This window comes from Oncorhynchus masou, chromosome 18 (assembly GCF_036934945.1).
Source record: "Oncorhynchus masou masou isolate Uvic2021 chromosome 18, UVic_Omas_1.1, whole genome shotgun sequence".
NCBI lineage: Eukaryota > Metazoa > Chordata > Actinopteri > Salmoniformes > Salmonidae > Oncorhynchus > Oncorhynchus masou.
Window position 1 is genome coordinate 51,922,241 of NC_088229.1, and position 116,161 is coordinate 52,038,401.

The 116,161-nt window shown below is 41.6% G+C and overlaps 1 protein-coding gene across 1 annotated transcript; it reads right to left on the reverse strand.

The window, feature by feature from the left end:
• Nucleotides 1-14,067: 14,067 nt before the first annotated feature.
• Nucleotides 14,068-81,988, reverse strand: ngfrb (nerve growth factor receptor b). Its single transcript, XM_064923641.1, has 6 exons — nucleotides 81,583-81,988; nucleotides 74,106-74,247; nucleotides 62,544-62,906; nucleotides 22,177-22,417; nucleotides 17,324-17,490; nucleotides 14,068-14,473 (listed from the first exon to the last, which is right to left on the reverse strand). The coding sequence occupies exons 1-6, from the start codon at nucleotides 81,616-81,618 to the stop codon at nucleotides 14,130-14,132; spliced, it is 1,293 nt and encodes a 430-aa protein (XP_064779713.1). The 5' UTR covers nucleotides 81,619-81,988; the 3' UTR covers nucleotides 14,068-14,129.
• Between the last annotated feature and the right edge of the window lie 34,173 nt (nucleotides 81,989-116,161).

Consider the following 116,161-nt stretch of genomic DNA (forward strand, 5'->3'; position numbering starts at 1 on the left):
CTCTCTCACTCTCTGTTTCTCACTGTCCTTAATCAGTATAAAGGAGGAAATGTTGCTTACTTGTTGAGAAAAAAATCAAAGCTGTAATGCATCCCGATGTCTTTGCTTGCTGGTTCAGTAGGGGCCCCCAGAGACAACTGCATGTCTTGACAGGTGGTCTTGCAGTCAACAAATATCTTCCGGTAGACAGACCGCACACTCTGAACAAGCAGGAGATGCAGCTCTTAATTCTTCAGCTTGGCTGACTTAACAAATTCTGGCAGATCTGCAGACCTGATAGTTGCTCCTCTGGCACTGCCAGCACAGGTCTGTCCTGGGCTTAGTGCTTGAGATGTGGGGCAGCAATTGTCTCTATAGATTCCTGAAGGAAGACAGCCCTCTGGAAAATACCAAAATAATGTGAGAGCAATAAAGGTAGTGCCAATCATGTTGGTCAATTAAATAATCAAAACGTGTTGCTTATGCTTTACATACCGAGTGCTGTCATCGATTCCTTGTAGAGACGCCACATTGCTGCTTTTGTCACATGGCATGGCAGCAGCTTTCCACCAAAGTGTTTGTGTCCTGGGTGGAGTCCTGGTAATACTATTGCATTATCCTCTGCGTCATTGTTGATGAAGTTCACCACTCGCTGCAAGTCCTTATGCTTCAGGTGTAACCTGTGCTTGCTTGGACCAGCTCTCTTTTTGATGTGGGGCGTTAGATTAGACCATTCTCATTGTATGACTGGTAGAGGAGAGTCATGCTTGTTCTACTGATGCTGAAAGACAAATTCCAATAGATAGCCATAATCACCCTCAGACATGCCTGGCTAACTTGATGGGTCATCAGCTAGCTAGCTAAAAGTAAGCTTTCACTTGGGTTCTTTAGTTTAGATTTCTAGCTAGCTAGCTAAACAATGAAGCATAATCCCAATCCATAGAGTACTAGCAATACAAAATGATTGTCAAAGCTATCTAAAGTTGACCAAACAGGTTCAATGTTAGCTAGTTAGCTAGTTAACATTAGGCTATAACTAGCAATGCGAAATGGCATTCTGAGATCTCACCACACACAGATCATAAACGTAATGTTAGCTATCAAGTCAGCCATCTAACATCAGTTAACTAGCTAACAGTAAGCTTTAACTTGGGGTCTTTTGTTTAGACATGTAGCTAGCTAAACAATTAACCATAATCCCAATCCATAGAGTACTAGCAATACAAACCAATTGTCATAGCTAGCTAAAGTTAACCAAATAGGTTCGATGTTAGCTCGTTAACATTAAGCAATAACTAGCAATGTGAAATGGCATTCTGAGATAACATTACTACACATAGATCATAAAGGTAATGTTAGCTAGAGAGCCAGTCATCTAACATCAGCTAGCGAGCTAACAGGAAGCTTTAACTTGCAATGAAATCAACTTTCTAAAAACAATCGAAACATATAATATCTGAAACTGTAGCTGGATTCTTACCCGTACACATGGATGAAGGCGGCAGACTGCAACCCCAAGACGTCCTGTGTCGTTTCCGTTTTGTTTGTACAGCTTGCTTGGCACGTTGCGTCAAGTCACTCTGGTTCACACTACTGACCGTGTGCAATATCACAAGAATCATCGTCAGCCCCCACCCAAACTCTGACAGTTTTTCTCAACAGAGCTGGTAAGGCTGTTTTCATGTTATTCAGAGCGTTGGTGACTTTAACTGTGACCCTGGCAACAATTTAATAATGATTATTTTGCTGACGTTTACTAACACCGGCCATATTCAACAGGTGTTGAGCGTTCGTAAATTCAACATTTACTCTGTGCTCTGAAACAGTTGTTGCAGTGTCATTCTATTGAAATGGATACTTGGGAGTCAATTCCAAATTCTGAATTGAGCCGAACCCTGGTTTGAGCAGGTCCCTGAACAGAGCAACATCAGGAGACCCAACCTCGGTTACCTCAAAAAATACCTTTTCACATGGCCCCAAAATAGTCCATAACATTGGGACAGAGCAACATCAGTCACCCCTTAGAAAAATAAAATACCTTTCCTCAGGTTCCAGAACAGTGAAATAGAAAAGGATTTCCTTAAATAATAATACAATTAAAAACTTGAAAGTGAAAAAAAATACATATGGTTTTCAAACACACATATGAGCGCAAAACTTAATGTGAAAGAATAGAAGAAAAAATGTCATACAAATTCCAAATTCCAGTCAGACACGTGGTTTTCAGACGTGAAGTTTCACATGGATTTTCACGTTGATTTTTCACACACCTCAATATCAATTTATTTTGACATCACATTTTGTTCGTATAGATTCTGTATTTGGACTTTTTTCTGTGTATTCTGAACGCTTTCAGACAACTAAATTTAAAAAAAGTTTAGCCTAAAATGACTTACCCAAATCTAACTGTCTGTAGCTCATGACATGAAGCAAGAATATGCATATTCTTGGTACCATTTGAAAGGAAACACTTTGACGTTTGTGGAAATGTGAAAGGAATATAGGAGAATAAAACACATTCGATTTGGTAAAAGATAATACAAAGAAAAAACCAAACGTTTTTTGTATTTTTTGTACCATCATTTTTGAAATGCAAGAGAAATGCCATAATGTATTATTCCAGCCCAGGCACAATTTAGATTTTGTCCATTAGATGGCAGCATTGTATGTGCACATATTTAGACTGATCCAATGAACCATTGCATTTATGTTCAAACTTTTGTGTCAAGACTTCCCAAATGTGCCAAAATGGTTTATTAATAACTTTTCACATTCAAAACTGTGCACTCTCCTCAAACAATAGCATGGTATTATTTCACTCTAATAGCTACTGTAAATTGGACAGTGCATTTAGATTACCAATAATATAAGCTTTCTGCCAATATCAAATACAGTGCCTTACGAAAGTATTCGGCCCCTTGAACTTTGCGACCTTTTGCCACATTTCAGGCTTCAAACATAAAGATATAAAACTGTATTTTTTTGTGAAGAATCAACAACAAGTGAGACACAATCATGAAGTGGAACGACATTTATTGGATATTTAACACTTTTTTAACAAATCAAACACTGAAAAATTTGGCGTGCAAAATTATTCAGCCCCCTTAAGTTAATACTTTGTAGCATTTGTGAACAGCAGTTTTCAGTTCTTCCCACAGATTCTTGATTTGATTCAGGTTTGGACTTTGACTTGGCCATTCTAACACCTGGATATGTTTATTTTTGAACCATTCCATTGTAGATTTTGCTTTATGTTTTGGATCATTGTCTTGTTGGAAGACAAATGAGTCCCAGTCTCAGGTCTTTTGCAGACTCCATCAGGTTTTCTTCCAGAATGGTCCTGTATTTGGCTCCATCCATCTTTCCATCAATTTTAACCATCTTCCCTGTCCCTGCTGAAGAAAAGCAGGCCCAAACCATGATGCTGCCACCACCATGTTTGACAGTGGGGAATGAGCTGCGTTGCTTTTACGCCAAACATAACGTTTTGCATTGTTGCCAAAAAGTTCAATTTTGGTTTCATCTGACTAGAGCACCTTCTTCCACATGTTTGGTGTGTCTCCCAGGTGGCTTGTGGCAAACTTTAAACAACACTTTTTATGGATATCTTTAAGAAATGGCTTTCTTCTTGCCACTCTTCCATAAAGGCCAGATTTGTGCAATATACGACTGATTGTTGTCCTATGGACAGAGTCTCCCACCTCAGCTGTAGATCTCTGCAGTTCATCCAGAGTGATCATGGGCCTCTTGGCTGCATCTCTGATCAGTCTTCTCCTTGTATGAGCTGAAAGTTTAGAGGGACGGCCAGGTCTTGGTAGATTTGCAGTGGTCTGATACTCCTTCCATTTCAATATTATCCCTTGCACAGTGCTCCTTGGGATGTTTAAAGCTTGGGAAATATTTTTGTATCCAAATCCGGCTTTAAACTTATTCACAACAGTATCTCGGACCTGCCTGGTGTGTTCCTTGTTCATCATGATGCTCTCTGCGCTTTTAACGGACCTCTGAGACTATCACAGTGCAGGTGCATTTATACGGAGACTTGATTACACACAGGTGGATTGTATTTATCATCATTAGTAATTTAGGTCAACATTGGATCATTCAGAGATCCTCACTGAACTTCTGGAGAGAGTTTGCTGCACTGAAAGTAAAGGGGCTGAATAATTTTGCACGCCCAATTTTTCAGTTTTTGATTTGTTAAAAAAGTTTGAAATATCCAATAAATGTCGTTCCACTTCATGATTGTGTCCCACTTGTTGTTGATTCTTCACAAAAAAATACAGTTTTATATCTTTATGTTTGAAGCCTGAAATGTGGCAAAAGGTCGCAAAGTTCAAGGGGGCCAAATACTTTCGCAAGGCACTGTATGTCTATGTCCTGGGAAATGTTCTTGTTACTTACAACCTCATGCTAATCGCATTAGCCTACGTTAGCGCAACCGTCCCGTGGGGGACACACCGATCCTGAAGAAGTTTGATTACCAATAATATAAGCTTTCTGCCAATATCAGACATGTCTATGTCCTGGAAAATATTCTTGTTACTTACAACCTCATGCTAATCACATTCGCGGACCGATCCCGTAGAGGTTAAGTAGTGATTTCTTTGCAGCTATTCGACCATGAAGGCCTGATTTTCCTCTGAACAGTTGATGTTGAGATGTGTCTGTTAATTGATCTCTGTGAAGCATTTATGTGGGCTGAAATTTCTGAGGCTGGTAACTCTAATGAACTTATTCTTTGCAGCAGAGGTACCGACTGCACTTGAAGAAACTTTCAAAGTTCTTTAAAGTTTCTAAATTTTCTTGTCATGTCTTATAGTAATGATTAACTGTCATTTCTCTTTGCTTATTTGAGCTGTTCTTGCCATATTATGGTCTAGGTCTTTTTCCAAATAGGGCTATCTTCTGCATACCACTCCTACCTTGTCACAACAAAACTGACTGGCTCAAATGCATTAAGAAGGAAAGAAATGATCTGAAATGCATTCCCGGTAACTACCTCATGGAGCTGGTTGAGAGAATGCCAAGAGTGTGCAAAGCTGTCATAAAGGCAAAGGGTGGCCACTGAATAATCTCAAATATATCATTTATTTTAATTTGTTTAACACTTTTATGGTAACTACATGATTCCATATGAGTTATTTCATAGTTTGTATGTCTTCACTATGTAGAAAATAGTAAAAATAAAGAAAAACTCTTGATGAGTAGGTGTGTCCAAACATTTGACTGGTACTATATATACAGTGCGTACTCAGACTCCTTGACTTTTTCAACATTTTGTTTCGTTACAGCCTTATTCTAAAATGGCTTAAATTGTTTTTTCCCCCTGATAAATCAAAACAGAATACCACATAATGAAAATGCAAATACAAGTTTTTAGAAATTATTGCTAGTTTAATTAAAAATAAAAATAAATGAATAAATATCTCATTTACATAAACCCTTTTACTCAGTACTTTGTTGAAGTACCTTTGGAAGTGATTACAGCCTTGATTCTTCTTGGGTATGACGCTACAAGCTTGGCACACCTGTATTTGGGGAGTTTGTCCCATTCTTCTCTACAGATCCTCTCAAGCTCTGTCAAGTTGGATGGGAGTATCGCAGGACAGCTATTTTCAGGTCTCTCCAGAGATGTTAGATCGGGTTCAAGTCCATGCTCTGCCTGGGCCACTCAAGGACTTTCAGAGACTTGTCCCAAAGCCACTCCTGTGTCATCTTGGCTGTTTGCTTAGGGCCGTTGTCCTGTTGGAAGGTGAACCTTCACTCCAGTCTGAGGTCCTGTGTGCTCTGGAGCAGGTTTTCATCAAGAATCTCTGTGTATTTTGTTCCATTCAACTTTCCCTCAATCCTAACTAGTCTCCCAGTCCCTGCCGCAGAAAAAAATCCCCACAGCATGATACTGCCACCACCATGCTTCAACGTAGGGATGGTGCAACGTTTCCTCCAGATGTGACGCTTGGCATTCAGGCAAATGAGTTCAATCCCTATTCTTGGAATCTTGTTTCTCATAGTCTGAGAGTCTTAGGTGTCCTTTGGCAAGCTCCAAGCGGGCTGTCATGTGCCTTTTACTGAAGAGTGGCTTCCATCTGGCCACTCTGCCATATAGGCCTGAGTGGTGGAGTGCTGCAGAGATGGTTGTCCTTCTGGATGGTTCTCCAATATCCACAAAGGAACTCTGGGGCTCTGTCAGAGTGACCATTGGTTTCTTGGTCACCTTAATGACCAAGGCCCTTCTACCTTGATTGCGCAGTCTGGCTGAGCGGCCAGCTCTAGGAATAGTCTTGGTGGTTCCAATCTTCTTCCATTTAAGAATGATGTAGGCCACTATTTTCTTGGGGACCTTCAATGGTGCAGAAAGTTTTTCGTACCCTTCCCCAGATATGTGCCTTGACACAAACCTGCCTTGGAGCTCTATGGATAATTCCTTTGACCTCATGGCATGGTTTTTGTTCTGACATACACTCTCAACTGTGAGACCTTTTATAGAAAGGTGTGTGCCTTTCCATATCATGTCTAATCAATTGAATTTACCAATGGTGGACTCCAATCAGGTTGTAGAAACATCTTAAGGATTATCAACTACTTCATGACTGTTGGAAAAGCATTCCAGGTGAAGCTGGTTGAGAGAATGCAAAGCTGTCGTCAAAAGTATGCAAAGCTGTCGTCAATGCAAAGGGTGGCTACTTTGAAGAATCTCAAATATAAATATATTTGGATTTGTTTATCACTTTTTGGTTACTACATGTGTTATTTCATAGTTTTAATGTCTTCACTATTATTCTACAGTGTAGAAAATAGTAAAAATAAAGAAAAACCCTGGAATGAGTAGGTGTGTCCAAACTTTTGACTGGTACTGTATATATCTAAATATATATATATATTTTTAAACAAGATAAATATATTGGGTATCGGAAATGATGCAGACAATTACATTGATGGAAGCCACAGTCTATCTGCAATATTAAAGCTGATCTACCCCCTAAAAGTTCTGGTTTCACTTTAAAAATAAATGTATTGACTGCCAAAGCAAATGCATTAATCGCTCCTCTACACCATAGTCTGTCTTCTATAATGATAAAACATCATTGACAGTTTAACAGAAGAATTACAGTTCTGGTAGTTAAGCGTGTACAGTATGTGACAGGGAATTGTCAGATAGTTCACGTCTAATTGAATTGTTATACATATGCTGATGAAAAACGTACATTTTTTTCAATTAACAATGCTTACATTGTTAATAACTGCTATAAGAACTATATAACACTTGGGATAATAGTTCCTGATCGAATGTCAACAGTCATGATATCTACTACATCTAATATTAAGTGGCACAACTGTTGCGAAAGTGAAACGGTGAAATGTTCAAGCACGTGTCATTTTACGCTTCATTACCGAGCTATGTCACTCACCAACTTGAGGTTAGTTGTTTTGACAAGCTATATGCCATCGTTATGATAGCATTATGTTACCCTCATGACAGCAACCCCCATGTCAAAGGCCAACAATAACTCATACAGCCATACAGCAGCCATACCACTCTGTCTGCATGCATCCCACTGATGGTTTGCCTCTGAAACTATGCATGGCTTGGTCGACCTCTGGACAGGAGACCAGACGCTGCTGGAAGTGGTGTTTGAGGGCTAATAGGGGACACTCATCCCTCTGCTCTAAGGTGACCCTATGCCCCAGGGCAGTAGTGATTGGAGCCACTGCCCTATGTAGGGGTTGCTGTGTTTCAAATTGGACATTAAACGGTTGTGAACATATTTACGGTCATGTTATGGTCAATTGACACAGGCCTCAACATCATGTGGGTCTCACAGTAGCATGAGTTGCAATGCATGTTTTTTTTCACACAGCAAATGACCTACGGTTGACGCTTCCCCAGCATGTTGATGTGAATGCGTTCTCAACCAACTTAGCTGGTGTTAGGGATTTCAGTATTTTACAACTTGATGCTTCTTCACCCTAAAAGTTGTCGGAAACTGTAATCCACAGTAGAGTTTTCTTTAATAAACAGCCACTAAAAACTTCAGCTAACTAAACAACCATGCAATGTTTGTTTTTTTAAATGGTCAAGTGATTTTTAACTAAGGTCAAACTATTTTCAGTTGATTTGGCCATAACATTTAGAAAATGACACAATGTTTCCTTTACACTCATTGTAAAGCAGCCAATAAGGAGGGACAAGTAATACACAACTCTTCCTCACATCCTTCCTCCTCCTCTCTGTGTGTTCTTTATGTTTGAAGCCCCCGGTAATCAATCTGTCTCATTTGCCTCGAGTTACATGTCAGAAGGACGTTGAAGTGGCTTTGCGGGAAAATGCCCAGAGTCCTGCAGCCTAAGGAGATAATGTGTGAATCCATGGAAGTTACACAAGCTAGCCACAATGTTAATGGGGGTAATGTGTGTGCATGAGTTTGTGTGTGTGTGGGTGTGTGAGTGAGAGCGATAGAGACACAATAATTACTTTTATGACCATATTTGAAATCATTGCTTTTTGACAAGACCATATTATGTTGATTGAAGGACTTTATTATTTTGTGGATTGTACTGTTTATATAGCAAATTCACATTTGTATAATACAGTGTACATATTAGTAAATACAAGGAACATTCAGTATTTCTCACTTCTGTACATCTTGGCGCATTAAGAATCCGTCTTGTTTCACTATGGACCACATCATCAGGGCTTGGTGACACATCTCCATCAATTTATTTTCATATATTTTCATATATTTTCAACAATCCCTTCACTGTCAAACTCCCACCTCTTCCTCTGACCAAACAGTATGCGGCCAAGTGCGAGGTTAAGTTGAATATAAGCCTTCATTGGTATTTTAATGTACTTACTAGGTGCGCTGCTTCACAACTATACAAAACGTATGGCCTGCAACTGTCCTCTAATAAAAATAAAGAAATTAAGTGAATACTGTTTGGGGGGAAACAATTCTGTCCTCAGTTCAGTTTTCATATCATATTTGCACATTCCTCGTCAGTGTCTGTAGGGGAAACCAACTTTGTTGTTACAGTCATGGCTATACACTGGGTGTACAAAACATTAGACGCCTGACCCAACCTTGTCTGACATATGTTCTCCCCACACAAACTGGCCCGTCTCCTGAGAACCACTGCAGTGAGAGAGAGCGAGAGTAAAAATATGTCAGGAAATGTCATAGACAGAGTTTAATTGGAGTTGAATAGCTTTTACATCGTAGTGTTGCATTCAAGGTAACAGTCCATTTAAAGACTGCTGCTGTATCAAAAGAGGCAACTATGGATAATAATTTAGCCAAATAAGTGATAACATGTGGGACTGAGCCGAGCTGTACCAATCCACGCCACCCGTCAGTCAGTATGGCTCCGTATTGAACAGCCTGCTTTCATTTCATGCCCAACCCTCGTAGTGGAGAGCTATCCTCCTATAGGTTTTCCTTTCATCCCTTACCTAACCTACTTGTAACACATTCAGTACATACACTGAGAATACAAAACATAAAAAATACCTGCTCTTTCCATGACATAGACTGACCAGGTGAATCCAGGTGAAAGTTATGATCCCTTATTGATGTCACTTGTTATAGCCACTTCAATCAGTGTAGATGAAGGGGAGGAGACAGGTTAAAGAATGATTTTTAAGCCTTGAGACAACTGAGACATGGATTGTGTATGTGTGCCATTCAGAGGGTGAATGACAAAAGATTTAAGTGTCTTTGAACGGGGTATGGTAGTAGGTGCCAGGCGGACCAGTTTGAGTGTGTCAAGAACTGCCACGCTGCTGGGTTTTTTACGTTCAACAGTTTCCCATGTGTATCAAGAATGGTCCACCACCCAAAGGACATCCAGCCAACTTGACAACTGTGGGAATCATTGAGAGTCAACATTGGCCAGCATCCCTGTGGAACGCTTTCGACACCTTGTAGAGTCCATACCCTCATGAATTGTGGCTGTTCTGAGGGCAAAAGGTGGTGCAACTCAATATTAGGAGGGTGTTCCTAATGTTCTGTTCCCTCAGTATGTATATATATATATATATATATATATATATATATATATATATATATATACACACACACACACACACACACACACACACACACACACACACACACACACACACACACACACACACACACACACACACACACACACACACACACACACACACACACACACACACACACACATACATACACTATACAGGGATATACCACATTTAGTCCCAGCAGTGTTTACCATGCAATACCGTTGATCCAGACATCTGGGGTTGGATTCCTAGACAAAAAATTAATTATAGTCCTGGACTAAAAAGCATCAACAGAGGATCTTCTTTGAAATAGCTTTTTAGTTCAGGACTATACTTAATCTGTGTCCTACTGTGGCTAAGGCATACAGTGAAACCATTTTGGCCAAATATTCTATTTCTTTAGAGTCAGGTCATTGAGGTAAAGTGGGATTGAGTCACTGTCAATACACTCTAGAGACTGCATCTGAGTCAGAAGTCCTGTCGGACCATGATATTTTACGATAAGCCTTGAGGGCTCAAAAACACAAACTTCAAATGAACACTTATCAAAACCAAATAAAAATACATACAAAACAAACACAACATCATCATCAGGGACCTGAAACATTTCCCAGGTCACTTGTGATGTCGAATACATACGGTGCTCTACAATCTAACCTATAATACCGTTTATTACTGCTAGTAACACATGAAAACCCTTGAGAATACCTTTGTTCATAATTAAGCCCTGAACTAAGATCAGTAAACTATTGGTGAAACGTTCTGTACAGTACTTACAATAGGCACGTGTACCTATAGACTCAGGCCAGACTCTTGCAGTAGCAAGCTAAACCAGGCGTGGATCAATTCTGTGACATAGACTGGTTCAAGTCCAGCAAAGCATGAATATTGTCTTCGCTCTCTTTGAACCTACCTATATGTCAGTAATGCCCGAATTTAACAAGACAGCCCTAACAGATCTCTTTGCATTAAATGATGGACAGAAAGCAAGCGACCACTGTTACTTCCTCCGAACTCCTGTCATTCAACCCCAGTCCCCCCCAAAAAAAATGTTTCCCAATGTGAAATTGAAGAAGAAAAAAAAAAAAAAAAAGCAAGTTGACAATGAGAATAAATGGGGATACACTTCACTTTAGGCTGTATTATGCTGCAATTACATTTGTTATAAGCATGCATTGGCATTTTAACCCTCAAATAAGCTAAGAAATATGACCCCCACAAAGCACAACAAAAATAAGGGAACATCCCCCTCAGTTCTTAATTCATAGCTGCCTGTAATGGTTATGCATGCCTACGACACATTTTGAAGCATTTACGAAGGCTTTATGAATGCACCAATGTGCAAACATTTTACTTTGAGCTAACACGTATAGTGCTTTATTACTTGTTATAAGCATACAATGAGGCTTATAATATGTAGGTACCAATAAGACATTATAAGTGGGTCATAAATGCCTATAACAATTTTTACAATGCATTATAACCACATGTTAATGCATTGTACCCGTCAGCTTTAAGTAACCTGTTACCAAAAGGTCTAATTGGCGTGCTTCTTTTCATCTTTTCAACTCTCAGTGGTTGGAAGTCCTCCCGTATTGCTCGTCTCCAATCTCTAAGGACTCGCCTTTCATTCGAAGGTTGTTGTCGTGAACAATGGGGAAACTAGACACCCCTGTTTTTCCTCTGATCTGCGTCCATCACTATTCTTTTGTCTGAGGGATTGTCAGTCACAATCGCCACCGGGTCGTCTTTTTGGCAGTCCCCTACTAGATATCATATGAATATGGTCCCTGCTACTTTAGACATTTAAACACTTTTCCCGGCAATGTGAGATCTGATCCTCCGAGCAGCGCGACTGCATAGAAAGACAAACTGGAACGCCACTGATATCATTGCCTGAGTAAGTTCTACAAAGGGCCTTTCCTGAAACACTAGCTAGTGTTGAATCCCTCCACAAGGCCTCCCTCACCTCCCTCAACCTATACACAACTAATCCAGGTTGTCTGAGCGCTGATTAGGAAAAGGAAACAACATTAGACAAACATCCAGCTAATCACTAAAGCCACACAAAAGACCCTGAGAAACTAAACAGAAATAGATAACCCTGGATTTGTATATCTTAGCCTGAAATAATGGCTAGTTGTTCAGTCGTAAGTTATTTTATGTACAGTACTTGTATGTGTATTTTGAATATGATGTGTATCGGTTATATGACTCGCTAGTGTGTACATGCTGTTCCTCTTGCTACAGCAGTGTATGACCTCACGGGAAAGGATTACATGATTTATACAGATTCCAAGCAAGATGTTTTGAAAGACAGTTGTGGTGTGAATGACTGCAATATTTTTGACTGCAATTTGGCCTACGTCCATCATGTCCAATAAGGTGTCCTGCATGTGGTCCCTGAAAGGGTGTAGGTTCATGTCCAATGACCTTGGTCCTGTTGTCCCTTATCATTGACACAACACTTGATTGACACAGCACAGGCTTTTTTGTTTGTTTGTTCTCATATACAGTATGTGTATGCATACATGTGTGTGGATACTGGCATGCATGCATGCTTCTGTGTGTTTGTGTACGTGTGCATGTAAGTGTGTATAGATATACATTTGTGTGTGTGTGTGTGTGTGTGTGTGTGTGTGTGTGTGTGTGTGTGTGTGTGTGTGTGTGTGTGTGTGTGTGTGTGTGTGTGTGTGTGTGTGTGTGTGTGTGTGTGTGTGCGTGTGCATGTGCATGTGCATGTGCGTGTGCGTGCATTCATGGATGTTTGTGTGTGTAGATAGGCCTACATGTGTGAGTGAGTTTTAAATTCCTAGTCTTTTTCTATCTAGGTCAGAGTATAGGCCTAGTTTGAGAGCCCCAGTGTTATGCAGATGGGCCTGGCCAGATAGAAGCTGGAGTCAGGTTGCCTGCTCCACAGACTACCATGTTATCCAGCACAGGCCAGCCAGTCCACTACTCTGACTTTGTTCCAGTAGATATATAGATACTGGGAACTGTTCCTATGTCAGGTCTAAAGAAATAATAATAATGCATACGATAACTTAAGTTTGAAAGGTGGTATTTCTCCTTAATATTTCATTTCACAAAATATTATGGAGGAAACGACTCAAATAATTGAGCTTCTCCATATCAATGTGTTGAAAATAATAGAGGCAACGATGCAGGTTGATATGTCATTAACTTTTTTCACATAAGTTTGGTTTGGATTTAGTGCTAACCTTTTGTAGTCTAGCTCGTTATATCTTTCCAGTCCTTGATCTCTGCTGAAAATTACCACCATTCAGCTGTGACGGACAATCATTGATTGACTAGCAAATGGTCACAAATAATGGAATATTTTGCCAATAAATTACAAACAATTTAATGTTCAGATGTTATAATAGGTATAGGTATGGTTGATAAGCTAGGATTTGGTAGTACAGAACAACAAAAATGAAATGAAAGAATAGTAGTACCTTACTGTACGTGTTGAATGCCAAGTGATGTTCATCAAGGCACCACAAACCAGAGTTCTGTGTTAGAAGTGAGGAATGTATGAAAATAATTAGTTCAGTCAAAAGAGAAGCACAGAAAATGAAAATTAAGCACAATCCCCAGAGTCTTGTAGCCTTTTGCTACTTCCGGGTTAGTGAGAGAGCAGAGCAAAATGGTGCCTGACTGTTTTGAGCACACTGAAGACACAGTGGAACATCCAGTAGTATGGTTACAAGGCCACAGTTGACCATAATGGGTTTGTGTATCTTGAAAGTGCACCAGCCACAGAGTTTGACATAGGTTCACAAGTGGAATTGGAAGCGATAGGTTTCACACGATGCGGCACGCTTAGGAAGGACCATAAAGGTGGTAAGGGATGCAGTGGCTGCCAAAGTCTCGCAGAAACGTTCGATTTAGGCCTGGGGCCGAGTCTTGGTGGATCGATAGCAGTAGTTTTGGCATCAGGTGTGGATGATCAGACTTTGGTTTGCCGATCTGAATGGTTTGGCATTGGTGTAATTGCTTAGATGGTTGGTGTAGTCGGTTAAATAGTCACAGTATGGTTGGACTGTGGCGGGGGGGAGTTTGGCTGTGATGTTGCAGTGAGATTATCGTAGCATTGGCGGTAATGGTTAAAGGGTCACACTGCAGATGTGGCAGTGGGTTTGACGGTGTTGGGGCTGAGCACGAGGCTCTGTGCGATGTCTTCACGGTTGATCTTGCACAGCGCCGTGCAGAGCGTGTCCAGGCTGGCGCAATCCTGGCTCGCCCAATCAGAGAGCAGTGCACGGACTGGATGTTCCTGCTGCCGGAATGTGGCGATGCTCTCTTCCTGGTATCCCAGCAGCCCTGCCAGACTGCACCAATCTCTGTCCTCCGTGTGGTCGTAGCCCTCCCCTTCTCCGCCTCTGTAGAGGAGTTTCTCAACCTCCTCTCGCGTGTGGAGGGGAAGGAGCAGACAAGGCTCCTCATCCACAGTGACCACTGCAGGGAGAAAGATGTTACATGAGCGTTAGTCTGAGGTTACATATACGTTCATATCTGTTGAAGTGAAGTTTAATCACACTGGTCAGTGAGCTCCAAATCCTTACTCAGGATCTGTGTGGACTTTTTGTCAATCATACATTAATGTCAATGGATCAACATTACATCATAGCTTTGACTTTGAATTTGGCTTTGTTTCCAGATGGAGTCACTAAACAGAAATGCACATCAGCAAATAATATTGATTCACTACACTTATAGTGCTCTTTCCTGACCGACTATTTCCTCTGCTCCAGTTGCTTATAGTTCTTTGGAACTAGTTCTCGTTCTCTGAAGGTTTTCTAAGGAACCTGTTAATCTCAAGAGAATCACGTGACTCCACAGACAAACCAGCCATCTGGTCTAGTCTCAGCCAAGCGTGTGTTTTGAAAGGTATACATTCTTCCAAAACGGGTTCTTCAGGGCTTGACTCCAAACCGCCAGGAGCGCATGTCGCTGGTGAACTAACTGTGGCCCCTAACAGAGGTTTGTTATTATTGTTGTTGATTTGCTACAGTAGGTTTGAGAGGTTGTGTTCAAAGTGGTGCTTACGAGGCCACCAGATGCCACTCTCCTCAAAGGGAAATTCCTATCCTCTTGTCTTCCTGAGTGAAGGCCCTCAGGGTGTTAACAAACATGGCATCTAGAAAAGCTATTCCATACCAGCTTACTGTCCATCAAACCTATTTGTGGTAGTGTTCTGTTGAGTGGTATCACGGTTCAACCTAAATAGCTTAATTATGCACTTTGCTCCATTTCGAAAACTGCCCTCAAAGTGCAAGCAGCCATCAAATGCATGGTACCTCTATGGAGTTGCTTTGTTGTGTGGCACATGGTATAATTGACCTGAATGCTGACTTAAATGTGAATTCATTAATGGATCTTTTCATTATATTTTGGGGGGAGCTTGTCTAGGTGTGCTATTGTGGATGTGGTACATTAATCTATATTTTGTGTTAGAGTACATTAGGTGTCGGGTGCACAGACCTGTAGTAAAGTTCCCGTCTGTACCTGTCTGTCCCTGGGTTGACTTGTCTCTACATACAGGTGTGTGTGTTAAAGTATGTGTGTATGTGCATACTGTATGCCGTGCGTGAGCTTCAAGTAAGGGGAAGCTAAAAAAATCGACAACAATTTTTTTAACCTTTATGATAAAGTATTGCATGCATCTATTATGGCATTTGCAGACAAATGTAAGCTAGCCTACTATTCCTAATGTGAGGAGTAGATTGGATTGTCACAAGGCTAATAATATAACTGACTCACTGTTCGCAAAATAATTGTCTTTTATAAACACATTTCGTGCAATTCTAAGACACTTTACTCTCTATGACTGGAGACAATAGCAGAATATTTAATACAACAAAAATGACAGGGTAGGCTACTCTGCTGACAAATGGAGCTAAATAAAAACAACCTTGTCTTGAATACAACCATCCAATTAAGGCCTATGAAAAGGGGAGACACATATTGTAGGCTATGACGTCCATCTAGCCTGGGGGAGGAAAATGTTATCCTAAAAAAAACTGCTCCCGGACTCACCCAATGATAAAGACAGTGAATGTGTGCACTCACCGGGGATATGGCCGATGCGCTCCGCTATAGTACCAATTAGCCCAAAGGCTGGCAGATGGCGATATTGAGTCGTTTCATCTTACCGTCCATAGGGAATGTATACAGCCGGCTATACAATCGTATCCCCCGTGGACCGGTTCGTAAATAAAACATTCCCTATTCAGGCTGCAAAATCATCCATTTCCACCCTAACTCTATTTAATCGTAAGAAGGCAGACAGAAAACTGGAAAAATATGCATACTTTCTCCATTTTCCACCGCCATGCTAGAGTAGCTAAAGCTAGTCCAGGATGTTGCGTATTGTGTTCAGCCAATCAGGTTGCAGCAGTCTTTTATTTTGAATCGATTAGACCCTGGGTGAAAAAACAGACTGCAGCAACCTGATTGGCTGAACGTGATACACAACTTCTGGGACTAGCATGGTGGTGGAACATGTTTTTTCATAAAGAAAGTATGTATATTTTCCATTTTTTTTCTGCCTTCTCGAGATTAAATAGAGTTAAGGAGGAAATTGGTGCCTTTTCAGCCTTCAGTGGAGAATGTTTTATGTATCCACTGGTCCACGACGGACACAAGTTTGTAGTGGCTAAGTAAGACAATAAGATGAAATTACTCAATATCGGCATATGTCCACCTTTGGGCTAAGTGTTGTTTGCTCAATAGCCTATTGGGAGTTGAACATTTTGATATCTTAACTAAAGACAGGTTAGAGTTTTTTCTTTGTTTTTCCAACAATTGTATTTAGAAATATTGAGATATGCCTAGGTCTATTTTAGATGCTTTTCACTGACTGCCGCAAATCAACAATCAGCTATTTGACATGCTGCGCGCTGCCAAAATTGCACGCTTCCCGACTGTAGGTTATGCCCTGGCCTTGTGATTGAAAACAATCCACGCTTTAAAAAAAGAGAAGCTAGTGTTTTGAAGGATTTCATTTATTTTTGTATAGGTAGTGGTAATTATATAATTTGGACAAGTTTAATTCAATTTACTTCAGAGGAAGCTGAGCTTTGCTTATTGGACGTGCCACCTGTGTGTGTGTGTGTGTGTGTGTGTGTGTGTGTGTGTGTGTGTGTGTGTGTGTGTGTGTGTGTGTGTGTGTGTGTGTGTGTGTGTGTGTGTGTGTGTGTGTGTGTGTGTGTGTGTGTGAGTGGTGTGTGTCTGTGTGGTGTTTGTGTGCGGGCGTGCTCATACATCTGTGCTCGCCTGTGTGTGAGTATCTCTGTGCAGGCCTACCTGTCTGTGCCTGAGTCTGCCCCTGGCCTTGCTGCTCCTGTAGGCTTTGGCTATCCACCGATATGCCACTGTCGCTGTGCAGCTTCTCCCCCTCCGGCGAAGGAGTCTGGTTCTGATTTGCTGTGCAGTTGTTGGCGCCCTGCTTGTTCTGCTTACAGCTGTTCCACCTGGACAGAGATGAGAAAAAAAAGTATTCATTATATAAAAATGGATTAATAAATGCCTTAAATGGACTTGGCACTGATGAAGGTCAGGGCCCGTACTCATAAAATGTATCAAAGTATATATACCGTATCTGCACTCCTACTCTGAGGCACTTTATGAATATCGGCCATGACCCTTGCAGCTTCACAGAGCCGAAGGTCTAATGAAATGAAACGATAGTTAATTAAAGAATCATTTGTTAAATTCAAGAATACCAGTATTCAGTTACCTTGTATGGTGTTGTAAAGTTCAATTTGTCCAGATACCCATTGGTACATCAGGACTAATCATACAACTATGCAATAGCAATAACACCTTTTTTTTTTTTTTACAAAAGTAATAGTGGGTTATTTTAAAACACGCAGAGGAAATTTGGAGAGCCAAGAGCGACTCTATTGGGTTAAATGACTAATTGATCATGATAATCCCACCCACCATTAGTGCCCGCCTGGAGACAAGCTCACCCCATCCCCATCACTATCAATTAACAACATACATGATGAGCAGGTAGAATGTTGAATCCTTTGGCAGAGGATAGAACCCTACCCCTAATTTTCTCTTGCTGGCACTAACTCTCAATAGTCACCTCATATTCTACACAGTCCACTGCCATTCCCACATGCTCCCTTAGCTATGGAACGCCTTAGCTTAGGTCCCTTAGCTATGGAACGTAGAATGTTGTGTGTGCTGAATTTGCATGTGCCATCCAAGTGCCACGACTACTATCAGTAAGCACTGTCAAAGCTGTACAAAAAAAGTCTGCAAACAAGCACACACTGGCCACGAACCATGTGTTTATAATACCACGTTGGTAATAAGGCATCATTTGTTTGACCGGTACTTCTGGGGTAGCTAGCTAGCTAGCTTTAGCTTGGTACCTGAAAACAACGACCAGTAGGAAATGAAGTCCTTTTCATTATTCTTAGCAATGATTCAGCAATCCTAGTGAGTAATGTGACGGATGAAACAGAATTAGTTGGGTAATATAGATAATAAGGATGTCTTATCTGCATAATATGCTTATGTGATATACTTGTTATTAGAATGTATCCCTTTGGACTCTGGTGTTGGCAGTTGCACTTCCTCCCTCAGCTGGGGCTCAGTCACTTGGGGCCCAGAGAGGGGAGAAGTTAGGCTTGTCTTTCACATGTCCCTGGTGCTATGCAGAATATCAGAAAGGGAAGAGGACAGGAGGGAACATTATCTTCATATGTGAATGTGTCTTTACCCATTATAAACCATGTGAAGGGATGGCGTAATTAATGGGGAACCAATTACAGGTTTCCACAATGTTTGTGTGCCAGTCACTCCCTCGTTTGGCCTTGAGGGATGTGTGTGGTAGTGTCTGGAGTTGACAATTGATTTATGCCATTGGTCGAGTTGGTGTTTTGTGCTAGGAGTAACAGGAACAAGATAGCAACCTCGTCTTAGGGGCCAAACAGAACGATAATTCGTAGCGAATGCTATCTGGCTACGGGATCTCATTTATAAAGTCTCACTTTGTGAACTGTTCCTCTGTGGTTTGTTATGTCGACTGGGTGGTGGATCTTTGCTATAAAAGATCTCAATAGTCATTGTGTTATGGCTCTCAACGGATCATTAGAAATGGTGAATCATTGACAAGTCATTGCTATTGCAAATCTCTTACTATTAAAGATTTAGTTTAAGTATAACTGACTTGTGTGATAAGTTTGTCTCTCCTCATTTGATAATGCAGAAATTAACCACCACAGTAAGTATTAGCTAGATAGTCACTTGTTGTTCGCCTATTGACATTGAACTTCAGTTCATGAAAATAAATAGCTTGCCAACTACTTAACCCTGTTGCACAAAGCTAATGTTATAAGCAGCCAACTAGCTTCATCTGGCTCGTGAAGCTCGACCGGACAGGTTATGTGTTGTGAAGTTAGCCACAATAAGGATGAGGCACAATAGTGGAATTTGCGGTTTGCCTTCAAAATAAAAGTACCTATTTGAAAGCAATGCAGAAGGTTACATTTGGTGGAATCATGCCATATTTAAACTAGATAATGTTAAACAAGGTTGGAATTTGAAGCAATGAAATGTGGTATCAGTCTACTCGGTGACACCCACAGAACACAACTGTGAAGAGTTTACGCAAATATTAGCATTGTAGCTCTTATCGCGGGACTGTGACTGTGTGAAATAACCTCCCCAGTCAGACTATTGTGTGTATTGACGTTCATATTACACTGTACAGCTTTACCTAAGTATTAGGGATCAATGAAATGGGGTATCAGCCTACTGAATACCCAAGATATTTCTTCCCATTGCCCTCCTTAGAGTTATCAGACTCCAAAACATCCACGCAGTATTGTTTTTCCTCTGGGATAATGTTCAATACACATAGTAGGTTGACAATAAATGTGGCTCAATTAGGTTGTTTCAGAGTCCCACAATAAGATCTACAAAGCTAATGTTCTCTGGGTGTCACTGAGTAGACTGATACCCCATGTCATTGATCCACAATCGATAGGTAAGGCTGTACAGTGAAATAAGTATGCCCCCAATGCAATTCTAAAGTCTAATTACATCCAGTGTGATTTCAACCGATTTTTGTCAAATTAACAAATGATTGTCTTTTGTTGATTTTATATGACAACATTTCAACCTAGTTAATTATGATCTATTCAATTATGGCAAAACTCTACTATTTGTTTTCGTTTGCATCACTGTCAATGGCATACTTTTATTTTGAAGGCTAACCTCAAAGTCCAATATTGTGGCTAATCCTTATTGTGGCTAGCTTCACATAGATGGGTTTGACCACCATTAATCAAATAAGAACTGTCTTATAAATTAGGGTTATTTTAGATGATGATACCTAGCTATATAATTATCTAGCTAACTATAGCTCCTGAAACAGATTATGTCGTTTTGCTATGTTTTTGAGGAAGAACATTGTTTGCATCCATCAGCTAGCTAGCTTTTTAAAATCCTGTCATCTTCCATACCAATGCATCTCCTGTTGTTCTGATTAGTCAACACCTGTTAGTTACTTGAATGAGTAAACGAAGCACATTTGAACAAAACACATTTCATCCTAGACTCAACAAGCTTTGAAGTGGATCAAAATAAAAAATAAAACACTTTGGAACTTTTGACCCTTTAGTTGCTGGCACTTCAGACCCCCATTCGAACAGAATTTCTGTCTGCTATTTTAACCAGGTCTCTCTTGCCAACAAGATTTCATCTCAATAGCCACATTTCAATAGCCACATTTTGTGTGAGTAAATTCATACGTACCAACAAAAAAAAACACAACACCTGTAATGTTGGGCTCCTGAGTGGCGCAGTGGTCTAAGGCACTGCATCTCAGTGCTAGAGGTGTCACTACAGACTCTGGTTCAATTCCAGGCTGTATCACAACCGGACGTGATTGGGAGTCCCATAGGGCGGTGCACAATTGGCCCAGCGTCGTCCAGGTTAGGGTTTGACCGGGCTAGACCGTCATTGTAAATAAGAATTTGTTCTTAACTGACTTGCCTTGTTAAATAATGGTTAAATAAAACATTTAAAAATCAATAATGTAATGTGCAATTTGTTCGTTCGACATGGTGGGGTAAACTATTTATTGTGCAATTGTTGATAAGATATCCATCCTGTCGAGGTATTTTGTGTGGTCCTCACTATGACTTGAAAACGCATGCGCAGTTTATTAGGCTACAGATGAAATAAGTTATAATGAACTTCCCAGGGTGGTGAAAGTCCATGGGGATGAGCTTGATACTCCTTTCCTGTAAATATTGAGGGTCTTAATTTGTAAAGTGACATGATGATCGGTGCTTAGCTGCCAATTACAAATAAAAATGCTCCTGTCCACTTTATCAGCGAACTCTTGTTTAGAGAGCATGTGTGAAAACCAGATCTGGCAAGTTATATAATATTCACATGAAAATATGTTGTAAATTGGATGGAAACCTAGCTATTGAGACTAATCTAGATAAATAAAGGTTATACATTTTAAAAAAACATGAAAGAAATGTGAATTTCACAGACAAGTCAATAGTAACTGACCTATTGTGCGCCCTGTCTATGTCCTCAGTCTGCTTTTCATGCTCATGGGGCGGAAGTGGGTCAAAGTGACACCATTTGATGGGGTATCTGAATATTTCATAGCCCCCCTTCTGTCCCCGCTGCTGACTGCCGCCAGCATCGATGCTAGCCCAACCGTGTTCTGGTCTGTTTGTTTTGAAGCCCCTGTCTTGAGCTGAAAGTGCGTCGGATCATCACACTAAAGCTAGCAGTGCCGTGTCGAGAGTGTAGAGTTGGGAAAATATTATGCGGGGGATCAGTGGGGAGTGGATGTAAAAGGTTTAAAAGGATAGAAACTCAAATGTAGCACAAAATAGGCTGTTTTCTCTGAACAGACGTTGGGGATCCCCAGGCTGAATGTCAGGGGCTTGTGCCCTCACCCAGAAAAAGTGGCAGATTACTTCATGAAATATGAAATAGATGAACTCTATTATCAGATCAGATTTCTTGACTCTTATGTATACCTGAAATACCTGTATACCTTGAAAATCTCATCTATCGAACATTGCGTTCCTGTAGATTGGTTCCCTTAAATATTACAATACAACACCATTCCTCATTGAAGTCCCATCCCATCTGCCCTTCTTCCTCACCTCTTAAAGATGATGAAGGCTACGAGGCCCACCACAACGGCTGCCAAGATGGAGCAGTAAATGGGGATGAGGTTCTTGTTCAGCTCGTCGCCTATGAACTTGATTGTACTGGTAGTGGTGGTGGTGGTGGCGGTCTCTGTGGGGCCGTAGGGGAAGAGGGCGTCATCGTCAGTGAACGAGGGCAGGGACGAGCCCCCAGAGGGAGGGGGCGAGATGGAGGAGAAGAGCGGCGGGTTCAGATCTGCAGGAGAAGAGAAGAACAAGATGGTGGTGAGAATAAAAAGTGGGAGAGAAATGGAGTGAATATAATTGACCGTTGTGTATTCATGTATGAGTAAATTTATGTGAACTGTGAACATATCTGATGTGAAACTAGATAGAGGCATACAAATCCGTTAAGGAATTTCATGAGAGATGGCGCCGGAGGAGATCAAATCAAATCAAAATGTATTTGTCACATGCGCCGAATACAACAGGTGTAATGCTTACTTATAAGCCCATAACCAACAATGCAGTTTTATGAAAATACCTAAAAAAGTAAAAGATTAAAATAACAAATAATTAAAGAGCAGCAGAAAAATAACAATATATACAGGCTATATACAGGGGGTACCGGTACAGAGTCAATGTGCGGGGGCACCGGTGTCGAGGTAATTGAGGTAACATGTACAAGTAGGTAGAGTTATTAAAGTGACTATGCAATAATAACAGAGAGTAGAAAGGGAGGGGGCAATGCAAATAGTCTGGGGAGCCATTTGATTAGATGTTCAGGAGTCTTATTGCTTGGTGGTAGCAGCTGTTCAGAAGCCTCTTAGACCTAGACTTGGCGCTCCGTTACCGCTTGCCGTGCGGTAGCAGAGAGAACAGTCTATGACTAGGTTGGCTAGGGACTGACAATTTTAGGGCCTTCCTCTGACACCGACTGGTATAGAGGTCCTGGATGGCAGGAAGCTTGGCCTTGGAGATGTACTGGGCCATACGCACTACCCTCTACCATACCAGGCTGTGATGCAACATGCTCTCGATGGTGCAGCTATAAAACCTTTTGAGGATCTGAGGACCCATGCCAAATCTTTTCAGTCTCCTGGGGGGAATACGTTCTGTCGTGCCCTCTTCACGATGTCTTGGTGTGCTTGGACCACGTTAGTTTGTTGGTGATGTGGATGCCAATGAACTTGAAGCTCTCAACCTGCTCCACTACAGCCCAGTTGATGAGAATGGGGGTATGCTCGGGCCTCCTTTTCCTGTAGTCCACAATCATCTCCTTTGTCTTGATCACGTTGAGGGAGAGGTTGTTGTCCTTGCACCACACGGGGTCAGTTCTCTGACCTCCTCCCTATAGGCTGTCTCTTCGTTGTCGGAGATCAGGCCTACCACTCTTGTGTCATCAGCAAACTTAGTGATGGTGTTGGAGTGCAGTCATGAGTGAACAGGGAGTACAGGAGGGGACTGAGCATGCACCCCTGAGGGGCCCTCGTGTTGAGAATCAGCATGGCGGGTGTGTTGTTACCTACCCTTTCCACCTGGAGGCGGCCCGTCAGGAAGTCCAGGATCCGGTTGCAGAGGGAGATGTTAAGTCCCAGGGTCCTTAGCTTAGTGATGAGCTTTGAGGGAACTATGGTGTTGAACGCTGAGCTGTGGTCAATGAATATCATTTTCACATAAGTGTTCCTTTTTTCCAGGTGTGAAAGGGCAGTGTGGAGTGCAATAGAGATTGCATCATCTGTGGATCTGTTGGAGCGGGATGCAAATTGGAGTGGGTCTAGGGTTTCTGGGATAATGGTGTTGATGTAAGCCATGATCAGCCTTTCAAAGCATTTCATGGCGACATATGTGAGTGCTACCAGTCGGTAGCCATTTAGGCAGGTTACCTTAGTGTTCTTGGGCACAGGGACTATGGTGGTCTGCTTGAAACATGTTGGTATTACAGACTCAGACAGGGAGAGGTTTGAAAATGTCAGTGAAGACACCTGCCAGTTGGTCAGCGCATGGTCGGAGTTCAAGTCCTGGTAATCTGTCTGGCCCTGCGGCCTTGTGAATGTTGAACTGTTTAAAGGTCTTACTCACATCGGCTGCGTAGAGCGAGATAACACAGTCGTCAGGAACAGCTGATGCTCTCATCCATGTTTCAGTGTTACTTGCCTCGAAGAGAGCATAAAAGTTATTTAGCTCGTCTGGTAGGCTTGTGTCACTGGGCAGCTCTCGACTGTGCTTCCCTTTGTAGTCTGTAATAGTTTGCAAGACCTTCCACATCTGACGAGTGTTGGAGCCGGTGTTGTATGATTTGATCTTAGTCCCGTATTGACGCTAGAGAATTTTTCTTGAAATTTCCCATGAGAAATTAAGCCCGGGAATTTGGGGAATTCTGCTTAAATTCCTCCAAAAAGTTAGCTCATAACAGTGAACCTTTTTTTGTGGTATACACATAAGGCAATTCTAGGTCTTGTAGTATATTTCGGTTAAACTATACCCAATTCAATGGAATTGCAAGCATCTGCATGCACAGTGCATTCTTCCATCACATGTGCAGTGCACTCTTCCATCACATGTACATCTGATTCTCAAGATCTTGCGCACTAATGAGATGCTATTAAGCCCACACTACTACACTGTCAGAGCCAAGGACTACATGCTTTCTGGTAAGCTTTGATTACAATATTGGGTGGGGTGAATATATTTTATATGACATACATGATTTATTGTTAACTAGTAAATAGTAGCATTCAGTAAAGTGTGTCTAACTTGTTCACAATTTCTGCTAGTTAGTATTTACTACCATGTGGGTTTCCATACATGTTTAATTTTAAAACATGTATCTTACAAAGGACTTGTTTAATCTAACTGCTTAACTATTGATCTGTACATGGAATTGTATTTGTTGTTTTTTTACTCATTTTTTTCTAATCTTTACAGGAAAATGCCACGGGCACTCTGATGTGTGGAGACATTTCACTGCAGCTAATGCAGAAGGAAAAGCGATGTACATTTGCAAATGCTGTTTCAAATCATATGTGAAGAATGCAACAAAGATGCAGAATCATCAGGCAAAGTGCATTCATTTCCCTCAGCGCTCACAACTAGCAACATCTGACAAAAGTCCCTCTACTTCTATTCGAGGTGAAAATGATGAATAAGACACCTTATCGATAGCAACAGTTCACCCCTCCTCCTGGAATCAGAAGATTTTTTGACTCAATGGAGGAACGTAGTCAGAGAAATGCTGATGCTCAAACTGTGCATGCAACTGGTTCACCTCTGATGCTCACAGGCAATGTGTATTGGAAGAGATTTCTGAATGTTCTTTGCCCAGAATACACCCCTCCAACCAGACATGCTTTATTATATTCATTTGCTGGATGCAGAGTTCAACAGAGTTCAAGTGAAGGTCAAGCAAATCATAGAGAAAGCAGACTATTGCAATCATCTCTGATAGGTGGTTGAATGTTTGTGGGCAAGGAATAATAAACTACATCCTCTCCACCCCTCAACCAGTATTCTACAAGAGCACAGACACAAGGGACAACAGACACACCGTTCTCTACATTGCAGATGAGCTGAAGGCAGTCTGCAAACATGAAGGCTGCTTGGTCTAAAGTGGAGAAGTCCTACCCTCACATCACACCCATTGACTGTGCTGCTCATGCATTGAATCTGCTCCTCAAGGACATTATGGCACTGAAAACAATGGATACACTCTACAAGAGAGGCAAGCAAATGGTTAGGTATGTGAAGGGTCAGTAATTTATTGCAGCAATCTACCTAACCAAGCAAAGTGAGAAGAATTAGAGCACCACATTGAAGCTGTCATCATGTTTGACAGTCTGCCGATATGGACAGCCCCATCAAGAGGATCCACCTGGATGATGTATTTTGGGAGAGTGGCATGCAGCCTGAAACTCCTAAAACCTATAGCAGTAGCCATTGCACAGATTGAGGGAGACAATGCCATCCTATCTGATGTTCAGACGCTGCTTGCAGATGTAAGATAAGAAATCCGTACTGCCCTGCCCACCGTTGCTCCAAGCAGAGTTCTAAATACATCAAAAAGCGTGAAGACTTCTGCCTGAAGCCCATACACGCCGCAGCATACATGTTGGACCCCAAGTATGCTGGCAAGAGCATCCTGTCTGGTGCAGAGATCAACAAGGCCTATGGTGCCATCACTACCTTGTCTTGCCACCTTGGCCTGGATGAGGACTAGGTACATAGGCTGTCTGGCGAAGTACACTTCCAAGCAAGGGCTTTGGGATGGAGATGCAATATGGCAGTTGTGTCAACATATCTCATCAGCCACCTGTTGGAAGGGACTTTGTTGATCTGAAGCTCTTTCTCCTGTTGCCTCCATCATCCTCCAAATCCCACCAACATCAGCCACCTCAGAGCGCAACTTGTCCTTGTTTGGGAACACACACACCAAAGCATGTAACAGGCTGACCAATACAAGGGTTGAAAAATCGGTGGCCATCTGGGAAAATTTGAGGCTCTTTGAGCCTGACAACGAGCCATCCTCAACAAGGTTGGAAAGTGGCAGTGAAGAGGAGGCCTCAGAGTCTGATGGTCAAGAGGTGGACATTGAGGAGGTCCAGGGAGAATATATGGAAGCCTGAGAGGAAGACAACCAAAGTTTTAGTTTCTAGACTATCATTTTACAGATGTATGTTGAAAATGTTTTTGGGAGACGCAAAGGATCATTGCGGAACGTTCAATATTCCCTTTCTTTTGTTGTTCAGTGAAATCATCCCATGTGAAAAGTCAACTCATTTAATTTAAGTTCAATTCGTAACTAAATAGTTTTTTTTCTTCTATTGGAAGGATTTCATCATTTGCAATTATGTCTACTTATGATAAGGTAAAAGGTTTATGTTTCTGTCTCCAAGTGATATGGTAAATATATCCAATGCAAAAAACATCTACATTTAAATGGCATTAATATGTCTTTGCATATATTTCCTTTAATCCAAATACATTTCCATTAATTCCCATATATTCCTGTTAATTCCCATGAAAAGTTTCCACCTTTGAATATTCCCCAAAAGGTGCAACCCTAATTGCCTGTTTGATAGTTTGTCGGAGGGCATAGCGGGATTTCTGGGTTAGAGTCCTGTTCCGTGAAAGCGGCAGGTCCACCCTTTAGCCTAGTGTGAATGTTGCCTGTAATCTATGGCTTCTGGTTGGGGTATGTACGTACAGTCACTGTGGGGACGACGTCATCGATGCACTTATTGATGAAGCCAGTGACTGAGGTGGTGTACTCCTCAATGCCATCGGAAGAATCCCGGAACATATTTCAGTCTGTGCTAGCAAAACATTCCTGTAGTTTAGCATCTGCTTCATCAGACCACTTTTTTATAGACTGAGTCACTTGTGCTTCCTGCTTTAATTTTTCTTGTAAGCAGGAATCAGGAGGATAGAATTATGGTCAGATTTGACAAATGGAGGGCGAGGGAGAGCTTTGTACACGTCTCTGTGTGTGGAGTAAAGGTGGTCTAGAGTTTTTATTTACATTTAACATGTTGTTAGAAATGAGATAAAACTGATTTGTTTCCCTGCATGAAAGTCCCGGCCACTAGGAGCGCCAACCTGTGGATGAGAGTTTTCCTGTTTGCTTATGGCGGTATACAGCTCATTGAGTGTGGTTTTAGTGCCAGCATCAGTCTGTGGTGGTATGTAGACAGCTACGTAAAATACAGATGAAAACTCTCTAGGTAGATAGTGTGGTCTACAGCTTATCATGAGATACTCTACCTCAGGTGAGCAAAACTTCAATACCTCCTTTGACACCATGTGTGCACCAGCAGTTGTTTACAATTATACATAGGCTACCGCCCTGTGTCTTACCAGAGGCTGCTGTTCTATCCTACCGGTAGAGAATATAGCCTGCGAGCTGTTATTAATGTCATCGTTCAGGCACGACTCTGTGAAACATAAGATATTACAGTTTTGAATGTCCTGTTGGTAGGATATACGTGCTTTCAGTTCGTCCCATTTATTTTCCAGAGATTGAACGTTGGCTAACAGTACGAATGGCAAAGGCAGATTAGCCACTCGTCGACTGATCCTCACAAGGCACCCCCGATCTCTTTCCACGAAACCGCTGTTTCTTTCTCCTGCGAATGACGGAGATGAGGGCCCGTTCGGGTGTTTGGAGTATATCCTTCCCGTCCGACTCATTCAAGAAAAATTATTTGTCCAATTCGAGGTGAGTAATCACTGTCCAGAAGCTCTTTTCGGTCATAAAAGACGGTAGCAGCAACATTATGTACAAAATAATTTACAAACAATGCAAAAAAAAAATAGCACGGTTGTTTAAGAGCTAATAAAATGGCAGCCATCCTCTCCGGCGCCATCATGTCTGCCCTTTTACGGGCTCCTAACCAATAGTGCTATTGTGTGTTTTTTCGCGTTATTTGTAACTCATTTTGTACATAATGTTTCTGCCACCATATCTTAAAACTGAAAAGAGCTTCTGGATATCAGAACAGCGATTTCTCTCCTCGTACTGGACAAAGATATTTTCTTTAACGAGTCGGATATGAAGGATTTCACTTCAGACACCTGACAAGGCCCAAATCCCTGTCCTTTGCACGAAGATGAGACAGAGATATCTGGGAACTTTGGTCGAGGTGCATTGTGAGGACTCCTGAACAGCTAATCAAATGGCTACCCGGACTATTTGCATTGCCCACAATTTTTATGCTTCTGCTACTCTTATTTAAGTATAGTCACTTTACCTCTATCTACATGTACATATTACCTCAATTACCTCGACTAACCTGTGCCCCCGCACATTGACTCTGTACCAGTACCCCCTGTATATAGCCTCGCTACTGTTATTTTATTGTTGCTCTTGAAAAACATTTTACTTCAGTTAATTTTAGTAAATATTTTCTTCACACTTACTTTTCTTAAAGCTGCATTGTTGGTTAAAGGGGTTGTTAGTAAGCATTTCACTGTAAGGTCTACACCTGCGCATGTGACAAATAACACTTGATTTGATATGATATTGTATCAGTCAACATGTATTGTACGACGACTTACTGCTAAACTCCCTCCTTTGTACAATATCAAATATTAAGTCCTTTCCCTCACTATCTTAACCCACCATACAATCAACATTGACTTCAGTTTTCTCCGAATCCTGTCTTGAAATACACATTTGCCACTTGAACGCTCAGGCAGATAATGTATTGAGAACAGGACTTAGCCCTCTGTATCTATCTCCATATTTGAAGTATTGTTATCAGTTTGAGTTTCATACAAACACCAGTAGATACTCAGGGAGAGGCCTGATAAGGGACCCCCCCCCCCACAAGCCCAGTCTGGAGCCTCAATATGGAGACTGTTCCCTCTGTCACAGGTGGTGGCAGATGGAGAAATTGTGAGTCCTGATACCCTGCCCATATGGAGGTTTTAGGGACCTAAGATGTGGGGTGGGTATTGGCCCCAAGGATGGAAACAGGAGTGAGCCTACAGGAGTTGAATACGGCACAAGTAGCCCTAGGCCTGACAGTGTAGACAATCCCCCCTCAAGCTCAACCTCATGCACATACCCACGCACCCACACACGCACCCACACACACACCATGCTCTCTCTTGTCCTGTAACTGTCAGTAATTGACTCCATTTTGAGGAGTAGCTCGAAAACCCAGGAGAAGGTGGGTATACTTAACAGAGAACATCTCCCTACGCACACACACGCACACACACACACACACACACACACACACACACACACACACACACACACACACACACACACACACACACACACACACACACACACACACACACACACACACACACACACACACTTGACTTCCTCCTCCTATCCATCCCACATCACTTGGCCATTTCCCATACCCCCAAGGAGTCATTACCAGAGTAAGAGCCCGTGCTTCCATCCATCCGGCCCACTTTCCCTCTCTCTCCACCATTAACACCTAGCGAGCATGTTCACTCTTCAGCGCTGGCTGCTGATGTGGAAAATTATCCACGTCTGTAGTTTACTTACATTTACTCACAACAACAGGAACTCATCCGACAGCACTAAATTACTCAGGAGAGTTGCTTTGCATTGGGGAAGGAGATGGTAGTCGTTTTTTTACGCTAATGTGGTGAAATAATTAGTGAGACCTTGTTGTGATTGCGACTCAAGGGGAGCAGGTCAGGGGAGGGGTCAGTAGTGTGGAAGGAGAGGATACAATTTTAGTATGCTGTCTTAGTGTGACCAATGTCAATGACCGGAAGTGTTCAATTAGTTTGACATGTAACTGGGTTTTTGCTTGATGAGCCCGCTGCGTTTGAACTGTACAGAATTCTAAAATTAGAAATACATTGAACGTCACATTTCTGAATACATTTTATTTACATCTTTGACTGCTTTCCCATATTTCCTATATCTCATGTTATTAAGGGTCCTAGTCATAACTTCATAGCAGCTCTGACCATGAATACAAAAAAAAACAACAGATCCTTTCTTTTATTTTGTTGTGCAATTTACAGGCTTGTGTGACTGCGTGACTGACTAGCCAGCCGACTGATTTAGGCCGAGTTTGTTCAAACTTATTTATCCTGTCTGACTGCAGATCAGTTCTTGTGGTGCATGTTCGATTGCAGGTGTTGTTAATAACAGACAGTTAGTCTGATTGTTTTGTCTGGCCGCTCGTTTACTGGTAGATTGCAGGTGTGTTAAAGTTTCTTTTTCTGGCTGATGCTTGTTTCTCTGACTGCTAGGTGGTCTGATTATGGCCTCCTGTGACTGCCAGGTCAGTGAATGGTCCACCTGCTGTGTTCAATGAGCCTTGTGCTCCAGTCAAGTGGCCTCTCCGTTGGTTCAGCCGACTCAGCAGAACACAGCTTAGACGCAGGTGGCTGACGCCAGCTCTTTTTTTTCTCTCTCTTTCTGGTTACCCTTTCTTTACCCCTTTCTACTGATGTGCATTACTCTAACCTGGCTTCTGTAGCTTAACCCTGTAGCATTTGAGGATGTTCATTGTTTTTTAAATAATTCATGTGTTCAAAATCAATTGCTCGAGCAACCGACCACCACTACACAGAGAAATGAACATTTCGAGAACAATGATAGGTTAACGCTAATACGCAACACAGGAAAAAACGCAAATGTTGCGATTCGATTTCTAAACAAATAGACTATCATTAAAGGGAACTAAGCTGATTGACTACCTAATTGACAACTTTTTTCACTTCTTTTGATAATTGCTATTTCCCCTCAACCCTTACACAAGGACACATCAACAGATTTTTTACCAAGTCAGCTTGGGGATTTGAAACCGAGACCTTTCTGTTACTGGCCCAACACTCTTAACCACTAGGCTACCTGCTGCCTGTCTCTACTACTAGTTCATGACATTTCCTCCTCTCTCATCATCATGACTTCTCCCTCTTTTACTACCCCCTCCCCCACCACGCCCACCACTCCCTTCATTACACCCCTCCACCCACCCAACAAGAAAGGACACCAGACACCCTACACTGACAGAGATCCCCTTTGTCGGGCACAAATGTGCCCTCTCTTTCTCTCCCTCCCTCACTCCCTCTTTCTCTTTCTATCAGAATATGCCATCTCTCTTACTTGCCCCCTTGTCCATTCCTTATCTCCCTCTCTATCAAGCCATATGCACTTTCCTTTGTCTCCATCCCCAACTCACTTGGACCTCACAGTCTCTCTCTCTTCCTCTTTCTCTTTATTTCTTTCTCTCTCTCTCTCTCTCTCTCTCTCTCTCTCTCTCTCTCTCTCTCTCTCTCTCTCTCTCTCTCTCTCTCTCTCTCTCACACACACACACAAACACCCTCCTTGGCTCTCTCTCTCTTATACTGTATTTCTGTCTCTCTCTCGCTGTCTGTCTGTTTCTGCATCTCTCTCTCTCTATTTCTCTCTTTATCTCTGTATGATGGAGAGAGGAAGCCGTACACTCTAAAGTGCCCTTTACTAGCGTGACTGAGTGCTGCTCACAGTGCAATGAATGGCCACACTGGGAGTGACCTTATCCTCCTCCTCCTCTTCCACAGCATTCTGCTGAGCTCAGCTCATACAGTATCCCTAGAGCAGGAGAAATGGCCCTTGGTTTGTACTTATAAGAGCTTGTGTGTGTAACCTCAAGTTAGGATTGAGCCCTATTATTGTATCACTCAGTACAGACAGTACGGCAGGAGAAGCTCCGACCCCCTTTCATTTTCAGCAAGGGCACGAAGAGAAATGTGAATGGATTGTGTGAAGGTGAGCGAAGAGAACCCTGCTTGCGGCGCGGCAGACAAAGTTGAGCGCTTCACTACTTTATTCAAATTTCACACGGCCACCGCTGCTGTTAACCAATCAGGTGAGGAGCAGATGTTTGCTTCAAAATCTTCAGTTCATAAAACATATAGTAGTTCCGCCAGTCATTTGTTCCGAGCAAGCGTAATTTTAAAAAGGATGGAAGAAAGCCAATCATCGGTTCTGTTTTTCAACTATATATGATGTTGGCTTTGCTAGAATACAGAGACTAAATCAAAAGGTCAATGTCATGAAGGAGGATTTTAGAGATCGTTGGTGTTGATGGTGAATGAAGAGAAGTTTGCACAACATTGTTTGCTTGTGCTGCTAGCTAGTTATGAACCTCAATCAACATAGACCTAAACTTCAAAATTGTGATCAAAGCCACCATTTGTGAATGTGTTAACTAAATTAAATTCTGAAATTTGCCCACCAAATGATAGAAATTTACAGTAACACAAATTACAACATTGTAAATAAAGCTCTAAGCATGAATTTCCCATGCAATATGCTACCAATTGGATTATGGTATCTTAACATAATGATTCTTATAAGTTAAAGCTCATGGCTCGTATACCTGTGTAATGACATAGATGATTAGAGCTCACTTACTATAAATGATAGTCCATGGGCCTGCATGTAAAATACACATGAATGGGTACTTTGGGTAAAGTAAATTGTGAGAAAATCTCTATTCACACACCATCAACACCAACGATCTATGCAAACCTCCTCCATGCAATTGACCTTCTGATTTTGTTTCAGTATTATAAAAACATTCTCAGCAAATAAACAAGGTAGAATTACAAGACTCCCCACGTCCCCACTATTTTCCTTAAAAAAATGTTTTTGTGTATAATTAGCCTATACATTTCAGATCCTTATTTTCACATACAGCGCTGTACCCAGAATACAAGGGTTGGATTTGCACTTAACAATTCGATTATGGATTTTTGTTAGCCTCATATCTACTGGTATCATTCTAAATTGAAAATATTTCGCTAGATCAACAAACAAAGTGCAAGTTTTTAGTAATTCTTTGCTTCAGATGTACAATGACAAGGGATGCATTGCACATGTCCATAAGGCGAGTAATGCCATCATACTGAAGGCATATGGCTGCATTGGTGATGCATGCCATTATGATACGTTCACATGTCTGATATCCTGAGAGAGTAAACAATCGGGGGAAAAAAACAGATTGGAGAGCACATAACAGGACCCAAAAAGTCGTGTTCGTCGGAGAAATCAACATCGAAACACAGACAACTTGGAGACAGATCCTCTTCACCCCTTTTTATTGCAGAATTCTGATCTGTGAACGTTGACACTAGTTAATCTTGAATAATAGTTTTAAATAATTCAATTCAAATAAGTTTAAACCCTTCACGTCAATGAATCCACATTGAATGAATCAACATATAATTTAAAAATGTACAAATAAGCGAACTTGTTTGTAAATTATAGACATTTTAGTGAGTAGGCTATTATTACTAAAGCATAATTTCAAAGGTGACCAACCCTGCTCCCCTCCCTGATCTACTGGGTGAGCAGACATCTATTCCAACCCAGCAATAACACCACATTATTATCAACTCATTAGGTATAATAAGTTGAATCAGGTGTGTGGAATAGTGCTGTGCTGGAATAGAAGCCTGCACACCCAGCATAGCTCTAGGAGCAGGATTGGCCTGTTTCCACTTGCAATAAGTTTATAGCCTACATTGTGTGTGATTTTTAACTGTATTGTTTCATATAACATTTGCTAACATGAGTACACGTACAACCCATAGCATATACGTATTTGCCAGCAGTCTCTTATGCCAATCATTGGGACCTCTTCATCTGCAGACAGGCTTTCACAGCTCTCCATATCTGAGGACAGACAACATCACAAAGAGACAGGCTTCGTTATATTACAATTAAACAGTCCCTAATATGTTGCTATAGTTTTCCATTTCCTCCCACAGACATACACTGCATTTTTTCACATTTTGTTACGTTACAGCCTTATTCTAAAAGTGATTAATTAAAAATGTTCCTCATCAATCTACACACAGTACCCCATGACAAAGCAAAAACATTTTTTTTTTAAATTTGTGTATTAAATGTAGAAAAAAATATTTGCATGAGTATTCAGAACCTTTGCTATGAAACTCGAAAATGAGCTTAGGGGCATCCTATTTCCGTTGATCATCCTTGAGATGTTTCTACAACTTGATTGGAGTCCACCTCTGGTAAATTCAATTGATTGGACATGATTTGGAAAGGCACACACCTGTGTATATAAGGTCCCACAGTTGACAGTGCATGTCAGAGCAAAAACCAAGCCACGAGACAAAGGCATTTTCCGTAGAGCTGCGAGACAGGATTGTGTCGAGGCACAGATCTGGGGATGGGTACCAAAAAATGTCTGCAGCATTGAAGGGCCCCAAGAACACAGTGGCCTCCATCATTGTTAAATGGAAAACGTCTGGAACCACCAAGACTATTCCTAGAGCTGGCCGCCCAGTCAAACTGAGCAATCGGTGGAGAAGGGCCTCGGTAAGGGAGGTGACCAAGAATCATATGGTCACTCTGAGAGAGTTCCAGAGTTCATCTGTGGAGATGGGAGAACCTTCCAGAAGAAAAACTATCTCTGCAGCGCTCCACCAATCAGACCTTTATGGTAGTGGCCAGACAGAAGTCACTCCTCAGTAAAAGGCACACAACAGCCCACTTGGAGTTTGCCAAAAGGCAACTAAAGGACTCTCAGACCATGAGAAAAAAAGATTATTTGGTATGATGAAACCAAAATTGAACGCATTGGCCTGAATTCAAAGCATCACATCTGGAGTAAATCTGGCACTATCCCTACGGTGAAGCATGGTGGTGGCAGCATTCTGCTGTGGGGATGTTTTTGAGAGGCAGGGACTGGGAGCCTAGTCAGGATCGAGGGAAAGATGAACGGAGCAAAGTACAGAGAGTTCTTTGATGAAAACCTGCTCCAGAGCACTCAGGACTGGGGTGAAGGTTCAGCTTCCAATAGGACAATGACCCTAAGCAGACAGCCAAGACAACACACAAGTGGCTTCAGAACAAGTCTCTGAATGTCAATGAGTGGCCCAGTCAGAGCCCGAACTTGAACCCGATCAAACATCCCTGGGGAGACCAGAAAATAGCTGTGCAGCGACGCTCCCCATCCAACCTGACAGAGCTTGAGAGGACCTGCAGAGAAGAATGGGCAGAACTCCCCAAATACAGGTGTGCCAAGCTTGTAGCGTCATACCCAAGAAGACTCGAGGCTGTAATCACTGCCAAAGGTGCTTCAACAGTAGACTGTTTTTGCTTTGTCATTATGGGGCATTGTGTGTAGTGTGATGAGGGGAAAACAACAATTTAATCAATTTTGGAACAAGGCTAGAACATATCAAAATGTGGGAAAAGTCAAGGGGTCTGAATAAGTTCCAAATGCACTGTACCTGCACTATCTAACGAGTAGCCTTACTTTCTCCCTTTGACCAGTTTTCATTGCTGTTATCTATAAATGTTTTTGTAGCATGTGTTTTTAATTTACAATGATAAATAGGCCTACATCAAGATAACAAGCTAATATGAAGTTAGCTCGTTGATGATATTTCACTTAACGTATGTACTGTAAAGTTCTGAAGTTGGCTAGCCAGCTCATTAGCCTACACACAGTGGCCGGCTGTAGTCAGCTAGCTAAACAACTAGCTAATAATACATTGTTTTTTATACTTTTCAAAATGTATTTACTTACTTGAATAGGGTCACGCCTACGCCCACGAAGCGGCCAATCCTTTTGATGCGAAGCGTTGTCAAGCGGAAGCAATGCTTCTGGTTTATTGTAAGTGGTCACTTTAAAGCTCAAACTGTTTTTTAGACTGTGCACACCCAAGGGCACATGTAACTTTCTCTCGAGCACTTAAAGGGATATAAAACATCTAAGACACATCAAAATCTCTTCTTTACTTAAGAGTTGTTGATTATCTTGTAGGCAGTGGAGAAGGTGAATAGCTTCAAGTTCCTTGGCGTAATCATCACGAACAATCTGAAATGGTCCACTCACACAGACAGTACGGGGAAGAAGGCACAGCAGTGCCTCTTCAACCTCAGGAGGCTGAATACATTTGGCTTGGCCCCTATGACCCTCACAAACATTTACAGATGCACCATTGAGAGCATCCTGTCGGGCTGTATCAGCGCCTGGTACGGCAACTGCACCGTCCACAACCGCAGGGCTCTCCAGAGGGTAGTGCAGTCTGCCCAACACATCACCGGGGGCACACTGCCTACCCTCCAGGAGATCTACAGCACCTGGTGTCATAGGAAGGCCAAGAAGATCATCAAGGACCTCAGCCATCTCCGCCACCAGAGGTACAGCCTGTTCACCCTGCTATCATCCAGAAGGTGAGGTCAGTACAGGTGCATCAAAAACTGCTTCCATCTCAAGGCTATCAGACTGTTAAATAGCCATCACAAGCCAGCCTCCACCCAGTACCCTTCCCTGAACTTAGTCACTGTCACTAGCCGGCTGCCACCCGGCTCCTCAACACTACACCTTAGAGGCTGCTGGCCTATGTACATAGACATGGAACACAGGTCATTTTAATAATGTTTACCTACTGTTTTACCCATTTCATGTGTATGTACTGTGTTCCAGTCATGGCCATCCTATTCAACTATTGCTGTACATATACTATTCAATCCAACATTTTCTTGAGAGATATTACATATTCTATCCACATACTGTCTATATATTTCTATTCCGGACTCCAAAATTGCTCGTCCTAAAATGTATATGTTTCTTAATTCCATTATTTTACTTTTAGATGTTAGATGTTGTGTGTATTGTTGTGTATTGTTATATACTACTGCACTGTTGGAACACAAGCATTTCGCTACACCCGCAATAACATCTGCTAAATATGTGTGTACGACCAATACAATTTGATTTGATTTGAGTTATTCTATTACGTTTTAACCCCAAGGACAGATGTGAACATGTTCATGTTGTAACTCAGAGCCTGTCTTGATAAAGCTCAAGTTATAAGGTACATACATGCACACAGATACACACCCTGGCCTGAACACACCAAAACCCCAACAAAAACACACATGACATACCCAAAACACATCCAAGCTCCTCTGAAAACCACTCAAAAAACATACTCAAAACACACCCCAAAACACACAGAACATACCCAAAACACACAGACAAATGCACAAATAGATATTGCATTATAAATACAGACAGTCATGGGTGCTATGTAGTTTTTACAGTGCAAGTACTATACCAACAGTAGAGCCTCTGTAGCCAAAGATGATTACACAGTGAATGTCAACATCATACATTTAAATGTGTTGCCAGTTGTTATTGGAATGATTGAAAAAAATCCTGTCTAGTTTTGTCTGTTTGTGAAAGACTTTAATAGCGCCATAACTCATAAGCAGCTACTGTAATTACACTTGTAAAGAGCCAAGTGTTCTTTCTGAAGTGTGTCCAAAAAGATATGGGCAATGTTTATAATGTATGACCGCCAATATTTACCACGTTCTTGCCTGCATACTCCTTGTATACCTCCCGTGCACATACCGGCATAAGTGGTAGCAGTGGTGTGCAGTTGTGGGTGTGTGTCTATTTGAATAAATCCATTGAATATACACCATGAAAATCCATTATTAATATGTTTATGCAGATCCTAAGAAACATTATAAGACTAATACAATTGATTTTCAAAACAATAAAATGGCATATTTTTAGTTGAATTATGTTACATCCAAATGAATGAAATCAATAGTTCATTATTTTTTTCATGAAAACAGACGAGACACCCCGATCACAGTCAACACACATATACTGTATTTTTTAGTAAGAATATAATTAAATATTTATTTTACCTTTATTTAACCATGCAAGTCAGTTAAGAACAAATTCTTATTTTCAATGACGGCCTGGGAACAGTGGGTTAACAGCCTGTTCAAGGGCAGAACGACAGATATGTACCTTGTCAGCTTGGGGGTTTGAACTCTCAACCTTGCGGTTACTAGTCCAACTCTCTAACCACTAGGCTACCTGCCGCCCCAAACAAAATAAAATACAAATAATATTATTCCCATACAACGTGCCTCACGGCAACATGTGGAAACACATTCCTAAACAAAAAGTAATCATTTGAAACAGAGCCAGAGGCAAGCCCATGCTTTTTTGATCAACGTTTAATCTCTTTCCTACCCTCACTCCGCTTTGTGAGGGAGTAGGCGCAGGGTTTAACATTTAGAGTATCTTCATCATGATAGCGATAGAAAATACTAGCAATCTGTATTTTCAAAAGCATGTGAGCATGTTCATATTTCACAACCTCCGTGGCTTTCGAAGTTGCCTTCAAACGATCAAACAAAATAATAGGCCTACACTTGATTTAGGGTACATTATTGCATGCTAAATGTTTCTGATCATTGATAGATGAGCAAACAAATAGATGAGCTATACCACCTCCACTTACTTCCCCAGCCAGATAATTAACCAAATATACACATGGAAATTCAGTGAAACAAAAACACATTGATTGATTAAGACTAGTCACCGGGTTATGGTCGGGAGTAGGCCTAGGCTACTAAACGACTGGGAGTGAAGAGCAAAATAATCAAATTGTTAAGCTACACAACAGAACAACAATGTTCTGATAATAAATGAGCTTACTAGACAAGATGATCATGAGCAGGCAACTAAAGGACTCTCAAATCATGAGAAAAAAAGTTTCTTCGGTCTGATGAAACCAGAATTGAACGCATTGGCCTGAATGCCAAGCATAACATCTGGAGGAAATCTGTCACCATCCCTACGGTGAAGCATGGTGGTGGCAGCATTATGCTCTGGGGATGTTTATCAGAGGCAGGGACTGGGAGACGAGTGTCATGTCATGACTATCATTAATGTGATGACATGCTATTATTAGAATAATTCACTATTTTATTGTTCCGTGATTAAATTAATTCTATAACAATTAATACAGTAACCTGTGGCACCACGGGAAAAGTTTGTTTTATGATTTACAGTTTCCCGAATTAACTCAAAGAATATCAGAATATATCGATTTCATAGCAGTCACTAATGAATTTTTATTACCTCATATCTTAGTCTAATTCTGAACGCGCCATAATATCCTATAAATCTGCACGAACCCTAGCATAAATGATGAATCAGCGAAATATACAAATTGGCTCAATTATTTATTTACTAACTAACTAAATAATCACACAGAATTACATAAACACACAAACAGGATAGCTTACACATTGATTACTACACAATGCAATGAAAAGTCCCTAGTGGACTAAACCGATATGACGGCTTGTTACACAAAATGGTGGATTCAAAAGAGAGGGAAAGCGAGAGACAAAGGAATTCCACTATCGTACATACAGCTGATTACTATGCTCATGGAAATATGAATACTTTGCACATGAATGGCCGCTCATTCAAAAACAATTGCAATGTACATATTTACGTGTGTATGTCTTTGCTGTCTCTCTGTTGAAAACACTTGATCCATCTACCGGGAGTAATTCGACAGAACATATCTGGTTCTGTAAGTCTCTGGTTGTCCACCAGAGGTCACCATGTCCTTTGTAGTTGTAGTAGGTTGATCTCGGAGTGTCCGTTAGAACAGATCTTCCAGACATTCCAATGGTCGACCGATAGGGAAATGTTCATCTTTTCTCGTCTTCGGTCAAGTTTCTTAGACTATTTTACATATACAGCTTCAGACTGTGAATGTGTAGTCTTTATCTTCTTCACTCATCGAGAGTTTCTGACCATTTGTGACGTATTCAGCTCGTCCTGCACATATACCCCTTTGCGGGAGAGAGAGGGTGCTGTAGAGTGGACTCACTGTAACTTGATCCTTCGTATCCTCACAGGAGAGTCATGACATTCGTTAGGATCGAGGGAAAGATGAACGGAGCAACATACAGAGAGATCCTTGATGAAAACCTGCTCCAGAGTGCTCAGGACCTCAGACTGGGGTGAAGGATCACCTTCCAACAGAACAACGACCCTAAGAAGAGAGCCAAGACAACGCAGGACTGGAACAAGTCTCTGAATGTCCTTGAGTGGCCCAGTCAGAGCCCGGACTTGAACCCGATTTAACATCTCTGGAGAGACCTGAAAATAGCTGTGCAGCGACGCTCCCCATCCATTCTGACAGAGCCGGAGAGCATCTGCAGAGAAGAATGGGAGAAACTCCCCAAATATAGGTGTGCCAGATTGTAGCTTCATACCACAGAAGACACGAGGCTGTAATCGCTGCTAAAGGTGCTTCAACAAAGTACTGAGTAAAGGGTCTGAATACTTAGGTAAATGTGATATTTCAGTTTTTATTTGTAATATATCTGCAAAAAAATGTTTTTGCTTTGTCATTATGGGTCATTGACGAGGAACAATTCATTTTAGAATAAGGCTGTAACATACCAAAATATGGAAAAAATCAAGAGGTCTGAATACTTTCCAAAATATCCTCCAAACACCAGCTTCGAGGGCATTATCACTTTTACGGGTTACCAACATATTCAAATAATGATTGACATATTTTCATTAAAAAGGTTATTTTGATAAATGCATTCATACTATTTTATCCTTCCACAAGATATAGTCTCGACACAGTCCTTTTGTTCTGTATCTATGGACGTGACCCAGTCGTTGTTCTAAATGGTGCATTGCCATACTGGCTGGCAACGTTCTTATCCCTTGCTTGCTAGCTAGCCAACTACGGCTAACTTCACGTCAAAAAGCCAAAATAACAGCAAAGTAGCTGTATTTCCATTTGTTTAAGCTGTTTTATATTGACAGTTATTTGGATACATCCATTACAATGAGGCGCGGTTTCACCTGGCATAGAAAATGTGCTCACTCGTCAGGACACTTGTTCAGAGTAGCTAGGCAACAACACAGCTAACTGAAGCTGGAAAGACGGCAAACTACAGTAGCAGCGCTTTGTTTCATTTTACTTTTTTTCAAATTACATTTCTTTGTATCTATCCATAACATTGATGCCAGCTGATTCATGATTTTCGACTGGCTGAGTAACGCTGCCTGCCTGTCTGTCTTGTCCTGACTCGTTCATTACTATGCTGGAGATCGAATTTGAATATTGAAACAATGTTGCAAATATCGGAGAGACGGACAGCAAGATTCACACAAATCTCCTCTATTGAAAACTAAATTCAGTCTAAAAGAAATGTGAGATAATGTCTAGATGCTTTTTATAGTGGAGATAAAGTTTATAAATTGCATGGCTGGTCTGATGACCAGATTTAGATTTAGCCGGTAGTAACTTGTGGAATAGACACCGGCTGGAACGCGATTTTAACCAATCAGCATTCAGGATTAGACCCACCCGTTGTATAATTAAGCAAAATCCTGAGGAGGTGTGGTATATGTCCAATATACCAAGACTAAGGGCTGTTCTTTGCATGACGCAATGCGGAGTGCCTGGACACCGCCTTTAGCCGTGGTATATTGGCCATATATTACAAACCCCCGAGGTGCATTATTGCTATTATAAACTGGTTACCAACATAATTAGAGCAGTAAAAATAAATGTTTTGTCATACCCATGGTATACGGTCTGATATACCACGGCTGTCAGCCGATCAGAATTCAGGGCTCGAACCACCCAGTTTATAATTCCCAATAGGTCATTATGAATAAAACATCACAATAAGTTTCAAAGCCTTCGATTTGCCTGCTGGGAGGCAAGGAGACCCCCATCTCCGCTAAAACCTTTGATAACTGCATGACATTTTCAAGGGATTGTTAAACAAATGTTAACTATTAGTTATAATATCATCAACACTTGTAGAGCGTAGTCAGAACTTACACATTTCTGATTATTCTATGCAAACAATTGCATACATTTGGCTCCATCATCAGAGTTATACAGCAAGGAACTGCAAGCTTATCATGATCAGTAAACATCAATTGATAATGTAATTTCAGATACATAAGTCGTCTTATGATATCTCTAAATATTGGCCACAATTAATTGGATATTTGAGTGAACTATACCTGACAAGTATGAGTGGTTTAGGTTAATTTCTCATCCTTTGTAGGCTCTGCCTGTCAAGCAGCAGGAGGTTTTGCCAATGCACTTTTAGCTGATAATGTTTACTTTGCAAGCTACAGGTAGAACCTTTGTACAGTTGGCTAAACATAGTGGTAGGTAGACCTAATGTTTTTTCCTCCAAACAACGTAGGCCTATCCAGAGAAGTTAGCTATCCTCTTTTTAACCTTGTTTTAAAGAGTGTTTAATCACGATTGCTGCTGACAGACATGATTGGATACATTGATTGATGGACCATGTCAAATTGGCTAGCTAGCTAATAACAGATCACGTAAATATGGCTAGATAACAAGCTAACTTTCAGGGGATAAACTAAATGGCAATAAATGACTAACCTGCTCGAGTCGGTCCTACGTAGCTAAATTTGAAATTGTGTTTTTTTTTCCTTGGATAAAAGTAGAGACAGAGCTAGAAAATGATATATCATACACTGCAGTTGAGGAACAATGGGAAATTAATTCTGATTTGAAAGTTGATAAACTTGTGACCCCACTTTTAAGAAAATGTATCTTGAATATTCTGGTACACCTACTGGAGAGCTTTTCTTTGTCTACACACCCATTCAGAATCGTTCATACACTCTTAAGCCTTAGCCCCGCCCATCTCTTTTAGGATTCACATGTGAGTCCATGTGCTAAACAGATTAAGGTGATGTAGTAAACAACCAAAGATTTTAAGACTAAAGTGGTTAAAGTAGTAGCAAAAATACACTTTATCTGGTCCATTAGATTACCGTAATCACCTCCAGACACACCTGGCTAACTTGATGGGTCATACAATCATCTAGCAAAGTGGAGTCTTTTGTTCAGACACGAAGCAAGCTAGCTAAACAATGGACCTAATGATGCTTTCAAGGCAACTGGGAACTTGGAAAAATACGAAGTCAAATCTTGACGTCAGCGATCTTCAGGTCGGAAAGTCGGGGCTCTAGAAAGAGGCCTGAGTTCCCGAGTTTGAATTCCCGAGTTGGATGATAGTTCTAAATAATTTTTCCAAGTCAGAGCTTATTTTTTTCAGAGTTCGCAGTTGTCTTGAATGCACTGAAGTCTGAGGTTTCTGAGTTGCCCGTTCCGAGTTCCCAGTTGTTTTGAATGCAGCAATAATCCCAACCCATATACTACAAGCAATACAAACTGATTTTCATAACTAGCCACCATGCATGGATCTGCAGGTGGCTAAAGCTAACAAACTAGGTTCAATGTTAGCTAGATAACATTAGGCTATAACTGGAAATACAATTGGCTTTCTAAAATACGATTAATATTACTACAAAGATCATACATGTAATGTTAACTAGAAAGCCTGCCAGTTAATGTTAGCTAGCTAGCTAACAGTACGCTTTAACTTGCAATGAAAATGACTTTCATTCAAAATTAGAAACTTATAATATCTGAAAATGTAGCTAGCTAGACTCTTCTTACCCATGTACATGGATTAACGCTTCTCCCTCTCTGTCATGGATCCCATGGATGCCCTTATTTTTAAGATGTAATCCGCAGACAGGTGTTTTATACAACTTCTCTTTTCGACTCCCTCCGCATATTGCCAGAATTTTCTCCATCTCCTTAGCTATCATACTCTGCTTCCACCGAGCATTCCAGCGATTAAAAAATGTGGTCTACTTCTTCCTTGACCCCCAGCAGCCAAATCAAATTGCCTTTTACCTTGATATCATATCATTTTATTCTGATAGTGAATGCAACATAATTAATTAACTAGCAGGCGAACATAGACTATCAATGCTGCCGGGTCCCACAAGAGGAGATCTGCAATTGATACTAACTGCCATAATCAACATCCATGTCTTCAGCACATGGGGAACAGTTGGTTAACTGCCTTACTCAGGGGCAGAACGACAGATTTTTATCTTGTCAGTTTTCGGTTACTGGCTCAAAGCTAACCACTTAAAAATGAAATGAAAATGAAAATGATTGACATGGTATGGCCCGATAGTATTGGAGAACATTTGAAAAAACAGACCCCTCTGTGTAGCGCATCTCTTGCAGTTAAACATTTTTTGCGTCATCATTGCAAGCCATCACTCTCAAAATCCGCGACAGCCGCAGTTTACTTCTGAAGATAACTTCAGCGCCGCACCTAAAGACCCGATTCAAATTCGACATAAACCTTCAAATAGGTCTGTAATGACACATTATATAAACTCTTTATAGTGTTTTATTTACATGTTCGAGGTGATACGTTGGACAGATTGGATATGAAAAAAGCAGTTTCACCACACGGCTTATCTCCCCTTTTTCCATATCACAAAGTAGGTTTCGCTTCCCCACCCGTCATTTTTTTAAAGACCCGACGGAGCTCATTGCCTTCTTCAATCATTCAGGGACGGGCAGCATGAAGGGCTCGTCATTGATTTTGCTGGAAAGGGGAGAAATCGTGCTTTACAATGGTATTCATATTACAGTTGACCTGGAAGTATTTCGTTATTGGGGTGCTAAAATAAGGTATATTGTATGTTACTGCGTGATGTACAGAAGTGCGTTAGCTTACCTTAGCTAACTAGTAAACTTGCTAGCTACTTCAGTGGATGTTAAAAACATTTCCACTAGCAAATGAACATTTATTGTTTAGCCGTGGTATATTTCATATTTATTCAGTTCCTAACAAACTACCCAGTCTCTGCCTGTGACAAGCATACCCCATAACATGACACTGCCACCACAATACTTGAAAAGCAAGGTGCTTCCACCTTCCACCAAGTAATAAAGAGATGTTCTGGAACTTCAGCAACTAGGTATGTATTTTTTTTACCTTCCTGCTTTGGGCTGGATGTGTCTACGTGTAGTTCACACATGCATAATCCATTAGCAGAATTACCTCAATTTGCCATGAAATCCCTAGTTTGAAAGCAATGGTTTTCTGGAAGCTGTGTGGCACCATTTTGAGTAGTGCAAGCGGGGCCCATGTAGCAAGCCTCCTAGCAATTAGAGTTCCAACCAATGAGCTTCAGCACCTCGTCATTTGATTAACAGCTAGCAAGTCACGCATTGATGATGTCCACAGTGGGGAGAAGCTGTACGGATAAACCTGGTGCCCAAATGTATGACGTATGTCACAGAGTTCAGAGTCGAGGGTGGAGACGGGTGGATTCAGTTCAGTCAGTCATCCTGATAAACCCTTATCAGCTAGTTTATCCTGGCTAGATGGCAACAACAGCAACATGGTGCTAGTTACAACTTGTAAAAGAAAGCAAAGAGTTTCTTTCCAGAACGCTATATACCCATTTTAAGACAAATAATCATGTTTTTTTAGCTAAATGCTATACACTGAGTGTACAAAACATTAAGAACATCTGCTCTTTCCATGACATAGACTGACCAGGTGAATCCAGATGAAAGCTATGATCCCTTGTTGATGTCACTTGCTAAATCCACTTCAATCAGTGTAGATGAAGGGGAAGAGACAGGTTAAGAGGCGTTTTGAGACTATTGAGACATGGATTGTGTATGTGTACCATTCAGAGGGTGAATTGGCAAGACAAAATATTTAAGTGTCTTTGAACGGGGTATGGTCGTAGGTGCCAGGCACATCGGTTTGTGTCAAGAATGGTCACTCCGTTGGGTTGATCACACGCAACAGTTTCCTGTGTGTGTCAAGAATGGTCCACCACGCAAAGGGCATCCAGCCAACTTGATACAACTGTGGGAAGCATTGGAGTCATGGGCCATCATCCCTGTGGAATGCTTTCAACACCTTGTCGATAGTAATATGAGATAGGTAGGTAAAACATTTACATTTGACATATTAGTAATTTAGCAGATGTTCTTATCCAGAGCGAATTACAGTCAATGCACTATCTTAAGATAGCAAGGTGAGACAAACACATATCACCATCATATATACAGTATACCAACATTCCATTACAGCAAAACAATCAATATATAGTGGTTTGTAAAAAACAACAACATTTTAATACACAACTAAAATCTATTAATAAAACATCTGAGAACAATAATATTTTATAGACACAATCATCTCGGTTGAAAAAAACATACATGTGAAAAATTGGTGGATGTTGCGTTTTTGTAAATAAACTCTTCAAGTGATGTTTATTTCGATGGGCAAGGGAGAAATAACTTCACGTAACATTATTGGTCACAATCTGGATTTGGTCACCATTTCCAATTTGTACCATCCCACTTGATTCTTTTTCTCGTAGGATAGCAGCATACACAAGAAATAACTTGGAGGTAACCATCTGGATGTCACAGTGATACAGTCTACACTGCTCAATGATAGTGGTGTCCTTTGCTCCCGCTTGCCTAAGTAAAGAAAGGGAAGTACACAATACAGTATATACAAAAGTATGTGGACACCACTTCAAATGATTGGATTTGACTATTTCAGCCGAATCCGTTGCTGAAAGGTATATAAAATAGAGCACACAGCCATGCAATCTCCATAGACAAACACTGGCAGTAGAATGGCCTTACTAAAGAGCTCAGTTACTTTCCACGTGGCACTGTCATAGGATGCCACCTTTCCATCAAGTCAGTTCGTAAAATGTCTGCCCTACTAGCGCTGCTCCTGTCATCTGTAAGTGCTGTTATTGTGAAGTGGAAATGTCTAGGAGCAACAATGGGTAAGCCTCGAAGTGGTAGGCCACACAAGCTCACAGAACGGGACCGCCAAGTGCTGTAACGCTTAGCGTGTAAAAATTGTCTGTCCTCGGTTGCAACACTCACTACCATGTTCCAAACTGCCTCTGGAAGCAACGTCAGCACAATAACTGTTCGTCGGGGCCTAGCATTTGCACACAAGCCTAAGATCACCAAGCGCAATGCTAAGCGTCGGCTGGAGTGGTGTTTAGCTCGCCGCCATTGGACTCAGGAGCATTCGAAACGCGTTCTCTGGGGTGATGAATCACGCTTCACCCTCTGGCAGGCCGACGGACGAATCTGGGTCTGACGGACGCCAGGAGAATGCTACCTGCCCCAATGCATAGTGCCAACTGTAAAGTTTGGTGGAGGATGAATAATGGTCTAGGGCTGTTTTTCATGGTTCAGGCTAGGCCCCTTAGTTCCAGTGAAGGGAAATCTTAATGCTACAGCATACAATTACATTGTCGACGATTCAGTGCTTCCAAATATGTGGCAACAGTTTCCTGTTTCAGCATGCACAAAGTGAGGTCCATACGGAAATGGTTTGTCGAGAATGGTGTGGAAGAACTTGACCACATACTTCTGGTCATGTAGTGCAGCTTGATACTGTAGCCAATATCCGGCCAGGGTAACAGCTTTGTTATATCTGGAGTACTTCTCCTGTCCTATCTGGTGTCCTGTGGGAATTTAAGTATGCTCTCTCTAATTCTCTCTTTCTCTCTTTCTTTCTCTCTCTCGGAGGACCTGAGCCCAAGGACCATGCCTCAGGACTACCTGACATGATGACTCCTTGCTGTCCCCAGTCCACCTGGCCGTGCTGCTGCTCCAGTTTCAACTGTTCTGCCTGTGATTATTATTATTTGACCATGCTGGTCATTTATGAACATTTGAACATCTTGGCCATGTTCTGTTATAATCTCCACCCGGCACAGCCAGAAGAGGACTGGCCACCCCACATAGCCTGGTTCCTCTCTAGGTTTCTTCCTGGGTTTTGGCCTTTCTAGGGAGTTTTTCCTAGCCACCATGCTTCTACACCTGCATTGCTTGCTGTTTGGGGTTTTAGGATGGGTTTCTGTACAGCACTTTGAGATATCATCTGATGTACGAATGGCTATATAAATACATTTGATTTGATTTAGTAACCAAAAAAGTGTTAAACAAATGAAAATATATTTTATATTTGAGATTCGTCAAATAGCCACCCTTTGCCTTGATGACAGCTTTGCATACTTTTGGCATTATCTCAACCAGCTTCATGAGGTAGTCACCTGGAATGTATTTCAATTAAAAGGTATGCCTTCTTAAAAGTTAATTTGTGGAATTTATTTTCTTCTTAATGCATTTGAGCCAATCAGTTGTGTTGTGACAAGGTAGGGCTGGTATATAGAAGATATGATATGGATTCGACAAGATGGCCTGCTCTTTGTGAAGTGGATGGATACAAGAGAGGTGGTCATGTGCACCACTATCCAAAAACAATCAAGCACTATGATGAAACTGGCTCTCATGAGGACTGCCACAGGAATGGAAGACCCAGAGTTACCTCTGCTGCAGAGGATAAGTTCATTAGAGTTACCAGCCTCAGAAATTGCAGACCAAATAAATGCTTCACAGAATTCAAGTAACAGACACATCTCAACATCAACTGTTCAAATGAGACTGTGTGAATCCGGCCTTCATGGTCAAATTGCTGCAAAGAAACCACTACTAAAGGACACCAATAAGAAGAAGAGACTTGCTTGGACCATGAACATGAGCAATGGACATTAGACCGGTGGAAATTTGTCCTTTGGTCTGGAGTCCAAATTTGAGATTTTGGGTTCCAACCGCCATGTCTTTGTGAGATGCGGTGTGGGTGAACAGATGATCTCCACATGTGTATTTATCACCGTGGAGGATGGAGGAGGAGGTGTCATGGTGTGGGGGTGCTGTGCTGGTGAAACTGTCTGTGATTTATTTAGACAATGACACAACACACCTCCAGGCTGTGTAAGGGCTATTTTAACTTGAAGGTGAGTGATGGAGTGCTGTATCAGATGACCTGGCCTCCACAATCCCCCGACCTCAACCAAATTGAGATGGTTTGGGATGAGTTGGACCGCAGAGTGAAGAAAAAGCAGCCAACAAGTGCTCAGCATATGTGGGAACTCCTTCAAAACTGTTGGAAAAGCATTCCAGGTGAATCTGGTTGAGAGAATGCCAAGAGTGTGCAAAGCTGTCATCAAGGCAAAGGGTGGCTATTTGAAGAATCTCAACTATATATATTGTTTACCACTTTTTTTGGTTACTACATGATTCCATATGTGTTATTTCATTGTCTCCATGTCTTCACTAGTATTCTTCAATGTAAAAAATAGTAAAAATAAAGAAAAGACCGTTGGATGAGTAGGTGTTCTAAAACTTTTGATTGGTAGTGTATAATAAAACATTACTCAGATAAAAACAGAATGATTCTGAACACTCCCAAAGTCCCAACTTCGGCAGACAAATTCTCGCTGTTTTCTAGCCACAAACATAAACTAGCTAGATGGGAAGGGCTCTTCAGGATGACTGACTGAACTGAACCGACTGAACCAAATCTGTTCGTCTCCACGTGACTCTCGATGCGAGATAAACGTTATCAATTTGGGAATCAGGTGTGTCCTGATAATCTCTCCCTGCACAGTGAAAGAAGAATGCTGGCTTTGAAAAAAAAGAAATACAAAAATCCAGTTGAATCCATTTTAAGATAACATTTTAAGGCAGCAACATGTCAAGACTGCAAGGGGTGGGTAGACTTTCACTAGGCACTCATAAATGTGTGTGTATGTATGTATGTGTGTGTGTGTGTGTGTGTGTGTGTGTGTGTGTGTGTGTGTGTGTGTGTGTGTGTGTGTGTGTGTGTGTGTGTGTGTGTGTGTGTGTGTGTGTGTGTGTGTGTGTGTGTGTGTGTGTGTGTGTGTGTGTATATATTTCAGTAGCTGGCCACACCTGAAAAAGCAATGACCATTCTGCATTCCAACCTCTTGAATACTGTAGTCAACAGTGTTCCTAGTCTTTTACCGACTCCACAGTGGAGGTTTATGGTTTCAGGGCTGGAGAAAGAGGGGTTTCCGACACAACCCTGTTTTTATTACATGTCACTACGCTTGAGTGGTGCCAAAACTGTAACCTTGCCCACCACAAGCCCAGTCCTGTCCTAGAATCCAGTTAAGTAACTTAACAGTTGCTTAAAAAGTATTTCAGAAATTGTGATGTTCATTCATTGCTCAGACTCGGTGATAAAAATGTACTTCCGCATGTAATGACGTAATTTCTGCCAATACAAATACTATATGGCTTGCTTGTGAAGGACTTCATAACAAACCGGTGCCGTTGCTTCCTCTCTCCTCACCTGATCTTTCTTTCTCTCTGGCTATATGGCTAGCTCTTACTTGGGTGCCTCTCTTTTTTTTTTCTCTCTCTCTCTCTCTCTCTCTCTCTCTCTCCCCTTGACCTTTCTCATTTATCTGTGCACTTACGCCTGTGTTTATTCATGTGCGGATGGACTTGTGCACAGGTGTTGCTGTGTGTGCGTGTGTGTGTGTGTGTGTGTGTGTGTGTGTGTGTGTGTGTGTGTGTGTGTGTGTGTGTGTGTGTGTGTGTGTGTGTGTGTGTGTGTGTGTGTGTGTGTGTGTGTGTGCGTGTACGTGTGTGCGTGCGTGTTTGCACGTGTACATATTTGCGCGCGTGTGTGTGTCTGCTCTGCGGCAGAATGTGATAGGCACTGCTAGAGGTCACCCGCCGAAACCTGAGAGTGCAGAGGAGTAACTCCATCGCTTTTATCGACCGGGACACTCTTCTCAGCATCTGTTCCCCTTTCTCCTATCCTCTCTTCCGTCTCTCCCCTTTTAGCCTCTCTCCTTCGCTCTGCTTCTGCACCACCCCCTCTTGTCTCTCTTCCTCTCTCTTCGCCGTCCCTCCCTCCTCTACCTGTCTTTCTCTTGTTGTGTTCATCTGCAACCTCTGCTCCTCCTTTCACCCAAATGGTCAAATTGAGGAATAAGGTCTAAAAAAAGTCAGGCGGTATTGATATACATCACACAGAAAATGTGTTCGTTAATAACCTGCTGGGGGAAAACTGAAGAAAACTAAGAGCATTTTCTCCCCATTCGATTTGGACTGCTGGACAAGATTCAGAGGACCAAGGACCAACATTAATTTCTGATAAATAACTACAAATAAAGACAAGAGTTCATTTAACTTGAATATATAGCTTTTACAGAGGAGATGTGTCATGCTGCATGAGGCAAATGGTGGTCACAGAAGATACTGACTGGTTTTCTGATCCATGCCCCTTTCTTTTTTGTAAAGGTATCTGCATTCCCAGTCATGTGAAATCCATAGGTTCGGACCTAATGAATTTATTTCAATTGACTGATTTCCTTATATTGATGATTTAAATTGTTGCATGTTGCGTTTATGCCATGCTCAAGGCAGATATCTGATAACTATAGCATATAGCTGATAATAATTACCGTTGGGAAGGGTTGGCCATGCTACAAGCAAGCCTACATACAAGCTTCCAACACATCATCCATCTATCACAGGGACTTGGCTACCAACTGGAAAATTGGCCATGAATGGAAGCGGCACGAGCCCTGCCACAAGTGTTGTGGTCATCCCTGGACCGGAACACAATGCTGCAATTAAAAAAGCAACTCCCAAGAATTCTTCCTGGAATGTCGAAGGGCTGAATTACACAACATTCCAGAAAATGGCCACACTGCTCCATTTGTTATTTGTTATGAGTCCTTAACACAAGGAGACAATTCTTTGCATCTACATGCGTGGAATTTGGAGACTTAAAACTCCCTTCGTCGGCACAAGGCTTGTATTGTGTTGAACAGAGAGCAATGGGGTTCAGGAGAGAAGGTCAACTGTGGCCATATAACCCAAGTCAATAGAACTGATGCAAGGCCATAGAAGCCAAAAGTGGACTCAAAGAGGGTAGCCCGCGCTATGGCCTTACAATGGCACACTTTACAAAGACAGATGGATGGACGGACAGACAGATGTAGGGGCAGACAGACAAAATAGTCTCAAGTTATTAGGCCCGGGTGAGGAATGGAACATAAAATCTCTCTCTCGTTCTCTCTTTTTCTTTCTTTCTCTCTCTCTCTCATTCGAATAAATCTGGCTTTTCACAAAATAATATGTTGATCAAAACACTTAGTCTATCCTACATAAGTAGCATCTTAATCTGAGGAATATGAGGAAGATTGTGTGTGGCACAATGCTGTTTGCAATGGCATGGTAGCAGAATCCGTCGCTCACAGCCATTTCTGCTAGAATTTCATTCAGTGCTTGCGTCAGCTTGAGGTAAGACTGCATCACTCTAGGACATTTGGCTGCTACAGCGCCCTCTGCACTTGCTGAAGCCCCCTCTGCACTTGCCTCACAAGTGTTGGGGGTATAGGCCTGCATGTCGGATCAATCCACTTGTCGAACTGCCTGTAGGCTACATTTTATTCTGCGCTTGCATATTTGCATTCTGCCTCAGTGGCATTACTTTACCGTAGGCCTACTAACTGTACTTCAAGGTTGTGTATACAGTTTCAGCATAAACAATAGGCATAACCAATATAGTAAATGCGATAGGCTATTACAACAGCATACACTGAGCCATGATTATCGATCATTATTGATCAGATAGCAGAGCAAAGAAGGCTATAGAGAAGCCAGAATTAGACATTGAATATAATTTCACAGTTCAATTTCACGTCATGCTGTTCATATAAATAATGGATTATAATTGACCAGTTTCTCGCAGTTATTTATCCTGGAAAACGGGACTGGGTTTGGGCATGGAGTCTCGGTAAATCTCTGTAGCCCGGTTTCCACTAAAAAAACCTAGTTGGTATATGGTGCTGGTTAGTTGATCACTCCTTTTCCCGATTTGTTGAGGGCAGTCTGTCAATCGTTAATGTCAACCAAACACAGGAAGGAAACAGCCTTACCCCACCCCCCTACTCCCCCACCTACCCAACGAATAACAGAATGCACTTGGCCCGATGCTTCCTCCATCCCCTCTCCTCTGATCCCCACCTGACCTTGTGTACAATGCTCTGTCATGTCCAATAAGTCAGCCCATGAACCTCAACGTCTGTCTGTGTGTGTGTGTGTGTGCGTATAGGTGTGGTAAAAAAATATATATGGGTAAAAAATATCTGCTGTTCACAGGAAGTAAATTACTGTATCACTCCCTAAACATTTTTGTGCAAAAGGTGGGTAAACGCTTGCGCCCCACCAAAAAAGGTGGGTATGTGCGTTTAGCCTCCACTACACCACTGTTTGTGAACCTATGTTAATATATGTGTGCGTGTGTTTGTCGTCAGCCTCTCCACTACCCTTGGCCCTGAGGCCATACATCCAGGGGCCCCAGCCTTGGGTTAGGGGCCAGCCCAGAACATGTGCAGCGTGTCTGGGGTATAATCCTAAGGAGGGAGGGAGGCCATGGATGGTGTCCTCCTCTTCCCCCACTATCCTTGAGGTACTCAGCCAGTGCTTCAAATTGATAAGAACTGGACATGAGGACCTTTAGGACTGCTTACCCAGTCATGGTCCAAGAGAAAGCTGGTACAATAAGGCTAGCTTTACCAACCTGTTTTAGCTATTGTATAGAACACACACACATATTCGCACATGTACAGTATGTGAGCACACGTGTATGCATGTAACAGTAACCCCCAGGGCTCAACAGACAAACACATCTGTCACCCTGTAAACCGATCCTGTTATTAGCCATATTACACAGCAATTTCATGGCCTTTGTACACGGTGTACAGTGAAGTTGACTCTAGACGCTGATCAGTTTTGCATTTTCCACAATAATGGTTAAGATTAAGATTGGGGGAGGAGAATCTGATTCTAGATCTGTAACTAGGGGAAACTTCACCCCGGAGCAGTGTACAGCACCAGCATTCCATTGAGGATTAATCACATACACTCCACAGTAACATCACTTTGTCCAAGTTGATTTACGATCACACCGAAGATGTCGCTCTGACTGAGGCTTGGTTATGGTTAACTAGACTGTTTTCATTCATCAACTTCAACGTTGGAGCAATTTGAACCCAGCAGGAATTTTGGGGGGGGATTAACCCTTTGTTGTTTTCTCCATCTCAGTCATGTCCCTTGGGGAGGTTCTGAACCACTCTAACCTCCCAAACAGACCTCTGTCACACGATATGATAGCCTCCCATCTTGACCTCTACACGGTGGCCTCACTGGCACGGATCAGAGTCGAAGGCCATGTTTGCACTTTCCTTTAGATAACCATCATCATTTCACTTGAGACGCTACTGGCCGTCAACTCCACTTACAAGGGACTAGCATCAAGGAGGGTGTGTCTCAAACGGGAGACACTTCAGAACAAACTTACTTTTGGATGCCTTCTTCCACCCCCCACCCCCCACCCCTCGAAGAAAGCATGCCTCCCACCTCTACAGAAATTCAGCTGTGGCAATATATTCCTTTTGATGATAGATATTCTGCTGGTTAAAAGTAAATAGGATATTATACCATCGACCGAGGTTGGATTTAATTGATCTGAGCGTTCCGTTAAAGTTTATGGCAAGGGTTTTACCTCGGGAAGGAAACATATCTACTCCCAAATATTTAAAAAGGGAAACTATTGGGATTCCATAAGTAGCGATGGAGTCCTCCGTCGGGGTCTTGAGCAGCAGTACTGTAGGGCTTTAGGTTAATTAAGCTAAATGTATCAATGAATCTTCAATGCGTTTGGGAGCGATAGAGATACAATGTCTAGATGTAAGGTAGTAAAATATTGTCTGCATATAATGAGATGAAGTGATCAGTAGATGTTATGGAAATGTATGTTATTTCCTTTCGATTGACAAATCGCCTGGGCCAGGGGTTCCGTGGATAATAAGAATAGCAATAGCGAAATTGGATTGCCTTGTCTGCTGCTTCTAGTCATTTTCAATGGAGCAGAGCAGATATTGCCTGTTATAACTATGGACGAGGGATTGGAATATAGTATTTTAACCATATTAATGAAAATGGAGGCAATTCCCATCTGTTCCAAGACAGACCATAGATATAACCATTCTAGTCTAAAAAAAAATTTTTTTTCTGCATTGAGAGACAATACAGCCCAAGGAGCTGTTGTTTCTGATGAAGCATCTAAGATATGTACAAGTCGACAGAGGGGTATGTATGTCTCAAGACGGGATGACAGCATTTTAGAAAACAGTTTAATATCTGTGTTAATCAAAAGGTAGGGGACGATAGTGAGAACACTGGGTGGCATGGGGGGGGATTAGTGCTGTATTCACATCTCTCCCAAATGAACGGCTGTTTAAAGCAATAGTGGACCTAATTGATTCCAACATTTTAAATATACATCAGGAGGAAAGCCGTTCCATCCAGGTGATTTGCCTTTATTCATGATATCCAATGCTCTATTGAGTTCATTGAGAGAGATTTGGGCTCCCAGCGAGGTGATATCTTCTCTAATAGTGATTTATTCAACCCAGATGCAAATGCAGTTGCATTCTTTTTTTTGTAAAAACTTTGGTGGCATCCCATAGAATCCAGGGATCCGACTGAATTTGTATTGATCATTATGAATTAATTTAGTTCAATTTCGAATTGATCGCAGAAATCCATCTTGTGGATCGTTTAGCAGATTCGGAAATTTGAAGTTTGGCGGTATTAAGCATGGTGGTCGACAAGCTCTTCTGTCTAATTTCTATTTTCTTAATTAAAGACAATAGAGGAGTAGATAATAGTATGAAATCGATTTGTGAGAATGATTTACGCCCTGCTTGAATAACTGTACTCTTTTGCTTCAGGATTATGTGCTCGTCCAGGCATCAATGAGGTTGTAACCAGAGAGTATATGCTGGAGAGCCTTGGTTGCGTGTGGATTGTAGTTAGTCTTACTATGTCCAAAATGGCTTTCACGACTGTCCCAAGAACCAGATGGAATTCAGGTAATCCTAACAAGATGCTGTTCAGAGAATTAAACAAAAAAAACATAGAACCATATGAATTTGTAGCATGCACATTAATAAAGGCAATTTTTCTTTCTATTTAACTGTGACTTTGCATTCTTGGTCTTCACCTTTACCCAACAGGTGCATCTTGAGTTTATTTATGTATCGTTATGATCACCCCTTTTAGTTTTGTCTGGGGTTGATGAAAAATCAGCCCGTTTGTACAAATGTTTTTTTTTCTTTCTATGTGAATCCTTTTGGAAGCAGGTGTGTTTCTTGGAGCATTGCTATATCAACATGGTTTCTTGCTAGGATACCAACGCAGCTGGAACGTTTAATAGGACAGTTTCAAATTCCAATAGGCCTCTCAAATTCCAAGATAGAATAGCTAGTGTTGCCATTGTAAAAAAAATATATATATATATATTACTAATAATGTCATTGTCATATTTAGTGTTTAATAAGCCCATGGATGTGAAACAAAAAGCAGGACCCACAGGAAAAGCCACCCATTGGGCCCTGGCCAAAAGAAGTGCACGGTACAGTATAGGGAATATGATGCCATTTGTGACACACTCAGAGTATGTTCTATATTATCATCATTGTGTTCTAAGGAGAGGACTGGTGAGAGTATTCCTTCTCAAATCTCCGATATAACACTAACAGTAATCCCTTTGGTAATGAGAGGGAAAATTGGATTTTCACAGCAGCTATTGGCGGCACTAAGGTAAACACAACCATTTCTCAACCATCGCAGATCTTTTTTCAACTCCCTCCACTTTCATGAGCTGCTAGAATGCCGAATCATCCCAATGGCCAACAAAAATATACTTCGCAAGTCATACAGAACAATGAATTGGATACAGTGTAAATGTCAATGGACGGACACAACGGCTTTCCTGACGCCTTCCATTCTTAAATGCACTGATCTCTCTCACCGCTAGAGTTACAACAAGAAGCAGTCTCCCCTTCCTACTCTCTCTCTATCTCTCTGGCTCTCTCTCTCTCTCTTTTTTGCTCTCTCGGGTCTCTCTTTCTCTCACTCACTCTACGTCTCTTTCTCTCTCCACCCTGCTAACTAGGTTCTGGCAGTATATAGCCTTAAGGCTTGCATCAACTCTATAGACTTAAGGCTGCATCAACTCACTCCACGTCCTTAATGGATGAGAACATCTGGCAGGGATACAGATTGAGAAGTAATGATGAATCATGTGCTCCTTAAAACGATTAGATCAGATAGTAAGAGTACATGATTAGGTTAGATTCAAGAGTAATATATGATGATGAGGACGAAACACAAAACAGTGGTCTGTGAAACTTCATGCCTGGAATGAAAATCTAGATTAAGATGTTACTGGTAAGTGCACTACTGTATAAGCCGTCTGCAGACTGCAAAATTACATCAGACTCTGAATCATGTTCATATAGGACGTGGGTTCACAGAGTATTTATTTTCTTTTAAATATTGAGTGATTGTTTGAGCCCACCTCGCCACTCGCCTCCATCCTTTGGCTGTCCTGAGGCAGAGCCTGAACCAATGGAGATATGGTTTCCACCAAACAGTTCCTGGTTTCCATTTCACTGGTTGGCTGTTACTCGTGTGTTGTTTTTACCTCTATAGGGGATTCTGGTGCCGCGGGGAATTTCATCGACCAGGCCCTCATCTCCTCCATGAATATCTCCTCATACCCGCTCTCCTCTTCCAGTCCATTCCCTGGATAATCGACATGTGGGATCAAGCATTATCACACACGTCACAGCACCACTCACCTTCACCGTGGGATCCATACACCAGCAGAGCCTTCCCTCTGTTGGTGGCTGAGATCGAGGCCATGGAGGAGTACATCCAGGAGGCTCTCCAACAGGATTTTGACCACTCATCCACATCTCCTGCGTCGGCAGGCTTCTTCTTCGTGACCAAGAATGATGGGGGTCAATTCCATCACCACTAAGTACCGCTACCCTCTCCCGTTGGTACCGGCTGCCATCGAATAGTTTTTTTACGAAGCTGGACCTGCGGAGTGCCTACAATCTGATCCACATCCGGGAGGGGGGTGAGTGGAACATGGCCTTCAGCACGACGTCTGGGCACTACGTGTACATGCTGATGTCTTATGCCAATGCTCTGTCAGTGTTTCAGGCATTTGTGAACGAGGTGATCCGGGACATGATCGGGCCCCAGGTGGTCGTGTATATTGACAACATCCTGGTCTACTTGGCCACCTTGGAGGATCACGTTGCCCACGTCTGAGTAGTCCTGAGACGCCTCCTGAATAACCGCCTTTATGTTAAAGCGGAGAAGTGTTTCACCTCCGCCCCGTTGCCCAAAAACCCCAGATCCCATGATGCCCTTCGTGATGCAAGTGGATGCCTCAGAAGTGGGCATGGGAGCCATCCTGTCCCAACGCCAAGGTAACCCACAGAAATTGTAACCATGTGCATACTTCTTAAAGAAACTGTCTCCTGCAGAGAGGAACTATGACGTTGGCTACCAGGAGCTCCTTGGAGGGCGACAAGGAGCCATTTCTCAATCTCACCGACCACCTGGAGTACATATGGATGGCAAGGCGGCTGAACCCGCACCAAGCAAGGTGGGCCCTTTTCTTCACTAGATTCAACTTCACACTCTCATATCGCCCAGGTTCTAATAACATCAAAGCCGATGCCCTGTTCCGTCTCCATGACTCGGGAGAGGTGCCGATCCTGAGTGCGTCCATCATTCCACCCTCTCGAATCGTTGCTCACGTGCTTTGGAACGTAGACGTGGACATCTGCCAGGCTCTGCAGACGGAACATGCGCCTGCTACCTGCCCTCCGGAGCGCACCTACATCCCTACGGGGGTAAGGAATTGGCTGTTGTCTGGGAACACACAACCCTCGCCTCTGGACACCCAGATATTACCTGTATCATTCAATCTCTCTTCACTAAGTACTGGTGGCCCACGTTGACGTGGGAGGTCGCCCGCTACGCCCGCTACTCCTGCTCCGTATGTGATCAAACCAAATCTCCCCGGCACGCTCCAGCAGGTAAACTCCTTCCCCTTCCCGTGCCTCAGCGGCCTTGGGCCCATCTGTCCATAGACTTCGTCACTGATCTCCCCCTTTCTGATGGTTTTACTACTATTATGGTTGTTGTTGACAGATTCTCTAAATTCTGCCATTTACTGTCATGCCTACTCCTGCTCAACGTCGCCGTTCTACTAACCACCGGCCCCGGTAACCATCATTACGCACACTTGGACATCATTATTTCCTTTATTTCTCTCCCTTTATTTAGCCCTCAGTAGAAATCAGTCACGAGGTAGTATTGCTTTCATTCACATTCTGTACGGTTCTCATGTTTTCTTCATTTGTAATTATCATTATTAAACTTACATTCTGCACCTGCTTCCTGACTCCCGAGGTTAATGTAACATTATTCAACTGTACATGCTGATATAGCTTCCTCTTACGCAAACTCAAGCATAACTATATATCAATTTCAAAAAAATACAATTTGTAAAAAATAGCAGATTTAGGCATTGATAAGCACCGACATTGGAACGGCGTGGCTGTGCAGTGTCATGCTATAAATGACGTCAGAGCTCAGACCATGCATTTCACGGCGCCGTATGGGTTTTGACTGACAGCCCTTCTGAAGTTAAGCACCGCAAGAAGTTGCCCCCATCTCTCCAGCAAATCGGGAAGCTTTTGCAAATGTTCTGCTGTCTGAGTGAGGGAACTGCTGTAAATCAGGACTCTATGTATTTTGAAACACAGCTTTGATGTCCTACAAGCAAGCCAAACACCCGAGAGTCTAAATGAGCACTTCACATTTTCATATAATAAAACGCATGTCGTATACACTGCCAACGTTTATGATCACTATGTTTGAGGTATAGTTCCAAGATGACACGGCTCCATACCCTGGTTTGTTCTGAACAGAATGAGCCTGTGGTTGTCTATTGTGAAAATTCAATCTGTTTCTCTGAATTGGCCTGTGAAAGCCTAACACTAAGATCATATTTTATAATTCAGCTATTCTTGTTGGCAATAGAACACGCTTTCAAATGATGCCCACCTGACCCAGATTTCGATTTGTAATGGGCCGTTTTTGGATAACCAACAAAAGTAATTGTGTGATTGCGGGGATGCAGGGCTGTGTTCCAAACAAAACAAGTGTGCTTGCCCTAGTTCCTCAACGACACGGCAAGGTGAGCTCAAAAAGTGCATTGCAATGGCTTAAGAAGTGCGCACACTTTGGTGTGGCCACTTGGAGACAGCAGTTAGTCCTCTCACTTAAACCCTTTGTTGCACCTACCCCACATTTTCCAGGAATATTCTTATCATGTCACTGAATTTATCTAGAGTATTTTCAGATTTCAAATGTGGCGAAAAGTACAGTCAATATAAAATGCACATATAATCAAATGTCTAATGTTTGGATTCAGTCTTGTGTCAGATGAACTGTTGTGTCCTCACCTTTAGTCTAATAATTTTCCCATAATCCCCTTTCAATTGCTACCATGCTTATGCATATGCTTTCGTACTTCTTCTGTAAGACACCTTTTAATCTAGCACTATACATACAGGCCAATTCCCACGAGTGTAAAGGGTTCACTCATCTTCTGTAGGTCCCTCAAATAGCCCAGCATGCCTCTTGGGCCATCAAAGAGCCTGTCGCACCAAAAGGGATCATGGGAGAGCACAAAAGACTCCCTTTAGTCCTGGTCTCCTTCCGTCTGCAGTACGAAACCGAAATAACGCCATCACATCCACCAGCCTCCCTAAAGGCCTTTCCATGACTGTTCAATAGACTCCCTTTATAATAAGCTCACATAAAGCATCAATTTAATCCAGGGAGGAAGCATGAAGACATTGAAATCTGCGATGATGCTGATCATGGGGAATTCCAGGTTCGGAGGACTGCTATGGCCACGGGGTGAAATTATATAAAAGTAATTCAGAGCCAATAGTGAGGGTGGTCTTTGTGGTCTTTGTTTGGGATGAGTCTATCTGGACATTGAGATGAGTATGGAGTGGTAGTTACATCTCTAGCCCAACAATGTCCATATTGTGGTGAGGGAGATAGAGTCATATAGGGCTGATATAGTGCAGGGTTAGGGTTGGCACTGGTGGTGGTTATTTATACAATATGTATCATTGATTGACAACACAATACAATGGTTCCAACTCATCTCTGAATGTCAAGAAAGGTATGTGCTGGATAGGAACCGATGTACGGTCTGTGTGTGTGTGTGTGTGTGTGTGTGTGTGTGTGTGTGTGTGTGTGTGTGTGTGTGTGTGTGTGTGTGTGTGTGTGTGTGTGTGTGTGTGTGTGTGTGTGTGTGTGTGTGTGTGTGTGTGTGTGTGTGTGCCTGTGCCTGTGCCTGCCTGCGTGTGGCCTCTGTTTTGGTCTCTCACTCAGTGTGTGAGCTAAATCTAATTGCTTCCCGATCTCCCCATATTACAATACATCCCGGTAACATTAGGTAGCTGACGTACAGTAGTGTTGGCTCTCCGTCTCTCCTACCTTGATATTGCAAGCTACTCGATGAGTGAGCTAGTCATATGTGGGCCATGGCTTTGTGTGTTTAGTTTTCTCCCCTTTCCTGATTTGTGCTTTATTTATTTAGTCCACATGTGTGGTTTGTTTTACAGTTATCAGTATTTAAATAGGCCTAAACTATTTATTCATATATCACATATTTGGTTTGAAATTGATAAGCCTTTTTGTTGTGTTTGTCTGGTTAAGTGAATGAGGGAATGAGCGAGTCAAGTAGTTGCCCGAAATGGTTCCAGGGGCCACACACACATGATGAGCATAGCATTAACAAGCTGCCACTGGCATAAAGGTAGCTCTTCAGTCAGTGTTGGGGATTCGACACTGCAGCAGACCAGCTACATAGCAGATGATAGGGCTCAATCAAACCATCAACACTACCTGGGGAGAGGGGAGCTGCTACTGAAGCGAATGAGACCCTGCTTGGAAAGAGCCAAGTGATTGAACGACGTCAACCGCAGCTCTTGTGTGACTGAAGTACTGCTACCTTTTCATTGCGACTATGCTACAGATTTCAGCTCTCCCCTCTCTCCAGCGGAACCAAGATGCAACGACTGAGACAACCGCGACTGCCGAACGGACCCAAAGCGGGCTACTAAGAATAAATGTAAATGTTTTCATTTATTGTAATCCCCTTCAAAACGAAAAGAGAAAATACATATTAAAGAACTGTAACTCTGACTGTCTGCCTCCTGCCTGTGTTTGAGGTTTATGGATCCTAAATAACCTTGTTTTTTTTACACTAGCTCTATTTGCTTCCAGAGTTCCGCATGCTATATTAACATTGGCTTTCAGTCTCTCTTTAACATTAGCTCTGTCCCTCCTACCTTGGCAAACGGTGTCACTGATGGAGTTGCAGGCCTGGATCTCCAGCTCGTCCTCCTCGTCGCAGATGGTGCAGGGCAGGCAGGGCTCCCGCGAACTCTCTTGGTCAGAGTACGTATCTCTGGTGCACTCCTCGCACACAGTGTCGCGGTCGTGTTCACAGCTGTACAGCATGCCCTGGCCCTCAGGGCACTTGGTGCAGCTCTGACACTGGCTGGACAGCTCGTTGAGGTAGTAGCCGTAGTCGCAAACACAAATGGCATCGTTGGAGTCGGTGCAGGGCGTCTGCATGCGGAGGAGGCCCACGCAGCGGGTGCACGGCTGGCACGTCTCGGTGTGGCTTAAGTTCTCCGCAAACGTCTCACCTTGGAGAAAATGGAGAAAATAATATAATTAAATAGGGTTGCAATATTCTGGCAAATTTCCCAGGTTTTCCAGAAATCCTTGTCGGTGGATTCCAGTTTTCTTACTTATTCCGGGAATCTTCCAACTGGGATTTCTGGAAAACCTGGGAATGTTGGGAAAGCTAGTGATGCTCCAGAGGTTTTGTATAGTATTTTCAGCCAGTAGTTTTGAAAGTAGTGCTCATGAGCCAAAACCGGTCCCTGAAAATTGCACAATTGTGTACTACGTCATCCATTTGATATTCCACGTCCTACTACCACCCCCTCATTTTGTCATGTGAATACAATCAATAAGAAAAACACATTTCAACCCCAAGACCTTCTTTGAACATGAATCCATCCCGAGATGGCTTGTAGTCTGACAGAGGTGACTATTATGCATGTTCTTAGAAATCCATCTTACTGGTGACCCAAAGGTCAATAGTTCAATTCCCAGGTGCTATGCCCTTGAGGCAATTCCTCCTATGTTACTCAAGTGGGTAGATATTCAGCTGCATGAATGGGGATAAGTGTTAGCAAAGGCGATGTAAGCCACTTGGGGAAAGGATCTGCTCAACCAAAATGTCTGAATAAAAAAAATAAAAAAAACATTTTCACATGTGATATTAAGAATGTTTTATGTAGTGAGGTCTATTTATGTGTGAGAATGTGTGAGGTCTATTCAGAAAGTTGTATGAATCTATATTATTTCAAAGGTATCCATCAATATTGCGTGTTTAGCTGTAGTTGGACTGGAGAGAAAACTCGGAAACACACTAAATTATGCAACAGACCTATTTGTCAGAGCTGCCGTGATGTTCTTGTTCTTCTTGAGTGTGTGTGTCTGTCTGTGTTCGGCTAAATGGCAAGTTTTGAGCATGTTGAAAATGAATGAGGATGTACAGTACAGTTGTGTGTTGGGGTGTAGTGTAGTGTAGTGCAAGGACAGTTGTGCTGTGGTCTGTATGCTCAATGTCCCATGGCATATCAAGTGTTTTCTTTCTGCGCTATTGGCACACCAACCAGGACATACTGTGTACTGCAGAAGCCCAAAGGAAAAGAGTCAGGAGGTGACACTGGACATACTAACTTTGTTATTTTGCATAAACATAAAAAATACATCATTTTTGGAGGACGAGAACCTATCCTGATAAAGCGTTAAGGTCATAAAGTGTTTGCCAGCTACAGTATCCAAGGAAGTGTTGCCAAAATGCCGCCCTGTCTCTTCATTGCTCTGCAAGTTACAATGCTGGTGACCATCATCCCATAGACCATTGCTTTATGGTTCAATAGATAGTGCCTTGCAAAAGTATTCAGACCCTTTGGATTTCTTCACACTTGATTGTGTTACAAAGTGGGATTAAAATTGATCTAATGTTCATTTTCTTGTCATAATCTATCCCAAATAGTTTAATGTCAAAGTGGAAGAAATGTGTACTTTTTTATTTATTTTTATATATATGTATATATAGTTGTTGCATAAGTATTCGGCTCACCGCGTCTATACATGTTGGAAACACCTTTGGCAGCAATTACAGCTGTGAGTATTCTTGGGTAAATCTCAAAAAGTTTTGCACACCTGGATTGTGTAATATTTGCCTATTACTATTTTCTAAATTCTTCAAGCTCTGTTAGGATGTTGGTGAGCAAGTCTTGCCATCGTATTTCAAGCAGATTTAAGTCAAAATTGTAACTTGGCCACTTAAGAACATTCACCTTCTTCTTGGTAAGCAACTCTGGTGTAGACGTGGCCTTGTGTTGTGGATTATTGTCCTGCCGAAAGGTGAAGTCATCGCCTAGTGTCTGGTGTAAAGAAGTCTGAAACAAGTTTTGCTCTAGGATTTTGCCTTAGCTTATCCCTATCCCATGTATTTGTATCTTTAAAAATACCCATGCCATGATACAGCCACCACCATGCTTGAAAATAAGTTACTCAGTGATGTGTCGTGTCCCCAAACATAGACCAAAAAGTGTGTTCCTTTGCCTTTTTACTCTGTAATTGAAGTCATTCTTGTGGAGTCACTACAATGTTGTTGATCCATTCTCAGTTCTCTCCCATCACAGCCATTGAACTCGGTAGCTTCTTTAAAATCACCAATGACCTTATGGTAACATCCCTGAGCAGTTTCATTCCTGTGCTGCATCTCAATTCAGAAAGGAAACTGTGTCTTTGAGGTGTCTGGGTGGTTTAATACAGAATGCAAAGCATAATTATTAACTAAACCATGCCTAAAGAGATATTTAATGCCTGATTTGCTATTGTCACCCATCTACTAATCACTCGCACCCTTTTTTACGAGGCTCTCGAAAAGCTCCCTAGTCCTTGTAGTCGAATTTGGGGACAGAGTGAAGATTAGTCAATTAAACATGTCAACCCCTATTATTTCACACAGAGTCCATGTAACTGTTTATGTGATTTGTGAAGCCAAATTTTACTCCTGAACTAATTTAGGCTTGCCTAAACAAATGGGCTGAATACATCTACTCTATTTTAGTTATATAATTTTTTTTATCAATCTTTTAAAAAATCCACATTGACATTACAGAGTATTGTGTATATTGTTGACAAAACAAGATAATTCAATCCATTTGAATCCCACTTTTCAACACAAGAAAAGAAGAAATCCAAGGGGTCAGAATACGTTTGCACGGCACTGTACCTAATGGACTGTTAAGATAATGCTTGGGTATATGGGAATGGAGGCCAAATTTGGCATCTATTTGGATTGTGTTGGTGCATGCCAGTGTGTGTGTATATGTGTGCCTGCCTGTGTGTCAGATATGTGTCCACTCAGCCCCTCTGCCACCCCCCCTGCCCCATCAGTGCTCTCAAATGCATTATCATAATGCCACACATCAATAATTCAAGTAGTCAATACATTAATAAAGCTAGCCTGCAGCTGAGGTGGAGTAGAGGGAGTATAGGCTGTCTTTGCCTGGCTCAGCATTATGATAATATAAAAGCGGTACATTAGCCTGAAGCTAGCATTCAATGCATTCTTTTGTTTTGAACTCCCATAAAAGGACTCCGACTTTGGCCAGCCGGCAATAGATGAGCATGTGTGTTAGGATGGAGTGTTTTTCACTGGATGAGATCTGTATTTTTCTCATACAGCTGACGTGTGTGTGTGTGTGTGTGTGTGTGTGTGTGTGTGTGTGTGTGTGTGTGTGTGTGTGTGTGTGTGTGTGTGTGTGTGTGTGTGTGTGTGTGTGTGTGTGTGTGTGTGTGTGTGTGTGTGTGTGTGTGTGTGTGTGTGTGTGCATACTTGTGTGAGTCTGACAGGTTTTTCGCTTGGCGAGATGTCTCTTCTTGAAGTCCTCACACAGCTGGGTTAGCTTTGTTTTATCTTGTGTTGTCTATCTATCCACTCCCAAGAACTCATGTTTCAGTTGGCCCGGATCAGCCCTGATCAGTTCCACGTTTCAAGACAAAATAGTGTGTGGCTGTTGTTAAGTTTTTCTTCTCAAGTAACCACTGAGTCTGTCTTGCACTGTAAACTGACACAGCAGTCTGGTGGCCTAAAGCAGGGGAGAACGACTGCCCCCTTGCATTAAGGAGTTCAAGTTGAAAGCCAATCGTGGTACTGCAGGCATTGCTTCCAGAAAACAGGATCCCCCATTATAGTGGATGGGAAAATGGCGATCTTCGTTGTCAATATTTGTTGATATAAAAAGAAAATGTAACCCAATTATGGTACCAATTATTACTTCTATTTCACCAGATGTATGTCCTGGAAACGATGACTTTAAAATCACACACAGACAAAATTATAAGGCTAATGGAAGCCTGCAGTAGCTCGGTTGGCCTTCAACTTGAGATACTCCATGAGAGGGGGCAGCACTGAGCTAGCCTGCAACATCACTTCCTAGAGTAGCTCAAACTGCGCATGCAATGTTTCCAAAAACTCCTCCATGTAGCAAGATGGCAACACGTTGAAATGACACTTCCTGATTATCAAATGTGCCACTGAGCATTCTCATAAGAAACAATGGGGTGACGTCATGGATAGCTTCGTCCATATTTTTTTTGTCTATGGCCAAAAGAGCACAACATTGTCATGTGTATATGCGATCATTAACATGGATGAGACAGGCCTTTTAAACCTCTTTTTTCCAATTTTCACCTAAAATGACAAACCCAAATCCTGAAATAAGGATATGCAGATTATTGATACCATTTGAAAAACTTTGAAACACTTTGAAGTTTGTGGAAATGTGAAGTTAATGTAGGAGAATATAACACATTAGATCTGGTAAAAGATAATACAAAGAAAAAAACATGATTTTTTTTAAATCATTTTTGAAATGCAAGAGAAAAGCCACAATGTATTAATCCATTTTAGGCACAATTTAGATTTTGGCCGCTAGATGGCAGAAGTGTGTGTGCAAAGGTTTTTGCTGATCCAATGAACCATTGTATTTCTGTTCAAAATGTTGCATCAAGTCTGCCCAAACGTGCCTAAATCGCTTATAAATACATTTTCAGGTTCATAACTCTGCACTCTCCTCAAACAATAGCATGTTATTATTTCACTGTAATAGCTACTGTAAATTGGCAAGTGCAGTTAGATTAACAAGAATTTAAGCTTCATGCCCATATCAGATATGTCTATGTCCTGGGAAATGTTCTTGTTACTTACAACCTCATGCTAATCACATTAGCGCATGTTAGCTCTACCGATCCTGTAGAGGTTAAATAACCAACCTGCATAGGAGTTGAACTACTGTTTAAAGGTTAAGGTGATGGTGGTAAGAAAGACAAAGAGGGCAAGAGCAAGGCAGGGGTCAAGAGAAGGGAGGAAAACAACTTACAGGGTGTGGTATATTGGGCCTGTCAGTTTGATTAACAGCTGGAAGCTGTTAATCAGGTTAGCTGTTCAGCATCTCTGGACCAGAGGAATGGTGAGGTCAGGTTCGTTTTTTTAAAGGAAAGCACACCTGTTCTGGGGCCAGTTTGCTTTCTCTGGGCTGATTATGGTGAAGGTTAAGCTTGGAGGTCAGGAAAACAGATCCTAGATCAGTACATGCCTTTGGGGGTGAGTTCCTCCCGAGAGATGGGTCAAGAAAATGTGTTCCAGGAAATGGAATGCTTTGAGTTGGCTGTGATTGACAAGTGGAGGAACAAATGGCTTTAAAGTGATGAATGAAGTGCTGCTTCAAAGCCCACAATCAGTAGTATTTCCCAATCATGGTCCTGAGGACCTAAAGTGGTGCACATTTTGGTTGAAGCCCAGCAATATATCTTATTCAACTTGATAATTAAGTTGATTAAGTTGGATGAGGTGTCTAAGGGCTTAGATAGAACAAAGTGCTCCATTCTCCTTGCATAAAGTATTGGCCATATGAAATTGTAGTTTAATACTCATATGTATCTATACATACATTACTGTATAAATATATATTATTTGTGTTACTATTACCTTTTAAATGTTTAACACATTTTTTCTTACTTTTTAACTCTGCATTGTTTGGAAAAGGCTCGTAAGGAAGCATTTCACGGTAAAGTCTGAAACTTGTTGTATTAAATTTTATTTGATGTCTGATTCAAGTTCAATATTATGTGAATATAAACAAATATGGTTTGAATTGAGTTTTAAATTGAAGCAAAATGTACTAATGCGATAAGCTTCAATCAGTCATGTGATTTAATCATTCATCTGACAGGCATCACATTATTTATCTTTTTTTAACATTTTCTGTATGAGTCACTAAACTTGTGTAGTCCCGTGATGAATTTGGGTCTTTGCGACTCAATGCCTTTCAAGTCCAGGCAAGACAGGCACAACACACTTAAACAAAATAAATGTTGTACTTCGTATGCAACCAGACCAGAAAGCAACAAACCCCCCAAAATTAAGATATTTTCCTTAACGAAATACCTTGTTCTTGGAATCAAAAACAAATGTGTGGAAAGCCCTGAAATCCTTTAAAGTCTATAGCATGTGTTTATATTACCAAAAAAGGAATTTGAAAAGTAGAACCAGAGAAGCACTCACTCTGCATCCCAAATGGCACCCTATTCCCTATATAGAGAACTACTTTTGACCAGGACCCATTTGGGACGCAGCCCTGATATTATTTCTCTGAGAAGCAACATGACCACTTAAAGTAACCTAACTCATGTCATGAGTTGCATTATGGTCTTACAGAAATAGATGTACATAATTTCCCAGAAACTACCCATGAATAAATTACAAAGTGCAGACCAGTCCTGTCCTCCTCATCCTTAAAACCTAAAAACACTCTTATGACCCTGTCTGTGTGTCTGTCTGCCCTGTGGATTCTACAGTATAATCTCTCTGGCTCACACACAGACAGAGATACAGACAGAGACACAGACAGAGACACGCACACACTCACACACACTGGAAAGAGTAGTGCTGACTTGACAGGGTGGCCCAGACCAGCCATAGGATTCACACACAAATATGGCCAGAGAGGACTCTGGGAACCCGACAGGAACTGGCCCATAACCAGGGCATTTGTAACGCAGCCCCAAACTCAACTAGGACCTCCTGACCTCGAACAAGTCTGACACGCAATAAGTCAGGGGAAGAAGTTAAATATGGGCTCATCCTACATGGAAGACGGGTCCATTGTTTTAATAGATGTAGAACATTCTCATTTTGGAGCTTCTGATCCAAGAAACTAGTCTGGTCCCAGTTCTGCTGGCATGTTTGGCAAGACAATGAGTGATAAGCATGATAGCACAAACAGATCTGGGACCAGGCTACCAAGTAACAGTCTCACACTCTTTTTTTTCCTTTTATTGGCCTATTATTTTCAGCATCATGCCAACCTGGTCTCAGGGCAATTCGTAGGATTTGGTATTTAAATTGACACCCTCCATTACATTACGTTATGAATTGAATAGTGATCGTACATTATCATATGAATTAGATAACTTATAGTATCATACATCTTACCTGTTCGTACAATAGCATTCGAATTGGATGAAGTAATTTATCATACATTTTGGAGGACATATGTTATTATATGTATTACTCAGTGATGGGTTAGAAGCGGAGTGTTGGCCTCCCGAGTGGCAGACCCGGGTTCCACTTTGCCAGATGATTACATGGCCCATCAACTTGTTAAGCATAAACAGCACGTCTTATTATCTAAACTTAAGAGGTACATTGATGTTATGCAAGGTTATAATGTCTTGTCTATTTTTTTGCCTATTTTCATGTTTTACAGCCTCAAAGCCCTGGAGCTTGGTGTTGTCGTTGCCAATGAGAGTTCTGACTCAGTCGGGAGCAGGTTTCAGCTGCGGTGCAATGCTGACACCCTTCCTCACAGAGATGGTCTGCCTGTACAAGCACCCACCAAAACGTATATATTTTATTTGAAGATCTGAGAGTTTTGCGATGAAAAGGCCATTGACATCATATGCCCTGTGCCAAAGTCAAGGGCAATAAACAGGCTTTCCCGAATATATAGATTCCCTGGTTCATGCGGGGTGTAGAAGACGCAGTTTGTCACTGGGGGTGAGTTTCCAGTTACCCGGACTATCTGCACTGCCTCTATGCGTATTCACATGACTCACACACACCACTGCTATCCTTAATGACATTGTTCTTTGACATACTTGTACATGATTTTGTTCTGTCTCTACTGGCATTGACACTTTTTGTTCTTGTTGGATTCTAGCTTGAAATGTACCTATTCATGTTGCCATACTAAAAGGTATTGATATATTTACATGTAAAAGGAATGTACAGTTGTAGTTGGAAGTTTACACTTAGGTTGGAGTCATTCAAACTAATTTTTCAAACACTCCACAAATGTCTTGTTAACAAACTATAGTTTTGGCAAGTTGGTTAGGACATCTACTTTGTGCATGACACACAAAAACAAATCCAACAATTGTTTACAGACAGATTATTTCACTTATAATTCACTGTATCACAATTCCAGTGGGTCAGACGTTTACATACACTAAGTTGACTGTGCCTTTAAACAGCTTGGAAAATTCCAGAAAATTATGTCATGGCTTTAGAAGCTTCTGGTAGGCTAATTGACATCATTTGAGTCAATTGGAGGTGTTCCTGTGGATGTATTTCAAGTACTATCTACTAAAGGACCGTGTGAAGATGCTGGAGGAAACAGGTACCAAAGTATCAATATCCACAGTAAAACGAGTCCTATATATCGACATAACCTGAAAGGCCGCTCAGCAAGGAAGAATCCACTGCTCCATAACTGCCATAAAAAAAGCCAGACTACGGTTTGCAACTGCACATGGAGACAAAGATCGTACTTTTTGGAGAAATGTCCTCTGGTCTAATGATACAAAAATAGAACTGTTTGGCCATAATGACCATCGTTATGTTTGGAGGAAAAGGGGGAAGGCTTGCAAGCCAAAGAGCACCATCCCATCCGTGAAGCACGGGGGTGGCAGCATCATGTTGTGGGGGTGCTTTGCTGCAGGAGGGACTGGTGCACTTCACAAAATAGATGGCATCATGAGGAGGAAATTATGTGGATATATTGAAGCAACATCTCAATACATCAGTCTGGAAGTTAAAGCCTGGTCGCAAATGGGTCTTCCAAATGAACAATAACCCCAAGAAAAATTCCAAAGTTGTGGCAAAATGGCTTAAGGACAGCAAAGTCAACGTATTGGAGTGGCCATCACAAAGCCCTGACTTCAATCCCATAAAAAATTTGAGGGCAGAACTGAAAAAGCGTGTGAGAGCAAGGAGGCCTACAAACCTGACTCAGTTACACCAGCTCTGTCAGGACGAATGGGTCAAAATTCACCCAACTTATTGTGTGAAGCTTGTGAAAGGCTACCCGAAATGTTTGACCCAAGTTAAACAATTTAAAGGCAATGCTACCAAATACTAATTGAATGTATGTAAACTTCTGGCCTACTAGGAATGTGATGAAAGAAATGAAAGCTGAAATAAATCATTCTCTCTGCTATTATTCTGACATTTCACATTCTTAAAATAAAGTGGTGATCCTAACTGACCTAAGAAACAGAATTTTTTACAAGGATTAAATGTCAGGAATTGTGAAAAACTAAGTTTAAATGCATTTGGCTAAGGTGTATGTAAACCTCCGACTTCAACTCTATATGTTTGGGGTCAATAAATGGTGTGTAGGAACTCTGGGTATTGAAAGTTACTGAGAGGAAGTGCAGAAAGTTCATATTCTGTTGAAATATATTAATGATCCTAAGGAGAAAGGCAAAGGGCAACTGTCTAGTTACAATTCCTGATAAGGAAGGCCAGTTTCTGAGGAACTCGGACCATGAGAGATGTGGACCTCAACTCGGGATAAGATCAGCAGTTGAAGATAGAAGACACTGCGGGGAAGGTGGGCCATAGGGGCTCACCCCGATGACCATCTGATTATAGTCCTATCTCACACACACATTTCCACACCCATTAGGGTCCTGGGACTTAGGCAGGGCCATGATAATACCAGTAAGAGGAACCTACTGTGTCTCTGCCTAACACCAGAGAAGGATTAGTTATCTTAGACATGCAAGGAGATGACTCCGCCTAGTTGTAAGCTATAAATATGTGCTTGAGTGACTTGTATGTTGTGTTTGCAGCTCAAGCACCCATTGAGTTGAATGAACTTGGTTTGAGCTTTTCCCAGATGTCCGTTCGAGTTTGTTCAGAGCCTAACACTTGTATATTGACACTTTCTATTTTTGATTTTGCTACTATGCAAGTAACTATTTCACTGTACCGTTTACACCTTCTGCATCCTGTGCATCTGACAAATATACTTTGATTTGATATAGTGTGTGTTTCCCAGAGACAGTAATGTGAAGAACAACATGACCTACACCAAAGTCAGATTAGGATGTAGGCCAATAACTAGATAAAGTGTACTTTTACCTTGAGTTTTTCTTACGGAAGGCTACTACTTTCACGACTTTCAGCCTTGAAATCTTTGGTTGTTTACTACACTACCTTACTCACTTTGTTTAGCACATGGCCTCAGGCCTTAAAGAGATGGGTGGGGCTATGCATAAGAGGGTGTGAACGATTCTGAATGAGTAGGAACAAAGAGGTGTAAAAACCAAACCACAACCACAAGGGCCATTTCTCAAATGTGAGGTTACAAGTTGATCAACTTTCAAAGTAACTTAGCTTTTTTTTATTGCAGTGTACGATATACCATTTTGAAGCTCTGACTCTGTACTTTTATCCAACGTCAAAAAACACCATTTAAAATGTTGGAACATAAGACCGAAAAAGGGGTCTTATTTGTTAGGGGAGGACACATTTGTTATTGTTTTTGTATTGAGAAAATTAGCATCTAGCATGCAGGTAAATAAAATATAGTACATACTCTTCTGTCATAGGTGTGGGAAGTAGGGGTGCAGAGCGTGTTGCAGCACCCCCTGAATTAAAAAAATAAAATAATAATAATAATAATTGATGAATAAAAAAGTATTGCATAAGAGGAGTGCACTTGGGACTATTCCTGTATTAGCGGACCAACATAGCCACAGGCAAACAAGGGCGCGTGGAGATGGCACTTGCTTTGGCACTCATAAGTACAGTATGAATTCACTCAAAAGTATGTCTTCACTAGAAAAGTGTTTACTCGGTCTAGTGTACAGCATAATTACTGTTGGGAAACCGTGATAACAGAACTCACTGTTCATCTGGGCCCATATTCATAAAACGTCTCAGAGGAGTACTGATCTAGGATCAGGCCCTTCCTGTCCATATAATTGTATTCATTATGATCTAAAAGGCTAAACTGATCCTAGATCAGCACTACTTAGCTTCTTCTCTTCACTTTATGAATACCGGCCAAGACTTACTTCATGTCCAATACAGCAGTACTGTGTGTACTGAACTGAACTGTACTGTACTGTACTATAGACAATAAGTACAGTTGGGTATTGCTATGAGGAGGTCATAACCCTTAGGTGACCACATCACAATGTAATGAATGTCCAGACATTTATGGCTGAAGGGGGTGTAATCTGTAAATCACTACCAAGGCATGTGTGTGTGTGTGTGTGTGTGTGTGTGTGTGTGTGTGTGTGTGTGTGTGTGTGTGTGTGTGTGTGTGTGTGTGTGTGTGTGTGTGTGTGTGTGTGTGTGTGTGTGTGTGTGTGTGTGTGTGTGTGTGTGTGTATGTGTGTGTGTGTATGTATGTGTGCGTGTGCGTGTGTGTGTGTGTGTGTGTGTGTGTACTCACTGTCGAGGCAGGGGGCACAGACAGTCTGTGTTGCTCCACATGGCTTGATGACTCCCTCCCCGGGCTGGCACTGCTTGCAGCACTCCCCAGTGGTGGTGAACTTACCTGAGCTACAGGCCTCCTTATTGGCTAGAGCTCCGACCTGTCAATCAACAGAAAGACACAGATGAGGATGTTTGATCAAAAAACTAGGTACGAACAACAACAACAACAGACACATGGAAAGGCCAAACACATGCACACACACACAAATGAAGGGAGAACACATGAGAGCTCACTCTAGACTCTAGAGCCATGAATGTGTACTTATAACACTTATAGAACACACACAAAGGCAAGGGAATGCACTGGTGGTTAATGTGTGTGTGTGTGTGTGTGTGTGTGTGTGTGTGTGTGTGTGTGTGTGTGTGTGTGTGTGTGTGTGTGTGTGTGTGTGTGTGTGTGTGTGTGTGTGTGTGTGTGTGTGTGTGTGCACTGGTGTGTGTGTGTGTGCACTGGTGTGTGTGTGTGTGTGTGTGTGTGTGTGCACTGGTGTGTGTGTCTGTGTGGGGGAGTTGTTTGTGTGTGTGTTAGTTAGTTAGGTTGAAAACTCTGGGCACTTCTTACACTTCTTAAACTAAACCCAATGTTCCTAAAATTGGTCCCTTAAATGCTACACACTCCATATGACCCTTAATCTCCAAAGTAAATCTTCAAAAAGAGAAGCAAAATGCGTTTTGACAGTGATGCTAATGAGAGCTGCCAAGAGAGCTCTCTCTTTAGCCCTTATGAAGGTAGCATGTTATGGTTCCGTACCTCCTCTTTCGATACAAGGAATTAGCCGAAATGCTAACCTTTTGAAGAAATCTTTTTAGCTTGCTTCACTGTCCGTGCACCTTGGTTTGAAAGCAAGGTAGCATGTAGCAATGGCATTTTTTTCATTTGCATGGTTCCTAGGAATTAGCTTTTCCCTCAAAGAAATTGGTTTCAAACCACGGACCACAATTGGAGGGAGAGTACTGTCTCCATTTGTTTGAGCTGATTCTATGAATGCTGTATACTGGTGTCAGAAGTGGGATCCTGTATGGAAAATATTATAGGCTATTTAAAATTATTATTATTGCTAAAATAGAATGAACAAACTCATGTGTGAGCAACTTTATGCAATGTTAAAACAGGAGTAGAGAGGATTCTGGGTCCTCTGGAGTGAAGTTTCCCTTTCTCCTCCCCCAATACGAACTTTCAGCATTAGTGGGACAATGTAAAACTGACACAGGATCAGTGTATATGGGAAACTTCACCATAAACTATACTGAGGGTATGCATGGTACGCAGAGTGATGTTGTCGACGGAAATCCAACGTACTCAGGTGTGGAATGTCACTGACAAGAGAGCTGCTCTAAAAAGACAGCAAATGTCCCCTCAGGGTTTTTGAGTTACTTACATTGATAACTGGTTTCATTTTTTTCATGATATGCTATTTGAACCAGTTGTGTGTGGACGCACACACACACACACACAAACACACACACACACACACACACACACACACACACACACACACACACACACACACACACACACACACACACACACCACGACTGAGGGGACATTTGCTGTATTTTTAGAGAAGCTCTCTTGTCAGTGGCATTGTGTGTGTGTGTATCCACATCAATTTACATACCCAATGCATTGTCCCTTCAGGGAAGAGGTTGTCCGTGTCACACTCTTCCTATCTCCCTTGCTCCTCCTCCTCTCCTCCTACCCCTCTCCTTCAGTCCCTTGACCATTCCATTCCATGCCCCATCCACCTCTAAGTCACTGCTAGTCCCATTTATACCCTCAGAGCTCAAGTCCACTGTGATGTGGTAACACTTGAGTTGACGGACAGATTACTTTGGAACGATTGACAGTTTCTTGAGTTTTGCTCAACATTCTATAGCGGGGTATTGAAAAATATATTATTTACGTTGATAACAGGTTTTATTTTTGCGTGATATGCTATTTGAGCAAGTTTTGCAATGCAAATGTTTTAGTTTACTTGTTAACCTGTAGTTGAAGGTAGTCATATTACCGGTATGTATAAAAACCACAATTGGACTTACCAAAAATGTTCACAGTTCACGTTTATTGTCATTGAGCAATTACCTCTTAGATAGGCCAGCTGCAAGGCCAGAATTGGCTATATTGTAAACATTTATGAAATCAAAAATATGCTTCATGGTCTAAATTTAAGGTTAGGGTAAGGCATTATTGTCAGCAGTGTGGTTAAGATTCTGGTTAGGGTTTGGGTTAGGTTTAAAATCTGATTTTGTGGCTGTGCCAGCTAGTGACCACTCTGTAAAACTGCCTCGAGAACAAGATTTAAGATGGAAAATGTTATCCTGCTCAATCTACTTGGCTGTGTCTCATATGGCACGTGCTACTTTTGACCACTATAGGGTATAGGGTGTCATTTGGGAAGCAGCCGTTGCTTCTTCTGATTCAAGATTTCTTATAGCCTCAGGAATGGGTGTAGTACAACATGTTTCAATGGCCAAAAAGTACAGAAAGTCACACAAAGTAATTGTGCGCTCAGTTGGATTGGTGGAAAATTAGCTATTAGCAATTAGAAAATGCCAAAGGATACCTGGTTCATGACACAAGTGAGTCATTGCTTGACTTGGCATATAGTTCCATTAGTTTATCGTTTATTGTTGTGTTTTTTTTTATCAAGTCAGTTATCCCTGGAGAGTCAAGAGCACAGGTTGATCACAAGGCTTGGAACGGAAAGTGTGGAACTCGAGGCTGTTCTCTATCCCTCTCTCTCTCACACACACGCACAAACGAACACACGCATACAGTATGCACACACACGTACACTGATGCCCACACAAGTCTGCCAACCACACACAAACGCACACACACATCAAATTATTTTTTTAGGGAACAAAACTTGAACGTTCCACCAAGCTACTATTTGAGTACATTTTCACTTGGATGCACTTAACCTTTCAACCTCAGCCTGTCAACAGCTGTTAAGCCATTAGACATTGACTACATCTACTACTAGGACAACAGTAGCTATTCCGGTAAAGCTGGCTTTAATTTAAAGGTAGCTACTCTCTGAGCCTTTATCAAATAACGACAACAAAGACAAGTGCTTTTAAATGTCAGGTAAATCATTTCTTAGTTTTGGGAGCGGTTTGGGCATGTCAGTGTCGGTAATATGACAAATGTATGGGCTGTGTCCCAAATGCCCCCCTATTCCCTATATGGTGCACTACATTTGGCCAGAGACTTAGGAGGTTCTGATCAAAAGTATTGCACAATGTAAGGAATAGGGTGCCATTTGGGATATCCGATGCTGAATCATCCTCTCTAAATCAGAAAGTGAACAAAAGAGAGAGGTAAAGAGAAGTGAAGGGGACTTAAACTCATATCAGTATTGCATGCACCGAGGCAGCAGTGGAGGCAGCCTGGACTCAAAGACTAAACGTAACATCCAGGACACTCAAATGAGTATGATGTTAATTTTGGTATGGTTATTAAGGCACAAACTAAAGCAGGGTGGTTGGTCAGGCAAACAATCCAACTGTTGTATTTGAATCTCATCACGGACTACTTTAGCATTTTAGCTATTTAGCAACTTTGCAACTACTTACTACATTTAAGCTAATTTGCAACTACTTGGCATGTTAGCTAACACTTCCCTAACCCTAACCTTAACCCCTAACTCCTAAACCCAACCTTAACCCTAACCCCTAACCTAGCTCACGTTAGCCAGCTAGCTAATGTTAGCCACAACAAATTTGAATTATTTGTAACATATAATACGTATTGCAAATTCGAAACATATTGTACGAATTGCAATTTGTAACATATCATAGGAATTGTATACTGAACAAAAATCTAAACGCAACATGCAACAATTTCAAACACTTTACTGAGTTACAGTTCATATAAGGAGATCAGTCAATTGAAATAAATAAATTAGGCCCTAATCTATGGATTTCACATGACTGGGCAGGGGTGCAGCTATGGGTGGGCCTGGGAGGGCATAGGCCGACTCACTTGGCAGCCAGGCTCACCCTATTGAGAGCCAGGCCCAGCCAATCAGAATTAGTTATTTCCCCCACAAAAGGGCTATATTAAAGACAGAAAACTGCACATTTTAAAGTGGCCTTTTATTGTCCCCAGCCCAAGGTGCACATATATAATGATCATGCTGTTCAATCAGCTTCTTGATATTCCATACCTGTCAGGTGGATGGAATATCTTGGCAAAGGAGAAATGCTCACTAACAGAAATGTAAACAAATTTGTGCACCAAATTTGCTAGAAATATTTGGGTGGACGGAAATGTCTGGGATTTTTTATTTCAGTTCATGAAACATGGGACCAACACTTAACATGTTGCATTTATATTTTTGTTCAGTGTAATTCATAACGTATCATACGAATTGGATGATGGACAGCCACAAATGAATACTAACAATACGAAACATAACGTATCATACTAAATGAAGGGAGACAGCTTTACATATTACTATGTTACGTTTACCCCTGAGTTCAGGTTGGTGGAGGATACACATGCACTGGCCTGCACGCACACACAATGCACAAACTGTGTGTACCAGGTGACACTGGACAGAAATTAGTGATGGAGTGCCTGTTCCAGGTTTAGTTTGGTCAAATAACATTTATTCACAAAATAACTGTAGCCGAAAGAGTAGAGAGTAAAACCTGGTCTCAGAGCATTTAGTATTATCCGAGACACTCCATTCAGAATGATATGTTACATTTCGTATGGTATGTATCAGTTTGTGGATGTCCATCACCCATTTCGTATGATATGTTACAAATTACAATTAGTATTAAATGTTACGAATTTGAAAAACGTACAATATGTTATGACTTTTCAAATGTAAAATATGTTACGAATTTGCTAAACGTATGATATGTTACAAATTCTAGCTAGATTGGCTAGGTGCCAAAAAATTGGCTAGGTGGCTAACATTAGCTAGCTGGCTAACATTAGCTAGGCTTGGGGTTAGGTTTAAGTTTAGGAGTTAGTTAAAGGGTTAAGGTTTGGGTTAGGGGAAGGATTAGCTAAAAGTGTTAAGGTTAGGGTTAAGAATAGGGGAAGGGTTAGCTAACATGCTAAGTAAACTCAGCAAAAAAATAAGCATACCTTTTTCAGGACCCTGTCTTTCAAAGATAATTCGTAAAAATCCAAATAACTTCACAGATCTTCATTGTAAATAGTTTAAACATTTTTCCCCATGCTTGTTCAATGAACCATAAACAATTAATGAACATGCACCTATGGAACGGTTGTTAATACACTAACAGCTTACAGACGGTAGGCAACTAAGGTCACAGTTATGAAAACTTAGGACACTAAAGAGGCCTTTCTACTGACTCTGAAAAACACCAAAATAAAGATGCCCAGGGTCCCTGCTCATCTGCATGCACGTGCCTTATGCACGCTGCAAGGAGGCATGAGGACTGCAGATCTGGCCAGGGCAAAAAAATTACAATGTCCGTACTGTGAGACGCCTAAGACAGTGCTACAGGGAGACAGGATGGACAGCTGAACGTCCTCGCAGTGGCAGACCACGTATAACAACACCTGCACAGGATCGGTACATCCGAACATCACACCTGCGGGATAGGTACAGAATGGCAACAACAACTGCCTGAGTTACACCAGGAATGCACAATCCCTTCATCAGTGCTCAGACTGTCCACAATAGGCTGAGAGAGGCTGTACTGAGGGCTTGTAGACCTGTTGTAAGGCAGGTCCTCACCAGACATCACCGGCAACAACGTTGCCTGGCCCAGACAGGACTGGCAAAAAGTTCTCTTCACTGACGAGTCGCAGCTTTGTCTCACCAGGGGTGATGGTCGGATTTGCGTTTATCATCGAAGGAATGAGCGTTACACCGAGGCCTGTACTCTGGAGCGGGATCGATTTGGAGGTGGAGGGTCCGTCATGGTCTGGGGAGGTGTGTCACAGCATCATCAGTCTGAGCTTGTTGTCATTGCAGTCAATCTCAACGCTGTACGTTACAGGGAAGACATCCTCCTCCCTCATGTCGTACCTTTCCTGCAGGCTCATTCTGACATGACACTCCAGCATGACAATGCCACCAGCCATACTGCTTGTTCTGTGTGTGATTTCCTACAAGACAGGAATGTCAGTGTTCTGCCATAACCAGCGAAGAGCCTGGATCTCAATCCCATTGAGCACATCTGGGACCTGTTGGATCGGAAGGTGAGGGCTAGGGCCATTCCCCCCAGAAATTTCCGGGAACTTGCAGGTGCCTTGGTGGAAGAGTTGGGTAACATCTCACAGCAAGAACTGGCAAATCTGGTGCAGTCCATGAGGAGATGCACTGCAGTACTTAATGTAGCTGGTGGCCACACCAGATACTGACTGTTACTTTGGATTTTGACCCCCTCCCCCCCTTTGTTCAGGGAGACATTATTCAATTTCTGTTAGTCACATGTCTGTGGAACTTGTTCAGTTTATGTCTCAGTTGTTGAATCTTGTTATGTTCATACAAATATTTACACATGTTAGTTTGATGAAAATAAATGTAGTTGACAGTGAGAGGACGTTTCTTTTATTGCTGAGTTTAGTTGTAAAGTAAACAAAACAAAAAAAGTAGTAAGTAGATGAAAAGTTGCTAATAGCTGAATTGCTAAAATGCTGAAGTTGTCCGTGAAGAGATTCAAACTCACAACCTTCGGGTTGCTAGACGTGTTGCGTTACATGTCCATCCGTCCACCCCACCATTAAGTAACCATCTGTCGTACGCAACCATACCAAATGTAACCTAACATACTTATTTAAGTGTCTATAATGTAATCGAGACGGATGTTGTTTCCAAGGTTCGCAGCTATACGTTGTGCATAAATGGAACGGGAAAATAAATATGCAGGATGAAACTGTGTATAGGTTATAATATATGCCATTTCGCAGACGCTTTAATCCAAAGCGAAAGTCATGCGTGCCTACATTTTACGTATGGTCAATTGATAGTCCCTGCTCAATATGGTCAATTGATAGACCCTGATCCGAATACACTTCATAATTACGTTGATATTATTTTAAATCGTTACTTTACGTGCGAAGAGGGTTGTCTCCAAATAGGCGAACAATAGGATGATGGGGTGGGTTTGAGAGAGTGAATGAGGTTATTTCCAGAGTATTGGATGAAAGAGTCTATGAATGAGATAGACTCACGTAGTGCATGTTAAAGTGTATGAATGAACAGAAACTTTAACATGTACTACAAGATGAAATTACTTAACCAAAGAAGCCTGTAGAAATCACGACTCGTAGCCTGGCACTCTAGCCTAGGCTACACCGTCCTACCTGGATGCGCAAGTGACAGTGTTGTCGCACATACAGCGGCGTGAATATGCACGAGGTAGTTCAAACAACTTAATAAAAAAATGGACCATGCAAAAACACAGGTTGAATGTTATAGAAGTATATTGACACCTACCGCTCCGAGTAGAATTGTTAAGAACAGAGTACGCATTCTGAATCCCCGTCACTTCTTCGAAATGTATGTGTTTTTCCAATAGGTCAACGGACTGACGAGAAAAGCACTAAAAAATAAGAACATAATTTATTTCGCGGATAAAGTACACATAATGCCCATGCATAAAAATATACGTCTCTATTTTATCCTCATACGTCTCGTCCGGCTCCAATTATCTTATGTTTCCGAAGTCTCCAAAATAACTGATTCAGTCCATGTATTGGAGTCACTGTATAATAATTATCCTCAGCAAGCAACCTGCAGAGATTTACTCATGCAGTAGCCTATGTTGCGGGGCAGTCCGGGCGCACTTGCGAGAGAACAGCCCACAGCGCGGAACAGAGAGATGTACAACTGATAGGAAGTATATTCTCGCTCCAGTGCAGCTTCTCATATGACAGCTGTGCTTGTTTTATGGACTAAGGGCACGCCCACCACTCCAACATACATGTTCTGTTTTTTGTGTGTTTTTTTGCTTTTACAAAACAACAAACCTGGAACTTTTCACCGCCTTTTCCCTTCCAGCGGCCCCGTGGCATCTCTGCAAATGCGGCTATTCACATTTTTATTGTCTGATTAGATTACCGCCCATAAGTAAATAATTACAGGCTTGTGACTCAATTTTCCCAAATAGTCTATGCCAAATCACTATTGCCAATTGCGTAACAAATTGAAGTTTTAGGTCATTCAGTGCAGAGACAACTTTATCATAGGATAATTGACATACTACGGTTATAGACTAGTCGCTCTGGATAAGAGCGTCTGCTAAATGACTTAAATGTAAATGTAAATGTATACCAATTGTGACATTATTTATCGCCTTTATTCACGCCTTTGACAGGCTGTACCTTTGTTATTGATGTTATAACAGGCACTTGTGTCTTGCCTAATGAAGGGAGACCTAATAAACGTGGTCTAGACTTCTTTTTTTGACAGGTATTAGTCTCCATTTAGCCTCCTGTAAATTACTGTCTGATAAAGACATCCACTAGAGGGCAACATAGGTTAAATACTCACGTGCCATGGTGCACAGGTCAATTATTGAAGTGATTTAAAACACGTTCCAAGGTATTAAATACACAAGTTCTTCGTGAGTAAGGCATTGCCAACATCATCATAGGCTTACCTACAAGAAGACAGGTGCATACAGCACAGGTAAGAAGTATTTCAGCTCATGTGCTGGTCAGAGCATCAATAATGTCTTTTCTGCACTATTTTACCACGTGACCTTACCATAGCCATGCCTTTGAGCACAGAAACCAGATGTGTCAGGTACAACGTAAGGCATTCTATTACACATCTGTATATTTACCAACAATTGTTTCATTCAACATCATTCCAGCTCAGACTATTTGCCAGTGTGGTTTGTGTTTAGCTAATGTGTATTACCTGCGTGCTACTGTGAATTAACCACAAATTGGCCGATGGTCATTATACAAAAATAGGCAAGGCCTACTCAATCTTTAAAAATAAGGGCATTTTCGTCGGAGAAGTCAAGTATCATAAGTTATCATCCCTTTATACCCTACAAAAAGTATCTGCGTGCGATGTTGTTGATTGAAGAGGCTCGTTGAGGTTGGAGCTGAGTGAAGAATATAGATGCAGCTGTGCAGCTTCACAGAAAACCCTTGAAGGACAAGGAAGTATTTTGATGCTGAAGGAAGAGGTTCAGGTTTCTTTCATGGGCCAATGGATGCCCGAACAGACTCAGTATCGACCCTGTAGCCTTTCAGGCAGTGTATCATCAACATCCTATGTCCAGCAGTATGTTGGATATCCTCCATAACCCACTGATTAATAAGGTAAAAGAGAATGTTTGCGTCCAAAACAACACCCTATTTTCTATGTAGTCCACAACTTTTGACCAGGTTTCGCACGTGGTTTTGGTCAAAAGTAGTGCACTGCATAGGGAATAGGGTGCCATTTCAGACACATCCAATGATTGATTTGGAGTTCAGCCGGAAAGATAGTGTTTCCAATTCGTTTATCTTTTTTAGCAGGGAGCAAAGACCCTCGGAATAATAGGCTACATGCAGCCTACACCAAATCTTTCAATTGGAATTTGAATACGTCCAAAATTATTTTAGATGGGGGACCACAAAGCTTGGCAAGGGAGTCGCTGCAGCTATGAAGTCTATAGGCTAGTGATGGGTGCCTATTAGTGCCAAATTACTGATGGTTTATTGATTCAAATAATTATACACCTATTGACGATTGTCAGTACAGTACATCACTGATGCTCATGTGTTGATGACGCGTACAACTCAGGGGAGAATGACTGCCCCCTCTGATTGAAGCCAACAAGTTCAAGGCCAACCGTGGTACTGTAGGCATTGTTTGCAGAAAACAAGATACCCTGTTATAGTGAAGGGGAAAATGTAAATCTTCGTAGTCAATCTTTGTGTAAATAAAATAGAAATTCAAAGACAATCATGGTACCGATAATTGCTTTTATTACACAAGATGTATGTACTTGAACAGATTTTAAAATCGCACACAGAATGATTTAGTAGCTGGGTGATTCTTCAACTAGGGGCACTTCTATGTCCTCGGGTCAAATTTGGGGATTTTATTAAAAATAAAACAAATACAAATATTTGTATGTTAAGTTCACACTGGAATCACCCCATACTTTTTAAACACCTCTCTATCAAGTATTTTAGCTACTTTTCAGATGCATTTTATACCTTAATTTCACCTGACATGATGACTCCTTGCTGTCCCCAGTCCACCTGGCCGTGCTGCTGCTCCAGTTTCAACTGTTCTACCTTATTATTATTCGACCATGCTGGTCATTTATGAACATTTGAACATCTTGGCCATGTTCTGTTATAATCTCCACCCGGCACAGCCGGAAGAGGACTGGCCACCCCACATATGCTCTCTCTAATTCTCTTTCTTTCTCTCTCTCGGAGGACCTGAGCCCTAGGACCATGCCCCAGGACTACTTGACATGATGACTCCTTGCTGTCCCCAGTCCACCTGGCCGTGCTGCTGCTCCAGTTTCAACTGTTCTGCCTTATTATTATTCGACCATGCTGGTCATTTATGAACATTTGAACATCTTGGCCATGTTCTGTTATAATCTCTACCCGGCACAGCCAGAAGAGGACTGGCCACCCCACATAGTCTGGTTCCTCTCTAGGTTTCTTCCTAGGTTTTGGCCTTTCTAGGGAGTTTTTCCTAACCACCGTGCATCTACACCTGCATTGCTTGCTGTTTGGGGTTTTAGGCTGGGTTTCTGTACAGCACTTTGAGATATCAGCTGATGTACGAAGGGCTATATAAATAAATTTGATTTGATTTGATTTGATATTTTGCCCTTGTCCCTGACCCAGACTTTTAAGCTTCTACTATGTTTTTCTATGAGAAAACATGAATAATTACACATTATATAATGTTATGTACCACCGAAAGAGTCAATTAAATAACATCTATATCAATATCTATTGTGAATATGCCCTTTATATTGTTTTTTACACAAAATATACCTGTCCTTTGGGAGTGGTGTCATTTCCACGACTGAGGACAAATTCCTCATTAATCAAGTTTTTTCAAGAGAATGTTAATTTAGTTACCATTGAAACATATTGTGACACTGAAGCACATGGATGCAGTGGACAGTTGTTCCAGATGTGATGTCCAGACGTTTAAGAAAAATCGAGGTAAATGTTGCTTTGTGTGAAGAATATTTTAATTGTCAGTCATTTCCAAACAGGCCTTAATTTCTTTAATTTGTGGTAGAACTTTTGAAATGTTTTTATATTTTATGTATTTAGTGTAAACAATATGCTAGCTGTAATACTAACCAAAGCGTGCTTAGCAATCTGTCAATTTTCTCCAGACACTGTAAAAGTGTAATTTCCATCACAGTCATTTCCATCACAAACTTAAGTGTGGTGGAAATGACAGAAAGTGGTGGAAATGACACAAATCCATTATCTTACTCGTTTTTTTTAATCTCTTTTTTTTTTACTTTAGGATTATTTAATCATGTTTTAAATTAATTTAATCTAGAAAATGCTCCAAGGTTTCACAAGTTGAAAACGAAGTAGTATTTGTATTTATTCTTAGAATATGCCACATAAAACAGCACAGGGGTCACAGACATATAGAAACAAAATCAAAAATGATCCTATACGATACCAGGAACATCTGAAAAAAGACAGGGAGAGATACTATAAGAAAAAAAGAGAAGGGAGAAGTGATATCTATCTCTGAGCTTACAAAGAGAGAACAAAGAAACAAGAGAAGGCAATGGAAATGGAACCAACGGAATAGAAGACAGACTTTAAAGAGAACGGTTGCAATGGAGACCTACCTATCAGGCACCACACTGCCTCAGTCACCAGATGACTTGCAGCCAGAACATGAGGCTAACATACCTGCCCCTAACTTACCTGCCCCTGATGCACGCCCTTATACCCTTTCCTCATCGTCTGCAACAGGAATGAGAAGTTGAATACTTGCTGGAAGGAAAAAGGTTGGAAGAGGTCACTCAAAAGCATACAGAGATCTTAGTATGACAAATGTCAAACTTGATAATGCTTTACGGAAAGCTGAGAAATACAAAAAAAAGGTATGATCAAAATGGAGAGACAAGATTCCCCAAAGACAAAGACAAAACAGCAAATGAAGGGAACTCCGAAGAACTTGACAAGGATTTTATTGTTTCAAAATGCCATCATTGCAGAGTTAAAACAGAAGTATTAAAAAATGTGTAGTGCCAAGGACCAACACGTGGCTTCAAAATTTCTCAGAGGCAACATCCTGAGAAAGTATGGCCTGGTCAGAGCCACAAACAAAGAATTTGGATTTTCAGCAAAAGCAATGAGGGCAAATGAAAACAGGCCATTAAGTCTTCAATACTCAAGGATACATCAGTGTAACAGAATTAGCACAGCCACAGAAAAGAATCTCTAGATTCTATGAATGTGATGACAACAGTAGAGCAACAACGGGGGAAAAGGACACAGTAACGAGGAACAAGAAGAAAAAGCAGAAGTGCTTCTTGAATGGCACAATTCAGAACCTTTATCAGAAGTTTAAGTTCAGAAATTCATATTTCCTCCTGTGAATTCTGCAAAAGACGCCCTTTTTGGGTTGTCAAGCCAACAGTCCAGGATAGGGACACATGCCTCTGCAAAACCCACGCCCAACCTTCAGTTCATGGCGGACAAACTACAGCATCACCAAGTGATCAGCTGCAGCAACATTGAGAAACTCATTGAGTCTTTGTGCTGTGAGAACCTGGAGAAAGAGTGCATGTATAGAGAGTGCTGCCTTTGCCAAGCAAAAGAGCTTAAAACATCTGATGTTGATGCTGGTGTGCAGACATGGTGGTTTGAGTGGGAAAACAAAGCTGAAGAGAGAGAGGAGAAAAACAAAGAGGGAAACATGGAGAAGTTCACTATACATTTGACAGTAAAAGAAAAGGTATGTGGCACACTGCAGATTTGATTAGAGGACTTCTCCAAAGGATCGAAAGAGAAGTTGGGGAAACACTTGTACAACATTCGACACCAATACTCCAAACGGAGAGAATTAAAAGAGAATCTGGGGAAAGAGGAGATCATTGCGCATGTTGACTTTGCAGACAACTACGTGTGTAAATGGTCAATGAGAGACGACATCATATGGTACAGACCACAGCATGTGCTTGGACTTGTCCCTGAACCCCATCCAGTGACCAAAAAGCACATGGAGCTGGATGCCTTGGTCTGGGAGGAACTTAGCTCTCTTTCTAAGCCTTAGATACACTTGGAAACTCACTATAGAGTACATACAAAGCAGGGCATAAAATCATACTTTAAATAAAACATGTGTAGCTGTAACAGCTTTCTTCGTGGGTTAGAGTTCATTTAGAGTTCATGTTATTTTAATAAGGTAACTCAAAATGAACAGAATGCAAAACAATAAACGTGAAAACCGAAACAGTCATAACTGGTGCAGAAAACACAAAGACAGGAAACAACCACCCACAAAACCCAACACAAAACAGGCTACATAAATATGGTTCCCAATCAGAGACAATGACTAACACCTGCCTCTGATTGAGAACCATATCAGGCCAAACATAGAAATAGACAAACTAGACACACAACATAGAATGCCCACCCAGCTCACATCCTGACCAACACTAAAATAAGGAAAACACACAAGAACCATGGTCAGAACGTGACAGTACCCCCCCAAGGTGCGGACTCCGACCGCACAACCTACACCTATAGGGGAGGGTCTGGGTGGGTATCTGTCCGCAGTGGCGGCTCTGGCGCTGGACGTGGACCCCACTCCATAACTGTCTTAGTCCACCTCCTTAGCGTCCTTTGAGTGGCGACCCTCTCCGCCGACCTTGACCTAGGAACCCTAACAAAGGGCCCCACTGGACTGAGGGGCAGCTCCGGACTGAGGGGCAGCTCGGGACTGGCGGCTCAGGCGGATACTGGCAGACTGGCGGCTCTGGAGGATCCTGGCAGACTGGCGGCTCTGGCGGATCCTGGCAGACTGGCGGCTCTGGCGGATCCTGGCAGACTGGCGGCTCTGGCGGATCCTGGCAGACTGGCGGCTCTGGCGGATCCTGGCAGACTGGCGGCTCTGGCGGATCCTGGCAGACTGGCGGCTCTGGAGGATCCTGGCAGACTGGCGGCTCTGGCGGATCCTGGCAGACTGGCGGCTCAGGCGGATCCTGGCAGACTGGCGGCTCAGGCGGATCCTGGCAGACTGGCGGCTCTGGCGGATCCTGGCAGACTGGCGGCTCTGGCGGATCCTGGCAGACTGGCGGCTCTGGAGGATCCTGGCAGACTGGCGGCTCTGGAGGATCCTGGCAGACTGGCGGCTCTGGCGGATCCTGGCAGACTGGCGGCTCAGGCGGATCCTGGCAGACTGGCGGCTCAGGCGGATCCTGGCAGACTGGCGGCTCTGGCGGATCCTGGCAGACTGGCGGCTCTGGCGGATCCTGGCAGACTGGCGGCTCTGGAGGATCCTGGCAAACGGGAGACTCTAGCAGCGCTGGACAGATGGGAGACTCTAGCAGCGCTGGACAGACGGGAGACTCTAACATCGCTGGACAGACGGGAGACTTTAGGAGCGCTGGACAGGAGGAAGGCTCTGGCAGCGCTGGACAGACGAGGCGCACTGTAGACCTGGTGTGTGGTGCCGGCCCTGGTGGTACTGGGCCGAGGACACGCACCTTAGGGCGAGTGCGGGGAGCTGCCACCGGAGGGCTGATACGTGGAGGTGGTACTGGATAGACCGGACCGTGCAGGCGCACTGGAGCTCTTGAGCACCGAGCCTGCCCAACCTTACCTGGTTGAATGCTCCCGGTCGCCCTGCCAGTGCGGCGAGGTGAAATAGCCCGCACTGGGCTGTGCAGGCGAACCGGGGACACCATGTGCAAGGCTGGTGCCATGTACGCCGGCCCAAGGAGATGCACTGGAGACCAGATGCGTAGAGCCGGCTTCACTCTACTCTTCACTCTATGCCCACTCTAGCCCGGCCGATCCGAGGAGCTGGCATGTACCGCAGAAAACACAAAGACAGGAAACAACCACCCACAAAACCCAACACAAAACAGGCTACCTAAATATGGTTCCCAATCAGAGACAATGACTAACACCTGCCTCTGATTGAGAACCATATCAGGCCAAACATAGAAATAGACAAACTAGACACACAACATAGAATGCCCACCCAGCTCATGTCCTGACCAACACTAAAACAAGGAAAACACACAAGAACTATGGTCAGAACGTGACAGTAGCTCTCAATGAACTCTTCCCTCTATATATGTGCTAGAATTTCTATTGGCAGCATCTCAGTGTAGTCAAGGACAAGACATTGTTCTCATGTTGAAGGCGCTAGTTCCAGTTTTTTGGAATCTTACTTTGTCTTATAGTAATGAAATGTTTAACAATGGTTGTTGTTCAAAATGTTTGCAATAAAATATTGTTTTCATATGTCTTTTTTTTTACATAGATGTCATTTCCACCACACCTTGGGATTTCCATCACAACCCGTATATTTTTTAGTTAAATGAGTATATTATGTATAATTTACATACATTTATTTGTTTTAGACATGGAAATCATATGGTTGTTATCATAATCTCACAAAAAGGTTGGGTGGAAATATCTTATTTTTCATTATAAATAAATGTTTTCAGCTGTCATCAAGGCAAGTTATTACATTCAGGCGTCATGTTGAATTATTAATATTAGGAAAACCTTAAAAATCCCTTAAAATAATATTCAATACAAGTTCATGTACAAATGATTTAGAAATCCGTTATAAATCAATTGTATGAAATTTCATTTTCAACTAAAATTAATGTTTAATGACGTGATGGAAATGACATTTGTCTATGGCTGTCTGGGGAAAATGACAAAAATATATACATTCCTGAATAGTACGATCGCAGCAATTATCAGATATCGTTTCTAGACAAATCAAAGACAAGTTCAATAATGGTAAAATGGTGTTTGAATCAGTTTTAATTTCTGAAAGTTTGCACGGCCAAAGTGCCCGAATTTGCAGAATCGCCCAGCTAATGTTGGCCTTCAACTTGAAATACTCAATGAGAGGGGACCAGCACTGAGCTAGCCTGCAACATCACTTCCTGGAGTAGCTCAAACTGCTCATGTTACTTCTACATATATCTCCTACATGAGACACCATCTTAACCGGCTTCCTCGGCTTCAAATGCACTATTGAGTCTTCACAAGCGTTTCGCTGCACCACAAGCATTTCGCTACACCCGCAATAACATCCGCTAAACATGTGTATGTGAGCAATACAATTTCATTTGATTTGATTTGACATATTCAATGAATGGTGTCACTTGATCGATGGCTTTGTCCATTCATATATAGTCGTCCATGACCTATCTTCCTTGTATTTTAGACTGCTTCCAGCGTATGGAGAGAACACTCAGGAAGAAACGGCAGTTGGATGGACAGCATTACAAACAGACATGTTCAATACTGCACAGATGTGGGGGTCCCTGGGACGGGACGGGATTCGTGCCATCTCAAATCAGATCAAAGATTATTGGTGGCGTACACAGTTTAGCAGATGTTCTAGCAGGTGCAGCAAAATGCCTATGTTACTAGCTCCTAACAAGGCAGTAAAATGTGAAACACAAATAATAATCAAAATAAACCTTGAAATGTTAGATCTAATCCAACTAACAACCCAAATAGCACTGTAACAGTAATCCAAATGCAATCTATACATATATACACCAGATGAATTTACACAAAATCTACTAGCAATGATATGTATATAGGTAGATATAAGAGAAAGCTATCTCAAAAATCCAGTATATAAATAAATATGTGGTGTGTATAAACAGTGTAACTAAAATGCAATGTACAGCAGTAGAAAAACTTGTGATATAAAATCCCATGGCAAAATGTATAGAATTGCAGAAATGTAGCTTCCGGACCCGAGTTATCTGGCCACTGACCTCCTGAATGCCTGTTCCCAGATGTGCGGTGATTCTTTTGTCACAAAATGGCTGCCCTGTTTCACCCAGGTGGGAGCTACACATTGGTGAAAATGGTTAGGTACCTCAAATGGCTCTTAATTAACATTCAAATGCTATTCATTATCATTCAAATGTATTACAAGAACAACCGCTAGCCACAGAAAGCCATCGTCACCAAACCCACAGTGTCCATAATACATTTTATCAACCAGACCTGTCTGAAATACATACAGTATAATCTTATTTAGAGTGTATATACTTGTTATGTTTTCTCTCCATATTGCAAAATACGACAGGAATCCAAAGAGACTTTATCTGAAATACTGGCTGTATATACTGTGAGGTATAAGATGTAAGCAAATAATCAAATCAAATGAAACTTTATTTGTCACATGCGCCAAATACAACAAGTGTAAGACCTTAACGTGAAATGCTTACTTACAAGCCCTTAACCAACAGTGCAGTTCAAGAAGAGTTGAGAAAATATTTACCAAATAAAAATATTAATTACATTTAAAAAATAATTAAAAGTAACACAACAACATAACAATAACTAGGCTATATACAGGGGGTACCGGTACCAAGTCAGTGTGCGGGAGTACAGGTTAGTTGAGGTAATTTGTACATGTAGGTAGGGGTGAAGTGACTATGCATAGATTATTAACAGCGAATAGCAGTAGTGTACAAAACAAATGTAGGGGGGTCAATGTAATAGTCTGGTGGCCATTTTTTCACATTTTATTTCAACTTCATTTAACTAGGCAGGTCAGTTAAGAACAAGTTCTTATTTATAATGACAGCCTACAGGAGAACAGTGGGTTAACTGCCTTGTTCTTGGGCAGCACGGCAGAGCTTTACCTTGTCAGCTCAGGGATTTGATCCAGCAATCTTTCGGTTACTTGCCCAACATGCTAACCACTAGGCTACCTGCATTTGACATTTTCCATTTGATGAACTGTTCAGCAGTCTTATGGCTTGGGGTTAGAATCTGTTAAGGAGCCTTTTGGTCCTAGACGTGGCTCTCCGGTACTCCTTGCTGTGCGCTAGCAGAGAAAACAGTCTATGACTTGGGTTTCTGGAGACTCTGACAATTGTATGGGCTTTCCTCTGACACCATCTATGATATAGGTCCTGGATGGCAGGACCTATATATGCACTACCCTCTGTAGCGCTTTACGGTAAGATGCCGAGCAGTTGCCATACCAGGCGGTGATGCAACCGGTCAGGATGCTCTCAATGGTGCAGCTGTAGAACTTTAAGGATCTGGGGACCCATGTCAAATCTGAGAGCAGAAGCAGAGCTCTTTCTTTTTGGAAGTTATAAAACAAAGAGCACCATGCACCAGTGGCTCCTACTCTTGTGCAATGACGTAACATAAAATACTTCCTGTTCAATTCAACAGCCAACTGAACAGTAGCCTGGGTACCAGTCTGTTTAGCTATCATTCCACTCCTTTTCACTCCTTGTCATGCCAAACATGTTTGGCATGACACGGACTACAAGGAATGGAATGTTATGTCCGGGCCACTACTGCTGTGCTAGTAAGCACTTACGAAGACATGGGGGATGAAAACAAATGCAACATTCTTGACCCATGTTCTACACTGTCAGTGCACTGAAGGTCATTAGCATGTGTTGGGTGTGTGCCTATATGAATTGTGTGTGTTTGTGTGTGTGTTTATGTGTGAGAGAGTGAATGCGCGTGCATGTGTGCGTGGCTGTGTGCTTGTGTTTGTGTGTGTCATACATGTTTGAGCGTGCACGCACGTGCATGTTGTACATGGTTACGAATGCGGTCATGAGCATATGTGTGTGTGTGTGTGTGTGTGTGTGTGTGTGTGTGTGTGTGTGTGTGTGTGTGTGTGTGTGTGTGTGTGTGTGTGTGTGTGTGTGTGTGTGTGTGTGTGTGTGTGTGTGTGTGTGTGTGTGTGTGTGTGTGTGTACTCTTGTACACTCATATACTTGTGTGCCAGTGTGTGTGACTCTGCATGTGTATAAAGGGCTGCATTGACTCTCCCAGTCCGAGCCAGCCTTCTTCAGTGCCTGAGGGGTCAGTGTTGGGCAACGTGTTAAACTGCACTGTGTCTGATGATGATATCTGATCAATGCCTGTGGCTGTTCCCCCAAAATGCTACTCATTGACAAAGCTACAAGTCAGGAGCCCCACTAGCCTCTTATTATGCAGATTTTGCGTCCCAAATGGCACCCTATCCCCTATATCGTGCACTACCTTTAATGCACTATGTAGGGAGTAGGGTGTCATTTGGGACACAGCCAGAGACTGCAGAGACACCACAGGCCCAAAACAACACATTCCCTATTGTTTTCAACTGGGGAGAAAGAAAGAGGTCTCCTCTTGTCTAGTAAGTATACTTGGTCTATCTTCCTCCCCTGTCATCTCACCCCCTACGAGTATGACATAGTCACTATGGAAATAAAGTGAAGCGGGACACTGAGACAGTTGTGAGGTTCAGACGAGGTCAGCGCCTAAGAGGGTGTTTCATGAGTGGTCAAATTGAAAGGGCAAATTCATTCACCTCTTGAAAATTTGGGGACTTTTGTGGGAAGATACTGGCTGAAAATGCTTTATTGCACTCACTACCCTGCTGTACCCCACTGAACTTTACAAGATTAATATGTTCCATTTGCCATTCCAATGTGTTCACAACATCATTTCAATTTACACTCTTAGAAAATACATTTCAAAACAGCTTTGTGTTTGCAGTACAAAAAAATGTGTTTAAATTACATGAATACAATATGTATTGTATTAGTACATTATTAATACGATATGCATTTTCAATATGTGTGATGTGTACTGTACATTTCCATTTCAGCTTGTAATGCCAGCGTAGTGGATTCAATTCCTTAAACCACCCATATGTAAAATGTATCCACGCATGACTAAGTTGCTTTGGATAAAAACGTCTGCTATGTGGCATATACAGCGCATTCGGAAAGCATTCAGACCTCTTTCCTTTTTCCACATTTTGTTACGTTACAGCCTTATTCTAAAATGGATTGAAAACATTTTCTTTCTTCATCAATATACACACAATACCCAATAATGACAAAGCGAAAACCTATTTTATGTAACATTTTGGAAATGTATTAATTAAAAACATAAATGCATAAGTATTAAGACCCTTTGCTATGACACTCAAAATGGAGCTCAGGTGCATCCTGTTTCCATTGATCATTTGTTTCCACAAATTGATTGGAGTCCACCTGTGGTAAAGTCAATTGATTGGACATGATTTGGAAAGGCACACAACTGTCTATACAAGGTCCCACAGTTGACTGTGCATGTCAGAGCAGAAACCAAGCCATGAGGTCGAAGAAATTGTCTGGGGAGCTCCGAGACAGGATTGTGTCGAGGCACCGGTCTGGGGAAGGGTACAAAAAAATGTCTGCAGCATTGAGGGTCCGTCAAGAACACAGTGGCCTCCATCATTCTAAAATGGAAGAAGTTTGGAACCACCAAGACTCTTCCTAGAGCTGGCCACCTGGCCAAACTGAGCAATCGGGGAAGAAGGACCTTGGTACGGGAGGTGACCAAGAAACCAATGGTCACTCTGACAGAGCTCTAGAGTTCCTCTGTGGAGATAGGAAAACTTTCCAGAAGGACATCCATCTCTGCAGTACTGCACCAATCAGGCCTTTATGGTAAAAAGCACATGACAGCCCACTTGGTGTTTGCCAAAAGGCACCTAAAGGACTCTCAGACCATGAGAAACAAGATTCTCTGGTCTGATGAAACCAAGATTGAACACTTTCCCCTGAATGCTAAGCGTCACATCTGGAGGAAACCTTGCACCATCCCTATGGTGAAGCATGGTGGTGGCAGCATCATGCTTTGGGGATGTATTTCAGAGGCAGAGACTGGGAGATTAGTCAGAATCGAGGGAAAGATGATCAGAGCAAAGTACAGAGAGATCCTTGATGAAAACCTGCTCCTGAGCGCTCAGGACCTCAGCCTGGGGCGAAGGTTTGCCTTCCAACAGGACAACAACCCTAAGCACACAGCCAAGACAACACAGGGGTTTCTTTGGGACAAGTCTCTGAATATCCTCCAGTGGCCCAGTGTAACGGTTTTCTTCTGGGGAAAGAGAGGCGGACCAAAACGCAGCGTGGTTACTTGTAAACATCTTTAATAAAGATGAACAATGAACAATCTACAAAACAAGAAATGTGGAAAAACCGAAACAGCCCTATCTGGTGCAACAAACACAGAGACAGGAACAATCACCCACAAACCCCAACACAAAACAGGCTACCTAAATATGGTTCCCAATCAGAGACAATGACTAACACCTGCCTCTGATTGAGAACCATATCAGGCCAAACATAGAAATAGACAAACCAGACACACAACATAGAATGCCCACCCAGCTCACGTTCTGACCAACACTAAAACAAGGAAAACACACACGAACGATGGTCAGAACGTGACACCCAGCCAGAGTTTCAGACTTTAACCCGATCAAACATCTCCGGGGAGACCTGAAAATAGCTGTGCGGCGACTCTCCCATCCAACCTGACAGAGCAAGAGAGGTTCTGCAGAGAATGGGCAAACTCCTCAAATACAGGTGTGCCGAGCTTGTAGCGTCATACCCAAGAAGACTCGAGGCTGTAATCACTGCCAAAGGGGCTTCAACAAAGTACTGAGGAAAGGGTCTGAATACTTATGCAAATGTGATTTTCTTTTTTTTCTTTTATGAATTTGCAAAAAAATCTTAAAATGCTTTGCTTTGTCATTATGAGGTAGTGCATATAACCCTGTTATGGCAGCATAGGCCAGCGTCAGCTAGGGGACCAGGAACCTGAGAAGGGAAACATGAACAGAAGGTGAGATACGGTAGTCACTGGGAAGCTGTAACCTATACGTCACCTCGTTGATCCTCCGGAAAACCTTGAACGGCCACACAAACAAGGGGCTCAGCTTTTTTTCCTTCTTTTTTTTACTGAGGAGTGGCTTCCATCTGGCCACTCTGCCATAAAGGCCTGATTGGTGGAGTGCTGAAGAGATGGTTGTCCTTCTGAAAGGATCTCCCATCCCCTCAGAGGAACTCTAGAGCTCTGTCAGAGTGACCATCGGGTTCTTGGTGTAACGTGGGCGCTGGGAGTCGGGAAGCAAGTTCAGGGAGTGTATAATTTAATGAACAAAACAAGAAACACGAACAACGCACAGACAGGAAACTGGAACAGAAACAATAACGCCTGGGGAAGGAACCAAAGGGTGACATATAGGGAAGGTAATCAGGGGGTGATGGAGTCCAGGTGAGTCTGAGGATGTGCAGGTGTGCGCAACAATGGTGACAGGTGTGCGCCATAACGAGCAGCCTGGTGACCATGAGGCCGGAGAGGAAGCACTTGTGACACTTGGTAATCTCCCTGACCAAGGCCATTCTCCCCCGATTGCTCAGTTTGGTTGAATTTACCACAGGTGGACTCCAATCAAGTTGTAGAAATATCTCAAGGATGATCAATAGAAACAGGATGCACCTGACCTCAATTTCATGTCTCATAACAAAGGGTCTGAATACTTATGTAAATAATGCATTTCTGTTATTTTTTTTTATTTTTTATAAATGTGCTTAAATTTCGAAAAACCTGTTTTCACTTTGTCATTATGGGGTATTGTGTGTAAATCCATTTTAGAATGAGGCTGTAAAGTAACGAAATGTGTAAAAAGTCAAGGGGTCTGAATACTTTCCGAATGCAGCGTACTGTATACAGGTAGTTGCCAAAATAAAGGAAACATGAGTAAATGAGGTATATATTGAAAGGAGGAGCTTCAACACAGGTATGGAATTAACCTCCCATCATGCTTAGGGTCATGTAAAAAATGCTAGGCAGGCCCAGTTACCCATTATTTTGGCTATCGTGGCTAGAAGAAGAGTCACTCAACTTTGAAAGAGGGGTGATTTTTGGGGCACGTTTGGCAGGAGCTTCAGTGACAAAGACTGCGCAACTTGCTTATGTTTCACAATATGCCATGGCCATCTCAGTCACTAAATCTCAACCCAATTGAACCCATATGTGAGATTCTGGAGCGATGCCAGAGACAGCGTTTTCCACCATCATCAACAAATCACCAAATGATGGAATTTCTTGTGGAAGAATTGTGTCGCATCCCTCCAACAGCATTGAAGCTGTTTTGGTGGCCAATACCCTATTATTAAGACACTATGTTGGTGTTTCCTTTATTTTGGCAGTTACCTGTATGTATACACACTGTTGTAGATTACATATAAAGAAAGTACAGTTTATATTATACTCTTTATTGTTATATTTCACTGTATTTTTTGCCTTTTTCTTTGACCATGAGGATATTGTTATACAGTAAACAGATGCACCAAAGACTAACTTCCTGTCCCCTCCCTTTTATTCCTCACCATTTTGACACGATACTTACAAGAAGCACCTTTCCGCTTCAAGGCAGTGTTTCAACCCTCAGAATCAATACATGGAACAGTAGATTGAAGCCTGGCTGCAGCTATAAAAAAATGTATCAGCATTGATTACAGCTTCCTCTTCCTGTTCTGTTCCTCTGTTCATCTTGTACCTGGAGCTCCCCCAACACCCATTATTGTTCTCTCATTTTTCATCCCTTCTTCTCTTTTCATCCATCCTTCTTTCATTGGACAAGATTAATTTGTTGTTTTTTTCCTTTTCCTATTCCTATTTCAAAGCCCTATTACAGTGATTGAATTTGTGTACTCATCCCACTGAGCACACACTGGTTGAATCAACAATGTTTCCACATCATTTCAACTAAATTACATTGAACCAACGTGGAATAGATGTTGAGTTTACATCTGTGCCCAGTGGGATGCATATGTTGTTGTATGTATGACATGGCTAGGGACAATTTCAAGAAACACTGTGTGCGGTAAGAAGAGCGCGGAAAGAGAGTTGGAGTGGGAGATGGATAAAGAGATAGAGGGACAAAAGGATGAGACAAATGTCAAATGATGATGTGACGCTCATGCCATCCCCACGTTGACCCATCAGCCAGTGGCCTTTGGTATGGCCCACAATGCGTCATTGACTCCATCCTCTTACTGAGGTTGGGGTTCAAGGTTCAAAGTTAATCAGGGTTGCATTAGTGCATTGTGATCCAGGAGGATATCAGAGTTCACTATGACCTAGTGACCGAACCGCAATCTTTCTGTGTTCCAGGAAATGGGGTGGTTGGAGAGAGACAGGGGCAAAGAGAGAAAGAGAGAGAGAGAGAGAGAGAGAGAGAGAGAGAGAGAGAGAGAGAGAGAGAGAGAGGGAGAGAGAGAGAGATGCTGAACACCACATTCCACTGTGTCAGATGAGTCCATGCTGAAATGGTACAGACTCACAAATAATGTGTTTTTATTCCAAAAATATTACAAAGTAGTGACACTTCACTTCATATCATATCTGCAAAGCCTAATAATATTTAGGACAAAAGCTGCAACACTGAGCATTTATTTATTACAGTTTTCCATCCATTTTCACTGGCTTGAATGTCTTTTGTCATCATTGTCAAGGAAACTGTGTGTTGTTTCAACAATCCAAAAAACGACCCAGAACGGCTAAATTGGGGCCCAGATCAAATTATTTTACATGAATCCTTCTTGCCTTCCTTCCTTCAAGTAACTCTCCTGTGTTTTGATTGCTGAAAGGTACACAATGGAAATATTGCTCTATATAATTATAAATCAGTCAGAATGTTTGGAAATCCATCTTCTAAACTCGTAGCAACAAACTGTGTGTATTCACTTGCTTGAATTCTAGCTACATCGGAGTGGTTGACGTACCTACGCAAACTAGCGGGGTCAACCATTAACGAAAGTACAGTTAATGTGCTCTTGAACAAATTATAGTGTTCAATAATCATATAAATAGATAGCTTTTTTATAAAATAACCTTTTGTTGTTGTATTTAACTGCTGAAAATGATGTCGTCAAAGTAATTTCCTGAGTAGATGAGGTCAGAGTTCAGCATGTCGGAGAAGTAATTATGAGTTGGTGGGCCGTTCAACTGGATTATTCCCACTTGGAAGCTCGTATTTCCAGGTTTCCAACATGTTATAAACGCACCACTCTAACTGCCGTTTGTGTGTATCAATTCAATTCAATTCAAGGGCTTTATTGGCATGGGAAACATGTGAAACAAGTGAGGTAGATAATATATAAAGTGAATATATAAAGTGAAATAAACAATAAAAATGAACAGTAAACATCACACATACAGAAGTTTCAAAACAATAAAGACATAACAAATGTCATATTATATATACAGTGTTTTAACAATGTACAAATGTACAAATGGTAAAGGACACAAGATAAAATAAATAAGCATAGATATGGGTTGTATTTCCAATGGTGTGTGTTCTTCACTGGTTGCCCTTTTCTCGTGGCAACAGGTCACAAATCTTGCTGCTGTGTATCCCTCCAGTTGCTCGTGACAATGTCATGTATTGGTATTAGTAATACGGTACTGCCCTCTGCTGTTTGGTCCCCTCTTTTTTTATGGATGGAATCTATTACCCACTAGTAATCATGTATGTTTAAAGGGAAACGGGGATGCCTCGTCAGTTGTACAACTCAATTCCTTCAACTGAAATGTATCTTCCGCATTTAACCCAACCCCTTTGAATCAGAGAGGTGCGGGGGGCTGCCTTAATCGACATCCACGTCTTCTGTGCCCGGGGAAAAGTTTACCTCCTATAGTCATGAAAGGAATCAGCAAATCAGAACGAGCATATCAAACTCAGTCAATATTTTACATGTGTATATAGATTATAAAAATATTTTTGTTCTGTAAAATATTTTTTGCCATTGTAATTGTATAATGGAAACAAGCATGGTCTCCACATGGTCGTCTTGGAGTTTTGGCACACACACACACACACACACACACGCACACACGCACACAGACGCACACACACACACACACACACACACACACACACACACACACACACACACACACACACACCGTCTTTCTGGGCCAGATAGTGGCCTTTGGAATAAGCACCACATGTATGGTGCTGAGAGCCAACTAGCATTTTTCATCACCAGTGATAACACATCTTTTTTCCACTAGTGCGCTCATCAAAACCCACTTTCCTCTCTAACGCAGAGCAACGTCTCTGCCATGTTTTTAAACCTAAAGTCTAATTGCATTACAACTTGCGGGGGAAATGGTGTTCCAGTGAACAATATCAGCAGCTTTCAATCATCACTATTTCCATGAATGTTTATATCAAATCCTCTGTTCTGTGGCTATATCATCAAATGTCCATTAATCTTTGCTCAAAATAAATGGAATGCAACACATCAATGAAGAATTCTACAAGGGTTCCACAATATCAAAATCTAATTTCAAATAGTAGGCCTAAATTTGGATGGCCTGCCACCCACACTTGGACTATCACACCAATCATTTTTATTTTTGGTTACAATTTTCTGTTATTTACTTACCATGCAGCTTGTAATAATGACTTTTCTATTATGTGATAAAAGCAGTAGTAAAATTAGTAATCTATTATTTATTGTAAATGGACAACAAATAGTCTCTGCCCTGGCACAGCTCATGTTAGCATGTTTAGGTGAGATGTCTCTGCAACTCTGCTCCCAAAATAACTTTACTAGGCCTTCATATCAGTATGATCCACACAGTTATACTGATATCATGCCAATACGTTTTTTTTCTGACTGAAATCTCGGACAGGCCTGCTTTCATGTTGACTTTCAAAGCTGGGCTAGTAACTATTGTAGTCATGGGTTATAAAACAAGTAGCTATAAACAAAAATGTAAATGTTCCCCAATTTACAGTAACCAGTATTGTTGACAAAATCTTCAGTTTTCAAGATGGAGGAGTTGCATAATTACACTATTTCAAGGGTTGGTCCAATGATAATGAAATTAATTTGTTATGAGATGGCGTAATGAAGTAACTTAGTCACCGTAAGAACAATTTCTCAATCATATTTTCATGTCTGCTTCTTCTCCACAAGCCATACCTTCTTTTCAGTGTTTGATGCAAAGGAATTATAATAATGGTATGATATTAAAAACATTAACATGTAGGCCGAATGATAAAACATTTGCCTTTGGTGAGGAGATCGCATTTCTGCATATACTGTATATATTGCAGCATGTTGTCTAATTCATATGGGCCTATTTATTTTACTTTTATTATATAGGCCTAAATAATAATCATATTGCAGGGCATGGCTCTCCTTTTCTGACACCACAGCTTTATTCCCACTACACAATAAAAATCAGGCTACCATTTATCTATTGCTCATTAAATAGCAGCCTGGTCTCAGAGTATGTCGTATTATTCTGTAAGTAAATGCGAGACGCTGCAGTATATGTTACATTTGGTATGGTTACATTAGACAGACCCCTAACCCCTAGCCAAGCTAGGGTTAGCGAGCTAGCTAACATTAGCCACCTAGCTAGAATTCCTAACATATAGTACAATTTTAAAATTCGGAACACATTGTACATTTTGCAAATTCGGAACATATAATCCGAATTGTAATTTGCAACATTATATGAAATGGGTGATGGACATCCACAAATGAATACATACCATACAAAACGTAACATATTATATGAAACATAACATTTCATACTAAATGGAGTGCATTGGTTTATGTACATGATAATACGAAAGTCTCTGAGACAAAATCTCCCCGCTGACAGAATCATCCACCCTTCGCGTTCTTCATTGCTGCGACTGGCTCGCTATTTGAGATTTCTGCTCTTCGGTCAGTTGTCAGTGTAGCCTATATTTCACTGATCTTAGTAGCAGAAAGCATTATTGTCTGCAGTTGTCGGTTTGGCTATTTGTTTCAAGTGTATGCGGCTGTTCTAACTTGTATTTCGCCCGCGCCTGCGCCCGCCCCCGGGGGCGCCCGGTGTCGCTCCCGGCAAGATGCCACCCTGGGCGGCTGCGCATGTCGCCCGTACTTAAACCCGCTACTGATTTTGTATTTGCCAAAATTCGTCATCTCTCTCATGTCTTATTTTACTAGTATTTTTTTAAAGTGCAAGGATAATAATTCAGACATAGTTGTTCTGAAATGTTTATTGCTTGCCAACATTTGACTTCCTCCTCTATGTTTAATATAACATACATACATGTATTATTAATTTCGGTTGCCTTGTTTTTGTTCGGTGTTTAAGTATTCCCATTAAATATGGATTATCATCACTCTGCATCTTGGTCCTCCTCTCTTTCACCTGAAGACAATCGTTACAGGATGTGTCCGTGGAGAGAAACAGAGAGACAAACGAAGAGGAACGTCACACCAGGCGTCATCGGAGGTACCAGCCCCCAGATCCACTCAGCTCATTTCAGCAGAGGCTCCTCCAAGCCGTCGAGAGGGATGCAGCCCAACCTGATGCTCACAGGAAGGAGGAGGAAGAGACCCTCTTTGCCATGAGCCTGGTGCCAACACTGAAGAGGCTGCCTCAGCAAAGAAAAACAGCAGCCAAGGTTAAAATGTATCAGCTGCTTTTCGAAGCCGAGTTCAAGGGTACTTTTTTTTTCTTCTCCACATCACAGGTAGTGTCATAAATGTTTCGACAGTGAAGTAAACTAGGTCATTTTTACAGTATAGTCATGAGGTTCATTGGTATTTCAGATCAAAGTATTAATATGAGGCAAATGTATAGCTGTTTCTGGGTTAGAAAATATCTTAAAGCAACAATTTGCTGTCTAAATATTTGCCTGTCACATTCATCTTTTGATCGGAAATACAAATTCCATGAGTTAACAGAAAGTACTACCAACTTTACCACACTGTTCCTAAATTAATGTCACTAACTACACTATACAAGCAGTATTTAGTTAACATAAATCTCACCTTTTATCGTGTCATATTATGTTAAGCTTGTATGTGTTGTTTTTCTCTTCCCTTTCAGAAATGGAGTCAATTTAGCCAACCAGCTCACAGGAAGGACAGGAAGAGGAGGAGTTGTCTGGTTGTTGTTTTGACCTCCCTCATTCTACCTTTCTTTTCACATACGTCAGTTCTTGTTTCAATTCAGTCAATTGATAAAGTCATTTGTTTATAAAGTCTTAGGATAGCATTCATTATTAGTGTTACATAGATTTCTGAATTGAAACTCATACACTGGAGAATTCAGATGCTCTTGTTGGTCTCTTACGAGACTAAAGGTCAATATATTTATTTCATTTAAAACCACTTAAAACCAGGGTGTTGAAACTGTTTGTGAAGTTATGTTCCATTGACTGTCCAGGGGCCATTTGTTTGTTTAGCTGTGTTATGGCTACACTTTATTTTTTACAGAGACACACACACACACACACACCTCTTCTCCACTCCTCTCTGTCCCTCGGATCTCCAGTGCCCTGCCCTCTTTCTCTTTATGGCCATGTCTGCTTTATGAGTAGTCCCTATATCCATCTGCAGTTGTGCCAAAAATACATGCTCTTGTTGTTCTCTTACAGATTACAGGCATTCATTTTTTTACACGCACATACACATCTCTTTCAATAGTTAATTAAAAAAACAAACATTTTTACAACACCTGTCATGTTCTTTCCTGTACTTGAATACTTATTAAATTATGTTTTCATAGTCAGTTGTTTATTAATATCTCATTTAGACTTAATCTGCTTATTTCTTCCCTACACCTTGCAGATCTAAGACAAGATGAAAGTAACACATTCTCTTCCTAATTTGTCTTTTTTCCACCTGTATTTTGTCAGGCCAGTGAACGTGGTGGTAAACTGTACTATTTGTATGGACCCTGAGTTACCCTTTCCCTTTGTTATCATACTAACTGTATGTCGTATAACCTTAATTAGTGCTCCTGCTCACCTGGTGTACCATGCCAGGTGTGTATAATACTGACGTTAATGGGAGAGGGAAGAGGTTAAGGTGTGGTCTTTACTCCCAAATTTCACTTAAATATAGCTTCCAAATGAAGAGAGACAATGATACATAAAGTAATCTGGGGGGAAATGCAATTTTATGGTGGGGGGCTCTTAAAAGAGCTGTTTCACTCCACGGCATACTGCCATGGGACTTCACCTGCTGGCGATGAGAAGTAGGTGGTCAGCTTCTCCCTCACCTGGAGTGCCTGTCTGGGGGCGTTGTTGGCACCTGCCCTGGTGACATCAGGAAGGTGACCATTTGGCATGCCCATCTCCATCCGGAGCATCTCCTGGAATGACCTCCGCAGGTAGTTGTGGAGAACACATGTGTCCTTCACGCAGGCATCAACATTTGAGGGGCTGAGACCAAGCACTCTCCGATACATTCTCCATCAGGCTGCCAGAATCCCAAAGGCGCATTCAACAACTAACCTTGCCCTGGACAGTCGTTTGTTAAAGATCCTTACAGGCTTTGACAATGGCAACTGGCGTCCAGCGTAGGGCCTCATGAGGTTGGGTCTTAAAGGGAAGGCCTCGTCGCCGACGAAGACGTGGGGAACAGGTCCCAGGTCTTCAGCCCCAGGGAGTGCTGCTGGTGGTGGAATCTCCAGGGTGCCTTCCTGAAGTGCCTGGCCGAAGGCAGAGTCCCGGAGGGACCTGCCATCACATCACTTCCCTTGCCGTAACCCCCAACGTCGACAACACAGAAACAGTAGATGGCATCTACTACAGCCAAGAGTACAACTGAATATGTACCCTTGTAGTTGTAGAATTGCGAACCTGAGCATGGTGGAGCCTGGATTACTACATGTTTCCTGTCAATAGAGCCAAGACAGTTGGAAATTCCACCTCTCCAGGAACTCGGCAGCGATGGCCCTCCAGTCTTCCTCCTTGGGGACAGGCATGTATTCACCAACCAGACAGTTCCAAATGGCTTGTGCCACAGAGGGGACAATGCCTGCCACCGTGGACCGTTCAACTCGGAAGCTGAATCCAATGGTCCTGTAGGAGTCCCCTGTCGCCAAGAATCTAAAATATAATTATCAATATTGTGTGTAACTTGAATTCCACCCACATATTATATCTACTCATATAGCCACCTCAATACTGTTTATTATGCTTTACTAATTATATTGTAATACTCATCAACCATCATTAACAATGCCTTGAAACAGTACAATTCAGTCTATATCAATAAACTGTATCCCAGGCCAACTGGTACTATATACTTAAAACAGTTCTCCGGCTGTCCCCATAGGAGATTCCTTTTTGGTTCCAGGTAGTACCCCTTTTGGTTCCAAGTAGAACCCTATTGGGTTCCATGTATAACATTTTCCCCAAAGGGTTACACCTGGAACTAAAAATGGTTAACCTATGGGGAAAGCAGAAGGATACTTTTGGAACCTTTTTCTCTAAGAGTGTATGTGAGTCAAATAAGAATGTAATGAATGACTGTAACTGTCTTGAACAACAACGGGTCCTGGAGAAGACTAGCCTACCTTCATCAGGGCAGAAGGCACCTTTCTTTTCATTTGGTAACATTGCATAATTCAAAAAGGATTATAAACCAACTCCTGGAAAAGTTATAGTCCCAATAAACATTCTGTAAAAGTACATCTAATGTCAAATAGGGACTGTTAACTAGAGCCCTTTAGCTAGCTAAGTTGCACATAAAAACAATGTATCATATCAATCAATTATGGTATCAAAGGCTTTAAAAATGTACTAGAGTGTAGTTTACCGGAGACAAAGAGCCTACTCTGCTATCTTGACTATTTATTATTGCATTTCGCTCCAAAACTGCATTTTGGAGGGAAATTATATTATAGGCTCTCACAATTAATTTGTGGATGTCATCGGATAAATAATATACTTGGCAAATAAATTAATAAAAAATGTAAAGAAATTATGCAATCAAACAGTTTTTATGTAATCTCACATTTCTACTGAATGTGTGCAAAAAAAAAATCTACATTCGTATTTTGCTACTTTCTGTCAAGTCTACGCAAACAATTTGATGCATATGTTCCATAAATCCCCAGAACTTTTGCCTCTGCAACGCAATGCTGCAAGGGAAATGCAGCGTTCCATTGGAAATTAATGTACTTCTGGTGTATCGAAACGCAATAACACAGTCGGTGTGTTCGAAGCGACATTCTCCTCCCGCTGCAGAGCCTTTTTCACTTTGGTATGGACATTGACCCTCCCCAGCCTATTCAGTCCTCCAAAGTTGGTATATGTGTTGTCAGCAGAGAATGCCACGACTTTGTTTTGCAGGTTACATTTTTGGATGACCACCAGGACCTCAGCTGCAATTTCTTCTGCTGTTTCTCCTTTCAATTAATCAAAATCAAGCCATTTTGTTTCCACAGATGTGCTGCCATCATATGTATATTACTCACTATGGCCTCACATTTTGTCCTAGCACATGCAAACTTTGGCTCATAAAGCTTCCGTGTCAGTTGTGCTGTACAATCCATAGATCTGTAACTATGATTGCGTCGCATAGTGTGGTATGCAAAGACACCCTCCTGCACAACTAAATGCTATTATTCTTGGGATGGCTCTACCTTCTTGAAGAAGGTGGTGACAGAGGGCATACCAACACGGCCAATCAGAGAGGCTTTATGCTTTTTCGTATGTTGATGTTCCACCACTGCCGTTCTTCCCCCACTGCCAATTGGAAAAAGAGGAATTACAAAGGTTGCTGTGAACCATTCTATTGTCTTGACCTGAGCATATAAGCGGAAATGATTTCATCAGGTTTCCATTAAAATGGCATTTTCCGTTTCTTGGAAAGAACCATTGAACCTCTGTCTGCTCTTCTTCACTCTCCTTGTGTCACTCTTCCTACTCTTAACTTTTTCTTCTCCTCCAATCTCTCTCCTCTTTTCTTCAATCGTGTTCTTTCCTTTCCTTCTCTTCACCTTTCCACCTCACTCTTCTACATTCTCCTTGCTTCACTTTTTTTACTCCCTTAATTAGTGCATTAGTGCCGCTAGCGGGATCAAATTCGACAACATCCGGTGAAATAGGAGCGCACCAAATTCAAAATACAAAACCGTAATATTAAAGATTCATGAAAATACAAGTGTCATACATGATTCTTTAGCTTAAAATCTTGGCAATTGAACTGCATTGTCCAATTTACAATAGGCTTTACGGCGAAAGCATAGCATTTGATTATCTGAGGACAGCACCCCACAACAACACATGTTTTCAAACCAGCACAGGCATCACAAAATCCTAAATAGCGATAAAATAAATCACTTACCTTTGAAGATCTTCCTCTGATTGCAATCCAATGGGTCCCAGCTACACAAGGAATTGTAATTTTGTTCAATAAAGTCCTTCTTTATATCCCAAAAAGTCAGTTTAGTATGCGTCATTGAGTTCAGTAATCCATCCGGTCAACAAGCAGACAAAGAAGTTGCAAAAGTTACAGGTAAAGTTTGTCCAAACAAGTCAAAAAAAGTTTCTAATTAATCCTCAGGTAGTCTAATATCTAAATAAATGATCATATTTCATACAGAGACTAGTATGTTCAATAGGAAAAGAAAATAACGAAGTGTGCCCTCGTTCATGCGCTCAAAGAGACTACTTTTTCCTTAGTGCTCCCCTTGGATAAACTACTATTCCTCGTTGGTTTTTCAAAAAACAAGCATGAAACCATGTATAAAGACTGTTGACATTAGTGGAAGCCATAGGAACTGCAATCTGGGAGGCGGAAGTCATAGTTTTCAATAGCTTCACATTTGAAGTGGCTGGGAACTAAAAATAATAATAATTCCGGATGGATTTTCCTCAGGTGTTTGCCTGCCATGTCAGTTCTGTTATACTCACAGACGTTATTTTAACAGTTTTAGAAACTTCAGAGTGTTTTCTATCCAATTCTACCAATTATATGCATATCTTCTGGGTATATCTTCTAACTTATCTTCTAGCTTCTGGGCCTGAGTAACAGACAATTTACTTTGGGCATGTTAGACAGGCAGAAATTCAGGAAACTAGACCGTGCGCTGAAAGGTTAATTTTTCCTTCTCACTCTCTTTTCCTTCCTCTCCAATCTTTAATAATACATAATACCCTATTAGATAAAATACATTGGTTAACAGATTCCCATTGCTTGACTCATTTTTGTATTTGATCTCAAAAACAATGTTTGGAATAATAAATTGGCTGGCTCTGTAATCATATCTTTACCTTTTCTCTATCTCATTCATTCTGTTACGTCTGTCTTCGGAATGAGACCAAAGCGCAGCGTGGAAAGTGTACATCTTCATTTTTTTTAGCATGAACACCAAAAAAACAAAACAAAAAATCAACAAATGTAAAGTTCTAAGTATGCTGCCTAAGTATGATTCCCAATCAGAGACAACAATAGACAGCTGCCTCTGATTGGGAACCATACCCGGCCAACAAAGAAATAGAAAACTAGAATACCCACCCAAATCACACGCTGACCTAACTAAATCAAGAAATAAACAGGCTCTCTAAGGTCAGGGTGTGACACATTCATCCAGTCTTCCTCCTCTCCTTCCTCTCCACTCTAACAGAAAACATTATGCTAATGTTAACCATGAAAATTTCAAAATGTATTTTCACACTACTTATTATAATGCCAAACCATTAAAATTGTAATCTACAAATAAATATTCTCAATTAATTATGCATTCATTTAATATAATAATATATTTTCAAAATAGCCCGTTTAACACATGTGAATGTTTTTTAACCTAGCTACCATGACACTAGCTAGCTAGCTAGATAACTAACTTAGTCTACATAGCTAATGTTAGATAGCATAACATATTTAAAACTTTATAGAGCAGATAATCTATCTATATAATAAATTGTGACATAATAACATCAATAGCTAGTATCTCAAACGATTGTATTTGAATGTACAGAGATACTGTGACCAGATCCTGATGATTACCTCAAATGACCTGGCTTGAAAAGACATTTGTGGTGATGTTGTGGATTCACTTTGACACTTACTAGCTTCAGACCGAGTTTCCACAGCAGTTTTCTCTAAAATTAGCCGGAGCAAGTAGTTAGTAGAAGAAGAGTGAATGAAGCTGATATAGCAAGCAGCCCCCTCTGTTGGCCAAAACAAGCACAATGTGATTGAGACGTCAACCGGTAGGCTCTGCTGCCTGGTCTTGCCACGTAAAATATTATTTCACTCTGTGGTCTGTTTTTAACTCACAGTTAAGAACAGGGAAATTTCCAGGGACAGCTACAGCTGGGGACCGGCCACCAAAAACGGGGAAGTCTGGTCACACTATTCTAATTGCTGTTCAATATTCTGTTCATCAGTATTTGATCGTGGCTGCCTTGGTGCCTCTGAGATTAAATAGGTTATGATGTTGAGCTCCGACCGCACAGCATTACTGTAACCTAACTAGTGTCAGATATTTTGCTACCGGTCAATTTACTTTTGACGATGCTTGGCGTTTGAATGAGCAATGGATAAAAAATGTGCAGCGGGAATAAACCAATCATGTCAGAAAAGGAGACCTGTCATGCAATACATTGTAACAATTTCAAAAGATTTTACTGAGTTAAAGTTCATATAAGGAAATCATCAGGATCTGGTCACAGTATCTCTGTGCATTCAAATAGCAATCGATAAAATGAATTTGTGTTCATTGTTTGTAGTTTATGCCTGCCCATACCATAACCCCACTGCCACCATGGGGCACTCTGTTCACAAGGTTGACATCAGCAAACCACTCGGCCATACAAGCTAATTCATGAAGAGCACACTTTTCCAGCGTGCCAGTGGCCATCTAAGGTGAACATTTGCCCACCGAACTGCATTTGACACCGAACTGCAGTAAGGTCAAGACCCTGGTGAGGATAGTGAGCACATAGATGAGCTTCCCTGAGAAGGTTTCTAACTGTTTCTGCCGAAATTCTTTGGTTGTTAAAACTCACAGTTTCATCAGCAGTCTGGGTGGCTGGTCTCAGACTATCCCACAGGTGAAGAAGCCTGATGTGGAGGTCCTGGGCTGGAGTGGTTACACATGGTGTCACGTTCTTTCAAAATCGAACCCAGAAGCAGACCAGGACAAGGAGAGTAGGAAGAAGGTGAGTATTTATTTACAAGTGAATGTGAATGGGTAGATATATCCAGGTGGCGTAGCGGGCAGCGGTGGTGAGTTGATGGGAGTAAGTAGGTGGATCCAATGGGGTAGCGGAATTCTCCAACGACCAGGCGGGAATGGGGTAAATGATCCGGATGAGTAACTGAAGACAGAACAAACGGAGGTAAGTTTAAGGCAAGCAATACGTAAAAAACAACAAAACAAATTCTATCCAACTTGAGGCTGATACTATGGCACGACATACTGTTCATGGCTAACGATCCGGCAGGGAATGGATGTCAGGTCCGGGCTTATGAAGAGGAGAGATGATGATCAGGACCAGGTGTGCAGATAGCTGATGGGATACAGGTGCGGGTAATCAGAACTCCCAACTGGCTACATTGCCCGGCAACCAGACAGGGTGCGTTCCAGGACGCCGGAAAAAACACTCCATTACAGAACACAGGCAAAAAAACAGACTCAGGAAACGGGATTCGTGACAAATGGTCTGTTGGAGGCGGCTTATGGAAGAGAAATTAACATTAAATGATCTGGCAACAGCACTGGTAGACATTCCTGCCTCCAAGATGCCAATTGCACAATTTGTGCACAACATTTGGGAGAATTAAGCTTTTTCTGCATATGGAACATTTCTGGGATCTTTTATTTCAGCTCATGAAACATGAGACCAACACTTTACGTGTTGCATTTATATTTTTGTTCAGTACATGCAATGTCAAATGCATCTGTTTAATCATTAGGCCCATGTTTTAATGTATTTATCAGCATACCATTATTGTTTTTTTCCTGTGCATCAAACACCTCCATTTACCCCATGAGAACCATATTTGCTTGCAATACAATTGTTCAACCATTAGAAGTTGTGTGTACCCATGGTCTTAGCTGTGCTTGGAGAACAAGTTCAACATGTATAAATACCAACCTTTGAGGGGAAACTGGCACATGCAAGGTTTACACCTCGATCACACCTGCAGCATCATTGCCTTTTGGTGCACCAGAAGTACATTCATTTCCAATGGAACGCTTGCAGCATTGCGTTGCAGAGGCAGTTGCAGTATATTCTGTGTGGTGCATACGTTGTATAAATCAAACGTATACATCAAAATGTATGGCTTGACAGAAATGGTAGTAGAAGGTGAATGTTGAACTTTTATTGCACACATATCCAGATGATGCCGCGTACCATTTTGCGCAATGACACTGTAGGTGTGTTCGAGGCAGTAGAGTGTTTTAAGTGCAAGTGCACCTTTGCTAAATTAAACCCCTGGTCCACCTCAAAAAGGGAATCCCCAAAAACATGGGCCAGTGACAAAGTATGTCATAACCAAACATTAAGATGTAACTATCTCCTTACTTTACTCCCATTTCTCAATCTAACCTCCCCATTGACTAAAATTAGCACATTGTTGGCCTATTTTCTTGTCACTCAGTTGTGCGTCTGTTGTGTAGGGGCCCAACCTATGGCCTCTTGGAGGGGTTAGGGATGGGATGATCTGTGGTGGGATATCCCCCTGACTCAACCAGATGTGGATGGGCGATAAAACTCTGTACCCTCATCCATGAATGGCTATGAGGGTGGGAAGAACAAAGTGGTCGAGGGGGGTGTTACCATTTCACGAGCCCCAGGCTATTGAAAAGACCCTCCTGAGCACTGATCTAGGATCGCAAGACTATAAACTGACTGTAGGTCAGTGCATAATGTAAAAGTTGGAGAGGAATACCCCAGGGGTGGGTGTTTATACCCTTGTGCATTATGGTCGTTGATCACAGACTTGCGCCTTCTGAGTCATTTGAACGTTCTGGCACTTTGCCACATCTGGAGTACCTCTCACCGGGTAAGATGGGATCAATTTGATCTAATTGTATTAGTTACTTATTAAGCCTTTTGGTTGTAGAAGTGCAGTCTGAAGCCCTGTAAATTCATGATTGTGTTCTATGACAAAAGTGTAATAATATATTATATATTGTTTCCAGACAAGTGATGAATTATCTAAAGAATGCAGAATGATCTGTTTATATAATGACTTGGAAATTAATTGAATATCTCTCAAACCAAATTGTAACTATTTATTAATAATCTGGTGTACTTATTGAAATACCCTCAACATGAGACATTTTCCCAGTGTGTAGATACTTAAATGTTGCTTGCTCTATATTAGTTTACTATTTTAAACCTATTATTATTTTCCTTAAAACCTATGCTTTTAGATTTTTAATAAATAACTGATAACTCAAACCTCAACAACCGATAGTCAGTTAAACAATTGTGGTGTAGGCTCAGAGAACATGTTTGTTCATTTTTCCTCCAGCATTTACCTACAATGTCAGGTGACAATTGTATGTTGTTCTGTGTGTGAGATCACTGACAGAGGCTACATGTACTGTAGATTACAGTATTACGATGGGCTGAGGGGCGTTCAACGCTGATAAGGGCCTTAAGTAGAACCCCTGCCTTTCAGATTCACTTTAAAAAATGTAATGTCACTTTGAGTTCCCGCTCTTTTCTATGCCGTATATTGTGATGTATTGCAAGTATATGAAAAAATTGCTGACTTGTCAAAAACTGACGGACTAGAGGACTTGAGAACTTGAGAAACATGTCAGTAGCTACAGATCTCTCGCTCGGTGCGGTAAGTCACGTGAGGAGGAGTAAAAACAGAATTCCATTTGAATTCAGGTCTATCTCTCTCCAATGCAATGCCATGGCCTATATATTTGGTGGTTGAAATGATGTTGAGTTTGACTAGACATGGACTCCTACTGGTATATGCAGGGTAACACACTTAGTGAGAACAAGTCCACCATACAGATGCCTACCTGTATGTACACTGCTTAGCTTTCCTGTATGTACACTGCTTAGCTTTGAAACAAGCTGTGTTCAATTCTGCTGAGCAATCATGTCAGCACATTGAGACGTTGATCAGCTTCCATACTCATTTGTGTAGACTAACTAAATAACATTGAATTGTTGAAGGTAACTCCTTTAACTTAAATGAAATCCAGAGTGAGGTTGTCACGCCTTGGTCTTAGTATTTTGTGTTTTAGATAATTAGTTGGTCAGGCCAGGGTGTGACATGGGTTTATGTTATTGTGTTGTTGTATTGGGGTTTTTGTAGGCATTGGGATTGTGGTTGATTAGGGGTGTGTTTAGTTTAGGTTTGGCTGCCTGAGGCGGTTCTCAATCAAAGTCAGGTGATTCTTGTTGTCTCTGATGGGGAACCGTATTTAGGTAGCCTGGGTTTCACTGTGTATTTCGTGGGTGATTGTTCCTGTCTCTGTGTAGTTTCACCAGATAGGCTGTAATTAGGTTCATGTATAGTTCCGTTTTTTCTTCATTAAAAAACATGAGTAACCAACACGCTGTATTTCGGTCCGACTCTCATTCAACAAACGAAGAACGCCGTTACAGAGGTTGGGTTTATGCAGGCTACATTGACATCTGATTTGCACAAAGGACTCCATAATTTCAAAGTGAAGCTAGGTATACAGTTATTTTTATCCTCCACTACACAATAAGCAAACAAATAGATAGCTAGCTATGCTACTTCAGCTGTATTGCATGGAAAATATAAGGAAGGCAAGTTAACACAATTGTACATTCAATTTGCAGTAAATGCTTCAGCTAGATAGATTCTTCACATCCACAATTTTCACAAGACGACAGCCTGGTTTGCTGGTTTTCTCAGGAGTCCCTAAAATATTAAACAACACAAATTACAAATTCATTGTCATGTCATAACACTAGCTAGCTAGCTAGCTGGCTAATGTTAGCTAGTCAGCCAACTTGCTATATAGCGATTTTAATAAATTAACTTTATGACAAAACAATATGCTCAAATGTTTGTCTCTTCTTTAACTAACATATTCCTCACAATTGTAAATGTTTTGCTTGACTCATTACGACGTTATAACTACTTACATTTGCTTCCACCATAGTGTTTTGTCAGCCATCTTTGCTGAAGAAAGTCACCAGGGACGGGTGGCTCGCGTCAAATTCGTCATTGGAACCTCTCGATATGATTGGTCATATAGAAACATTGGTAACAAAATGCATAATGAGTTCTCTAACTCCCCCTTGTGGTGGTCTGGAGCAATGAAGCCATGACGCTGGGTACCTCTAAGTCCTGTGGTGTAAGCTCACAACTTTTAAATGAGGATCCATTCATCATCATCAATAGGGACCACCAGGTCTTCCTCACATTTTTGTTTGACATGTTTTGTGTCATCGGGAAAAGCCTCTATCAACCCTTGATACAGTTTGGAAATAAACTTTAGAGGTTTGTCAGACTTCCTTAGAATACAGTAGTTTCAAACTTTGAAGCTTCTGCCTTTTTCACTTTATTCTGTCCAGACAGAATGATGATCCTGCTAAGACATGATGATCATAGTGTTGTGTACTGACTGTGCACCATGACAGTGAAGCCTGTATAGCTGTTTATACTGTGTCAGTGTGAAAAGTAGGGAATTAGCTGGGGAAACTGACAGATCAATAACGTTGCATTGTAGAATAGTGAAAATTCACTTCATCTGAGGATGACAGAGAATTAGTGTACAGGGTCTAATACCCTAAAATATGATGTATATCTGACTCCATTATTATTCAAAGGCTATAGACCCCCAATTGTTTCCAGTGGGTGTAGCCAAAGTTGCGAGCCTTGCGTCACCACTCAGAATGCTATAAGATGCAGGTGTCTAGGTTAATCGTTATGCATTTATTAAGAGGCTAATGAACAAAGAGCTAATATCTTGTGTCTTGCGATATTAGTATCGCAAGATATTAGTATCTCCCATCATATAATTAAAATCCCTTTACATGGCCCAAAACATTAAAACAAAGGCATGAAAATAACACATACGGTCTTGGATCTCATCACAATGTTTATCTAAATTTTTCGGGTGCACCCCTGTGTCGCTCCTCTTTGAACTATGCGCCGTTTGACGAACAGGACGAAACAGTTTCTCTGTAACAATACATCCATAGTACTTACAGTCCAATGAAACATTTTACAATTGTTTTACCTATTGTTTTACCTAACTCCTCAAACAATATAAACATGACCATTTAATTCACACAGTGACATTCATTTAGTTGATTCAAGTTCCATCAGTCTTCAGCTCCCCTGGCTTCAGTGACCCTAGGACTTCAATCTCTGCTTTGAGATTGCCACAGATGAGGTGTGTTTGATCCCTGTGATAGCCCACAAATGGTCTGTCATGCAAACAATGTTATAAATCGGGATTGTGTCATCATGCTGGGTCTCGGCGCCAGCAAGTCGCTAGACACATCTTCATCGCTGGCCTTCATCATCATTCACATTTGTTTACTCTCTTTATTTTCCCAGCACAACATTGCTATACTGACTCTAATAAAAACTCACATTGAGCTGTCAAAAAACTTCAGAATATCAGTCTTCAATAATTTGGTCGCTGGTTTCATCGTTTGATTCGTGTCTAGTGTGATTGAGGTATAAAATAATAGCTAACGTTAGCCAACTTTTGGCTAGCTCAACTGGCGAAAATGAGACAAGTTTACTTCTGTTGAAATGGGACAAAGCAAAGGCTGCAAAACATTTTCATACACACAACAGCTGTTAGCTACTGCTACCTGAAATATTAGCTAACGTTACATGTCAGTACACTAATAGCTCAGCACTGGGAATAAATACTTTTTCTGTTATGTCAAAGGGCAGTTACCTTGTCAGCTACATCAGTCAAATAAAGAGTAGCCAATTTCTGCTCTGCTTGCTTTTACAACTCTGAGAAAAAGCACAACACACACAGACAACAGCTGCCTCCGTTCGCCACGCTCTGTGGTGGTCAAGTGGTCCTAAATCCAGCCGTCTGAAACTTCTAAACAGCCTATCCGACCGCTCTGAAGCGTGTGCATGGTCATAAAGCTCACCGATAACACTTTTTGTATCACATAGCAATGATAAAACTGGGGGGAGGGCAAAAATGCAATTTAAGAGTGTGTGTGGGGGGGTCAGCCCCCCCCCCCCCAGTGAAAGTTGCACCCCTGGCCCAGCGTAATCGGTGGTTAT

Excerpts from the sequence above, each read along its gene's own strand:
- ngfrb (XM_064923641.1), bottom strand. The coding sequence starts at position 81,618 with ATGCGTACTCTGTTCTTAACAATTCTACTCGGAGCG. Across the intron at positions 62,907-74,105 it reads CTGTGCCCCCTGCCTCGACA|GTGAGACGTTTGCGGAGAAC; the intron begins GTGAGTACACAC and ends ATTTTCTCCAAG. Across the intron at positions 17,491-22,176 it reads GCCTTCATCATCTTTAAGAG|GTGGAACAGCTGTAAGCAGA; the intron begins GTGAGGAAGAAG and ends ATCTCTGTCCAG.